At 37.2% G+C, this 144,179-nt stretch overlaps 8 protein-coding genes, 1 non-coding gene and 1 pseudogene across 12 annotated transcripts in view; 5 read left to right on the forward strand and 5 right to left on the reverse strand.

The window, feature by feature from the left end:
- Positions 1–10,072: 10,072 nt before the first annotated feature.
- Positions 10,073–37,499, forward strand: LOC127648867 (potassium voltage-gated channel subfamily B member 2-like). The gene is made up of 3 exons (XM_052133675.1): positions 10,073–10,360; positions 15,637–16,303; positions 33,430–37,499. The coding sequence occupies exons 2-3, from the start codon at positions 15,728–15,730 to the stop codon at positions 35,353–35,355; spliced, it is 2,502 nt and encodes an 833-aa protein (XP_051989635.1). The 5' UTR covers positions 10,073–10,360; positions 15,637–15,727; the 3' UTR covers positions 35,356–37,499.
- Positions 37,500–37,633: 134 nt separating this feature from the next.
- Positions 37,634–43,579, reverse strand: LOC127648879 (60S ribosomal protein L7-like). Its single transcript, XM_052133693.1, has 7 exons — positions 43,536–43,579; positions 42,855–42,957; positions 42,566–42,732; positions 42,188–42,325; positions 39,411–39,520; positions 38,331–38,548; positions 37,634–37,692 (listed from the first exon to the last, which is right to left on the reverse strand). Exons 1-6 carry the CDS (start codon positions 43,547–43,549, stop codon positions 38,340–38,342), a joined length of 741 nt encoding a protein of 246 aa, XP_051989653.1. The 5' UTR covers positions 43,550–43,579; the 3' UTR covers positions 37,634–37,692; positions 38,331–38,339.
- On the reverse strand, positions 42,394–42,483 carry LOC127649871 (small nucleolar SNORD12/SNORD106). The gene has a single exon (XR_007971358.1). It is a non-coding gene; the product is annotated as a small nucleolar SNORD12/SNORD106 (small nucleolar RNA).
- A 231-nt stretch (positions 43,580–43,810) lies between the features above and the next one.
- Positions 43,811–47,374, forward strand: LOC127648875 (retinol dehydrogenase 10-B). The gene is made up of 6 exons (XM_052133686.1): positions 43,811–44,326; positions 45,764–45,999; positions 46,105–46,203; positions 46,299–46,444; positions 46,602–46,733; positions 46,833–47,374. Exons 1-6 carry the CDS (start codon positions 44,053–44,055, stop codon positions 46,954–46,956), a joined length of 1,011 nt encoding a protein of 336 aa, XP_051989646.1. The 5' UTR covers positions 43,811–44,052; the 3' UTR covers positions 46,957–47,374.
- Positions 47,375–51,490: 4,116 nt separating this feature from the next.
- On the reverse strand, positions 51,491–55,629 carry LOC127648885 (ubiquitin-conjugating enzyme E2 W-like). Its single transcript, XM_052133699.1, has 6 exons — positions 55,572–55,629; positions 54,881–54,972; positions 54,645–54,747; positions 54,381–54,536; positions 54,218–54,293; positions 51,491–53,510 (listed from the first exon to the last, which is right to left on the reverse strand). Exons 1-6 carry the CDS (start codon positions 55,584–55,586, stop codon positions 53,497–53,499), a joined length of 456 nt encoding a protein of 151 aa, XP_051989659.1. The 5' UTR covers positions 55,587–55,629; the 3' UTR covers positions 51,491–53,496.
- Positions 55,630–62,974: 7,345 nt separating this feature from the next.
- LOC127648886 (elongin-C) lies at positions 62,975–65,556 on the reverse strand. Its single transcript, XM_052133701.1, has 4 exons — positions 65,437–65,556; positions 65,087–65,112; positions 63,984–64,127; positions 62,975–63,643 (listed from the first exon to the last, which is right to left on the reverse strand). Exons 2-4 carry the CDS (start codon positions 65,088–65,090, stop codon positions 63,453–63,455), a joined length of 339 nt encoding a protein of 112 aa, XP_051989661.1. The 5' UTR covers positions 65,091–65,112; positions 65,437–65,556; the 3' UTR covers positions 62,975–63,452.
- LOC127649708 (transmembrane protein 70, mitochondrial-like) lies at positions 65,301–77,092 on the forward strand (annotated as a pseudogene).
- Positions 77,093–77,436: 344 nt separating this feature from the next.
- On the reverse strand, positions 77,437–110,250 carry LOC127648868 (junctophilin-1-like). 3 transcript variants are annotated; one of them, XM_052133679.1, is made up of 6 exons: positions 109,620–110,250; positions 105,837–106,599; positions 92,378–92,496; positions 85,079–85,743; positions 83,489–83,586; positions 77,437–80,240 (listed from the first exon to the last, which is right to left on the reverse strand). In XM_052133679.1, exons 1-5 carry the CDS (start codon positions 109,996–109,998, stop codon positions 83,506–83,508), a joined length of 2,007 nt encoding a protein of 668 aa, XP_051989639.1. In that variant the 5' UTR covers positions 109,999–110,250; the 3' UTR covers positions 77,437–80,240; positions 83,489–83,505. The 3 variants fall into 3 exon arrangements, with proteins under 3 accessions (XP_051989639.1, XP_051989637.1, XP_051989636.1); XM_052133677.1 differs by lacking the exon at positions 77,437–80,240 and adding an exon at positions 80,276–81,036; XM_052133676.1 differs by lacking the exon at positions 77,437–80,240 and adding an exon at positions 82,255–83,300.
- A 27,446-nt stretch (positions 110,251–137,696) lies between these two features.
- LOC127648878 (peptidase inhibitor 15-like) lies at positions 137,697–140,228 on the forward strand. Of its 2 annotated transcripts, none has more exons than XM_052133691.1 (6): positions 137,697–137,813; positions 137,933–138,230; positions 138,856–138,974; positions 139,252–139,384; positions 139,465–139,580; positions 139,776–140,228. In XM_052133691.1, exons 2-6 carry the CDS (start codon positions 137,961–137,963, stop codon positions 139,909–139,911), a joined length of 774 nt encoding a protein of 257 aa, XP_051989651.1. In that variant the 5' UTR covers positions 137,697–137,813; positions 137,933–137,960; the 3' UTR covers positions 139,912–140,228. The 2 variants fall into 2 exon arrangements, with proteins under 2 accessions (XP_051989651.1, XP_051989652.1); XM_052133692.1 differs by having other exon boundaries at positions 137,754–137,834.
- A 3,887-nt stretch (positions 140,229–144,115) lies between these two features.
- The window catches only part of LOC127648871 (cysteine-rich secretory protein LCCL domain-containing 1-like), a 15,402-nt gene continuing 15,338 nt past the window's right edge, over positions 144,116–144,179 (forward strand). Inside the window, exon 1 of the mRNA XM_052133683.1 lies at positions 144,116–144,179. This exon is cut by the window's right edge and continues 96 nt beyond it. The gene's annotated coding sequence lies outside the window, so the exon portion shown is untranslated.

Raw genomic sequence — 144,179 nt, forward strand, 5'->3', positions numbered from 1 at the left:
TGTTTTTTCTGAGATGCTGTTCTGTGACATTTCACCTTTATGAATGTATGTATGTATACATATATAGTCAGTTCTTGAATTTCATGTGTTGGAAGCAGGAAAAATGGGTAAGCGTAACGATTTGAGCAACTTTGACAAGGGACAAATTGTGATGGCTAGACGACTAGGTCAGAGCATCTCCAAAACGGCAGGTCTTGTGGGGTGTTCCCAGTATGCAGTGGTTAGTACCTACCAAAAGTGGTCCAAGGAAGAACAACCAGTGAACCGGCAACAAAGTCATATATATATATATATATATATATATATATATATATATATATATATATATATATATATATATAAAGGGAAATGTCACAGTGAACATCGTGTCAGTCTGAGATTACATAAAGAGACAGAAGAACTGTGGTGAATTGTCCAAGAAGCTTGGAACATCCTATCTTCCAACAACCAAGAAAAGCTATGTCCAGGTGTATTTTTACTGAATTGGTGCTGTTTTAAAGGCAAAGGTGGTCACACCAATTATTGATTTAGCTTTTTTTATGTTTACTGGACATTAAGTGATAATTGAAAATAATCATCCTCATTATGCAACATTTTTCACAAGTGCTTAAAACTTTTGCACTTTTGCACAGTACTGTGTGTATATATATATATATATATATATATATATATACAGTGGGTACGGAAAGTATTCAGACCCCCTTAAATTTTTCACTCTTTGTTATATTGCAGCCATTTGTTAAAATCATTTAAGTTCATTTTTTTTCCTCATTATTGTACACACAGCACCCCATATTGACAGAAAAACACAGAATTGTTGACATTTTTGCACATTTATTAAAAAAGAAAAACTGAAATATCACATGGTCCTAAGTATTCAGACCCTTTGCTGTGACACTCATATATTTAACTCAGGTGCTGTCCATTTCTTCTGATCATCATTGAGATGGTTCTACACCTTCAATTGAGTCCAGCTGTGTTTGATTATACTGATTGGACTTGATTAGGAAAGCCACACACCTGTCTATATAAGACCTTGCAGCTCACAGTGCATGTCAGAGCAAATGAGAATCATGAGGTCAATGGAACTGCCTGAAGAGCTCAGAGACAGAATTGTGGCAAGGCACAGATCTGGCCAAGGTTACAAAAAAATTTCTGCTGCCCTTAAGGTTCATAAGAGCACAGTGGCCTCCATAATCCTTAAATGGAAGACGTTTGGGACGACCAGAACCCTTCCTAGAGCTGGCCGTCCGGCCAAACTGAGCTATTGGGGGAGAAGTGCCTTGGTGAGAGAGGTAAAGAAGAACCCAAAGATCACTGTGGCTGAGCTCCAGAGATGCAGTCGGGAGATGGGAGAAAGTTGTAGTAAGTCAACCGTCACTGCAGCCATCCACCAGTCGGGGCTTTATGGCAGAGTGGCCCGACGGAAGCCTCTCCTCAGTGCAAGACACATGAAAGCCCGCATGGAGTTTAAAGATGGTGATAAATAAGATTCTCTGGTCTGATGAGACCAAGATAGAACTTTTTGGCCTTAATTCTAAGCGGTATGTGTGGAGAAAACCAGGCACTGCTCATCACCTGTCCAATACAGTCTCAACAGTGAAGCATGGTGGTGGCAGCATCATGCTGTGGGGGTGTTTTTCAGCTGCAGGGACAGGACGACTGGTTGCAATCGAGGGAAAGATGAATGCAGCCAAGTACAGGGATATCCTGGACGAAAACCTTCTCCAGAGTGCTCTGGACCTCAGACTTGGCCGAAGGTTCACCTTCCAACAAGACAATGACCCTAAGCACACCGCTAAAATAACGAAGGAGTGGCTTCACAACAACTCCGTGACTGTTCTTGAATGGCCCAGCCAGAGCCCTGACTTAAACCCAATTGAGCATCTCTGGAGAGACCTGAAAATGGCTGTCCACCAACGTTTACCATCCAACCTGACAGAACTGGAGAGGATCTGCAAGGAGGAATGGCAGAGGATACCCAAATCCAGATGTGAAAAACTTGTTGCATCTTTCCCAAAAAGACTCATGGCTGTATTAGATCAAAAGGGTGCTTCTACTAAATACTGAACAAAGGGTCTGAATACTTAGGACCATGTGATATTTCAGTTTTTCTTTTTTAATAAATGTGCAAAAATGTCAACAATTCTGTATTTTTCTGTCAATATGGGGTGCTGTGTGTACAATAATGAGGAAAAAAATGAACTTAAATGATTTTAGCAAATGGCTGCAATATAACAAAGAGTGAAAAATTTAAGGGGTCTGAATACTTTCCGTACCCACTGTATATATATATATATATATATATATATATATATATATATATATATATATATACATACACACAACAGTTAGTTCCGGTCCTTGAATCTGATTGGACGAGAGACATTCCATGAGACACCATCAGCACTCCGACGCTTCACTGTGTGTATCACTCCGCTTGTGTTTGTGCCATTCTAAACTAAAGTGTAAGAGCAGTGCAGATGTGTTAAGAGCTACTGTTTGTCTTTTTTTACATGCATTTTTTTTATATAATATATGTTAGCCAGTAGGTAGTGGCAAAATATCCTTTTTATGGATAATATGAGCCAGTTAGGTGACGTGATGTAAATCCGCATCAGCAAGTGTTTACATACAGCACTCTGTGATCGCTTGTATAACTACTAAACTACTAAAGCTAGGAAATAGCTTTAAACGGCTTTAAACAAACAGCTGAGAGACACAACAGACTAATTAATTACACAAACTGAAGACCTCTTATCGGACTTTCCACTTTAGAGTGGACACACTGTTTAAAATGGCAGAGGACATTGCGGTTTCTAAAGTGAAAGACTCTTGTGCACCGGCTACTGCAAAATAGGGAGAAATACCCCCCTTGGACAGCTACTTTTCCACTGAGAAATCTGATTTTCAGAACGCTGACAGCTTTTCTGCTTGGGTGTGGCAACAGGTGATCGCACACGCTCCATCTCTCTCTCTCTCTCTCTCTCTCTCTCTCTCTCTCTCTCTCTCACACACACACACACACACACACACATCCATCCTTGTTTATCCAATAACTTGTCAGAAACAGCACAATCTGTGATACTATTTCTGAAGTAACATTTTTAAATTAATAACGAATGTTTGAACAAGCATCGGCAGATTCTGATCCACAATGTAATAAAGTAGTTCCATGCACAAATTCGTTTTTATGACCGTACTCAGTTTTTCCTATTTTTTTTTTTTACATTTGCTTGTTAATTGAACTGATGTATATAAGCAATAACTCGCAATCATGCTATGTGGCCCTAATCACTGCTGTGACTACCTACGGCACTTGGCCTGAAACACAGAAGTGCTGATGTAGGGCCATATCGCACTCTTGCTCATGTGATATTGCTTTTTATATATATATATATATATATATAAAATGTATGGTTCACCCAAAAATGAAAATTATTTCCTTATTTACTAACCCTCATACTATCCAAGATGTGTGACATTATTTCTTCTGCAGAACACAAACATATTTTTAGAAGAATATCTCAGATCAATAGAAACAGTGAGAAACAGATTAATATTTAAGTATTTTTTTACTATCAGTCTCCACTTTCACATTCTTATTGTAACGCTTGAGCAGAGAGGCAGATGAGGAGATGCGGATCCAAACGCAGTTAAGAATTTATTAAATAAACAAACAAGTAAACACAAAGGAACAACCCTCAATGGGGAAATAAAACATAAAACTGAAAACTAAACACGATGAACACAAACAGAGAACTCAGGCAGGGAACACATACCAGGCTAACAACATACCTCCATTAACAAACAGACAGGGTTTAAATACATAAATGTGGGACAAAGGGGCCAATGAACAAACAGGACTCAAACAAGATAACAAGGAGATTAACAGAAACCAAAAGGCAAATTAACAAGGGCAGGTGAAAACAATGAACAGTGAACACGAGGGAAAACAAGACTGTGGAGCTACAAAAGGGACAAAAGTGACAAAAATGGTAAACAAAAAGGGCAAACATAACAGAGCCCCCCCCCCCTCAAAGGATCGGCTTCCAGACGATCCTAAAAACCCAAGACAAAAGACAGAAAACCCACAGAGAACAAAATGATGGCACCGGGGGCAGACAGACAGACCAGGGGGGGCACAAGAACAAGGACGCAGTCCAAGGGGCACAGAGGGCAGGCAGGAAGTCCACGGGGGCACAAAGGGACAGGTTTAGGAGGCCGGGGTGGTATTGACCGGGCAGGGACAGGTTTAGATGGCCCAGGGGCTGGCCATAAGGCAAGGGCTGGTTCAGGGGGCCTGGGAGGAGGAGTGGCCACTGGGAAGGCCGGCGGAGCCAAGGAGGACCTCTGAGGCGGAGGCGAGGGAGGCGAAGCCGTGGGAGGTGATGGCTTAGAAGGTTCAGAAGGCGGAGCTGAGGGAGGCTCAGGAGGCGGATCCGAGGTAGGCGGCGCCGTAGGAGGCTTTAGGAGCGGAGACCTGGAAGGTTCTGGGGTCTCTGGAGGCGGAGCCGTGGGAGGCTCGGCAGGCGGAGCCGTGGGAGGCTCGGGAGGCAGAGCCGTGGGAGGCTCGGGAGGCAGAGCCGTGGGAGGCTCGGGAGGCAGAGCCGTGGGAGGCTCGGGAGGCAGAGCCGTGGGAGGCTCGGGAGGCAGAGCCGTGGGAGGCTCGGGAGCTTCTGGAGGCGGAGCCCTGGAAGAGCTAGGAGACGGGGCTGAGGAAGGCGCAGCCGGGGTTGGCTCAGGAGGCGGGGCCGAGGAAGGTGGCGCCGTAAGAGGCTGAGACCTGGAAGTTTCTGGAGGCGGGGCCGAAGGGGGTGGCGCCGTAGGAGGTTTCAGAGGCGGAGCCCTGGAAGGCTCTAGGGTCTCTGGGAACAGAGCCGTAGGAGGCTCGGGGGGCGGAGCCCTGGAAGGCTCGAGAGGCTTGAGGGGCGAAGCCCTGGGTGGCTCGAGAGGCCTGGGAGGTGGAGCCCTGGCAGGTTCGAGAGGCTTGAGGGGCGGAGCCCTGGAAGGCTCGAGAGGCTTGAGGGGCGGAGCCCTGGAAAGCTCAGGAAGCTCGGAAGGCGGGGCTCTGGAAAGCTCGGAAGGCGGAGCTGTGGAAAGCCCGGAAGGCGGAGCTCTGGAAAGCTCAGGTAACTCGGAAGGCGGAGCTCTGGAAGACTCGGGAGGAGGAGCCCTGGAAGGCTCGAGAGGCGCTGGCTCTTGGACGGTCGAGGCCACTGGCGCTGGCTCAGGGACGGTCGAGGCCACTGGCGCTGGCTCAGGGACGGTCGAGGCCACTGGCGCTGGCTCAGGGACGGTCGAGGCCACTGGCGCTGGCTCAGGGACGGTCGAGGCCACTGGCGCTGGCTCAGGGACGGTCGAGGCCACAGGCGCTGGCTCAGGGACGGTCGAGGCCACAGGCGCTGGCTCAGGGACGGTCGAGGCCACAGGCGCTGGCTCAGGGACGGTCGAGGCCACAGGCGCTGGCTCAGGGACGGTCGAGGCCACCTCTGAGGCGACAGGCACTGGCTGGGTTACCTTGGTATGCGCCAGTTTGGGTTCGCTGGGCGCTGAGAGCAGAGCCAAGAGGGGTTTAGGGCACGGGGCTGCGGCAGGCGGAGGCTGGAGAGCAGAGACCTTTCCCCTTCTCCTCTTCCTCTGGGCTGATGCGACTGGCGAAGCTGGGACACTGTTCCTGGTCAGCGTGGCCTCAGGCTCGCTGGCCGTGGCTGGCGTGGGCGCAGGCTCGCTCACCTTGACATGCGTAGGCTCTGGCTCGCTCGCAGACCGGGGCAGGCGTAGGCTCTGGCTCGCTCCCAGACCGGGGCAGGCGTAGGCTCTGGCTCGCTCCCAGACCGGGGCAGGCGTAGGCTCTGGCTCGCTCCCAGACCGGGGCAGGCGTAGGCTCTGGCTCGCTCCCAGACCGGGGCAGGCGTAGGCTCTGGCTCGCTCGCAGACCGGGGCAGGCGTAGGCTCTGGCTCGCTCCCAGACCGGGGCAGGCGTAGGGCTCTGGCTCGCTCCCAGACCGGGCAGGCGTAGGGCTCTGGCTCGCCTCCCAGACCGGGCAGGCGTAGGCTCTGGCTCGCTCCCAGACCGGGGCAGGCGTAGGCTCTGGCTCGCTCGCAGACCGGGGCAGGCGTAGGCTCTGGCTCGCTCGCAGACCGGGGCAGGCGTAGGCTCTGGCTCGCAGACCGGGGCAGGCGTAGGCCGGGAGGCGGAAACCCGTCTTCTTTTCCTCCTCTGGGCGGACGAAGTTGACCGTGCTGGCTCATGGACGACGACAGGCGTGGGGGCGAGCTCGCTGACCGGTGGGGCAGGTGGAAGAGGACGAGCCAAGGACGACTGGAGGGTCACCGCCGTGGGAGTAGAGGCAGGATCCTCAACCACACCCACAGTAAGCAGCGAGCCGCATACCAGAAGTGTCTCCTCCATGAACTCGCCAAGCGTCCAGCCACGCGTCGTCATGGGCAACCGCTCTTGGAGCGAACCGGTCAGGCTAGCCTGGAAAAACACCACCAGGGAGGAGTCAGGAAAATCGGTGGCGCCCGCCAGGTACAGGAAGTCCCTAATGTGATCCTCCACCGGGAAGCTTCCTTGCTTCAGGTTCAGGAGGCGGCAGCTTGCCCGGAGAACCGCTGGATCCATTGTTGGTTCAGTCGTTCTGTAACGCTTGAGCAGAGAGGCAGACGAGGAGATGCGGATCCAAATGCAGTTAAGAATTTATTAAATAAACAAACATGTAAACACAAAGGAACAACCCTCAATGGGGAAATAAAACATAAAACTGAAAACTAAACACGATGAACACAAACAGAGAACTCAGGCAGGGAACACATACCAGGCTAACAACATACCTCCATTAACAAACAGACAGGGTTTAAATACATAAATGTGGGACAAAGGGGCCAATGAACAAACAGGACTCAAACAAGATAACAAGGAGATTAACAGAAACCAAAGGCAAATTAACAAGGGCAGGTGAAAACAATGAACATTGAACACGAGGGAAAACAAGACTGTGGAGCTACAAAAGGGACAAAAGTGAAAACTAAGGAGTACAAAAGTGACAAAAATGGTAAACAAAAGGGCAACAGTGGAACAAGACAGGGTATACATAACACTTATTTTCCTTTTGGCAATCTACCTACATTCTTCATGCATATTGCCACCTACTGGTCGGGGCTGGTCAAATGTGGAGGTTTATAGTAAATTATTAATTTATTTTCTGTTACATCTACAAATAAAAAATAAAACAAAAAAATATTGCAGATTTTAGATATTTTGGACACACCGATGAATTGGAAAAGTCTTTATTTAAAAATACTGCAACCTCCACCCAGTAATCAAGCAATTAGCTCTTGATCTATAGAGATCCAAGGAGGTCAGACAAAAACCCAAGCAACAAACTGTGCAAGAAAGCTCTTGAGAAAATGCAGCATCTAATAGCAGGATGCTTGCAAAAACAGTCTATCATGACCAGCACAACGGTGTCATTGGGATTTTACATGGAAACATCTGCGCCAAGTATGGGCTTAAAAGTTCCAGATCCAAAAGTACCGGATAGGCCTATTCAGATCCAGATAATAGCAAATATATATATATTGATTTATAGCAGTACATATAAGCCTATACAACATAGGGCACCTAACTTTATAAATAGTAGTATGATGGACAAACAAACAAATTTCAAAATGTTTTGCACATGCATATTTACATGGTGAATATGTACCATATATTTAGTTGATGTTTTAATCATATGTTTCAATGATAAGTATTGAGTGCTGACTCATCTTGCTCTAACCAACAACACTCTCCTCCTCTCTCTTCAGAGACTGGATTGTGTTGACTTACTCCACCTAATATCTGGTATTCTTTCAGTCTCGTTTGTGTGAGAGCTTTGAGTGAAACCTCACAACCTCAGGGGGGTTCGTAGTTGCAATTACATTAAGCTTGTCTGTATATATTATCAGAATCAACACCCAAGACATTATGTTGTCTTTGTATATTTTTTTAATCAATTGGTGCATCTCTGATGTACAGTTTGAGAGTGGAGCACTCATAAGTGGGAGTGACTGAGACTAGACAAACGGTTATCTTCTGTCTGAAGATTTTTTTCCAGTGGCATTTGTGGTACAATTTAGAGTAGTACCAAGTGCCAACCTGTCACTACAACTTTGAAGTCTGAGGTGACTGGCCATGTTTAATTCAATATTCAATATTTTGGACATAAAGTGACCCAGTAAGTTGAAACAACAACCTTAATTGCACATTCAGTGACAGTGGTGTTTTATTTAAATGGAAGAAAGGACAAATTCAAATGGACTTCTTCCTTCCACTGGCTCATAGAAAGAGTCATTTGAATTTTTCAGTTAGGAGAGACCAGGACTAGTTTTCCCACAAGGAAGTTGAACAGAGGGGGTTGCTCGCTATAGCAGCTTCAATTTTTTCGCATTCCTTAAATGATTACTTGGTCGGGCCTGTTTTGCCATTAAGAACTAGACCAGGCGAGAATTATCATCATTGCTATAATCTTCAAAGAAAGGCACATACAAGCAGTTTATGTTGTAAACTTATATTGTTAAGTATTTTAAACAGGTTCTGAATTTGTAGCAGGATTGTATTGTACAATGTAAAACATTTCTGAGAGTTTGTCCTTCATAATGCAGGAATTCCCACACAAACTATAACATGATGGTGAAAAGTAGTCAAATGAATCCCCATGGATGAACAAATAAAATCAATAATTTTATCTTTAATCAGTGTGTGTTGTGTATATCAGCGCAATCGGCCCACCACCCCATCTCCCTCCCTCCCGTCCGCAATAGTAATATTCACACACTGACTAAACACCTATTTGCTAATTTGTTGTATTAACATATACCCGAAAATGAATTTAAAATAAGAATATGACATTAATAACATGGAAAAATAAATACAAATGTATAATAACATATCTGCAAAGAAATGTACAGTTAGTCAGTACATAACAGCATAGATTAAATTGTGCCTTGCAGGGAAACAAGTGACTGAAAAGGAGCACCATAATACATAAGACTTAATCAAAATAAAGGGTGGTTATTAAAGGTGCATTAAGTAAATTTTTGTTCATGTTGTCTTAGACTTACACTGAAACCTAGTGGCTTGGATGCAGCATCATTCAAACTAAATAGTTTTCCGTTTTTGATGCCATTATAGAAATTCAAAATAGTTTCTTACAGTACATAGTTCTGCACATTACCACATTCACCATGGTAAAATACATAATATCAGTTTTGTCCCCTTTTTAAGTAAGTAACATGATATTTCAATGACCTATTGAACACTGAACTTGAAATACCCTCGTTTTTCATTTCAGAAATCTGGTCACTTTACTACATAGGCCTAGATCCCAAAGGAATAATTGTCCCACTCAGTTAAAGCTGACAGGAAGGAGTGTTGAGAACAGTGTAGGGACATGGGGTGGTGGAGGGGGTCGAGTAAGTTCAGAAAAGAAAGAAGGATCACTTCCCCCTCCAGTGGTCAAAAACATCACAGCACTTTGCCATATGTTGTTTTATTTAATACAATTACCAGGAACATAGAATACTCCTTGATGTGTTGTGCTTAACACCTCAAAATATTTGCTGTGTGCAACTCTGAAATGTGAAGTTGTTGAACCCTCTTTGGTCAGTGTGAATGATCTTAAGATTTGAACGTCAAAATGATGGAATTGTGTGTGGGGGGTTTACTATTTTAGTGACAAGGACAGCACATGCTGATACTAAATGCTAACTCTCTCACAATCTTGCCTCACAGGTATCTTGCAATCTTTTCAGCTATCATCCCTGATTAGATTAGATAAGAGAATACCCTCTTTAAAAAGTTTCTTGATTTGCTTGTTGTTAAATGTAAGCTCGTCCCTTATATGGATTTCAGCGTGTTCCATTGTCATGAGCCAACCTCATTTGAACTTGCTAGAGATCACTGACACTGATTCTTGTATGGGACGGAGGGGTCTGATGCTGCTGCTATCCTTGGTGATGTACAGCTCAATCCAATTAGGCTTCAACTCTGGGCTATGTTGCAGCGTGCGGGACTAACACTCTGCTCAGTCGATGCGCTCAGTGTGACGTTCCTTACATACGCAGAGTTTGTATTGTAGCACTTTATCATGGCTTCGTGGCGAGAATAATCCAGTTGCATTTCTACTACTCCGCTTTTTCCTGCTTAATTTGCACGAGGTGTTTGTGAGACTCAAAATGAAGAGGAACGACTGCCCTTTTAACATGGGTACAACTGACACCTATCTCCCCTAATCGGATGGCGGGGGAAATTAGGGGGTAATTTACTTAGTTTTGGGGTTTAAAGCTAAAGGAAGAAGCGGTGAACGGCGGGAAGGTAAGATCTCATTGTATTTGTTAGCTTTAAAATATATTTATTTCCCTGATGCATCGTGGAGTGATCCGGAGGTCACCTGGATAGTTGTGCGTAAAATTGAACTTGTTTTTGTAAAGCACAGAAAACTCCACGGGCATGCCAGAGAGATACAGTTCTGCTGCTCTTAACGTCAAGTGTGTGTCAGCAAAGTGCCGTTCACGCCGAACTTGTTTTTGAGTCCGCTCTCTAATGTAAACATGCGCTTGACGGACTGCATTGCGCTGCGTTTTTATACGCAATGTCAAGTTAAAAATAACAAAAAAATAAATAAAATAAAAGACACACTCGAGACACGTGCGTTCTTGCTTATTTTTCTTCTATTTTTTTTTGTCGCAGTGACGTGTTCTGTGTGAACGGCCCCATAGATTAGCCACCAACTTAAAATAAAGTAAAAAATATATAGTTTACAAGTAGTTAACTAATATTTTTATATAAGATGTGTATAAATAGGCTATTCATTTAAGAGGATGACCGAGGTTCCCTCTCAACTCTAATATGTCCTTTCTCGTCAACTATTGACTTTAACTACAAACGATATAAGTTAACGTTCTCGTATTTATTTATTTTTTTCTAACTTGACTGTAGCTCTTTGACAGTTTAGTTGATTTTTCCTCAGTAGGCTAATTGGAATTTACAGAGTGAATTTCAACTAGGACGTACCAACTTTACCTTGTTGGGGATAATGCATAAATCTGCAGATGTATCGGCTGTGGCGTAGTGTTAAAGAACATCAGGACAATCGTTTCTGATATATCGCAGTGCTGCACCATTTTGAAATGTTGGCCTGTATAATTTCCCTTTCTGGTTGGAAGTTTTATATAGCCGGCTGTAACGAAGACTTTTAGGAGCAGGAAATAGAAGCCCGCTAAATAGTCCTACAGGGATTTACCATCAAGACATTCTTAAATACTCAATCGCATTACCGTCTGTCCTCAGAGACAAAAGTAGGCCTATAGCTTGACATTTAAGCACTACAAAGGGACCGCATTGCAATCGTCGTTATGTTGGATATATCAATTCATTTACGTTTCTCACACTTGTGTATTTACATTATGATTCAAAATGCCATTGTAGTTGAACTTGTATTAAAATGTAGAGCCCTTGTTAAGATGCCACATTACATAATCTTCTCCCTTCTAAAACTGTGTGTTATGCAGGCTGGTAATACCCTGCAAAGTACACTGCCATGGCATTGTTTCGACAATCTTATGCAATGTCACAACATTTATTTCCATCCAGATTTGCATTATATTTTGGCCGAGATCTTGTATTAATGATGGGAGAGTCGAACCACTCTGTAAAGTCTTCTCCATTCACATCCAAAAGACTTTCAATGGGGTTAATGTCAGGACTCTGTGGTGGCCAATTCATGTGTGAAAATGATTCCTCATGCTCCATGAACCACTCTTTCACAATTTGAGCCCGATGAATCTTGGCATTGTCGTCCTGGAATATGACCATGCCATCAGGGAAGAAAAAATCCATTGATGTGATAACCTGGTCATTCAGTACATTCAGGTTGACAGTTGACTTCATTTTATTGCCGCATAATGTTGCTAAGCCAAGACTTGACCAACTGAATGGTCTGCACTTATATAGCACTTTTTTTAACCTTAGAGGTTACCAAAGCGCATTACACTGTGTCCCAATCACCCATTCACACACACATTCGCACTCACACTCATACACCAATGGCGGCAGAGCTGCCATGCAAGGCGCTAGCCTGCCATTGGGAGCAACTTGGGGTTCAGTGTCTTGCCCAAGGACACTTCGGCATGTGGATTCGTGTCGGCCATGAATCCAACCGCCAACCCGCTCTACCAACTGAGCCACAGCCGCCCCGTAATTGAAGCAACCCCAGATCATAACACTGCCTCCAGGGGCTTGTACAGTGGGCACTATGTATGACGGGTGCATCGCTTCTTGCACTTCCCTTCTAACACTGAAAGCCCATCGCTTTGGAATAGGGTAAATCTGGACTCATCAGATCACATGACCTTTTTCCATTGCTCCACAGCCCGATCTTTATGTTCCCTAGCAAACTCAAGTCATTTTTTCCAATTAGCCTCACTAACAAGTGGCTTTCTTGTGGCCACACAGCTGTTTAGTCCCAATCCTGTAAGTTCCGTCACATTAATCGCATGGAAATGCTCTTACTTTCACTATTAAACATAGCCGTGAGTTCTACTGTCGTTTTTTTACAATGTGACCACCAAGCGTTTAAGTGATCTCCGATCACAATCATTCAAGGTTTTTTCCAACCACATTTCTTCCACGAAGCTGACGATTCACCACAATCCTTCCAGGTTTTAATAATGTGTTGGTCAGTTCTTAAACCAGTTCCAGTCATTTCAGCTATCTCCTTAGTTGTTTCTTTGCTTGATGCAGGCACATTTTTTGCCCTTTCTGAAACACAGTAACACCTTTTCCATGACCATGGGATACATCTTCCAACATGGTTGGAAGTTAGGGTAAAAATAATTGTTGCCAGCTGAAACATATTAATCACTGCAATAATGATCCAATCATAGGGTCTTAAGTATCTACTTATTTAAATCCAAACAGCAACTTTTTTTTGGCCAGGCAGTGTATATTGGTTCATAAATGTTTTGAGCATAAAATAAGGTAATTATAATCAGTATTTGATTTGCAAAAACATTAAAGAGGGATGGTGTTGTCAAAGACCCCCACCCCCCTCCCCCCGCTCAATAACTTTTGTGCCGATTTCTCTTCTTAATTCGCCCCTGGGTGTAACCATCAAGTAAAAAGTATATTAAATACTTTCTTTGCACCTTGAATACATGAGAGTTTAATGAACTTAATCATTTATTTCCAAAAGCTTTTAAAACTAATTTTCAAGGTACATTTTGTTTTTATAAAAATATTATGCATTTTTGACTAAAAAATAACAAGTTTTCTCAGGGTTACTACACATGACTTGAATAAAATGTGCCCTTTCATAAAAAAATGTAAAAAAGATCAGATTCTTGAGGGTCTAATGGGCAAGTTAAAAACATGTATATGTTGTAACTGTACACTTGTCTTAGCAATATCTTACATTCATTCTCCTTTTGTTTTTAAAGAAAGACAACATTTTTCCTTTTACTCATCTCTTAGCCATTTTTGAAAGTCCTCAAAACTTTTGAAATCTTGCATTACCTTCAGAGCGTAACTTTCATGTGAACACTAGGAAGGATAAATCAACCCATTGCTAAACTCCCACATACCTGTTTGCCAGTGTTTTCAGAAAACAGGCGTCTTTTGGGAGTGGAGAGAGAACTTGTGTGCTCAAAATGTTGCCAGATTGCATGATTTTAACGCTTTCGCAGGGTAACATGTTTACCTATGTTAACATGGGACAATGGTTTGAATGGGAACTGGCAATTACACTAGTCAGAGCAGTAAATCGCAAGTGGAATTTTATTCACGAAATTATTGCATCATAGTCTGAAATGTCTTAATAATTTATCTATACACACAAATTACATTTATTTATTTTAGAAAAATAATATCTTTATAAAATGATAGATCCCTTTTCATTTGTTCCGTTGGTCTAGTGGTATTGTGTAGGCTAAACATGCATATTAATCTGGGTTCAAATCCCCTGTGAACATCTGTATTTTATATTTACAGCATCCTTTACTTTTCAAAGGTCATGTGCATAACCATGTTGTGTGTTTATAACTACCCATGACACTGCTAAAAGATAATCTTTCAGAACAGGGCTTTTTATTTTTTATTTTTTTGGAGAGCCAGTACAAAGGCCAAATTGACCAATGGGTGAGAATTAATGAGAATAAACTCTTTTGTCTTTAGAAAATTAATAATTCTGTTTGTTTGGCAACAGATTAGATTTTCAATCTTAAATTGGACAATTTTAAAAAGCCTCTTAACTATGTATGGAAAACGTTCATATTAATTTTTTCCTCAGTAGTTCAAGCATTCTCAGAAAAATCTGTTACAATTTATACACAGTTTGTCTGTGTATGTATGTTTTACAAAATTGTTTTCATTCTATCTGTTAAAAATACATGAAAATCTGCAGCAAAGCTACAAATGCATCCTGTCAAACTTGGATTTGAACCTAGGTCACTGAATGTACTGCCAGAAAGCTAACCACTGGACCAGCATCCCAGATCTACTAGATCTGTCACTTTGTCGATTTTCAGGTTAATCAAGTTATTATTCATTATAAAGAAATAAAGGCATTTAAAAGTATATTATTGACACATATCAGCCTATGATGCTTTAATGTTGCAAATCCAAACTCCACTTACGATTTACTGCTCTGACAAGTGTAATTGTGTAAACAGTTCCCATTCTAACCAATGTCCCACATTAACATGGGAAACCAGATGTTACCCTATGAAACCGTTAAAATCACTCTTAAATTGTGTCAAATTCATTAGCCATCGATGAAACAAATCATGTTGATAATGATACCAGTATTGTTTTTATTATGTGCAAAACGTCTTTTCTTTGCTCTTTGGAAATTCATCTGCTGAAAAGGCAAGTGAAATTATTCACATGCACGCTCACATACCCAGTTAACACGATCCACACTGATGGCTTTCATTGGCTAGGCATCAACCAATAAAACGACTTCATTGCACTCCCCCACCACTGGTCTTGCTCTCTCATCAGGATTTTAAAAGTGCATAAGTGAGTTTTGCAACAAGTTTTTCGCAAAAGTAGTTGCAAAAATCAAGCATGAAGATTTAGTTGCAGTGGTTTGTGGTTGTACTGCCAAAATTAATTAAAGTACAAAAGTTAATGTGTAATATAAGTTTGTGTCTGTAGTTGTATTTATGTGAATGCCATGTTACACATTTGTGACTACTTGTCTGCAAGTTTGAATTCAAAACACAAGCTTTGATTTATTTTCTGTGAGTGCAGATTGCAAAGTTTTATTTTACAAGTTTTCAGATCAGTGCTGTGAGTGTAAATTTCAACTTATAAGTGCACATATTTATTGTATGAGTTCTCAAATCCAAATATGATAGCTGTCGAGTTTTGCTACTGATTTACCTTCATATTCATACCGTTCAACTCGAGCCCTGATTATATTAATGGAGTTTTAAATGAATTTAATCCCTATTAAATATATTGCTGGTTAGTTTTACAGTATTTTTAGACACTTTTAGTCTGATCATATTACTTTTTTGCTCTGAGCAGTTCAAAATAGAGTAATTTTTCAGTTACATGATATGAATTCCTGTATTGTCTTTCATTTTCAGGTTGAACCATGGAGGGCCTTGTCTGAGGTGTATTCACCATAGTACTCCTAGCTGGCATCTTAAGTAGCATAACATTCGAGTAGCAACAGTCATGGCTGAGAGGGCGACCTTTGGGGCTCAGAGGGTCTCAAGGCCACAGGGCTCCCTCCCGCCAGAACCCATCGACATTATCCGGACAAAAGCCAGATCCAGAAGAGTCCGGATCAATGTGGGTGGGTTGGTCCATGAGGTGCTATGGAGAACCCTAGACCGACTGCCACGAACCCGTCTGGGGAAACTCAGAGACTGTAACACCCATGAAACCTTAATGGAGATCTGTGATGACTACAGTCTAAATGATAATGAGTATTTCTTTGATAGGCACCCGGGTGCCTTTTCCTCCATTTTAAACTTTTACCGGACTGGCAAGCTACACATGATGGAAGAGATGTGTGCTCTGTCTTTTGGTCAGGAGCTTGACTACTGGGGCATTGACGAGATCTATCTAGAGTCGTGCTGCCAGGCGCGATACCATCAGAAGAAGGAGCAGATGAATGAAGAGCTGAGGAGAGAGGCTGAAACTCTCAGGGAGAAGGAAGGAGATCAGGTGGACACAGGCTGCTGTCCAGACAAAAGACAGAAGCTCTGGGATTTGCTGGAGAAACCAAGTTCTTCTGTGGCGGCCAAGGTAGGGCAAACACATGGCCAACCCACACATGCACCATGCACAAATATCAGAGTATTCACACTTTAATTTACAGTAACTTACAAGGATCATGTCAAAGACATTTCTACTTGGAATGTTTCATTTGAACAATTGAAAGATCATCAGAAGAATGGTAGTCCAAATATTGTGTTTGTGATTGATTTTCAAATTGGGGTATAATGACTAGGGTCAAATTCAAGGGTCATGTTTAGATAGTAAAATCGTGAGACTATGCATATGTATTTTAACCTATCAGTGACACAAAACAAGAGTCATATTTTTTGTGGTACATCTTGCTCTTTTGCCATATACCAGAGGAAGGATTTACAGACTTTTGTAAAAAGTTGTAACCTCCAGTTGTTATCACAAATTGTACTTGAACTAACCAATAGAAATTACTTTTTTTAGTGTTACCTAATTTGTCAGGTTGATTTAGGCAGATCATTTTAATAATAATTTAGATATTACCACATGAAAAAAAAATTAAGTTACCTGACAACGCATTTTTGCAGTGTATAACACAATAGCATCATGGCGACTATGGCCTGTTAAGTCTGAAGATGCTTTAATATCAATGCTCTCATTTAGGGAATTTAAGTATTTTTTAAGTATTTGTTTTTTCTTGCGCATTGTTAGAATACCGTGATAAAAGGTTGTTAAGAATATCGAAATGCTTTTTCACTGCTGCTCAGAGGCCTTTTCTCCACTCAGAGCCCAGTCCCAATGGCACTGATTGCCTACTTCCCAGAATAAAGGCAGGGAAAGTAGTCAGAGGAGCCATTAGTGGAAAGCTTTAATGTACAGGATATTTCTTGCCCTTTGGCTCTTGAGAAAAGAGACTGTCTAAGGGGGAAAACCTCTCAAATAAATGTATACAAATACAAATAGGTTGACAAATACATTTAATAAAAGAAAACTCATTAGAATAGATAGGGTAGAACAGTTGCATTGTGCATCATAATAATAGTAACATAAAAATAGTAAAATAGTAAAATATACAGTAAGCATTGCAATAAAAAGATATCTCTTAATCACATAGTCATAAAATTGGTCAATTTTTTAATTTGATTATAGATTAACTACTTATAACACTTCAGTTACAATCTGTAACAACAAAATGTTTTTTAAGTATCTTAGAAGACCTTTTATTCTAAGCAATGAATGTGAAACATTTGGAGCGATTGCAGAATTGACACTTTTGCACTGACTTCTGTGTCAGTAAATGCTAGGTAAAGGCTTATGCAGTGAAGCTAAAAAAAAAAAAAAAAACAGTGGACAGGAACGAAAGGAAAATGGAAAAAGATAAAAGAGTAGAGAAAACAAATAGATAGTAATCCCCATAAACACTACCCATTGTCAAATTTAACTGCATCCTTAAGTATCAAATTTAACTGCATTCATCTCCACCAAACATGCTTGCTTGGGCATATTTGTTAAAAATATTACCTGACCAGAAAGGACAAGGGACATCATCTCATTCTGATTCATTTTGTTTGACAGATTTACTTTAGCTTTATTAGCTATAGTGGGACTGGGCAGGTAAAGTTGCATGTTTTGCTCTCAGCGAGGAAGATGAAGGTCATTGGCACAATGATTTGTTGGCAGTCAATCATTTCCATGAGTCAGCACAAACACACAGCATCCATTCAGTCTACACCTATCAGCTATGATGTCTGCTCTCACAGGGCAGAAGCAGTTTTGTATTGCGTGAAATCTCCTTCAACAAAGTTCAGTTTCTCATACTGCTCTTTTCATGGAAGGAGTGTGTTGAGAGTTGAAGGTGAAGCTAAAAAGATCTGGCATGAATGCAACAAGCCTAATTTGATAGCATGGCAGACATCTGCTCACAGTAAATAGCAGCATATTAGATTACAAAGTATAGTTCAGTTTGAGTTATCTGGAGTTTACTCTCAGGTAATATTTAGAACTTTAAATCTTTTCTAAAGTTTGTAAGTGTTTTAGGGAGAACAGATAGAATCTCTTTGCATTACAGGGGTCCAGCTATAATTGATGTGAGAAGTGTGATTCATTGCAAATTATTCCTAACCTTGACCCCCACCTTCACTTCTGTGGGTTCAACTCACCACGTGCCCCACCGAGAGTGAGAACTACATTATAGTGAACAGGAGGTTACCCCAATGTGATTCTATCCACCCTAGCAACCGGGACAATTTGGTTGCTTAGGAGACCAGGCTGGAGTCACTCAGCACACCCTGGATTCGAACTCGCAAATCCAGGTGTGGTAGTCAGCATCTTTACTCGCTGAGCTTCCCAGGCACCTGTCATTAATTTAGAAAATGTTTCCACTTTGAAATTTATCAGAGATAATCACTACAATGGTCTTAAAATACAGATATACATTTAATGTTATTATTTTTTGTTTTATTAAAACTGTTACATTACATTATCACTCATTATCCCTAAAACCAACAGTTTTGTAGACCATAAATCAGTGCTTCTTATAGTTAAAAAAATTACTCTTGAGAAAAATAGAATTATAAATATGTATCTTTAAAAGGAACATTACTACTTTGTCCTGACAGAAGAAAATAGTTAAAAAAAAGTATAATTCCACAGCTGTGCCCCTACTTTTTGGCAACACTATCAGTGTTACGATCCCTGTGTTCTCTGTTTCCACTGTCACGTTTATGTTACCTTTCATTGTGGTCCGCCCCGCGTTTTTCCGTTTCACACTCGCCAGTCGCGTCCCATGTCACTCTTCTTTGTTGTCCGTCCCGTGTTTTCCGTTTCACCGAACACGCTCCCTGTCATGTCTTCCTTGTTGCCCGCCTGTATTTCACTGTCTCTGTTAGAACTACAATTTCCTTCGTCCTCACTCCTCATCACCGCTGTCACAGCGTAATTGTCCGCACCTGTTCGTGATTTTGTTATCACCGTGTCCGGTCTATTTTAACCCGCTTGTTTTCCTGTTCCTTTGTCGTTTGTTAAATGTTGATGTCATTTCACGTTCGCTGTTCCCGTTCCCTGATGTTCACTCTTGGTCTTCTTATTCCCTGGATGTTAATTCGTGTTTGTTCTACCCTTCGTGGATGTTTCCCCAACCCGTGTAGCGTCTTTATGTTCGTCCGTGCTTTAGTTGTATTTTCCCATCGAGGACTGTTCTTTTGTTCATGTGTTTGTTTATTTTATTCAGTTTGTTAATAAACCCGCATTTGGATCCACACCCCTGTCTACCTTCTCCTACTTCCCATCATTACAATCAGATATTTATGAAAACATTTATAAAATAAGGTAAATAATAATTGTTTAGGATTTTTAGATAATTTCCATCATTTTAAAGGAATATTCTGGGTTCAATAAAAGTTAAGCTCAATCAACAGCATTTGTGGCATAATGTTGTTTGCCACAAAAAAATACTTTGACTTGCCCCTCCTTTTCTTAAAAAACAAAAAGCAAAATTAATTTTTCAATTCAAGTGAATGGGGGGACAAAAAGGCAGGGTTTAAAGGCAGAAACATGAAGCTTGTAATTTTATAAAAGCACTTACATATATTATTTGAGCTGTAAAGTTGTTTAAATCATTTTCAGTCATTTTAGGGTTGTTGACATAAAATCGTCATGGCAACGAAATTGTAAAATTGGCTATAACTTAGTAATTGATTTTCTTACACTAAAATCATGTTAACACTCATATTGTGTGCGTATTGTGGCAATACTTTTGAAACAGTGAGTATTTTAACGTTTACGGATTGGCCCCATTTACTCCCATTGTAAGTCTCACTGGAATTCAAAATAAATATTTGTGGCACAAATGCTGTTGACTGAGCTTAACTTGTATTGAACCCGGAATATTTCTTTAAGTTCCATTAACTGCATGTGTGATATGACAAAATATGGTATTTTGTCAACACTGTAAGAGGTTATAGTTTATAGTAAATATTTTTAGTAAACATTTCACATGGTAGTATACACATAATTTTTTGTATCTAAAGAAATCTGAAAATGTTTATTAGATTTATACAAAATTATTAATTAGTACATAAGCTATTTCACTGTAGCCTGAGTTGTCCCATGTCTCATGAATCAGTGTTTGATGCATGATGAATTTCAGTACATTGGGATTACCATCTCAGCACTTAAATGTTTTGAAGAGCTCATTACATTGTTTAGTAAATGTGCTGGTAAAAAAGTTGTTAAATTGTTATTTCTAATTTTTTACAATACTATCCAAAGGTAATAATGCATTTTCCTCTGGACAGTTGCAAGGTGGTTTAAAAAGATAAAGCTAACAGTGCCTAGTTTAGCTGTCATACCATAATGCTTCCTGTGAGGCAATGGAGACTTAATCTCCTTTGGCGATTAACCTAGTCTTCTCCTACAAATAGACTGCTGAGGGACCTGGGTTGTCTGGCTTATGGCTATAGTGTGTAATATGGTCAAGTGTTTAGCAGTTAATCAATTAGTGAATGCAGTTTTCCATCCACGGAAGTTATTAGAAGAGGTGGGGGAGGATATTGTCCACATCATTTCCACTGTTTCAGAATGCAGAGAGGAGCATTCTGCATTGGCTGTGTGGATGAACATAATCCACCCTTTTAAACTAGCTATTTTTCTCACAGCAAAAAAGCTTTTAACCATCCAATATTTCTTTGATTTTCTCCTTACACCTGTAGCCTATCTCAGAGAACATGGTGTGCATTCTCTCTGAGATCAGAGAACTCATATGTCATATAGTCAGACTGCTCTGTTTTAAAGAGCTTGCCAGTCTGTCAAATCACTTCCTGGCAATTACATTTTTTTTACATCTTTCATGAGCAATACTGAAAAAGTGCTGGATTTTTGTATTGTACGCAGCTTTTATATTGGTATCTGACCACTTACAGTATCATTATTTGGTTGTCAACACCACTATCTTCTAACTTTGGCTAAACAGGCACAAATGTAACACATACATCAGTCTTTTGGAAGGAAATGTCTTTTAAACATCACCACCTTGTGTCCCACATCATCCTGTAGGAAATTAATCATCCTCTGCTGATTCACTCTTCCAAGGGACACTTAAACATATATATATATATATATATATATATATATATATATATATATATATATATGTACATATAATATATGTGTGCATGTATATTTATAAGATCTATACATATAAATCTAATAGAGATGGAGGTTTAGTTTTTAGTTGAGCTTTTATGTGAAATGTTTTGATACATACATGAAATTGAGAGATAGCTTATCAGGTATTCAACTGTGTAAAGGGATGTTCACCACAGATTGCTTTGATGAGATCGCTGTTCTCCTGAAATGTCTTTGGTGTGAATAGTTTATATGTATTTACAGTAATTGGTCATGACACGATACTCTGTGCTCTCAGATCTGTGGACAGAGACGATATTCTCTTAACAGAGTACAGGGATGGTAAAGGGGGAGAAAGGAAATTAGGAAAAGCTTTCTTTGTGGAGGTTCTGTTACAGAATTAAGAGGCTTTGGATTTGGGCTAAGATACTAGGTCTGCCTTTGGAAGGAGATACTTGTGACATTACACTGGTAAGAGTGAATTCTGGCTCCCCTCATAGCCATCACTTTAAGAGCCATAGAGGTCAACAGATGGAGTGAGTGTGAAGATGAGCAAAGGTTACGGACAGTGCTCTTTTAAAAGGCTTCGAGATCTTATTAACTAAAGTGAGATTGCATTAATCATTTTAGAATAATTCATTCTTCGCCCACTTCAATAAAGGCGTTATTTCTCTGTGCACTTTTAGAGTAAGCTTGGTAAATCAATCTCTTATTAAGATTATGGACTGGGCACGACTATTTTTCTGAACAGTCATGTGAATAATGTACTGCAAGGAGACAGATAAATGTTTTACATGGCATTTTTCTCTTTATTCTTTTTTTATCATATTTCAAACATAATTTAGTGGTGTTGAAAAACATTGCATCAGACTTTCAAAACAATAGAGCATCTCAGCTTAAAAGAGGCCTGTTTATTACATTTCAGAGCTTTTGTCTGTATATTTATCATCTATTACTAAATATATTTAATAAAATATATTTAGTTTTTTTGGGTGAAAACTTCAATTCAAAGGATGAGAATAGGTATCTCTGAATTGTAAGTAATTGTCATGTTATGTAACCCAGTGCTTTGGAAAGGAAGAGCTGAGCTTGTTACACAGAGGGTGCAAACTATTGTACATAGGCCTGACGTGGGCGTTGAACATTGGAATAATCCTTTAGCCTCTCTGCCGACTCAGAAAGACTCCATAACCCACCATGTCACATAATTGTGTAGGTAAGCCTGGGAAACCTAAAGGGATTTATCTTCAGTCTGAGTAATGAACAAACAAATCAGCAACATTTCCACCTTCCATTCCACTCTGAGGGATAAAGTCCCACTTAATGGCTGTCTGCTACAACTTATAGATAGGATCTGATCCTCTAATTGAAGCTTTATTTAGGGTTAAAGCCAGTTTCTCTTGTAGTAACTATTGAGTCCACCTACCATTCTTTTTAACTCTATGATCGTTTCACATTTTACATATTTCATAATCTTCATAAAACGTCTGCTTTCCTCTGGATTTTTTACAAGACTGAATGTCAGACAGTAAAATCCATATTGCTTTAACAAGTCACTGCTATTTTGATGCTAAAGTGTTAGTACAGTATGTTGAAACATGAATGAGGGATTCCTTTACATTTAATTCCACATTTAGTCCCATTCAGAAGTGCTCAAATGTCAAATAAAGTGTGTCTCAAAGATGGATGTCTGCTGTGGTAAAACAAAGTTCTGTTTATGTATTTAGTGATACAGGATGTGAAGCCAAAGAGGTGCACAATAGAAAGACATGAAGTGATGGATCATTTCTAAAACTGATTCCCACATAGACCTTGGCTAACAAAATCAAGTCTTTCAATGACCAAGTCTGAAGTTGGATTGGAGGTTTTGTTCTTACAGTATGATCACAGATATTGTTTCAGTTATGCTACATACATCATTTTTTAATATGGGCATGTATTTATGTCAAAATATTCATTGGAAATATCAAGACTATGAATAAATGGAATATTCCAGGTTCAATACAAGTTAAGCTCAATCGACAGCATTTGTGGCATAATATTGATAACCACAATTTATTTCTGGACTTGACTCTCCTTTTCTTTAAAAAAAGCAGAACGCAAGTGAATGAGGGCCAATCTGTAAACATTAAAATACTCACTATTTTAAAAGTATAACCACAAGACAAAAACAATATGCGTTAACATGGCCTTTTATTAAAGAAAAAGACAGACCAGTCAAAGATTTTTTTCTGGTAATCAACGGTATGCCACAAAGGCTGTCGGTTGAGCTTAACTTGTATTGAACTTGGAATATTCTTTTAAGAATAGAGATATTACACTACAACAAATACCTGATGGAAAATACATTGTTATTTGTACAGACACACTTTGTGGTCACCAAGATGTGGTGAGTTAGTAAAACAAATGCATGCATGGAATATTTAATCTCCAGTTTCTTATGTTAGATTCCAGTAACCAATGAGTGGGATTCCTTTTCATTTATATTATCTGCTCTTCACTCAGTTTAGCTAGATTTTATGTTATTTCTTTTTGTCTTCCTTTTTTCATATGCATTTTTTATTTGATTTGATTTTAATCGGTTTGTTAAAAGCGGATCAGATTTCCTCCTGTTGTGGTAATGATGCTCTTTCTTAGGCAATCTGTGTGCTGTTCATGCTGTGACAACAAAATACATGCTATTAGCTCCACCTACCCAACCCACAAGAGCTAAAACTCTGGCTCAGGCAGGGGTACTGCCAGTCTTGTAGGATAAGACTTAGAGTTTTATCCTGTGAACTCAAACTCACCTTGAACCCAGTTCGGATCACCGTTCTGTCAAGTACTTGTATGGGCACAGATGTCTGGCAAATTTTGTGCATCTTGTATGAGGGCAAATTGCTTCGATTGTGTTTTAAAAATAGACTGTGGCAGTTGGACAAACTGAATAGCAGGCTGTACACTGTGTTTAAGTAGAGGTTGCCTACCCACCCAACGTGTGAGGCTGAATATTTTGCTTGTGAGGAAGTGGGAGGCTGAGGGCTAGCCTGTAAATCACAAGCAGTCATCAGGGCCACATTATTGACTAATCACTATAATCACGACCCCTTGCTTCCTCCTAACCCCGCACATGCAAAGACACTGTCAGCTCAGAGTGATATCCACAGACATGTTTGTACATTTTGATAGACACTTAAACGTACAATATCAATATACACTCGCTGAACACCTGTACACCTACCTATTCTATTATCTATTATCTAATACACCTGTTATTATTCATGTGATTATCTAATCAGCCAATCATGTGGTAGCAGTGCAACGTATAAAACCATGCAAACAGGGGTCAGGAATTTAAGTAAATGTTCACATCAACCATCAGAATGGGGAAAAATGTGATCTCAGTGATTTGGAGTGTGGCATGATTGTTGGCGCCAGATGGGCTGGTTTGAGTATTTCTGTAACTGCTGATCTTCTGGGATTTTCATGCACAACAGTCTCTACAGTTAACTCAGAATGGTGCCAAAAACAAAAAACATCCATTGAGTGGCAATTCTGTGGACGGAAACGGCTTGTTGATGAGAGAGGTCAACGGAGAATGGCCTGACTGGTTCGAGGTGACAGAAAGGCTGCGTTAACTCAGATAACCACTCTGTACAATTGTAGTGAGCAGAATAGCATCTCAGAATGAACAACAAGTCATTCCTTGATGCGAATGGGCTACAACAGCAGAAGATCACTTCAGGAACTTTATTAGGACCATAGTGTTCCTAATAAAGTGCTCAGTGAGTGTAGTTACAACATCTAAAACGTCAGGAAGATAAGACCCTTCCTCTCTGTACATGCCACACAACTGCTCGTTAAGTCCCTTGTCATAACTAGACTGGACTACTGTAACGCTCTCATTGCAGGCCTTCCTGCATGTGCTATTAGACCTCTCCAAATGATCCAGAATGCAGCAGCACGTCTGGTCTTTAATGAACCTAAGAGAGCACATGTTACACCACTCTTTGTCTCTCTCCACTGGCTCCCGGTTCATGCACGTATTAAATTCAAGGCTCTGATGCTGGCATATAAAACAGTCACTGGGTCTGCTCCAGCATACATAAAAACATTTATGCAGAGCTATGTTCCCACCAGAAGCCTGCGGTCGGCTAAGGAACGTCGCCTTGTCGTACCAAAACAAATAGGCACCAAAACACTTTCCCGGACTTTCAGTTTCATCATACCACGGTGGTGGAATGACCTTCCCAACTCAATCCGGGAAGCTAACTCTCTATCTTCAAAAAACGGCTAAAAACACATCTTTTCCAAAAGCACTTAACCAGTCACAAAAAAAAAATAAAATAAATAAATAAAAATTGTTGTTGCACTTAAATCTGTTTTGTATACTATTCTGATGATAGTGAAACTTTGTAATATGGCACTTTTTGTACCACTGTCTCCCTAAGATTATTCGCTGATGTTCTTCCTCTTTTGTAAGTCGCTTTGGATAAAAGCGTCTGCCAAATGAATAAATGTAAATGTAAGTGCTTTTAGGAATGTAGAGCTTAAGAGACAAAAATATTTACGACCCCTTTAGCGATTGGTCTGTACTTCAATTCCCAGAACCTACACCAGGAGCTACCACTGCAAGTGAACGAGTTCAATACAATCCCATTGCATGATTTTTATATACCAGTGAATGAAACAGAAACTTTGTCCAAAAAAGATCTTTGGAATGGCATGTTTATGTATAAATGACATCCAGATGGAACTAATTAAAGTATAATTATTTCCATTATTTGTATGGTTCAGTATTATTATCATCAAATAACAAGTTTGAAATTTAGATGTTACGTTGTAAATTCTTTGAATCCCAAAGGATTGTAAACATTTGTACATCTCTGAAGTTATCTAAATTTAAAAGTGTTAATGTTTTAGCTGCTGTCAATATGCCAATATTACAAAACTGTTTGTGTTAGAACCACATTTACATACGAATACCTGCAAATACTCAAAAGATCACGTTGGTTAGCTGAGCTCAGCTGGTGTCATGCTTGCTGGAAACTCCTTTTGTTTTCTTATGTTCACGGATACTCCATTAAGCATTGCCATTACAGAGGAACTGGATAGTGTGTCCCTTACTCAGCAAAAGCTTCTTGTGAAATTTGGGAGGTTAGCTCCAAATAAACCTGTTGTGTTAAAAACAGAATCAAACAGATCCCATGTCACTGCTATATAAATAACACTTCAATATCGATCAAGACATTCTTGGGTTTCCAGACAGAGTTTCTTCTTCCTCTAATGGCAGGGATGATAACAATATTTTCCAGAAATAATTTAACCTTCACTCCCTCTCAGGAAGAGCATTGTCTTCTGAAGAGCTGGGACTGTATCTGGATTTCTCTATTTAGTGTTTCTACATTGCATTACAGCAAATGATGATGCTGCATTACTTTGTCTTCATCCAATTGAAATAGTGAGCCTTTAAAATTATAAATGTGCTTTTTGAAATTTTGGTCAATTATGTGTCAACAAGGTTTTACTCAACTAGTTTATTAGAGAGAAATCAGGGGAAAAGTGCCAGTCTAGCATTAGATGCTTATATTGTCTGTGCAATGCACAACACCCTACACTCCGGATAGAGCTGAAAGCATAGGCGGTTGTAATTGTTTTTAGAGAACACATTACTGAGTCATTTGAGCACCCGACTAAGGTTCAGAGATACAAAGAAGATGGATTTAACACTTTAATTCCTGAATCGTATGACTTTTGTTGGATTAGTGGCTGGAATGCACTTAATTTGCTTTTGCAGTTGCATTAAGTCTGTTCAGTGAAGGAGCTGTCCATGGTGCTGGTCTTCTCATTAATCAGCTTTACTAATTATTCATTCTAAAATAATAATAATAATAAAATGTATTCAACTTTATTTTCTCTGAAGTTTTTTAAATATTATTTGTCATTTCTTGTCAATTGAACTCTCTACTTTTAGCAATGCAGGTAAATCCACCTCAACATGCAGATTAAAAGGCAAATCCTCATGTTCAGCCAGATTGCCTTCTACAAACAATTCTCCACTTTTATTTTATTATTATTTACAGACCCTCAGCTCAGTTGGGTGCCAAGACAATAACTCTCTAGGCAGTCAATCCTAATGCAAAAAATAATATATATTTTTTTACATTTTCAATTAAGCCAACCCTACAGGCCAGATGTTCCAAGGACTAGAGCCCAGAGCCGCTCAAGCACACTCTAGTCTAGAGGATACCTAAAACCAGTCTCACAGTACATTTCACTTGACCTTCACTTCCCTCCCCTACATCTCTCTGCCCGTTTATGTGTGATTTTGGTGCAGCTGTCTCTGCAATTATGCATATTCAATGGAGAGTTAGTGTAGCTCCTTAGGAGAAGAGAAAAGACAATGTATGATTACAACACTAAAGACAAATATGGATTATTCTACGTATTTATTTGCATATACTATTTATGTTAAATGCCTACCTCAGGTCTTTAGTGACCCAGGACCTCATTCCGCCCCCTGTACCTCATCCATTTTTTGGAGTTGTGCCCACTCCTCTTTATTATTCTTCAATCTCTCTCTAATAAGTAGTGTAACACACTAATAATTATAATGATAATAATAAATCATAATGGTTTAAGTACCAAAAATCACATTAGACACTAGGTATGTGAGTGTTGTTTGTTTTACACATCCTTAAATTATATTTTTATGATTATTTCAAGTTTACTATCACAAGATACTGTTTCTTTGTTTATTACAAGAGAAATAAGTACTATATTCATACAAATAAATACTATATCATTTTATTAAAAAAAATTCTTACTCAATGTGGTACTGTTGTTTCAGTGAGTGACTTGATTTATATTTGACAATGTTATTTGATAAAGAAACAACGTGGACGTAAACTATAGCAAGTACAACACATGAAAAGTATGATATGATTATTATCATATGGGTGTACTACTAAAATTAGGTACGTTCTGCATCTATTTAGACTCAAACAGTGGCTGAGAAAATACATATGTGTAGCTTATGTGTAGGTTATGTGTATTTAATATTTTTTATGTGTAGCTCAATATGTGTTAGACAGCAAGTTGCATTGCATGAATTTTCTGTGTGAAAGTTGTGAAATCTGTTCTAGATTTGTCCTGATTTGTTGCATTATCACGTTGATATATGAAAAAGTTTAATATATTTTATTCTATTATATTCTAATTTTCTTGAAAATATTTTGAAATTGTGACAATATCTGGGCATTTTGCTGGCAATACTTCTAAAATGTTGCATAATCAGAGAGCATCATGGAAATACTGTAGCCCTTAAAGGGATAGTTCACCTACAAATGAAAATGCATTATTTAGGATGAGCCTTATTTAGAGTGAGAACAACATGAACAACATAATTTTCATTTTTGCTTAAATGATCCTTTTAAGCAAGACTTTAACCAAACATTGGAATGTCAAGTTAGTAGCACATTTGATAGAGCTAATGTATGTATTTTGTCCTGTCATTCTAGTTTAGTTACAGTAAACTGTCTCTGTAAGAATGGGGAAGACCGGACAGAGTCTAGATGCAATTACATTAAAGAGGAAGCAAAGTGCTCAGCTGACTAAAAGGCTCCTATGTGCTGTACATTATTTGAGCCTTTGCAGACCACACTCTTATGGTTGCAAATGAGGTGGAGAGAGAAAGAAATGAAATTTTTGTGCATACTCAAGCACAAAAACACATTTTCTGTGGTTGATATTGTAGTTTCTGCACCACTGGCAAGCCAAATGCAATTACAAAAATAATGACTGATTCATACAGTCTTTCCAAACACTCCACCTCTCTGCCATTAGTCCCACATCAAACTTCTGTCATTGGTTGAGCTAAGGTTACTGTGTAAGGCTGGTAAGGATGCTCACAAAAACAGAGTCTTTTATTATTATTTTTTACCTAGTATCATGACAACTTGTAATTACTCAAATAAGCAAAATCATAAAACAACGTACAGAATTACATATTGTAGGACTTTTATTCCCATAGATATCAAACAATCAAAAAACTCAATGAATGACATGTTGTGCGTTCTGAGACGCTATTCAGCTCACTAAAATTATACAGAGACTGTTGTGCGTGAAAATCCCAGGAGATCAGCAGTTACAGAAATACTCAAACCAGCCTGTCTGGCGCCAACAATCATGCCACGCTCCAAATAACTGAGTTCAAAATTGTCCCCATTCTGATGGTTGATGTGAACATTAACTGAATCTTCTGACCCGTATCTGCATGATTTTATGCATTGCACTGCTGCCACATGATTGGCTGATTAGATAATCGCATGAATATGTAGGTATACAGGTGGTCCTAATAAAGTGCTCAGTGAGTGTGTCAAAAACCTATACTTCGTTTACCTTGTCTTGTTCCAAATCCCAATATTTTATTTCTTCTGTTTTTTATAGCATAAAAGTTATTTACTTATTAAAAATCACATGGTTTAAATTTAGGGTTTGGGTAAGGTGTTACACTTAAAAAAAAATCATTATAAAAATGTTTTGGTGGTTTGTTTATTTTTCGCTGTGGAAGCAATAGGGGTAAATTTTTGTACTTGACACTTTTTAAGATTTCTTATGATTTTGCCATCTCATACTTGACTGGGTTGGATTTTTTGATGAGGCTACTGTGTTTAAATTTTTGATGGGATCAGCCTAAAAATAGGTTGCAAGTACTCCTTGAGGCAGGGTTATATTAGAGTGACTTGAAGGATCATTTGGTGCTTCCTGTGCTTCCCTAAACCCAGAAGCCCTGGTCTAATGCCAGAAATCTCCCTGTGTTGAGATCATTGCCCATGTAATCACGTTTGTACAGATCCACCGATAAGAACAGTTAGCTAATCCTCCTACCTTTCTCCTTCAGTACTTATAGCTCCTATCTCTTTTGCATTCTGAACAAACACAGCCTCTACTGCATGTGTCAGCAGAGGAATTAGACTGTATGTCGTACCTTGATATATAAATTATCTCTGAGTGAAACTGATTAATGAGCTGGCCATAGCGACACATTGTGCTGGGAATTCATGTCCTTCAAATTTGAATGTTAAAGTCAGAACATTGCACAGATTTTATGGGACTATTACCACACACGGCTATCATCATGAAGTCATTATAGGTCTGAATGAGCTATCTGACAGCAAGTTGATTATGAAGTTTTCAAAGGGTTAAAAAGAAGTTAACTGGTAGCTCTTTTTGATGGTAGCATTTATTAGTTAAATGGGTTGAAAATTCAAAGAATTAACTTTTTTAATCAACATCAAGATTTTAGGTTACAATTTCTATGAAAGTGGTAACACTTTACAATAAAGTTCCATTTGTTAACATTCATTAACAACATGAACTAACAATGAACAATACTTAAGCATTTGTTATTCTTAGTTCATTATAATTTCAGAATATAGTAATACATTTTTAATATCAAATGTTTTATTTGTTAACATTAGTTAATGCACTATGAACTAACATTATCTAACAATTAACAATGTTACTTTTTATAAACTATCATTACCAAATACATTATGTAAAAAATATTAATTTGAAGTGATTGCTGGCTTGAAAATAGAAGACTTAAAAATAACTTAAAAATTAATAGGATTGTATAGAAAATATCCTATCCTTTAAGTTACCTTGGTGACCCCCTCCCCAGGGATTAAAATCAGATCTTTTTTTACACTCCGCCTTTTTGAGAATGTGACCTCTGACTGGACTTTTATGGTATCTTGGTCACTCAAGATATCTACTCAACCCTACCTGGCAGGGACAATCCCGGTGTCACGCAATGGCAGTAATGTACTTCTAGTGCGTTACACAATGCCAAAATCCTCCAACATCAAGTATACACTTTCATTTGTTATAGCTTGCTCTAGCAATGCACAATACTCCTAGACAGATGTGTAAGCAATGCCCAGAAGAACTCAAACCACTGTATTTTACTATACAAATGGCATTAGTGCAGCAAGCAACGCAAGGTTTTTCTGGTTAGAGAAATTTCCTTCATGCCTATAGCTGAGAACCAAGAAATATCCATTCTTTTGGCAATAATAAGGTATCCTTGCAGAGTTGGACGTTCTATTGTTGGTTATTGGCTATTCAGCCTGTTCCACATGCCTTCCCCACTAAAGCCTTGAGGTTAACCCTCTCTACACTTCTATAGAAAGGGCTTTTTCTGCCCATTGTTAAAATGAGCACCATGATATTTTTCACCCTTTTCTTGTTAGAAGACCACATGGACCTTGCTAAGGGTGTTCAGATTGTCATCTCTATGGGAGAACATTTCAGGATAATTGTAATAGGATTGAGTTTCTATGTATAGTAAGGATATAGAAAGGTTAGGAGCAGTTACTCACTTTTTCCCTTCCCCCCACAAGGGTAGAATCAAAATGTAATCTCTTTAGTCTTCCTTAAACATTGTAATATTAATACTATTTGGTAAAGGAGAGTGAGCTGTTTAAATTGTGTCAAAAAGTGCTGATTGTGTAAAATCAATTAAATCATCAATTCTCATATGAATCATAAAATCTTGGTACTCTTGTACAACAGTAACAGTTGTAATAGTTTGGCAAACACATTTCAGGTGCAATATCATGAAAATTAAGCACTCTGTTTTGAGGACTCATAATGGTACTTAAATCATTTCCAATGTAAGGACAAGGTCAACTGTTTTATTCTCAACTAGGATCATTATTAATCCTCTCTTATTGCAGTCCCCGTAAATGAGGAACAGTTCCTCATTTTATTGCTTTGTGACTTTGTAGAACACCAAAAAACAATTTCTTTGATAGTGACATTATAAAGGGCATAATAGAATAATCTGTTATTGTGAAGTCCAAAAATCTTGTTCCCTGAACTCACAATTAACTTTTCAGTCATTATGAACTTTACATGCAATGAGCACTTTCTTAAAACCACTTTATTAAAGCATAAAAAGCAGAAATTAATTGGTAAACATAGGAGGCTGAATAAAATTCATTGTGTATCATTAAAGGCATAGGCTTAAAAATTATTTAGCAGATTTTAAGACGTGTTTGTATTGTTTTCTCTAACAAGATAGGGAATGGATAGAAAAATGAATGCCTAAAGACGAGGCTGGCGTTCTGCTTAATAAAAAAGACATTTGTAAAATAGGAGTTACTCTTCATGGTCTAATCAAAACCTCTGAAACTTGTTATTGTTTCAATAAGCTTCTCTTGATCAACAATCACCCACCCCATAAAAATTAGGCTATATTTTCAGTTTACATTTAAAATATAGGAATCAAGTAATGTATTTGTTTTGTAATTTTTTTTAAGCTTATACATTCAAACCCCCAAATAATTAGCTTGGCATTGATATCCATGAAATATTCAATGAATTCGATTTTTCGGTTTCTGTCTGCAATCCCATATTTAAACAATGACATGGATGTTTGCTCTACCTGTAATTTTGCACACATGGAAATTGATTTGATGATATGAAGTAGAATAGCCGGATTAGTAACAGTCTGATCAGGATTATTTTATTACCTCGCAAGGTGATTTGTACAACCTCATGGGACATCCATTCCATATTCTTACAAAGTAGAAGATCAATAAATGCTTGTCAGAACTACTGTATTTGTGAATAGGTGTACACTTAAAGAATGAGCGTGGTGGTGCAGAAGTCATAATTGTAATAAGGATGAGGTTGCACTAATCACTTTCATTTTTGTTTGTAAATTGTAAGCCTTATAAATATGAGTATTAGCCGTTTTAATTTGTAATTTTTTTATGTCTGTTTTCTTTAAAATATATCAGAAAAGGTTATTTTTACTCTTTCAAAACAAACAATGTGTGGTTGCAGTGTGATAAAAGGTACATTTATTTCATATTACTTTGCTATATGCTATCAGCACAAAAATGGTATATCATTTTTTTTTTTATTTAGGAATTGAGCCACCTTTAAATTACTTGATGTGTTATTGTCAATATAGATGTATCTGTATCTAGATTCTGTATGCCAATACAATATGGAACAATACTTTTAATGTCACATCTCTAAACCCGCTCTTCTCTTTGTTTTTGCAGATTCTGGCTATAATATCCATCCTGTTTATCATTCTCTCCACGATTGCATTATCACTGAATACTTTGCCTGAGCTACAAGTGATTGACGAATTCGGACAATCTAATGACAATCCAAACCTGGCCCATGTTGAAGCTATTTGTATCGCCTGGTTCACTATGGAATATATTCTCCGGTTTTTGTCTTCTCCCAACAAGTGGAAGTTCTTCAAAGGGCCACTGAACGTCATTGATCTATTGGCTATACTCCCCTATTATGTCACAATATTCCTGACAGAATCCAACAAGAGTGTCCTCCAGTTTCAGAATGTGCGCAGGGTAGTACAGATCTTCAGGATTATGAGAATTTTAAGAATTCTGAAACTTGCGAGACACTCTACTGGTCTTCAGTCTCTTGGGTTCACCCTCAGAAGAAGCTACAATGAACTTGGACTGTTGATATTGTTTTTAGCTATGGGCATCATGATCTTCTCTAGCCTGGTATTCTTTGCTGAAAAAGATGAAGATGCTACAAAATTCACCAGTATTCCCGCTTCTTTCTGGTGGGCAACAATAACCATGACAACTGTGGGTTATGGGGATATCTATCCGCAAACCCTCCTGGGCAAAATAGTGGGTGGTCTCTGTTGTATTGCTGGTGTGTTAGTGATCGCACTGCCTATCCCTATTATTGTGAATAACTTTTCTGAGTTCTACAAAGAACAAAAAAGACAAGAGAAAGCTATCAAACGAAGAGAGGCTCTTGAGAGGGCCAAGAGGAATGGCAGCATTGTGTCAATGAACATGAAGGATGCCTTCGCTCGCAATATGGAGCTAATAGATGTCATAATAGAAAAGGGTGAGGAGAAGGGCTCAGAAAATCATCTTTCTCCAAGCAGGTGGAACTATCAAAAGAGCTCCAACGCTGACATAAGTTCCAAAGCCCATGAAGCAAAATATCAAGAAATAGGCCAATTGGGTTCTCCAGATGGAGTCTTTGAACCTAGCTCAAGTCCTCAGCGGCTGAATGCCAAATCCCTCGAACAAATGTACAACCAGATGACATCTCCATCAGCCATAAGCTGCATTGTACCTTCAGCTTCTAAAGGCTGCACTGTCGGTAGAGAAGAAGAGATGGAGATGAAGGTAGTCCAGCGTGAACTGTTTCTAAAAGAAAGACCCATTAATGAGATCAGAAGCCTGTCTAGTGTTGACAGCTTCACTAGCTGCGCCACCGATATCAGTGAGGTTGAGAAAAGCGCACTACTGCCCAATATTTCAGGAATACAGAGGCATCCACGTGCTCCTCCCCCACTTGACCTCCGCCAGATTACTTCTCTGGAAAAACAAGCACCTGAGGAATCACAGCAGCACACAATCATCAAAGAGGGCCTCTATGAGTTTGTCCAGTGCAACCCCGAGAGCAGTGCCATGATGAGGGGTGAGGAGAATCAAAGCTTCGATTCCAGTGGTGAAAATGTGAGGACCTCTCCAAGAGAAAACAGCCAATTTAAGGTCAAGGGACTCAAAGTGAACTTCACTGAATCTGCAGACGAGGGGGCTTCCAACATGCATTTAGTTGTGACAGATGACATGGCAACACTGACACCAAAGCTACAAGAATCTGACCCATTACTGCTGGCCGGTTCTCTTCGACAGAGTCCGAGATCCCCAGGAAAAGGCTTTGAAGGGGATGGAACAACAAGCTCTCCAGGTTTCAGCATGTCCCCTTTTGAAAGCCAAAGAGGGACAAACCATGTTGATAGAGCAGCTGTTTCTCCCACTTCCCCTAAAAGTGGGCTAAACTGTGTTTCAGCCACGGTTGATGCCATTGGAGGGGAAGACAGCATTCAAAGTGGACAGAAGGTGGACAACCACCTGCTTTCCCCAGATATTCTCATGTCATCAGGGGATGGAGGTCGGTCACCACCATGTGAAACTAGCATGTAATGCACTGAGCAGCCAGCATTGACATGTAGATTCACAAATTGAATGCATCTAAGGCAGTATGTGGACAGAAATAGAGAATAAGACTTTCTTTTGTCTGTGCAACTCAACGTCTTTGAAACTATTAATCAATGATGGCACTGCATATCTGCAGAAATGAACTATGATTTTGAGAGAAAATGTCTGCTCCCAGTTCAAAAGCTTACTCACATTCATGAACAAAACATTCTCTTATTAAAACACAATTATTATTTTGTATGACCCTTAATGTGAAGGCTTGGATAGCTGTGTCATATACATTGTGATGCATAGAGTGAGCCAGGAAACTGACATTTTGATGAAAATTTTAGATTTGCAGCCCAGAGTAGATTTCAGAAGCATACATGTTTGTAAAAGGCTAGCCACTGTAGCATGTGTTAGGTTTGAGTAATAGTTCTGACCAAAGTGCTACCAGTGTTATTTGGCAGTTAGCGTTTTATTTGAAATAGTATTTTTGACCAAAAGATGCCTTATGATTTGATGATTTCATGCTGAGTGCTATGCCTCAGTGGTAATATGTGAAACAACACAAGTCTTCAGTTGTCTCTAATCCATTTGTATTTAAATGTCCCTTGACCAAGCTCTACAAAAGGAAAAAGAACAAAAAAATAAAGCTTGTCAATGCTAAGTATAATTCTGATATCTAGATGAGCATGTTGGTTCCCATTTGCATCGCTGTTTAGTTGAGCCATAGTCTACTTAGAAAGTACATAAATTCATTGTATAACTTGTTTGGCAGGTTACTGCTGTGGACAACACTCCACATCAGTATATCTTTGAAAACGTATGGAAGAAATCTTTGTTTTTATGTTGCCTTTAATTCAGAAACAGCTGACGAATTAACCTATGACGCACATGCCCTCTGCTGGATGAAGGAAATGGCACTTTATTTCTGAGACATCAGCTTGACTGATGAATGTCATTTTAACGTTCGTCTCCTGATGTTCAATACGAATGGTCTAACAAAGATGTTAATTGATGTCAAAACCCCAAAGCTCCATCGTGAATTGTATGATTTGTATATTAACTGTATATTCAAAACATTATCTGCTACACCCATGTAGTGTGTAGAAACACACATTTGTGGTATCAGTCGTAGCCTACTCAAGCAATTTTAAAGAAAAATTAGGCAGGACACAAATCCTGCATGAAATATTCAAAGCTGTGCCTTTTCATAAACAGTCATTTATGAGAAGGTGTTAAGATTGTGTTTTCGTTCAGATAATTCTGTACAGAAATTCTACTTTTTATAGAGTAATAAAGGCAAACACAACTAATTTCTCAGGTTTATTATGTAATCTTGAAAGCTCTAATGCCATGGTGTTTCTTTAATCATCTTTTACTAGTAACATTAAAGGACGTCTATAAAATGAAAACATAACTGAACGGAATTAAAAGCACTGCACAATCATTTACTTGCACAAGCAGACATCAGCAGATTTATCATGAATATGACTTGAACATTGCATGTGCATTCCTATACAGACTTCTGAATTCAATCTCAAATGTGTTTTTCATTAAGTTTGTACATCAGTACGTGACATTACATGTTTATAGTTGTACATACTTTCTTTGAAATAGTGACTGCATTATTCCAGATTCCTAGGACCACCATGAAAGAACAAATAAAACATTTGAACAGGACTCTGATTACTTTCTTCAAGTTGAAAATTTGAGTACCCCTTCAAGCACATCTTCAGGTGGTATCTTAGTAAGAATCTTGATGTTATGATGAGGGGGACGTTCAAACAGCCTCTGCTATCTTTTAGATGCAGATCAGACTTCAGAGACAAATATTTTACAAAGCATTACATTGCCGAAGTCAGGGGTATCCAAACAAAATGTTAACCCTTGTTATTGCCAATGGACATCACATGCACAGTACACACTTGTATGGGTAGTGCTGAAACTAATTTATGCTGCTTTAGTAACTATGCTGCTTTTTTTTTTACAAAATTTCACACAATTAAGTTTGTCCTGCTGTCCCTAAAACAGAACATTATGAATATATAATGCAAAAGTAATAAGTATGCAAATTATGCATATGTATTACCCCCCTCCCTCCCCCAATCATCCCACAGGCCAGACTGAATGAATCCACATGCAGGCTGTGTATGTTTGACACCTGAGCTTAAAAGTTATATTAAGTTGCATTGTCACACTCCAAACAAACGTTGATAAGCCTATTCTAGAATCCAAACCAATAAAGGGAAACCATGGTCAAAGAAATACATCCCAAAAATTGTGTTTGTGTAAATTATTTTATTTTCTCACAGACAAAAAGCAGAAATGTCCCAAAACCTGTGGAGAGAGAGAAACAAAATTATTAAACCATTTCACATTCAGACTGCAAGGCACATAACTGAATACTTGATGCTGTTGTAAGTAACCTTTCAACACTAAAAAGGAATCAAACAGGCCTTTTGACAAGATAAAATAAACCCTCAGTAATTTTCAGTCTAATCCATGATGTTTAAGCATGAAATTCATTAACATGTCAATTAAGACAACAAAAAAGTTTTTAAACTTGGTTTACCATAAGATTATAATTTATGAATAACTAGCCTTTTTATTTGGGGGGTGGGTCCTCTGAGAAATGAGACCAGTATTATTAAATGTCCAGCTTTTGAGCTTTTAAATTGGAGTGTGAAAAATTGTTTACACAAATTAAACAAAACCATGAAATTACACACAAGTACCCAAGGTTATAAATTTATAACAAAGCTTGATGTATGATAGCTAATGCAACTACTGTTGCAATACTAACATTCAGATCACTCAGATTATGTTTTCTCTAAGCATATTTGATCCAACTTCCCTCAAATACACACATTCCCACTTTAGTCTGCAGGCACGTGATTAAGATAAATAATTAGGAGACCTATGAAATGCTGGGTATCCATTAAGACAACTAATCAGAAACCCAATCAGGTGCTCACCAAGTGTTCTTAGTTCATCCTCCTGACCAGTCTGTTGATCTGGTCCTCCCTGTTTCCTGCATCACCTCCCTCAACAAAGTGGGTGGTCTTCTTGTTCATGCCTCCACGAGGGGAAGACAGTTTGAATGGCCAGAGGAAGTTGTTTGCGGCCTTGAAGTTCTTTCCAACAGTGTATATCTCGTGGATGAGATCCTCAATGCAGATGATTCCGTACTGACCTGGAGAGATGAAAACATGCTTGAATCTTTATAAACACTACTGGGTAGGGCTTTCACGATAATGAAAGTTGGCTGACGAATAACTGTCAAACAAATTACTATTATGATGTTTAATTGTCCTTTTGGGGCTTTCACTATTAATTGTCATGAAAATGGTCATATTTCTTAAGGTACATGCACCTTCGTACACCTTTAGAAGTCATTTGAACATACTGTACCTCAAACATATATAACAAATAAAATATGGATACTGGATCAAATCTTGACATGAAAAATAATGTTTTAAATATAAACATTTCTAAATAATTAAAATACGTCTCATTGGTCAGCATTATTTTGTTAATATTACATTTAGATAGTTGTTTTTGAAACTCCATTATATTTTGTATAAAAATTACAATATACATTATATTTATATGATATAATATTATGTTATATGATATAATATTATGTTAAAGTATATAATGCAACAGTAAAGAATTTTCCCAAATATCTTCACTTGCACATGCTCTTTGATTTAACCCATAAACCCTTATTTCTCATGAATCAAAACTTTTAAGATTTTTGTTTCATTATTTTATCACTCCACAGAAATAGATTAAGCATTTCCGCTCGGTCACTGCATGTCATTAACACTGCGTGTATGAACCCACTATGACCAGGAATACTTGCCATTACATAATCGTTTAAATTGAAGCCGGAGCATTTGAAGCGCACAACAATCCATGATTAAGACGATTATTTGAGACGATTGAGAGAACCGCAATCAGACGATTATTTAATAATCATGATAGGCCTAGCACTTCGGTAATTTCAAGTGTTAAAATAGAATTTACACTGGCATTGTGAATTAAGTGCCTACCAAGGGACTTCTCGATAAGACAGTTGTCTGTAAGACCAATGCGCTGCTTGTTGATCTTGCCAAATCCACGCTTGTAGATCAGCTCACGCACAGATTTAAGGTTGGGGTAGCTGAAACACACACAAAATTGGACTTCAGCAAGCAAATAATGTTTCATTTAACAGGTGTTAAAGAAATACACATCACAACATATTCCACATAAGACATGCAGCATTGCTACAACATTAACCATTAGATACACTATGGCCAAGTATTGGGGACTAAATCAATATACATCATGATACATGCATTACAATTCAATATATTGCGATGCATCACAACAATAAGGTCGGCACTGACGTGCGGTCTGGGTAGGCAAACTAGGCACTGCCTACCCTGCCAAAATTCAAAAATAAAATGTTTAATATATAATAAACATGTATTTGTATTTTTACTTTATATTCTTGTGATTTATATATGCAATATGTGTGTTATTCCAGTTGTTTAGACGTTATGATGACAAATGTAGCAGTTACGCATAATCAACTAAAAACAAATGGTAGAATAAGCAGTGCTTTTACGGTCCATTCATTGCAGACGACAAGCGGAAAACCCATGTTGCGCATGCGCACTTTGATCCTGTATTCTTTAACATGTACGGCAAAAAGCACAAATCTGCTGTGCCTTTTGACGTAAATATGTTATGCCCGTAATCATCTCCGTTACGTATCAGGCATGGACCAATTAAAATCGAGATATTCCTGGACATTTGCGTAGCTAACGTCATTACACCACAGCTAGCGTACATGCCTAATCCCCGCCAAATTCAAAATCAAAATGACAGCACCGGCCGTAATCATGGAATTAAGAAATTTTTCCAAGCTCGATTTTAATTCCAAATAGGAGTTAATTGCAAGAGGGAGGTCTACGCCAGCCTTAGATGGACTAATAAAGCAAAAGGGCCCAAAAAGTATCCGATCATTTCAAACTGATTGGTATGTAAGAAAAGATTGGCTATGTGGCTGTGCTAACAATCAGCGGCTGTACTGCTATCCCTGCCTGCTTTTTTTCAACCAGTCAGACTGTTTGGACTTCAGCGGGATATTGCCGATGATATGCCGCGCTTGTGCGTAACGTTCACCGTTTACGCGCGCGCGCGCGTGTGTGTGTGTGTGTGTGAGAGAGAGAACACACGATAAACATCCTGATTTGTACATTTCTTGATATGCCGCGCTTGTGCGTAACGTTCACTGTTATTACGTATTATTAGCTTAAACAATAAATCAGGTAATCTGGCTTTCATAACTCAGTGCCTAGCCTCTTTAAGACATCACCACACATCACTGAAGGTCGGTACTGCTTAAAAAAACAGTGGAAAAACTTGTTACATTTTGGTCCGTAACTCACCCAAAATAGATTGTATCACTTCAGAAGACATGGATTAAACCACTCAAATGGCATGGATTACCTTTTTGGAACTTGGAAATTTTGGAACACATGGACTTTTGTATGGATATAAAAACTTCACATGTATGAAAAAAATTAATAGAAGCAATAAGACTGAATGAGAGAATTATCATTCTTGCATGTCTGTGAGTGTGTGAAACACATGGGCAAAAGAATCAGTGAATACACAGATCAGCCACAACATTAAAACCACCTGTCTAATATTTTGTAGGTACCCCTCGTGCCGTCAAAACCGCGCCAACACGCATTCTGAGATGATGTTCTTCTCATCACAAATGTACAGAGCAGTTATCAGAGTTACCGTAGACTTTTGTCAGTTCAAACCAGTCTGACCATTCTCTGTTGACCTCTCTCATCAACAAGGTGTTTCCAACCACAGAACTGGCGCTCACTGGATGTTTTATGTTTTTGCGCAAACTCTAGAGACTGCTGCATGTGAAAATCCCAAGAGATCAGCAGTTACAGAAATACTCAAACCAGCCCATCTGGCACCAACAATCAAGCCATTGTCCAAATCACTGAGATCACATTTTTTCCCCATTCTGATGGTTGAGGTGAAAATTAACTGAAGCTCCTGACCCGTATCTGCATTATTTTATGCACTGCTGCTACAAAATGGCTAATTAGATAATCGCATGGATAATTGTTAGTACCAGATGGGCTGGTTTGAGTATTTCTTTAACTGAAACAAAAAATATCCAGTGAGCAGTAGTTCTGTGGATGGAAATGTCTTGTTGATGAGGTCAACAGAGAATGGTCAGACTGGTTCGAACTGATAAAGTCTACGGTAACTCTTAATTGCGCTGTACAGTTGTGATCAGAAGAATAGCATCCCAGAATGCAATTCTGAGATGCGGGTTTGCGGTGTTTTGGCAGCACGAAGGGGACCTACACAATATTAGGCAGGCGGTTTTAATGTTGTGGCTGATCGGTGTATGTGGAATCGGTTTACATGTCTTGTACCTTTAAGGAATGCAAACTCATGTGAGGTGAAAAAGTTAAGGAAATCATAACATGTGTTCCAGATGTACATTTACAGTTTATTTGTAGTTATTCTAGTTGTATTTAAAGCTTTTTAATTAAGCTTAATGTTACCCTTAATGTTAGAATTTAGCTGAAAGGTGATTAGTTTGCATCCCTGCTTCTTACTTGAACTCTAGATAATGTTATTAATGCACATGAAATAGAAACATCAAAAATATCAATACAATATCCTGAATAATAGCATTACAATGTCTACTTGATCTTATTGGCTCGGCCGTAAAATACCCCTTTGCGAAGAACACCATTTTTCAAGTTTATCAATCCAGAAAAAAGACAGCTTTACACACCCCCAGGCAATGTAGGGCTCTGCAATTCGAAGCATGTTGATGGTGGCCTTGTTCAGTTTGACAAAGACACCGTTGAAGATCTGGCGGAGACGAAGCAGCTGAAGCACCTTGCGGACTTTGGGGCTGACACCATTGATACTGAGAAGAGACAAGATATCCCATCAACAACTTTAAAGACACATTTTATATCATTAAATCAATGCTAATTTCTGGTTTCAGAGGATTTGGCTTATTTTCAAGAGGAATCACCATGGTCGATATGACGGGGAAAAAAGAGCAACATCATTAACCAAAGTCTGTGTGACATCTCCTGCCCATTGTAAAGCAGCAGCATCACTTGAGCTATGCAAAATCAGCATCTGATAGTGGAACATTTACCCTCTGATCCTGATAACAAAAGCCAGTTTGGGCTCAGCTGGAACGTAGTAGTTGCCAGCCTTGCGAGCCATCCTGCTCATGCGGATCTCACGCCTGTACATCTCCCTGTATTCCTTATGGTAAGATTCAGCTCTCTTAAAGATGAGCTTTCTGGTGACTTTGCGGGCCTAAGAGCAAGAGAAAAGATGCAGTTAGTTTTACCTCTATGCTGATGTTTTCAGCATCAATTATAAATACTAAGTGTCAGAGGCATGACTTAATTTCTGTTTAGAAAGAACACTACACATACCTTCTTCTCAGCCTTAGCCTTCTTCAGACAAACGGCTTTGATGACAGCAAACCGTTTTCGCCTCTTCAAGAGGCTTTCAGGGACTGAAGGGACCACCTTCTCTCTAATGGAACATCAAAAGAAAGCACATTAGATATTTTCCTGTCATTCTCATGAGGCCTACAGACTACGCAATTATGATGACAACCATGTCACATCAAACAAGTACAATATGAATAGATCTAGATTAAACAATCCTAATGTATAATAATAATTATATATAACACTGCAATATGACAGCATAATCTTACACTACATATAACATTAGTAATACAAAATATGGTCGACCAGCAACAAACTAGCCGAGGAGCATCGTGCATTTGCCCTATGAAACAATCACCTAGTGAAGATTAAAATGCTTGGTCTGAACAAGACTAATACACAAGTGTAAATTTCGCACGGTTTTAAACGCATCTGAATAGCTTTACACGAACTATTCTCACATTGCTAGACAGATTACTCTCAAACGGAACACACGACTTTCACATGAATTTTATTGATTCATCATTCACCAAACACCCCCAATTTCATCCTCATAATATTTAAGGGTACGTAAATTACTCGTTTAGAATGCGAGCAGTACTGCATGAGACACATTTAAGCAGATGGAAACTGATTCAGATAGAACGGTGATCAACTTACGTTTCACCCGCCATTATCCCTATAGTAAAAGAGGCTTACACGCATGCGCAGTACGGTCTTATAATGCGGGTCCTACACACTTCCGTTACCATTAGGTACCTTGTTCTGTTGCCTACATTTTAAAGCGAATTAATTGTATTAGATAGCATTGGAATTGTCTTAGGCAACTTTTCATAAAAGTTAATGAAGTAATATTTTATACATAATTATGATATGAAGTAAAGTGACTGAAAATAGCTTATCTAGAGTTAATTTGCATAGCTGGCGGACACACGCATGCGTGGAAAGTTGTGTCTGAAAGTATTTAAAGAGTTGGAAATCTATAGCAAAATACTGTGATGGCCAGACTTCACTCTGTTTTGGCAGCTGAGTGGGGAGTTCAACTTCTGGTTTAGGTCCGATAAGTTGTTTCTTTGAGCCCGTCTGCGGTTTGATTTATTACTTTTAGTGTTGGTGCTGAAAAGTCGCTTTAAGTTGCTTAGTTTAGCGAGTTGGTACGTAGCTGCACGGAGACAGAATGAATATCCTCGCTGAGTTTTTTATGGTCACTTTCAAAATAATCTGGACATTTGTGTTGGCTGGCGCTAAATGGCTTATTCGTCCACGGGAAAAGAGTGTGGTGGGCCAGGTGTGTGTTATCACCGGTGCTGGAAGCGGTCTCGGGCGGCTCTTTGCGGAGGAATTTGCTAGGAGACGAGCGACCCTTGTGCTCTGGGACATCAACCGATTGGGCAATGAAGAGACCGCAGAGATAGTGCGAGAAATCTACCGGGAGTTGAGCCCATTCGAAGGTTAGAAATAGCTTGAATTACATGTTTAATACTTTGAGTAACATAACATAAGCATTACCCCTTAAAGGAATTTTCCGGTTTAATACAAGTTAATCTCAATCAACAGCATTTGTGGATCATTGTTGATTTAGCACCAATAATTATTTCAATATGTCCCTTGTTTTCTTAAGGGGGGGAAAAAAGGGCAAACATCGAGGTTAAATTTAGGATCTTAAATGGAAGTGAATGGGACAAATTTTGAGGGTTTAAAAGAATTTTGAAGCTAATAATTTTATAAAAGTAGCCTACTGACAAAACTTGTGGATTTGATCTGTACATTTGTTTTAATTGTCGTTTTAGTGGTTATGGTGCTACGTCATGGCAACGAAGTTGTAAAATTGGATAGAACTTTGCACAGTACATGTTAAAGCGGGGTGTTTTTTTTTTTTTTTTTTTTTATCACACTAAAATCATGTTACCACGCGTTAAGTCTTGTGGCTATGCTTTTGAAATTGTGAGTATTTAAGAGTTCACAGATTGGCATCATTCACTTCCATTTTAAGACTTGCCTATATTTTTATATACAGTTCTGTTAAAAAAACGACCACTACAAAATTATCAGTTTCTCTGGATTTAGTTATGGTTTGAGCAAAGTGAACCGATCAGCACCGATCCTCCACCAAATTTCACAGTGGGTGCGAGACACTCTGGTTTTATCACTCTTTGGTGATGATATTGGTGTGCTTCAACAAGGCTGGAATCGGCAGATTCGTCTTTGTAGAGGATGCATGAATCAAGCCACATACAAAGTTATCCTGGTAGAAAACTTGTTACTTTTTGCTCCGACAATGTTCCAAAACTCTGAGGATTAGTTTTTCCAGCAGGACAATTCTCCTTGCATGAAGGAGTGGCATAAAGTCACCCAACATTAATGTGAAGGACTGGTAGAAAGCATGCTAAAACTCATTAAAGCTGTGAGCTTTATTTGGTTATTCCACCAAATATTGATTTCTGAATGCTTCCCAAGTTTGTATTCATTGTTTAAAAATGAATGCAAACTTGTTTTCTTTGCATTATTCGAGGTCTGAAAACACCATCTGTTATTTCGACCAGTTGTCATTTTCTGTAAATAAATTCTCTAACTGACTATTTTTATTTGGGAGAAATGTTATAAAACAAATATTCATTTTTACTCAAACATGTGTAAATCCAGATAAACTGATAATTTTGCAGTGGTCTCAATTTTTTTTTCTTTTCCGGAGCTATGTGTGTAAAGGAGGGAAGAGTCAAAGTTGTTTTTTCATTATGCCACACATGCTGGAAGGTTTTTTTTTTTTTTTATTTATTTATATATATATATATATATATATATATATGTATGTGTGTGTATATGAACCTGGAATATTACTTGTATGCATACTAACTTTTTCGTGGTTTTGTTACTTTGTCTCCGTCCAGGATGCTCGGATGGTATTCAAGAGTTGCCCCTGTTTCAGCCCAAAGTTTACACGTATGTCTGTGACGTTAGTAAGCGTGAAAGTGTATATGCTACTGCAGAGAAGGTGCGAAAAGAGGTTGGCAACATCGACTTTTTGATCAATAATGCTGGAGTTGTCTCCGGACATCATCTTCTCGAGTGCCCAGATGAGCTCATTGAAAGAACTATGATGGTCAACTGCCATGCTCACTTCTGGGTCAGTTTATTAACATGCTTTGATCAGAACCATGTGTGTCAAGTTTGACTTAAGTCTGCTTTTTATATATATATTACTTTATAATTTTTTTTTTTGAATTCACAGACTACCAAGGCTTTCCTTCCCAATATGCTGGAGCGGAATCACGGTCACATTGTAACAGTAGCCAGCTCATTGGGTTTGTTCACTACAGCTGGTGTGGAGGTAAAGAAATGTCCCCTTTTCTGGTCTTCCCATTTCTCCTTTGTATGAAGACCCTTTTGCATTTCATGAAATCGCACTTTCTCCTTTTATTTTAGGACTATTGTGCAAGCAAGTTTGGTGCCATTGGCTTTCATGAGTCTTTGAGCCATGAGCTGAAAGCTGCTGATAAGGATGGAATTAAGATGACACTTGTATGTCCTTTCTTGGTTGACACTGGCATGTTCAAAGGCTGCAAAATTAGGTTTGTGGTCTGCATATCCCCAGTTTACTTCTGAGGGCAAGACATGCTATTATGTAACCTCCCTTTTCTCATTGTTTGTATCAAAAATGACTAACTTGTGATTTGAAATTATTCATTTAAGCATTTGTGTTTTGTGGTTCTTTTCTAATTTAAACAGGAAGGAAATGGCAGCATTTTTTCCTCCGCTAAAGCCAGAGTACTGCGTAAAACAGGCCATGAGAGCCATACTGACAGACCAGCCAATGATCTGCACACCACGAGTCATGTACATGGTCACCTTTATGAAAACGTATGTAAACTATACCTAAATGCATGTGCGCTGCCTTTTTTGATTTATTCAACTTATTTTACTTGTCCGTTTACCATGATCTGCCATTTTATGTTGCAGAGTTTTGCCTTTTGATGCCATTGTGTGCATGTACAGATTTATCGGTGCTGATAAATGCATGTACCCCTTCCTGGCTCATCGAAAGGAGTCCACAAACAACAATGAATCAAAGGCTGGGGTGTAACTGGCACTGTCTTCGAGCAGTGGTGCTAAATTCTGTGTAGTTCCTTTGGAACAATAAATGCTGTACATTACAAGTCTATTCCTATTGACACCTAGCTGTCAAATTTTTGTAATTTTGCATCTTCAGAATTTCTCACATTTAGAAAACCTTATGAAGGGATTCATTTTTGTAATTATGAAATGTAGTTTGTTGCTATACAATTGCTCAAGGACTATAACATTTTGTATGTATTCAATCGTAACTTATTTATTGTTTGTCTTGTATTGTTGCTTGCTTCTCAGCATTCCATGACCTTGTAGTTTTAGAGGGTTTATCCTCCTAATAAAATTACAAATGCCCTATGTATTGAAGGATTTATTTTTATTGCTGCTTTTGATTTGGCAAAACCTAATGATTGCCCTTCGAAAAGTACCATACATGCTGCTTGTTAAATAAATAGTCTCTTCAAATTAATACAGTGTCCTTTAATCTGATTTGCAAGTGCTGATGTTCTCTTGAATATAGTCAATGTTATTGGTTCGTTAAGTGTACATGGTTTCAAGAGTCATTGCAGCTTTTAATGGTTTATGCTAGTCCCTCTTGTGACAGATCAACAGACCAAACAAGATGGATGCTTTCAATTGCATAATCCAACCGTATACTGTTCCATTCACAAACATTTATTTGAATGATATGCAAGTAGGCTAACATAATTGGCAGTAAATTATGAAGACAAGGTCTCCTTTCATAAAGAGGGATGTTCTGGTTTCCTACAGCTGTATGTTTGCTTTGAAAACTACTTCCTGGTATTGCGTTCAATTTATAGGATACAATCCAAAGCATTTTCACAGCTAAAACATCAGTGTATTAGTCTTAAAAAAATGTATTTATGTTCAAGGGTAATTCTACAGATTGTTACAAATATAAGCATTATATCTGTACTTTCAATATACACATTTAGTCACCATGTATGATGTACACCATATATCTGGAAACATTTTAATTTGAAAATGACAACCAAATTGGCCTGGTTGCTAGGGAGGGTAGAGTCACATTGAGTAACCTCCTTGTGGTCGCTTTAATGTGGTTCTCTGTGGGGCGTGTGGTGAGTTGTGCATGGATGCCATGGAGAATAGTGTGAAGCCTCCACACATGCTAGGTCTCCGCGGTAACCCACTCAAGCCACAAGATAAGATGTGCTGATTGATGTTCTCAGACGCTGAGGCTACTGAGATTCGTCCTCTGCCACCTGGATTGAGACTATGCCACAACCACCACCACAAGGAAATTGGGTATTCCAAATTGGGGAGAAAATCAAAAAAGAATGTGTGTATATATATTATTGATAGGTTTAATTTGAGTTTCTACAGGGCTAGTACAAATTAAAAATCTGTTATTAATTAACCACTTGATATAAACAAAATATATCATTTTAGAATCTGGACTTTACAATGCACATAACCATATAGCTGGTCCTAACCATTCTTAATGCCTTTTAATTTGCTGACAAATTGGAACTGTTTTGTTCTCATTATTTGCAAATGTATCACAATTATATTCAGAGTTGGTAAGAATATATATATATATATAAAGATAGCCATGTGTTTTATATCATTGGAAAGGTCTCAATTAGTAAAATGTATTGAGCAAATATGTTTCACTCAGAGGTCAAACAGCAGTGAGCATTAGTGTATGAAAATCAACTGACACACATAGATATAATAAATAGGAGTGTCTTTTTGTCAAGTTTTTCCTTATTCCTGAAACATATATATAACATAGACAATGACATATTGAAACTTACTGCAGAATATCCCAATTCAAACAAGCCCAAAACTAACATAATTTGATCTTGAAAAGTAGATCTTGAAATATTCTTCAAAGATGGACAGACGATGCACAAAAGGGTGCTAAATACACGATCGGTATGTGTGTGTGTGTGTGTGTGTGTTTGTGCAAACACACACACACATACCGTGTGCTAATCTAAAGAGTTGAATGCTCCTGAACACATATTTCTGTATTTTTCAGTCTAATCCATTCATATCCAATGGCCAATCTCTTTAGACGGGGAACACCACAGGTGAAACAAAGTGAAATAAAACCAATTTAATTTTATGAAAATTATCTAAAAAAAAAAATTGTGTTCAGATGCCCAGTATGAACAAATAATTTTTTTTTTCCAAATGGATGAAATAAACCACAGTTCTCTGAAGAAGAATTTTTTTTTTTTTTTTACCAGAACACAATATAAGGGTTACCAACAGGTGGTATAGTAAAGTTCTTTCTTTCTTTCTTTTAATTTTAAACTCTGTAGCTATTGTTTTATTACTTAAAGCCTAACAAACATATTTTAAAAAATAAAATATACAGTAACAAACTTCAAAATCAAACTTCTGTATGAACTCACATCAACATAGTACAGTGCAAGTAAAGGTTGTTGTCAAAACGTTATGAAAGCCCCATATTTAAATGGAGAGTCTTCTCCATGCCCACTCACTTGAGATTACATATGGAAATATAATCGGAGAGAATATCAGACATCCTTATCAATGGAATGAAAGAAGGAGGGAATCACATAATCAAAACATACTTGTTCCTGGCACAAGGGGAAAATGGTATTCCTCTCAAGCAATACTCAATGATAGTCAAATCAGGAATGAGCACACAGTAGAGCTCTGCCTTTTGATAACACTTTTGGAGCACTACAGCATGGGAAAATAATGTTTGTAAAAAGCATTATTATTATTTTTTTTGACAGTGGCTTTCTATTTACAATACTGTAGCAAATAAAGAGGTTGATAATAATAAGAATATATGTAATGTGAATATAAACTAACTATATACAAATGACTATAAAAAAAATCTAAAATTAAATGAGATATTTTTAAGTATTTTTCTCACTTTAATCACATTACAATATTAAAAATGTTCAGTGTTTCCAAACTTTGTCTTCAGGCGCATGCCTTACAAAACACTGGAACAAACACTGACAGAGCAGTAAATAAAGGCCAACAAGAGACGCCTGTCCATGGATTAGATAACTCAATTTTCAGCCTAAATAGCATAAAACAATAAAGAACCCCTTGTACAAACTTAGAAAGTATGCAAGCATTTCCCTCATTAGAGACTACAGCATAAAAGAATGTTTGGTCAGTGTGTGTCAGCTCTGTTAAATGTGTTTGCGACATGGTTTTACTGGAATCTTTAGTTAAAATTTGTGCCAATTGAAAATTATTTTGCTTCACTAAGAACTTCTTTAGGAAGAGATTGTCAGAATTACATAAGACGAATTGGTCTTAGTGTTTGTGCACTTGATATACATGAATATGCTAAGTTGTAGTACATACTTCATAAAATCAGAGGACTATTTGAGTAATAATATTCTGCTTCTTGTAAATACTACAGCATTTACATTATTTAGCATTAATGTGTTTGCAGAACTCAAACTTTAAGTAAAAGTTTTATTACAATAAATATACCTATTTTAAACTACATATATGGCTTGAAAATTGTCAAAAGAGGAAAATAAGATTTAATTTTCATCGTTCAGTAAATCTGATTTGTAAATTAGTATTTTATCAAATGGAAAAGATACACAATTTCAGCCTACGTCCAAGCTATTGCACCACTACCCTGTTTGTTGATAAGTCAACTCATTACAAAGATACCGCGGAAAAGCAGACAGCTCTTCTCCCCCAAATATTAATCCCACTGACTAATAGCCTCAGGCTGACCTTAACTTCTTTGAAATTGAACAGGCATGCCTCAACCAACAGGCTAAATGCTAGAGACAAGAGAGATCACTGATACATAGTATATCCCGTTCCCTTTACCAGGAAATGATACTCCCACCATGCATGCTCATTTGGATGATACCATTACATTATGATAAGTGATGATGTCAGGGCACATTTCAAGAGAGATACCCCATGAGGAAGAGTCTAAAGCATTCATACTCCAGTGGAATTCCGTATGACGGAACAGAAAGTTCCAATGAATGTACTGTGGATCAGACAGTGGTCTTTACGCACTACATCTGTATAAACACACCAGAAACATTCCAGACTTGTTCACTTTTTAGAATGAACAGGGTCACCATCATTTACAGTTTTCATAGACAGATGATTCACTAAGGGAAGCACATCAAGAATGTATCACAGTTAAACAAAATTATTTAAGGTCAACCTTGACAAGACCCCTCTTCCTCCTAGCCATAACTTGATACCTCACACTTCCAAGTTCATAAAAATTATTTATGTCAAGTTCACCCCTGTAAAAAGCAACTGTCTGCTTTATAATATTAACATGCTTTACATGCTTTCAAGTAAAAAAAAAATAAAAAAAAAATAAATAAAAAAATCACCCATATGACTTTCCGTATAACACAAAAGGAGATATGTTTTAGTCAGAATTACTCAGTCACCATTCACATTCATTGAAGAAAAAAAGAAAAGAAGTCGCACAGATTTGGAAGTACATTTGTTTATTAAATAATTTAAGAATTTTCATTTTCGGACAAACTATATCTTTAGTTTATCCTTATATAGCCATCTACTAATTTAGACTCCAACTATATTACTCTTCACTGACCTCGCTTTCCCAATAATTGTCTGCTGCTTTGCTGTGAGTGTCTGCGATACTGTACTTCCCTCTAGTGGACAGAACTGCACTCAATCACTAACTAACGTTACTGGTGAAGTGGGTCATTTCTGTCAGAAATGATACATTTGACCTTCAAGGTGTATTCGGGTTTAATGACAAGTTAAGATCAATTTACAGCATTTGTGGCATAATCTTAATTACTACAATCTGTCTTTATCTTTCCAACACTTATTGCTTCTGAAGATATGGATTTATCCACTAACTAGTCTTAAAGATTACTTTTATGCTGCCTTTATGTGCTTTTTAGTCCTTCAAAGTTCTGGCCATCATTTAATTGCTAAATTAAATTCTAAAATTCTGTATTTATCCAGCAGAAGAAAGTCATGCATATCCTGGATGGCATGAGGGTGTGTAAATGATGAAAAATTGTATTTTTTTGGGTGAACTATCCCTTTAAAACACTAACCGTTTAAAAAGTTTAGCAAGGAGACATAAACAATATGCGTGTTAACATGATTTTAGTGTGATAAAATAGCTTACTAACTAACCTTTTCTGTATAAAATTATATTCAATTTTACAACTCCTTTGCCATGACAATGTAATGCGGAAACCCTAAAACGACCATAAAAATCTACGATTTAAAGAAATTTACAGCTCAAATAACACAAAAGTTTTAACAGAACAATTAATGTTAAAACTTTTATAAAATTATAAACTACACACTTCTTCCTTTAAACCCTCTCAAAATTTTCCTTATTCACTTCCATTGCAAGTGCCTCACTGTAACTTTGATAACAGGAGGGAGTCTAAATTATTTTATGTGGTAATCAACATTATGCCACAAATGATGTTGGTTGAGCTTATCTTGTATTGAACCGGCAGTATTCATTAAAATTGAAAAATACATTTGGTATTACCAAAATTAAACCATGATTATACCAAACACACAGTGTAGGTACCATCAATTTGCCTATTTTGTGTACATAATTACATCATTATATACAGTTGAATGGCACATATTTATAAATCACATTAGAATTATAAAATACATGACAACATTTTAAAATATATTACTTTAATATGAACATTTCTTTTAAATAAAGTTATAACAAAACCATGAACACAAATTGTTAATTTTCTAAAGCTAATAGCAGGGAAAAGTAATCTTTTTAAAAGAGCCCATTTTATAATAGCTAGATTAGCTAGAGTTTCACATGAAAGATTGAGTAATTATGTTTATAGTTATCTCTTTGTTTTAACTTCACAAAATGTGGGTCCATCTATAAAATCAGTGCTTAAAAATGAACCCATAAAACATTTCTGTGTAATCTCAAATTACCTTTCAGATAATGTAATATGATTATCACCCTGCATCAAATCTGTAGATATAAATAAATTGTACTTTTATCAGACCAAGTACTATACACTACACCAAACTACAATATTCAACTTAAAATGGCTTATTTCTTAAAAGAAAATTTTGTTTTAAATATACAGATAAAATATTAATTAAAATCTTTTCCCTGTTCAAATGTCACAGTGCATGCCTAAGCAAGGCAGAGATAGATATTTTTCTCTGCTTTTGATGATTTATTCATAACAGTAGTTCGTTTTCTGATTTGCACTGACTTTCTTTTTATTCCAAACCCACACTTAAGATATTATTGCACAAACAGTGTAAACCCTTTTATGAAAAGAAAACAATACAACATAATTCAAACATTACAAAAAAAAAAAAAAAAAAAAAGATAATCCCCACAACTTGCTTCCATCAAAATATCCTTGCTGGGTGGGTTACATTCCTGCAGTTTCTTTGCACTTTTCCCAGTCAGCAGAAGTGTGTCCTCAATCCATACACAAATTGCCAGGGTCCGCTGGTTCAGTCTTAATTCAAAGACTCAAAATAATAAAGTACTTTACCTTAAAAGTCTATATCAAAATGGTGCACTTAGATACTAGCAGGTATCATCTGAATCAAAACAAAAACAAAACAGGGAGGCATAAGTGGGTGTACAGAGAGGGCAAAGAAAGTGATTTAAAGTAAAACAACTTATGTTTACTAAAAGAAAGTCACTTAAGACTGTCAATACAAAAACTACTAAAAAGTACTGTGCAAAAGTCTTAGGCACATAAGATGTTTCCCAAAAGCATTTGTCTTACGATGGTTATTTATATCTTCAGCTTTAGTGTGTCAATAGGAAATATAAATGTTAGACTCACAAACATTACTTTGGCAAATAGAAAAGATTAGAACAGAAGAACAGGGAGCCCTGCAACAGATGTCATGCCCCCACAAAGCCCCCCACAGAACATTGTGTCAGTCTGAGACCACATAAAGAGACAGAAGCAATTGAGACTAAATAGATGAAAGAACTGTGGCAAATTCTCCAAGAAGCTTGGAACATCCTATCTGCCAACAACCAAGAAAACTGTCCAGGTGTACCTAAGAGAATTGGTGCTGTTTTAAAGGCAAAGTTGGTCACACCAAATATTGATGTAACTTTTTATGTTTACTGGACTTTGTATGATGTCAACGGATAAATGAACATTATTTTTGAAGACATCCCACTATGCAACATTTTTCACAAGTGCCTAATACTTTTGCACAATACTGCATCTCTGTTAATACAAAGTCTTGTGAAGAAGACAAGCTGAAGTAAAATCGAAGGGACTCACCATGATACCACCATTTTGTTTTCTTTGGATTCTTATTACACGTCTTTACATAAAAGGAGTTATCTGGAGGGCGTCTCTGTAAAGAAAACAGCTGATTAGACAACTATAACAATTCATTTCAATAAAATTTCCCAAATCAGATACGAAAAAAATCTAAGTTTACCTTTTCTTTGCAGCTTGACAACATGCTAATAATGCTTAAACAAACAGACTGCACAGACAGAGCGGGCGACCAGTCCTCCGTTAAAATAGATAAACAGATGTGACCATTGCTATAGACATGTGGATGAATGGGTATATTCTCTCCAGTGAACATTACCTATAAAAAATAATTCAAATATTTGTAACAAACATTAAGATTTGATTAAAAGGGGGAAAAATAGAAAAGACAAAAATACTATTATATTTAATAAGGTTCCAAATGTACCTGAGGTGAATCAAAAGGATATCGACCACTGAATTTGAAAAGGAGTTGAAATTTCTCTCCCTCGTAAAGAGTACCTGGTGCACCCTCCATATCTATAAACCACCTGGACAAAGACAGGCATATTTATGAGAATAATTTCATTGACAAATGAACCTATTCAAGACATACAGAAGACAAACCGGTTAAGGAAAGTAAGTTGCCAAGCAAGTCCAGTAGGGAAACATATCATAACTTACTCCGTGATTGTGTTCTGTACACTTCTCTCATTTAGTGTCATTCCAGGTGGTGGATCACTTTGCAGTGCCATCAATTCCTTTTGTAATCTTTTCTGTAAATAAAAAATAATGTCGTGTTTAAGCATTATTTCAAAGCAAGCAATAGAGAAACTAACTCGCATCGCGCTATTTTTCATGTCTACTATATTTTTGCATGCTAAGACGTCATTCTTCAAATAGTATTTTATAATACAAATGTCATTTTTGCCTTTAAGACATCCTGACGTCTCAGTTGTAGAGGAACAAACTAACCAGATGAGAGACAGTAGACTGCTAACAGCGAGCTGGTCAAACAAATGTAACAATGCTATTGTTGCTAACGATTAGGCATCATTAAAATGCTGTACAGTTCCACATGAACGATACAACATAATTCCATTACAAACAACATCGGGTTAACAAGTATCATCTTTCACAGCAACAACAGTGTGTGATGACAGCAGAGAGTTGTCGGGCTTTTTGACTGACTGAACGCTAGCTTGAAAAGTAAACAAATGAGCGTACGAATTAAACTGCTGACTACCTTGTGTTTAAATCACTACCGACAAGGTCACCAGAGGAACCGAAAGGTGTCATATCACAGCAATATTTCAAAAAAGTATCTACAATGTGATTTGAAAATAGTTGCTTATGTGTTTAGGGAAACACTCACCTGCATAGACGCCATGATGGAAAGCCCCTGTAGAGAGGCGATTGGCCGAATGACGTCAGATCAGTTTTCTCTCTGAGAGCCGCAATGCAACAACATTCACGAGATTACAAAATAGGTACGGTGCAACAGGGCTTATGATCTTGAGCGTTTTGATCTAATATAAATATATTAGATCAAAACGTGTATACACACAAACACACACACTGGCGGCCATAAGTTTGGAGTAATGTAGCCTACAGATTTTGCACTTATGGAAAGAAATTGTTACTTTTATTCACCAAAGTGGCATTCAGCTGATCATAACGTATAGTCACATATAGGACATTAATAACATGAAAATTACTATTACAATTTGAAAAAAAAAAAAATTTCAAACAAGATTTTTTTTTAGAACATCTTAAACTACTTAGTCCTTGGCGTTCTAGCTGTTAGTTTGTCCAGATACTCAGGTGACATTTCACCCCACACTTCCTGTAGCACTTGCCATAGATGTGGCTGTCTTGTTGGGCACATCTCATGCACCTTACAGTCTAGCTGATCCCACAAAAGCTCAATGGGGTTATGATCCATAACACTCTTTTCCAATTATCTGTTGTCCAATGTCTGTTTGTTTACCCACTCTAACATTTTCATTTTTAATTTCTGTTACAAAAGTGGCTTTTTCTTTGCAATTCTTCCCATAAGGCCTGCACCCCTGAATTTTCCCTTTACTGCTGTACATGAAACTGGTGTTGAGCAGGTAGAATTCAATGAAGCTGTCAGCTGAGGACATGTAAGGCGTCTATTTCTCAAACTAGAGACTCTGATGTACTCATCCTCTTGTTTAGTTGTACATTGATTCCGCATCAGCCAGTGTTTACATACAACAGTGCTCCATGATCACTCGTATTACTACTACACTACTAAAGCTAGAAAATAGCTTTAAATGGCTTCAAACGAACAACTTCAGCATTACGGCATCACAGCTGAGAGACACAACTGACTGATTGACTACACAAACTCAAGGTGCTTACTTCTTACTGGAGTTTCCACTTTGGAGAGGAACTACTGTTTCAAATGGCAGAGAAGATTGCGTTTTCTATAGTGAAAGACTCTTTCGGCTACCGCAAAATAGGGAGAAATACCCCTGCTTGGACTGCTAATTTTCCACTGAGAAAGCTAATCTTCAGAAAGCTGACCGCATCTCTGCTTGGGAGTGGCAACAGGTGATCACACATGCTCCATCTCTCTCTCTCTCTCTCTCTCTCTCTCTCTCTCTCTCTCTCTCTCTCTCTCTCTCTCTCTCTCTCACACACACACACACACACACACACACACACACACATATCCATCGTTGTTTATCCAATAACTTGTTAGAAACAGCACCTGTGATACTATTTCTAAAGTGACTTTTTGAATTAATAACAAATGCTTAATTTGGTTTGAACCAGCAACGGCAGATTCTGATCCGCCATGTAATAAAGTAGTTCCATGTACAAATGCATTTTTATGACTGTACTTGGTTTTTTCAATTTTTTCAAAATGTACTTGTTCATTGAACTGTTGTATATAAGCAAAATCACACTTGTAATCGAGATATTTGGCTCTAAATCAGCACCGCTGTGATTACCTACTGCACTAGATTCACAGCAGTGCTGATGTAGGGCCATATAGCACTCCTGCTTGTGTGATATTGCTTAAATATATACAACCCCAATTCAAAAAAGTTGGGACAGTTTGAAAAATGCAATAAAAAAAAAAAAAGTAGTGATTTGTAAATTATATTCACGCTTTGCTAAATTGAAAACACTACAACTACACATTATATGATGTTTTACATTTTTATTTGTTTTAATTTTTTTAATGTACAGCCATTTCAAATCAGATGATTGCAACACACTCCAAAAATGTTGAGACTGGGGCAATTTAAGACTAATAACAATTTGACGAGGCAATTGTGTCATATTCTTCTTCTTCTTCTTTTTTTTTTTATATATTTTTTTTATTCTTATTTTAATCTCTTCTGTGTAAAGCACTTTGAATTACCATTGTGTATGAAATGTGCTATATAAATAAACTTGCCTTGCCTTGCCATAGTACTGTATACTCAATAAGGCTAGTCCTTCAAGAGCAATCAATTTGTCAACAGATGCTTCAGCAAATAATCCAGCACTTTGAGAACAATGTTCCCCAAAGACAAATTGGAAGGATTTGGGGCATTTCACCCTCTACAGTTCACAATATAGTTAAAAGATTCAAGGAACCTGGTCAAACCTAGGTGTGTAAAGGACAAGACGAAAACTATTTCTGAATGCGTGTGATCTCTGATCCCTCAGACATCACTGCCTTAAAAAACGGCATTCATCTGTAATGGATATCCTGAACATGGGCTTGGGATAGCTTTAGTAAACCTTTGTTAGTCAACACCACTTGCCGCTACATCCACAGATGCAAGTTAAGACTTTACTATGCAAAGCAGAAGCCCTACATCAACACTGTCCTGAAGTGCTGCCGAATTCTCTGGTCTTGGAGAACCAAGATGGATTTTCATCTTAGATGGAAAGTAGAACAGTGGAAAGTTTTTTTGGTTCGTAAAGGTTTTGAAAAACACAGCCATTTTGATCTCCGGGCCAAAGAGGAGAAGGACCATCCAAACTGTAATCAGCGTCAGATCCAAAAGCCAATATCTGTATGAGCTAGGGGTGTGTCAGTGCCCAAGGCATGGGTAAGTTGCACATCTGTGAGGGCACCACTAATGCAGATTGATGTGTAAAATGTTTGGAGCAGCATATACTGCCATCCAGCAACATCTTTTCCAGGGATGCCCTGGAATTTTCAGCAGGACAAATTCAAACCACATACTGGCCAAATAAGCAGAAACTTGTCTCCAATTGAGAATGTGTGGCACATTATGAAGCGCACAATATGGCAACGAAGATCATGTTGTGTTTCTAAAGACCTACAGAATGGATGAATGGGGAAAATTTCACTTTTTAAAACTTAACAAACTTGTGTCTTCAGTGCCAAATGCTTAGTAAGTGTTTGTGGCAGGGCGGAGGGTGGGGCCGGGTCGTGATCCTACACACCCGGTCCCGTATTAGGCTAATCAAGCCTTCGAGAGGGATAAAGGCCGACTGCAGAGGATCGTGCGGGAGAGAGAGATCGTTTACGGACATGCCCGTCGTGTGTGTTTGTCTTTTAAGTTTGTCATTAAAACTATTATTTATATTGTCAAGCCGGTTCTTGCCTCCTCCTTTCCATTGACTGGTTTACAGTGTTATTAGAATAAATTGTGATGTTTCACAGTGGTAAACACTTGAATGTCCCAACTTTTTTGGAGTATGTAGCAATCTTGATTTGAAATGACCATATTTTTAAAAAAATATATAAAAAAAATGAAATTCGCAAGGTAAAACATCATATAATGTGTAGTTGTACTACTTTCAATATAGCAAAGGGTGAATATAATTTTAAAATCACTCCTTTTTGTTTGTTTTTATTAACAATTTTCATACTGTCGAATTGGGGTTGTATATATACAGTATATATATATATATATATATATATATATATATATATATATATATATATATTACAATTTAGCAAATGTAGCTAAAGAGAATCCCTGAAATTTTTACATTTATTATTAGACAAAATATTATTTATAATTTTCAGTTTTGTTCAAGGTGATTAAATAAAAATATATATAAATATATATATTTTTTTACTTTTGTAGTATACGAAACTATTAGTATAGGCTAGTAGTATTTAGAGTAAAAAGCCTTCCTCTCCCCAAAGAGGTCCTCGCTGTGGACTGTAGCATGATGACGTCATGGTGGATTTCATCTTCTTTTCACAGACATCCATTACATAGTGGATTAAATCCATGTTTTAAACGTTAAGAGCTGCGATATACTGGCTATTTTAATGCAAAAATGTTCTTCAGCGTGTACAGTATGTAGCATTATCAGTAAATAAAAAGTGAAAGAGTGCAGTAATGATTGTATTTCCTTAAATAATTTATTTTTATTAGTACAGTATTGTGTATTTATAACTTTTGCATTTGTTTCGGATGGATTATGACTATTAGGCTTCATGTTTTTTTATTTGTTTGATTCAGTTTCGAGAACATATACAGTCCTATTTCTTCTTTAGATTGGATTTTGGATTCAAATCTTATTTTATACTCGGTCACATATATCTCAGAGGGACAAAGAAATATAGGCTATAGCCTTTATTTGATTAATAAAATTAATGATAATTACACACCGATGATTGTTTCTACACATCTCTTTAAGACAAGAGGATAATTATACAGTTACAGGTAGATATTTTCAGTCTCTAAACCTTACACAAAACACAAAGGATTTTTTATTTCTAAAACAAAGTTATGTGGATTATGGACAACACATTATTGTTATAAAATATGACTTACTTGAGATGACAAGAATAAAAAGAAGAACATTTTGTCTTGTATCCTGCAATGGTCGATTACAATATGGAACAAGTAGAGCAGTTATGGAGATAAAATACAAAACATTGCATATATCCAGTATTTTAAATAAACACAAAACTTTGAAGCTGCCAGAGAGAAACAATTATTTATTATATGGATGAATTTATTAAACATTAAAGCTTATATAGACACAGATCTACTGACAGTAGCCTAGTTAAACTACTAATTTTAGTTAACCACTAGACTAATATATCCTGTCAAAAAAAATTGCCTAGGCTATATGCCATACTGACAACACTAAATAACATAATACTATAAATAGAATCTAATATAATATGTAGCAGTGGACGTGCATAGTAAAAAACATTCAGTACATCACTGAAATTGACTACGTAGTGTATTAAATCCACTACATCATTGTGAGTTTAAAGGCAGAAATGTGAAGCTTATAATTTCATAAAAGCACTTACATAAATTCTTCTGTTAAAGCTCATGTATTATTTGAGCCATAAGGCCATGTTCTCACAACAGCAGAATACAGTTGTCAGACCTGTTTTGAGTGCTTAATATGGTTAAGTTCACACACAAGATTTACAAGTGTAACCGCATTCTATAACCGAACTGACACATTTTCCGGTCTCACAACCGAATTTTTGACAAACCTGTGCTGTGTGAACGGAACTGTACTGGACAACTAGCAGGGCGGATTGACCATATGGGCAATTGAGCACATACCCAGGGGCACCACATCCAGGGGGCACTGCACGATGGCATTTGTAAAAGTGTCTAAAGCCTGTTTTCAACTGAATGGTTCTTAAAGTTTTTCGGTATCATTAATTAGGTGTAAATTATTATCAAGTGGTCCGAACTGCTTCCAAAACATGTTCCGTTTGTCAGCGCTGGAAAAGATAGGCCAATCACAATTGTTTATTAATGGATGGGGACTTTATTAATGCTTGAGGTGGATTTACATTCACATGTATTAATACTTGTATAAAAAAAAATACTATTCAGTGTAAAAATCCAATTAGATATAAACAGCTGTAAGATTTTATAGGCAAAAGATCGCATAGATGGCACTGTCATGTGGTAGGCCTATATGTTCCTTTTCTCAGCACTGAATAGGATCGATCAATCACAGTCATTTATTCTTACTGCAAGAGGATTTTAATTTAATTTTTAGTTTTTCATTTCAGTTCGGCAGCATCAAATCTGTATTAATCCATCATTTCTAACAATAATTCAGTGAAGACTTTGACACAACTGAGAAATGTCCTTTTATCTGGATTAGCTGTGCATGTATATGTAGTAATTATACATAGTTGTTAAAAAGGTCTTCATTCACAGAATGTGACATCCACAATGTGCAATTAGGCAAGGAAAGGTGTGATGCAACAATTTCTTTCATGATCAAAGCGCATGTTTCATGTTTTCAGGCAACATGAACAATTGTTAATAAATGCGGTTGTCAATCCCAAACACTGTGTGAAGACTGTGTGGACAGCCTTGTTTAAATCATCCTTTTTATGGTCATTTTAGGGTTTGTCGACATCCTCATGGCAACGAAGTTGTAAATTGGCTATATCTTTACACAGAAAAGGTTGGTAAGTGATTTTCTCACACTAAAATCATGTCATATTGTTAACGTCTTGTGGCTATACTTTTAAAACAGTCAGTGTTCAAACTGGCCTCCATTCACTTCTGTTGTAAATGCCTCACTATAACACAGATTTATTTATTTTTTTAAAGATAGGGAGGGACGTGTCAAAATTGATTTGAATGGTAATTATTATGCCACAAATGTTGCCGATTGAGCTTAAATTGTACTAAACCTGGAATATTCCTTTAAGTAGGGCGAATGGATTTGTTTTAAAAACAACAACAACAACAAAACAATCAAAATGGGCTCACATTGACTGATTCAATAACAATGCAGATTAATTTATAGAATTATTTAGATGTTATGAAATGTCAAATGTGATTGAAAACAGAAAATGGTGCACACTTTTTCATTTGTATTTCAAAAAGCATCATGCTGCAAGTAAAAATGTAACCCTATAACTATTGTCTCTATATTAAGATATCACTATAAGCCTCATAGGGGGCCTTTACCCCAAGTGTGGGGTAAAGTTGCCATCTTTTAATAAATAAAATAATAATATATGATACACTTTTTAAACAGGAAAAAAAAGCTACTTTTACTTAGTGTTCCTTTAGCGATATTGTACCATACTATAGGTGAATGGGCTATTCTCCCCCTTTCTGTTTAATAAAAATGTTACTTATACCATATTAAAATTCACAAAAAAACATTTTTTAATAAAAACTAGGCATTTCTCAGCAATACAGATATGTGCATATTGTAGCCAACAAAAGTGATATATACTACCGAACATGTAAGGTATTATGTGGTAATGTGATGTCTTTCATTCAGTGGCTGTAACTGTTGAAACCTTTTGTAAAGAGGTTAACACAATATTGAAGAAAACGCTTCTTACGTGTAGCATTTAAACATGCTTGCAGCTTTTTAAGATAAAAACCCCAATATAAAATGTGAAAAGAAGGCAAAATATCACTTACTGATAATAGCCATTGAAAGATGCTAACCAATAATACTTGAAAAAAACATATAAATGCTTATAACCTTTGCTAGTGTTATTTTGGGTGTTTTCTGAAAGTGTAGTATCAAAAGTTGCAAAATACTGCAGAAAAACATAATTGTTAAAGAGTACCACAACCATTGTGAATTCCTATAGTACCTCCACTTTATAACATAGCAAACCAGGGGTAAGTTTATTAATTAATATCCCTTAATGTTATTCATTTTCAAAATAGTAATTGTAGGCGCAAAGTCTGTTTAGAACAGAATATCTTTTGACAAATTGTTCATTTTGGGACTTAATTTTAGGATTATATGTAAGTGAACTAATTGTTTGATACAAATGATTCAATCTACAATACAATGCAGAATAAAATGGATCAAAATACTTTCAAGAACAGCTGATTTTATTCGACAACTTCCAAATGACTAATGCTAACAATCATAAGAATTCTGTCTGTCTGATCCACAAGCAGAAAAGGTATAACAAATCTATTCGAACAAACTTTTGAACTTGTTAGCATAAGGAGATAAATAATAAAATGAAACACATATCTGGCTGAAATAACCAGTTAACAGGAGAACATTACGGCAGACATCTTTGCAATTTAGAAAAAAAAATATATTAATATTAGCCCAATATTAAAAAGATAATATTGGGCTAAGCCTAAAAATAATAACAGGTTACTGGACAAAATGACCAAAAAAGGTAATACTCTTACAAAAGCAAACTTTTGTTGGCAAACCTAAAAGTATTTAAAAGCAATAAAATAAACCAATAATGTTTTTTTTTCCTTTTCATATTTATTCTGCAGTCAGATGTGTGTATGAATGTTTGCTTGCATGTTTAACAATCTAAGAAGTTTGCAGCCATCAGAAGCTCCAGTGCTATCTCGGGGGCAATAGGAAATTCTGGGATTTCTGTTGAACTATTAGTATAGCGTACTTTGTATGTGAAATACATGCACACTTTAGAAAGGACGTGAGAGGGAATCTCTCGAAAGTTGACTTCATTTGTTTCATTCTCAGCAAACTGGCCTGAAACGGAGAGACAAGGCAATGTTACTATTGCTTTAATGACATAATAATATCAATAAATACAAATAAAGAAACAATGTGTGTCAATACAACCTTAATACATCTAAATGTCTAATTTTACAACACAGTAAGTGGAATAACCACTGCTGAAACAAATTCAGAAAAGATCCTACTTCTATTGGCTGCATTGGCTACCAGATCAATGCAGATAAAATAATACATAATAATAAATACATGGCACCAAATAAACCATGCATCACTTTTCAGTTAAAATGTAAATGGCATTCACTTAAAATTACCCAATAATTTTTTAATGATTTCTTTTGTAGCAAATACTTGCCGGGACCACTGAGCATAGCTTTGATCGTTCCTGATGTCAGAGCATGTTCTCTCTTCACAATAAACTCATGGCCATCAGATGAGATCAATTTCACATACATAGCGTCTGGCCCCTCACAACCACCATAAGTCTTTTCTTCACTGTCTAAAAAGTGTATTTGAGGAAGAAGAAAAAAGGTATTTGATCATACACCCTGAATTGGATAACTGTACTCATCACTTTTTTTTTTTACAGAATTTCAGACTTTAAAACTAACTTCCCAAGTAATAAGTTAGGCTTATATAAATCTTTGGACACACATTCTGATAATATTTTTGTAACTTGTCACTTTTTATAAAGATTATTTTGACCATCCAAAAAGTTGTCACATATTATGAAATTTTTAATTAAAGGGATAGTTCATCCCAAAATTAAAATTTTCTCATAATTTACTCACCCTCATTATCATACCAGTTGTGTATGACTTTCTTTCTTCTGCTGAACACAAACAAAGATTTTTAGAATATTTAAGCTCTGTGGGCCCACACAATGCAAGTGAATGGTGGCCAAAATGTTGAAGCTCCAAAAGCACATAAAGAAAACATAAAAGTAACCCATAATCCTCCAGTGGTTAAATCTATGTCTTATGAAGCTATATGATAGGTATGGGTGAGCAACAGATCAATAAGTCTATTTTACTGTAAATGTCTTTTACTGTAAATCTCCACTTTCACTTTCACATTCTTATTTTGTTTTTAGCAATTTGCATTCTTCATGCACACCGCCATCTATAAATATCACTTCTGATGATATGGATTTAACCACTGAAGTTATACGGATTACTTAAATAATGCCTTTAAGTGCTTTTTGGAGCTTCAAAATGTTGGTACCCATTAACTTGTATTATATGGACCTACAGAGCTGAAATATTCTTCTAAAAATCTTTTTTTGTTTTCTGCAAACGAAAGAAAGTCATAAACATCTGGAATGGCATGAGGCCATTTTTACTTTACTTTAGGGTGAATTATCCCGTTAAGGCATTTGTCTTGCTGGACACAAGCAGCAGCCCAACTTGAAATAAATAGAGGACTGATTTCTCTACTAAAACTAAAATAATTTCTTACCCATTTTTACTGCCTTCTGTCTCCCTCTGAAATATTAAAGAGAGAAATTGGCAGTAAACACACAACAATAAAACAAAAGCTAGACATACACAAAGAGGTTAAGACCCAAGGAAGATGGAAAACATCTGTGATATGATTGATTGATTGATTGATTGATTTATTGCTTTTGGCATATGGATAAAACGACCCTACTGGTCTTGTTGGAATCTGGGCCATGCATGCAGTAGCCTACAGTCAAGTTAGTTCAAGCACTCGGACTCAATCGTCTTTTCCTTTAATATTTCAGCTAGCACTATTCTTACGAATCAGGAACACATAGACACAAGGAAATATACGCTTTACCCACTCACCTTTCAAACGTCAAACTGAGCCTTTAGCGAGGTAAGACAGGTTTTCTCTAGGGTGGCCTCCAGTAACTGCTGCTTCTGTTGTCAGTGCCCGACAACAGGAAACAAATGACAAGCACAGAATCCTCTTCCGTTATAGATATTACAAATTTAAAGTCACCCCTCACGATATTTTACAGCCAAACCATATCGCCGCAGAATTGTCTGAAATTTGTTTTGAAACGTTTGAACTGAATTGAACTATTATATATATATAAAATTATACGTGAAATATATATTTATTTCACACAAGTTAAAAGGTTTTCCACAGTGAACAAACATATTACAAATCTTTCACGTACAACATGTGTGATCCGGATCAAATCGTTTCCGGGTTTTCATGGCGGGAGTCTGTCTATTCCTAGAAAATTTATAAAATCGGAATTTCCCACGGATTGCGGAGTCTGTCAAACAACCAGCAACAGATCGTTAGAAACATCGGCATTCGTTCAACGCTAAACGGCTGTGAAAATATTGACAAAGCTTTCCACACTCAAGCTGAACCTTTGAGGAGTCAGAATCAATTGCTACTTGAGATCCGAAGGTGGTATTTAAAAGTCCATCTAAATAAGGTAGCTGATAAAATACATTTTAACACCATTCTGTAAGTTGTTGTTGTTGTTGTTGTTGTTGTTGTTGTGTGTGTGTGTGTGTGTTTTTATTTTTATTTATTTTTTTTTTTAACATATCTACAGTTAGTTCTATTTAAAAGCAACTAGACGGGGAGGTTTTTTAGAATGTGTTTAAACGTGCCACTATAATGATTCAATATGTCCACAGGTTAAATCATATGATGCTGTTAGATGGTACGCGTCCTCACCAGTCCAGTCTGAAGATGGGGAATTGATTTACACAAGCAACCTGGGCAAAGCTGTTCTTGGTAGGCTGTATAGCTTTTGTCATACCCAAAGACTTAATATTTCCAAACTGCAAACTTACAGTAAAATCTTACAGTAAAAATATCTTTACAATAAGGTGAACTAACAGTGAACAATACATTATGTTAATTTTAACATATAGTAATACATTTGTATAATCAAAAGTTGTTTATGCAAAGAAAAGTCTATTTGCCAAAGGGGTAAGAATAAAAAGGTTTTTTTTTTTTCTTCTTTTTTTTTTTTTTTTTTTTTACCCCTTTAGCAAATAGTTTTTTCTTTTTCTTGTTAAGTATAAATCTCACAAAATGTTGTTAGATATCTCTGATTTCTCTTTGTTAGAGTCAGGGCTCCCACCCTTTTTGATCAATCAATTTCTAGGACCTTTTGAGGCATTTGTGATTAATGGATACTGATTTTATTTATTATTTTTTATTTAAAAAATAATTTAGATTCAGGCAGATTTTTTAACTAATAATTTTAGAACAATTTGTGAGTCATTTCAACTGTTTCATTGTAAACAATGATTTACTGACAAATATGTCATCACTATGGCTTTGCAAGCAAGTTTTCCTATACACAAGAGCATTATCTCGTTAATTAATTATTTTAGATCAGACAAAATCTAGAAAAATATATATTCACTCTTGAAATTTCCATGACTATTTCAGGCCTGGAAAATAAAATTATAAAATTCCCTGATAGATATTTCCATGTTTACCACAACCATGGGAAACCCATAGATTGCTTTACAAGTAAATGTATCTTTTGAATGCTTAGATGTTTTTATTGCAAAACATTTTTTTCCTCACTGCATTTGAAAAACCACTACATAAACCACATAGATCAGACTATCAGATTGTTATCATTGTTGATGGTTGCTGTGATATCCTTGTGTTTGTGGTAATCAAAATCAACTTTTTTTTTTATTTCTAGGTGTGAAGTTTTTCTCCTATTCCAGCAGTATGTTTATCCTCTGTGTGATGCCATACATTCTCATGAAAACTGCTGTTGGTGTGAACAGCTTTGCACTTCAAGTGGCTTTTTTGGCTTTATAGGTTTCTTCACATTTCCGACCCCTGATCTCCTTCACTTGATCACCAAAGGATATGTGGTACGCCTATACCATAACAAGGAGACGGACATGTACACAGCCATCACTTCTAGTGCCCTTCTAGTGGAGAAACGGACTGTGTTCCACCAGAATGATGTTGTTATCCTTGACGTGAGCCGGATGTTCACCACTTTTTATGCCAAGAAACACTCCATGCTGGTTAACTCAATGCTTTTTGCTTTGCACCATGACTACAACCACCTTATGGGTTATGATCAGCCCTTCTCATTTGACACAGAAGATTTAAACAAACCAGATAATTGTTAGCTTGTCTGCTTATCTAGAGAATATCAAAGCATTTCATTGAACTGTTGTAATGTATTTGAAATTTGCTAGTGGGCGGCTGTATGTCATCCTATATGTTTGTGATGCTGGAACTTGTATAAAAGTGTAAATAAATGGAAAGATATATTTACCCCTTTGCACATACCCATTGAATTCCCTGCTTGTTTCATGATTTTATGTTATGGCCAAACTTTCATTCTGAACTCCTTTATTCATATAACTACCGGTATTTACAGAGGGAACAAAACTTATGACAACTTTCAATCCAAAAGAGAAGTTTTACAATAATGAACTGCATTGTTGTGACACCCTATTCATATTTCAGTTTTAAATAAGACCTCTTGTAAGTTATTTCAGACGGAGAGTTTTAGCCACTAGTTTTATTCACCCAAATATAACAGTTATGGTGCTTTTGTACCCTTCAGCCTTTCTTTGTTACTTTGTAGCATTTTCTTGTATGTCGTCTGGATTTACAGAGATAAGATCATTTTGCTCTTCAGAATATTTTAGCATTTGGTATAGCTATGAAGGTAAGATAAGTATCATTATTTTTTTTAATCTTCAACTGAATTGTTTGACATTAATTTGCTGAATTATACTGTTTGGTCAGTTCAAAGCCTGTATTTTAACATTTTAAACCAGAGTCTAAAAAGGCAAATTCTAATACTGATGTACAATGGCAAAGTAATTCTAAGATAAAGTGTATTTCATTTGTGCAAAACTAATCGAAGAAACTATACATTCTTATTTCAAATGCTCTAAACATTATAGCTACTGATAAAATATGACACATCTATGATCAAATCATTTTTTTCCTTAAACTGGTATTACATGTCTAATAATCAGTTAAGTTCTAATGGAGCCACCTGGGCTCAACTACGTTGCTCGAGCACAATGGCTTGTCGAAGCTTGTTGAAATCACCTCTTATGGGGTTTGGACTCAACATTTTTGAAACAGTTCAGATCTTCAACCACTATTGGCTACACTACCCAGAAATATAGATATTCTACATTTTGCACAATGTTTGTTAGAATATTTATTTATTTTCAAGATCATGTTTGAGATTTGATTGTTATTTCATTAAAACAATGCTCTCTTTAATCAGGACCACTGTATTACCTGTCTATAATTGGTTCCCCCTGCGCTCCAAGATTGACTATTTACAAAATAACTTATACAGTGATCCCAAGTAAGATTAATGCTCTTCATTGAATTGTGCATATTCAAAACCATATTAATCTGCACCAATAGGAATAATGATTGAGCTGACTATTTAAGCTGTATGGCATTTGTTTAATACAATACAGTTTATATAGCAATGTACTGTATCTAACTTGATTCATTATTCAGTGTTCACAGTCGCTCGTGTTGGATTTCATGCAGTTATTTACTACAAAAATCACCTGTGGTTGGAGTACACACAACCAGTTGTTCCTTGTGAGGATTTCAAAATATGTTACATCATCAAAGGAGGTATTATGTGGTAACATTTTAACTACACCATCTCTCACAGTAGTGAGACAGTTGTGAATACTAATGATATTGCTTAATTGCTTTAGAAACACTGCATGAAACTGCTCCACTGATTATGAAAATGTTTGATGGTCCTCAGGTGAGCTGTCAGTTCTAATGCACTACAAGATATATTAATTGGGTCCTGTGAAAAGCAATTAATATATATATATTTTTATTTCTCAGGGAAACTATCAGATTTTCATTGATGTGAATATTGTTGATGACATTGAAAGAAGGCTGACAGTACATTTCAACGTCACTATACAGTACAAATAAAAAATTATGTAGTGAAAAAGTATTGTTTTTTCTTTCAACATTTCAAAGGGCTATAGGGTAAACCTCACCTATATTTTAGGTATATACTGCAGAAATACCTTGTTTTTCAATACTGATATCATATAAATAAAAAGCATAAACAAAATGGTTTTGGATCACTTGATGCCACACAGAAACCTTTTATTAGTGCTTCTTCAAAAAAACCTTTGAAAAGAGATCTTTGTTGAACCTAAAAAGGTTCCTTAGAGAACCTTTCTGAGAGGTTCTATGGGGAACCAAAAAAGGTTCTTCTGAGGCAATTGCTGAAATTTATAATGGCCTGTTGTAGGAGAACGATATATGTGTGATTTGTTTTGTTCCACTAGCAGATTTTTTTTAAACTTGTTTTATGCATAAACTTCACTTATTATTTTATTTCTTATTTTATAAAAGCCTTTTTTGCAGTAAGTTTTACAATAACTTTTACACACACATACACTCACTGAACACTTTAATAGGGATTCTATGGTCCTAATAAAGTGAAGATGTGGTTTTCTGCTTTTGTAGCCCATTTGCCTCAAGGTTCTACGTGTTGTGCATTCTGAGATGCTATTCTGCTCACTACTATTGTACTGAGTTACCGTAGCCTTTCTGTCAGCTCGGAATAGTCTAGCCATTCTCTGTTGACCTCTCTCATAAACAAGGCATTCCTGTACAAAAACTGCCGCTCACTGGATATATTTTTGTTTTTGGCACCATTCGGTGTAAACTAGAGACTGTTGTGCGTGAAAATCCCAGGAGATCAACAATTAAAGAAATACTCGAAACACCCCGTCTGACACCAACAATCATGCCACGGTGTACAGGTATTCCTATTAGAGCTCAGTGAGTGTATGTACTGTACTAGTTTGGTGGTTTATTAATTTGTTGATCTCAAAACACTTCACCGTTTGAGTGGACTATTGTAATGCATTGAATATTGGCAAGAATGGTATAATTTAGTTTGGGATGCCAAAAATTGTATGGAAGTGTAAATAAATGTCATTTAAACCTTCCTGGTTTAATATATTACAGAAGATTTTAATTTATACAGAAGAAAAACCTGTCAGGTTTCAATCTAAAACAGAATATTGAGAGTGCATTGTTGTGACTTATAATTCCAGTTATAAAAAAAAAGACCTGTTTTTAGTAAAAAGTAATAAAGTAGTTTTATTTAAAGTGTTATTTATTTTGTATTTGTTTATATCCCAGCTTACAGGCAGAAAATCAATACACTTGTATAACCATTTTAGACAGAGAGATTATGTCTCGGGTTGGTTTAATTTATTTGTATAATTTCCCTGGCCTGTTGTATTGAATGTATTGAATTTTGGAAAGCATGCAATGTCATCCAGTATATTTGTGATGCTAATCATTTATGAAAGTGTAAAGAAATGGGAAGTCAAGTAAATGCACATCCCTTTCGGAATTCAAGCTTGTGATTTTATTTCATGTCCAAACATCCTTTTTTCAACAGTTCCCTATTGACATGGCCACTGGTATTTACAAAGGAAACCCCTATCATGGGTTTTAAAGGAGAAGTTTTAGAACAATGCATTACAGTGTGGACTTAAGAGCAAGACTTGTTTTTGTGAATGGCAATATTGCAAATTCTTCTTCGTGCTTAACCCAGTTTCTAGGCTTATATATAAGAAATCAGTTATATATCCATTCAAATTTTGCTTCTGGTTTTGTTCATGAAGGTTAACAATTATGGTGCTTTTGTACCCTTCTACTTTTGTTTGTTTTATTGCAGTTTTATTGTCTTGTGTGTCCTCAGCCTTTGTAGAGAGAAGATTATTGTGCTCCTCTGAAGATTTCAGCATTTGGTACACATATGATGGTAAGTTAAATATAAAATATTTTTTATATTATAAAATATCTAGTAATTTTGTATTCTGGTTTATAACGCCTGATTCAAAACCTTCTTAAACAACAGTAGATACATTTTTGTGAATTTAGTCTTTTTTTTTTTTTGTCATATTTTTGAAATAGCTGTTGGGTAAAAAGTGGACACAATAAAAGTGAACTAGCATACATTCAGTCAAGGAATAACTATATAATGAAGGTTCAATTTAACCAAAAGTTTAAACTATGTTGTCAGGAAAAGGGAATATTTAAAAAATATCAGGTTGAGGCAAGTTGTCACATGTATTTTAAAAATCATATATTTATATTATGTATATTATTATATTAATTAATCAATTACAGTATTTGTTTTTAGACAAAACTATGGTTTATATTGTATTACATTTTTTGTTGATTTAAGAAATGTTTTTTTTTTCATAATAGTTTTACTTTTTACATTTGGCTGAAAAGCCACATTTTTGAGAAATTTCAGTCAGGTATTAGAGAGAACCACAGTATAGAAACTGTCCTTCTTAGGGTGACCAATGACTTATTGATGGCAGAGGGTGCTGGAGAGCTTGCTTGATTTAACAGCATTGTTTGATATAGTTGATTATTCAGTTTTAATCAAAACATTGAAAAGATGGATGGGAATATCTGGGATGGCTTTAGACAGTTTTTTTTTTCCTTGACGAATAGAAAATTTGTAGTGTCTGTTGGAGATGAGATGTCCTCATTGAAAAATGAATTGTGGTGTTCTGCAAGGATCCCTGATAGGGCCAATATTGTTTTTACTATATATGTTACTGCTTGGTTCTGTAATTCGAAAATACAACATTAACATAATGCATAAACAACATGCCTTGCTATTAGCCGTCATTAGCTGTCATGTGGCCGATACTTTAAGGTATGTGTCTACACAGAAAAGGACTTTAAAAAATAAACATACCCTGGGAAATATTCATTGGAGTAGAAGTGTGCCATCTGGCCCTGATCTCCCCTTTACAGTGTACACACAAAAGTTTAAAACTCTTATTTTAAACACTGTATTAGGTAGCAACAAAGGATAAGTGATTCTTACGAATAAGTGATGTATGTTTTTTTTTAATCAGTATGCATAAAACTATTTCTTCTTAAATTTAATTTACAACACAAATTGTCTGTTTTTGTACTGCTGTTTGATAAACCATTTGTTAATTTAAAAAGACACTGCTCTCTTTTATCAGGACCACTGTACTACCTGTCATTGAGCATGTCTCCCTGCTCTCAAGGAGTTTCCTTGTACTCTCTTACTTATACAATAATCCCAAGTAAGTTTTAATGAAAGATGAATGTTATTGATTACATTGTGCATATTGTCTACACCTTATGGAACTTCCCCTGGGAATTATGTTTGAGCTATTGACATTTGCCTTGTTTTGTTATTCAGTGTTCACAATCACTCGTATTGGATATCATGCAGTTTTTCACTATAAAGGTCAGCTGTGGTTTGAAAAAACACAGACAGATGTTCTCTGTGAGGATGTCAAAATATGTTACATCATCAAAGGAGGTAAACTACACGTTAGAACAATTTCACTTCACCATCTCTCACCTGATTATAAATACTATGATGTGATTGTGACGCAGCTGTGATTACTGCAGATTGCTTCCTTATTTCAGAAACACTTCATGAAACCGCTCCATTTTATGTGAAAAAGTTGAATGCCCCTAAGGTGAGCAATCAGCAGTAAATTCTGGATCCATTTCAATAAACGAGATGTTCCATTTTCAGAAAACAGATTTATTAATATAGATAGCAAAGCTAAAGAATGTTATTATAATAATAGTTAAAACATACTGTAATTAAAAATACAAGATACCATTTTTTTATTTATTTAAAACCACAATGTTATTATAATAGTAAAACGGATTGGGCTATTTTACTTTTCAGGGAGAGTATCAGATTTACCTGACAGCAAACATTACTGATGACCTTGAAAGAACAGTGACTTTACGTTTAAACGCCACTCTTCATGTGAAAAATGTAGGTAGTGAGAATGCATTTTTTCCAAATCTGATTTAGGACAAGCTACAGTACACACTGCTTTGTCAGATGCAGATGCATTTTCAGTTCCATTTTCTGATCAGATCAAGTGAGTCTCAGTGTTTAGTAAATATGATTGCCGGAGTTCTTGTGTAATGTTGCTGCAATAAATCCATGTGTGAAATATTGGTATGCACACTGTTGTTTGTGTAGTATTTTGATATCAGGAAGCAGTTTAAAGAATATTTCAATTCAGACAAATGAGAGACCATTAGTCTGCCTACACCAGTGTACCATTTTGGAACTCTCTTCTTGAGAGTTTTGGACCGTTTTGGAACTCTCTTCTCTTCTTTGGAACAGTGCATTCTCAGCTGCTGAGTATTGTCATGCATTGAAGAACTGGCCCTATTTGATTTGAACAGACTGAAACAGTTTAAGTCGGTTAAAATAGAGTCTTGGCCTGTTGTTCACACTGCAGGAAAAATCAGATTTTTCCTCAAAGAGTGACTATTCAAACAGCAATTTATGTGGCCAGATCAGATTTTTTATGTTCAGACTACAGTCGCTTTTGCTATCATGTCCACATTCGTTGTCATGGTAATGCAGAAAACTTACATATATTCACCATGCATGAGATTTTAGCTTTGGATTTTATACCATTGATTATGCTTTTCATGAGGGCAGTATGCAAATATGAACATTCTTCACAGACAACAGCTTACAAATGGGAAAGTTGGCATAGGCAATGTTTGTTTCTGCTAGTGTTGTTGCTGCCTGTTTTAGCAGGGACATCCTGTATTTTTGGCCAAAATGCCGACGTCTCATATGGTACACCTTTTATCTTGGGGTCCTGTATTTTAGCAGTGAGCGAAACATCCCATATTGAAGGCTTTGTGTCCTGTGTTAAAGCACAGGTGACTGCACCTTAGCGCATCTCTTCGAGTAAGTTAAACTAATGTCTGTAATATTATAAGAGATTTGAAGTGCTTTGAGTGCCCTGTAACATATAAATGACATATTGGTGTGTTTCATTCAGAAGTGACGATCTCTACGCCTTGTTTACCTTCCACTGTGAGAGTTTTGTAGGGCTGAAATTTTTAGTAATTTTTATTGAAAATTCAGTTTGTAACGATCCTACTGCGTGGCCATCTTTATTGTATTAAATTCAAAGTGCCCTGTGAAGGCATTACTTATGCCGTTCGGAGTGCAGAATGTGTTCTCGTCGCAAAACCTGACATATAACAACTGTTGTGCACAGCAAATGATGGGAAAAACCCCCCACATGAAATCCGATCTGACCATTCAGACTGAAACGCATTAAGAAATATCAGATTTTAATCAGATTCCAAACCACCTACGAATGTGGTTTGGATGATTGGATTTTGTTTCAAAAATCAAAATGGATTTGAGTGACATCAGATTTTTTCTGCCTGTGTGAACATATGTGGTCAAAAACGCATGTGACCAGATCACATTTGAAGTGCAAACGCTAATCTGACCTGTATGCATCCTGGCATTTGTGAACGCCACCTCTCACCTGTCAATCAACCACTGCACTTTCTTTTTATAAAAATTGTTGAAAGGGAAATTAATGCTTTTATTACCTCATGGCTTGACTATTACAACGCACTTAGTCAACCATCTCTTTCTTGGTTGCAAACTGTACAGAATGCAGCTGCTAGGCTTCTGACTGGTGTCAGGAAAGTGAGCATAGCTATCACCCCTGTTTTAGTCTTGTTACACCGGCTTCCAGTTTGCTACAGAATTGATTTCAAAGTCCTACTCCTCATTTATAAATCCTTAAATGGTCTAGCACTATCTTACCTCGCTGATCTCCTGTCTGAGCTTCACTCAGTGAGATCTCTGAAGTCCTCAAACCCGATTATTAACTGTCCCAAGAATTAGACTAAAATTATGAGCCTGCCTGTTTTTATTAGAACAGCCAAAATTGTATACAAGTTTAAATCAAAACTCAAAACTTATATTTTTCAATAGCTTTTGACCAATGATGTTTTCTGCTGTCTGCTGTTTTACATGTTATGTATTGTTTGTATTGTGTTTTATAACAGTTCATCATTGTGTACCACATTATGTACATCATATACTGTAGTTTGTTCTTTTATATTTGTATGATATTATGTACAGCACATTGGTCAACTGTTGTTTTTTTTAAATAATGAACTATAAATAAAAGTGACAAATAAATGAAAGTGTCAAATAATAGGACGGTTACTGAGATTAAGCGAGTAGTTTTTGGCTGGTCATGTGATTATAACCTGGCAGCCCCCATGTGTGGACCCTCTCCATGTAGAATAAAACTGCTTTTATAAGGTTTGCTGATATGACTGGAGTCTTCATTTTAATGTGACTGGTCATGATTTCCTACATATATTGCAAAATTACAATTCATGTCTTTAGTAATTAAACTTTTTAATGAGGAATTGTTAGAGTGTACTTTTAACTTCAAGTTTGTCAGATGTATTAGGGAACAAACGAGCCCAAGTAACATATAACCATTAACCTCCACAAAATGCAACATACCTCAATTCAGCTGACAAACGTTAAGTTTGACAAACATTTACTGTTGAAATTCAGCTGGTTGTGAGGACTGATGGTAGTCCTGCTGGGAGGGCCTTTTATATGTTATGGCAATTGTGAGTGAAAGGTGTTAGGTGCTTGCTGTGTTTTCCAGAGTACAAGGGAAGGGAATTGACCCCCCTCTCAACCCACCATCCCAATACAAACACCTCCACCTCAAACCTTACCCCTTCCTGCAAACACTTTTGTTGTTCTGATCTCTGGTCAGACTTGCTGAGTCATTTCAAACACACCTTCAGATGCTACAGACAGACTGTCAGACTGCAACATTCAAAGAAGTATCTTCATTAAAATGTCCACTAACCAGGTAAGACTGTTGTTGATTTATACTGGTTTAATACCAATACTGTATTTAACTCATATAATGATTTGTCTTTCCCACAGAATAATTTTTTCCCACATGACCAGATTAAATCTGTTGTTGCAATCTATTAATATCCATTTTTATGTTGGTTTACCTATCCAGTCTTCTGTTACTAATAATATTTTATACTTCTGTTACTAATACTATTTTATTTAGTCTTTTAAGCATCCTGCAAAACTTGATGATGAGACTATGAGGAAGAAGTATTCCTTCTTTCATCCTGGAATAGGCAGAGCTGACAGACTCAGTCAAGATTGTGTCAAAGAGAGAGGAGTAAGGAGTACGTTTAAAATCAATAATACAGTTGATGTATCTTTTTAATGCATACGAGTTCTTTAAGTGGGTGTTTTCTATGGTTAAATGATCATATGACATTTTGCAGTAGCTGGAGACCAGGACAACAAAGACAGACACAGGAGTACTGTGTATTCCGTGGATATGATGTTTGATGAGGAAGAAGTTGTTGTCTATAGGAGGCCAGTGTGGGCTGTAAAACCAGCAGCTTTGAAGCTCTGAGCCACAGAAGAGACTTGATGCAGACCACACTATACTGGGAAATAATCACTTTCATGTGACAAGAGACATACTCTAATTGAAGTGAACTCTAATTGAAGCTGCACACTGTGTTCCAGATGTTTGTATATTTTATTATTGTTATGTTTTGTATATTTCACATTTCCCTATTAATAAAGATCTTTAAACCCAATTATTGTCTAGACATTTATGTTGTTTAACATTGATTAAAGGCTTAAAATAAGTGGCATAAACTAAATGCTGTTTGGGATTGGGTGGGCTAAATTTGAAGTTTAACCAATAAAATGAAAGCCAGTGTATGCAGTGACCCCAATGGTTGTCAAGATTTAAGGGTAGGTTAAGCATAAGGGCAGCCAATCCAGTTTGAGATAAATGGCCAATAGGGGTGACCATTTTATCTAGAAGGTGAGAAATGTGATGACTTGAAAAATAAATAATAAATGCACATGAAACATTGACTTGAGTTTAAATTATTTTATTAGCTTACTTCTAGCGATCACAGTGTGATAGGAGAAGCAGGAAAGATGGCTCAGATACCCAGATGAGCGGTCTGTATACATGGACATGCAGTGGTAAGAAAGAAATATCAGACCGCTAGATGGCTCCATTGACCAAAGAGAATTGAATATTCTAGAGAACTTTAGTTAACATAAACTAACAATGAACAATATTAAACGATGTTTAAGCATTTATTAATCTTAGATAATATTAATTTCTAGAGATATTTTCTAAAATGTAAAGTCTTGTTCGCTAAATATGTTTGTGCCAGTGCTGGCTAGTAATGGATTACATGTATTATGGATTACATAATCAAATTACAAAAATAAAAGTACTTGTAATTAGATTAAATTACATTTTAAATACTCATAATCAGATTAGTTACGTTTTATGATTGCATGATTGCATATTAATCAGCAAATTGTTCATAATTTATTGATCATTCTAATTCTTTTTAATCCTTAAAAAAAGATTTCATTTTTTTTATATTTTATAATATTTTATAATTGTATAATATTTGCCAGAATAATAATAATTATTCTAAATTAGGCTAATGATCAAGTATGTTCGGTAAGTCTTTGATGATTCTTTTATATATTTGTTTTTGTTGGAAATAAAGAATGGAATATATTTTCTTTCTCTTTGTATTTTTATGTCAAAATGGTACAGAAATATCCTACTTGAATGCACATGACATCAAATAAACAAGAGTAAGTTCAGAAGCAATCTTAAAGTAATCAGATTTGATAACCTAAAGTAAAACAAGTATGAAGAGATTACATTATTGATTATCATTTTAGTCATGTAATTTGTAATCAGTACCAGATTACAATTCAGAAGTAATCTACCCAGCACTGGTTGATGCATTATGAACTAACAATGACCAGTATATAAATTAATATTACTCAATATAATTAAGTAATGTGAAATGGAATGGTAACATTTTACAATGAGGTTCTATTCATTCACAAAATGAATTAGTTGTCATGAACTAACAATAACCAGTAATTTCTTAAAGCATTTCATAATCTTGTTTAATGGTCATTTCTAAATAGACAATTTTTCACTGTAGGTTTATGTTAGACCACAAAACATAAGCCAGTGTTTATGTATGAGACTTTTAATGTTGAAAAATTGATTAGTATATGTTGAATGTAACAAACCAGGATTAACAAGCACTGCGAAAGTACTACATGTTGTTAGTCCATGTTAACTAATGCATATACAATTAACTAATTATTACATAAAGAACCTTATAAAGTGTTACTGTACTTTGAAATTGATACTGAAAAGAAATGTGCTTGTGTATACATATATGAATGACAACATTCAACATATTCCTTAAATTACATAAGATGAATGAAATCACTGGTGAGTGCCATGAGCAGCACATAGCAGACATATAAGATGTATTTGCCAGTGTTATATATACAGTATGTGTGCTGGAAAGTCAGGGCTTGGTAGAGCTCTTGTCAAGAGGGTTGGGTGTGAGGTGGCATATTCGCAATGGGAGCCTGTTTCAGGCCTGACAAGAGAGAACAGGTGTCTTAGGACAGGTTGACCTCGCAGCTTTGACCCTGGGGGCCTATCAGTCTAGCTCTAATGGAAGGGATGGGGCCAGGAGGAGTAAGCATACAGTGTTAATTAAGGAGCCTCTATATATACCCCCGCCCCTTATCAAAAAGTCCACTTTATGTTTCAAAAGGGAAGTTGAGGAGCCAAAAATGTTGTAGAACAGTTTTGCATATAGTATAAGGACAGCTGTCATTTTGAACTGGAGAATTAACTATCAGATGTCTTCTACCTGGACTTCTCATTGAATATATATTCAGTTAATTTTATTTATTTTACTTTTTGGAAAAATGACAAATGTTGACATAGGAATAGATGTAGGATTTAGGATTTATATACAGATTTAGTCATATGTGCAATCTTGCCTTGGAAGAAGAACACCATCCTTTAGTTACTAGTTTAAGCAGAACAGTTCAGTTGTAATTACATTTAAGATGCACTCTTTTCACAATGGCTCTTTAATGTATTGTGGGGGCCTTTTCTTTAGAAGCGATTGCTTTGATATATGAGCCAGTGTATGTAGTTTTAGATGGTTGAGGTTTCTCACTGTCTCCCATTCACATACCATAAATTCTCTGTAACCGATCCTGTTTGACCTTGGCAATTCCCACAAAAATATTTCCCAAACTATACAGGATCTAAGTTTGTATCGACCATTTGTATGAATATACCTTTTTTTGTTGTTGTTGTTGCAGAATTTGAACACAAATAATGTACTGGAAGTCAGGAAATGTAATTACCAGTGATGTTATGGAAACTATGTGACATACCTTTGTACTGTATGTTCCTCTTCCAGTTCGTGCGTCAGTATGATATTAATGAGGAACAATGTCAAGTGAGATATAAGGTACTGGCCTTTACCAATGAGAAACTGAACTATGTGTGTTGGTCCAGTCTCGATGCCTCCAGTCTTACCATACCACATGATATCACTCCTCTTTTAAACTGAGGGCCAAGGCTTACTGCCTCACTTGTAACAGGCTCTTTCTATAATAACTTTAGTGCACTACAGGCTCCATGTTCACATACAAAAAGAGAACAACAAAGCAGCTGGTGACCTTCCACTCCCTTCCCTTCCTATGAGCTCAGAGGAGGAGAGCGATGGCATAGTCTGGCGCAATTCTCATGGTGCTCAGATACGGCCCTCTCCTAGCCAGCAGCAGCTGCTTCACACTATTTTGGTCTTAGGATCATCATAGCAAACCTCCAGACAAGGAATCATTTTCACACTCAAGGGGGAAGGACTGCGTAAAAATAAAAACATACCTTGAAGTCTAGGGAGACTGCACGAAAGTATTGGGAATCCCCTGCCCAAGCTCTTCTCTGTATAATAATTTGTTATTTTTTATTAACAAATGCAATTACATGAACTGGACCAGGTGTTAATCTGATGTGGTTGAATGTAAGGGCCAATGAATGCCAGTCAATGCTTCAAACTTTGCAAAGTCACCTTTTTTAATAGTAATTTATGGCAATAATATCCAAAAAATAATATATTTATATATATGTTTCTATATCATTGCGGGACAGTTAATATCAAAACTTGTATAAGCGAATAATACATTCAAATCAGTTTCAAAATGTGAAGATATTGACAGATTAAAGCCATTTTACTATCAAATGTAGTAATTAAGTCAAATACTTTTCCATTTAAACACCTTAAATACATGAAGCTGATTACAGAAAAAAATGCATCAAATTTAACTGTGCTTTGTGTAGATGGACCAAAAACTAAAAACAAGAAATCTTTGTGAAATTAATACCAATATGGAGATCTGATAATTACACTTACATCTAATTTGTATTAGGTTGGGATGGAATAAAAACAGACCATAAAGAAAAAGACTAGCCATGTACATAGCGTTTACATCAAAGTTGTTTCCCCCTGCCACAAAAAAAGCAGAAAGTCTTCATTGAAAAATAAGTCTGTTCTACATTTGCAGATTAATCTCGCTTGCAAATGACAAGTGCTCATCCATTCTGATGCTCTTCTCTTCCCTCCTCCTTCCCTCTCACATACTCTCGCAGTCTGACAAACCTCTGTAAAAACAGTCACCCTGTTACTGCTGAAATTCATGCTTCACACGACAAATACAGCCCAACATCCTCTCATAAACAAGCGTAATCAGCGACCAGAGCTGGAAAATACACCATGCACACAGAATGTTCAAATCAATCAGCAAAACATGCGGTGCTGCAAAGTAATTTTAGTCAAGGCCATTTTGTGTCCAACTGTTGACTAAATATATTCTGACTTTGTATATAAAATAGATCTATTTATAAGTATACATTTTTCATTTCAATACTGGCGCAAGAGCACCATGTGCACAATAATTTCAATTCACATCCTCATGCACCACCAGAACCAAAATAATCGAGAATAACAGCAGATTTTCACAAAATTCCAAGTTAAGAGAGCATTTCAAAAATCACTTATTTTCTGAGGTAAACTATAACACTGTTACAAATTCTCAAATTCATCCATCTCTACATTCGCATTCAGAACCAGTGGGTTGACCTGAATGTATTCAACACAATTTAGCAGGCATAATATTGAGGCAAGTAGATTGGCGTATCGCTCTGCACGTGTCAAGTTAAAGGGATAGTTCACCCAAAAATAAAATTCTCTCATTTACTTGCCCTTATGCCATCCCAGATACGTTTGACTTTCTTTCTTCTGCTGAACACAAACAAAGATTTTTAGAGGAATATATCAGCTTTGTAGGTCCATACAATGCAACTGAATGGTAACCAGACCTTTGAACGGCCAAAAAGCACATAAAGGCAGCACAAAAGCAATCCACACAACTCCGGTGGTTAAATCTATATCTTCAGAAGTGATATGATAGGTGTGGGTGAGAAACAGTCCTTTTTTACTAAAAATTCTCCTCCCTGCCCAGTAGGTGGCGATATGCAAAAAGCAAGTGAATTGCCAAAAACAAAAGAAGAATGTGAAAGTGGAGATTTATAGTAAAAAAAGGTGTAAATATTTATCTATTTCTCACACACACCTATCATATAGCTTATGAAGACATAGGTTTAACCAATGGAATCTTATGGATTCATTTTAAGATGCCTTTATCTGCTGTTTTGGCCTTTAAAGTTCTGGCGTACTATTCACCTGCAATGTATGTACCTACAGAGTTGAAATATTCTTCTAAAAATCTTCATTTGTTTTCAGCAGAAGAAAGAAAGTCATACACATCTTTGGGTAAACTATCCCTTTTAGGGGTAGTGTGTGTGTGTGTGTGTGGGGGGTGTTGTAGTGGGGGTTATTGAGCACAGTCTCAGGCCATGAAGATTAAAGGTGCAAAATCAAATGTAAATATTTTTCTCACTTCTCAAAAAATAAAAACCATGCATTACACCCTACAGTGATTTTACAATGTCAAACATAAATTCTACAATATTATTCAGAATAAATTACTTTTTAAAACCAAACCACACACTGTACTCTAGTTGTTTACTAAATAGCCTTCCTTTGTATAATATCAGATAAATAATATTTGAATATTTTCTGCAGGACTGTTATTGGCTGTGACGTGCTGTTATTTTATATTAGAATTTAGTGAATAAGAGTACAAAACACTAGAGATATTTTTGTCATCTGTTGCTACAGGTGAAAGTACACAAAAAGAACACAATAACAGAAACAAAACAAATAAATAAAATCCTCAAGACATAGTCATTAAACCAGTACCATGCACAGGCATGTCATGGATGAATCTCCTTAAACAGGAGCAGCAGATGATAGACAAGGCTGTAGAAATGGGTAATGGAATAAGACTGGCAAGTGACCCTTTCAAAATGTGCATGGTGTTTTCAACCAAGTGGAAAGCGGACACTGTTACACACTCCTGCTGCCCAAACACACTGGCGACCCGCAGCACATCTCCCTTTTAAAACGTCAGTTGGTAAAATAGTAAGGCAGCTGTTCGCTTCCGTCAACTAAAAGTGCATCTCCGAACATATCCAGTTAAGTCCCCACCATTCCACCCCTCCCCATAGCAGCGGGGTGGACATGCACTTGACTGGGTACGGCTTGGATCAGCAGATTCTTTTTTGTTCCCAACGACTGGTTGCTTCAGCTTTCAGAGCCCAAGCGAGTCACAAATCATCGCCAGAGGAACTGGGTTGGCTCAAGCCGAATGGTCCAGGTTTCATCTTTCTTCCATGATTTGCTCTAATTCCAGTCGTCCAGTCCTTTGCCTGTGTCTGAGTCTGACTGGCGCCATTTTGTTTTAAAGGCCACTGACGCAACTGCAGAGAATTAGGGGCCTACGCCGCTAGTTTTCATGAGCTCACTGAAGGGTCGAAACAGTTAGAGGGTAAGTAATTATGTTGAATAACATTCAGGCACAGCTGAAATTACATGTCAAGAGTAGGTAAGATAGACAACATTAGTTGGGGCAAAGATGGACATCAGGGCCAATGGCTCTGGTGTAAAAGCACTCAACCTGCCATATCCTCCATTTGTGTTTGTGAATCTTACCTGAGTTTAATGTTTCGTCAAGTGAGAAAATGGACAAAAATAATTGCCAGTCCAATATTTATCAGCATCACTAGTATGACCAATATTGAGTTGGGACCCTGGAAAACCAACAGAAGTGACAAAGGTTTAGATTTTACATTTAGATTTTAAAATCAACACTCATGAAATACTTATTTTGTAATAGTAACTTGAAAGGGACAGTTCACCCAAAAATGAAAAGCCATCATCTATCCACCCTCATGTTGTTCAAAACCCATAAGACTTTCTTCAGTGGAACAGAAAATGCAATATTAGGCAGCTCAGTCACCATTCACGTTCATTACATCTTTTTTTGAATACAGTGAATGTGAATGGTGATTGAGGCTGTCACTCACTAACATTCTGCCTAAATCTAAGTCATAAGGGTAAACGCACCAAAGAGTACTTTTGTATGTGGTATTTCAGCGCACAAACCTGTGCTTCATTCAATAACCATCCGTAATCTAGTAAAACAGGCGCAATCAGCGATGAAATTACGCTGCGTCTTAAGTATTTAAATTCTCAAATTAAAATAATTCTCATTCACAAAAATTGCCCACTGCAATTTACATTACACTATTACTGCCAAAAGAAAGCTTTTTATTTAGATTTTTATTTGAAAGAGATGTTAGCATAAATCTTCTATTAATCATCTCAGCAGCAATTCATCAAATAGTGATCAAATGATTGGAAAGAGCATTGTAACCTGTCATATATCTTGATGCGTGTGTATTCAAGAGCACTTTCAGAGATGATTCAGGTGTCAGGATTACAGTAATGAGTGATGCTAAACAGTCCCGCAAGATCATTGCAGGGCATATCATGGTGGTCAGTTGCATCCTCCGCTATAGTGCTCAGAATCAGCTCACAGGTTTGGAATTGCGTGTGCAAACTGCACTTAGCAGTGATTTTGTGGGCGCATCTGCACCTTTGCCTGATCTGCATAATTTTATTAGTGAATCGTCACTAAACAAGCACAGACATTGTGTGCAAATTTACTGGGCACAATTCATTCTGGCGAATTCATAGTGAATTTCACCCATACAGCACTGATTTGAAACAACAAAAGGGTGAATGATGACAGAATTTTCCCATTCGTTTTTTCCATAGGGATTTTATGAAGTACTTCATAAAAGTGTTCTAAGACATGAACCAAACCAACCAGCTATGAGATGAATCACAACACTACAAACTTTGATTTGAAGTGAAAAGATATTTGAAAATCAGACAAAAAAAAAAAGGCTTAGCTGCAGTACTATTCGCACTGCATCAAGGATGTGGGCAGTCGCTGCTGTGCAATGTTGCTGTGGACTCTCTGATGGATCTTTCTTTTCAGATTTCATGGGTAATGTAGTTCTTGGGGAATTTTGCTTTAAAACAAGTTGAAACTGAAGCATACACCATTCACTAAAAACCTTGCAGCTCAGTAGGTCTTAAAATGTATAGAAGTTATTATTAACAATCAATTCCCCAATGGAAAAAATGAGTGGCATTTTTACTTCCAGTACCAGACTGTTGCCCTCTATTATGTTTAACACATTTTATGTTATTTTAGGGATATATGCCACTTACTGATTCCTCCTCAACAATGTCAGTTGTAATTTCCATGCTGGCTTTCTTAGTTTCTGCTAGGCTCTTTGGCTTCAATGATTCCTGTTTCTTCAGTTTCGGCTCGGGTTTGCTCTCTTTGGCCATTACCGGTTTGGGTGTTGGTGGGTCGTACTGCTTTGCAGGTGGGGGGATCCTGGCAAGAGCAGCCGGAGTTACATGGTGATGTTCTTCCTCCTCTGGTTCATCAGGTGGGATCATTACCTCTGCCTTCACAAAGTATCCATGATACTGGGAGTGCAGCTCACCGTTCCCTGGGCTGGAGGCATTGGAGACCGGCGCTGGTGGCTTGGAGGGTTTGGTTACAGGTTCTACTTCCTGTCTTATTTCCTGTTTGTCAGGTATCCTGGAAGTAGCCTTGGTGACACCCGCTGCAAGGCTTTCGGCAGCAGGGGGATTGTTTTCTTTGATGGCTTTTTGGGCACTTCTGTTAAAGAAGGGCTTTTTCTTGCTGACTGGTGGTGAGGGGGGTGGCGTAGGACCTGGGCTTTGGGAAGGGGTCTGGGTTGGGGTGGTGCCTTTGCGATAAAAGTGCGGACTTCCTGATGGTGATTTCTCTTTCTTTTCCTCTGGGGCTTCTTTGATTTCAATGGGCTCACTGGAAAACCGTTGCTTGATATAATCTGGGCCTTTAAAAGGGGTATCAGGAATGTCAGAATTATTATTATATTTTAATAATTCTTCATACAGACTCATTACATTTTTACTGATGAACACAGGAGTAGAGAGCGATAGAGAGAGACAAGAGGAGAAAGAGAAAATCAAAGGGAATGGATGGTAACATGACCCAGGCCAGACTGAATCATTGCAAAAACTAACAAAAAAACATTAATAATTCTTATTCATTATTTTTGTCATTTTGTTAAATAAAATATATAAACACCCTTAAAACACAATAAAATATGATACATTTACATTGACAAGCAAAATTGCATAAGGGATTAAAGCTAACACTTTACAATAAGGTTATATTCATTAACATTAGTTAATGCATTACATATCACAAACTAACAATGAACAATATTTTTGTTCAGCATTTATTCATCTTTGTTAATGTTAATGTAATGTATACATTTACAATTGTTCATTGCTAGCTCAGGTCAGCATTAATAGTATCGTACACTACTTTTAATGTAAAAAATGTGTTAACAAATTAACATTAACCAAGATTAAGAAATGCTGTGAAAATATTGTAATTTCATGTTTAATTATGTAGTTAACTAATGTTAACGAACACAGCCTCATTGTCAATCTTATCTGTTTTCAGAAGATGTAAAAATACCTCACTGGTAAATAGTACATTTATGCTTAATGTACATTTATGCTTAAAACGTGAATAAAAAATGTGTCCATGGCGTTAAACATTTAATAAACTTAATTCAGTATATATGATCTAAACACAAGCAATAATATTTTTCTTCTCAGGAAAATATATTTAGTTTCAAGTATGTTGAGAAATACTGATACATTTGTTTTTATTTTTGTTGCAGCGAACACGGGTCACAGCACTCTCAGACTAAATTAGATTCGTCCAAACAAAGGTTCAGACATAAAATGATTAATATGTGACAAAAAAGACCTTGATACCTCTAAATAAGCTTCAAACATTTTCAAACAAAACATCAAGAGAGCGCTGTTTGCAAATATCTGCCTCAGAATAAACTACCACCACAACAGATGCAATTTCACATTTTCACAGTTTCACAGTCTCAGTCTGTTAGTGTTTATGCAGCGATGGGCATTAAGAACTTTTCCACTTGCTTTATGATTCAAGCGTGAGCTTCCAGGCATTCTCCAGATTCTCCATACCACAGATATGGCCAAAGTGGCCTCACAGCTGACATGGGTGGGCTTTCTAGAACTTGCACTGGACTGTGACCAGACCCAGACTGCAGCATAAATGACAGTCTTTATCAGCCATTTCACAAAGCAGACCACAGAGGTGAGGTAACAACTCATCTGCTAAGAGCCTTGATGACAAGTTCTTTCCAAAAAATGGTATGAGTATGTTTTTGGATAAAACCATCTCACACACACACACACACATACACACACACACACACACACACACACACACACACACACACACACACACACACACACACACACACACACACACACACACAGTTGTGTTTCCATGTTTTATGGGGACTTTCCATAGACATAATGGTTTTTATACTGTACAAACTTTATATTCTATCCCCTAAACCTAACTCTACCCCTAAACCTAACCCTCACAGAAAACTTTCTGCATTTTTACATTTTCAATAAAACATAATTTAGTATGATTTATAAGCTGTTTTCCTCATGGGGACCGACAAAATGTCCCCACAAGGTCAAAAATTTCGGGTTTTACTATCCTTATGGGGACATTTGGTCCCCACAAAGTGATAAATACACGCTCACACACACACACACACACACACACACACACACACACACACACACACACACACACACACACACACACACACACACACACACACACACACACACACACACCTTACAGTTTAGAGAAAGTTATTTTGGGGCAGAAAAGGATGTTTTAATATTAAGAGAGTGGCTCTGCTGTAATTCTGCTGTAGCTGATATTCAGTTGTAGCTGAATAAATGCTGATTTTCGGAACAATAGCACAATTACGAGTGTGATATTGCTGTTTATACAACAGCTATTTAAATAAAAAGTTAATATCGAGTAACTTCCATTCAAGACACAATGGCCAGTTATTTTTGACTATTTTACTCTACTTACAAAAGAGTTCCACAAACTGTCAGCTTGACACCTTTAACACAGACAACAAAGTGATACAAACATCAAATTGTCCCAGTGCTGTAAATGTAAATATCCACATTAAAATTAGATAACCGGAACAAACTGTTGAATAATACATAACACTACCAAACTTTTTTTGCCTTATGTAGGCAAGGCAAGGCTAACGATTACAGCCCCATTGACTCCCTGTGCCAATGCATTGATGAAGTAAACAGTTGGATGTGCCAAAACTTTCTTCAGTTAAACAAAGACAAAACTGAAGTCATTGTGTTTGGAAACAAAGATGACGTTCTCAAGGTGAATGCATACCTTGACGCTAGGGGTCAAACAACTAAAAGTCAAGTCAGGAACCTTGGTGTGTCTCTAGAGTCAGACCTTAGTTTCAGTAGTCATGTCAAAGCAATAACTAAATCAGCATAATATCATCTGAAAAATATTGCAAGAATTAGATGCTTTGTTTCCAGTCAAGACCTAGAGAAACTTGTGCATGCTTTCATGACCAGCAGGGTGGATTATTGTAATGGACTCCTCACTGGCCTTCCCAAAAAGACCATAAGACAGTTGCAGCTCATACAGAACGCTGCTGCCAGGATTCTGAGCAGAACCAGAAAATATGAACATATCACACCAGTCCTCAGGTCTTTACACTGGCTCCCAGTTACATTTAGGATTGATTTTAAAGTATTATTACTGGTATATAAATCACTCAATGGGCTAGGACCTCAATATATTGCAGATATGCTCACTGAATATAAACCCAACAGATCACTCAGATCATTAGGATCACATCAGCTAGAAATACCAAGGGTTCACTCTAAGCAAGGAGAGTCTGCTTTTAGCTATTATGCCAGCCGCAGCTGGAACCAGCTTCCAGAAGAGATCAGATGTGCTCCTACAGTAGTCACATTCAAATCCAGACTCAAAACACATCTGTTTAGCTGTGCATTTACTGAATGAGCACTGTGCCACTGTGTGTCCGACTGTTTGTACTGTATTTTATTTTATTTTATTCTAAACTGTTTCAATTATTCTTATTTTTTTTTATTCTTATTTTAATCTCTTCTATGTAAAGCACTTTGAATTACCATTGTGTATGAAATGTGCTATATAAATAAACTTGCCTTGCCTTGCCTGGCCTTGCCTTGGCTTGCCTTGCCTTATAATATCCATTTTGCTAACAAATCGAAGAAATTCCTCTCAGCTAATGTCGTTAATTATACAGGGGACCTTCTAAAAGCCAAAGCATACTTTAGTTGTTCATGTTGCTGACCGGAACATGCACAGTATGCATGACGTCATGCACAGTCTGTGCTGTGATGTGCTGTACTAAAAGAGCATCACAAAGCAGTTGTAGTTTGCACACATCAAACATGTTCTTTTTAGCTCGCAGTCAAAAGAGTAAACTTTGAAATGCTGAGCACTGGACCGTGTGTGGAAAAACAAAGTATACCGGAGCCTTAACTTGGTACATTATCAAATATACATTTTACAAATTGTATTTTATCATTAGCTTTTTATCATTTTGGTCACATTTGAACTTTTAAAAAATGTACAAACTCCATGTATTCCATCAATATATGCATGTATACTGTATAATATATACTGCATATATATATGTATATATATATATATATATATATATATATATATATATATATATATATATATACGATTGGTCAGAGAGAATCGATTTAAAGATTTAAAGATTTAAAGTTAGCTACAGCGATAGCAGTATCATTTGTTCATGCAACTTTCGAACTGTAAAAAGAAAAGGCTGTTTGCAAAACCACGCCATGGTCAATAAACAAGGTGCAGACGTTCTGCACTTTAGTGACGAACAAAACGAAAAAGTCTTTCAGGAAGTGTCTCAGCTGTTGTCCGCACAGCTGAGACACGGCTACCACCGGACCTACCAACAGTGTAGGGAAAAGTGAAAAAAAAAAAAAACCTGTAAAAGTGACTACAGATCCATCAAAGAATAGTGGAAGTGGTTCGACCAAACGTACGCTATCTAAACCGGTGAGCAATAGGAGGGAGAGTGCCCTGGAGGATGGTAGGTTACCTTTATATGCTGCTTGAAAGCTTCACTTTATTTAGTTGACCAGCTACTGGAATGCTTGCTTCTAAAACAACCAAGCCAATTTAACAGTTACACTTGTGTAAAATCACCATGCAACAACTGCTTTATGCGGCACAATGAGCTAGTAGCTAACAGCTAGCGGTGATGTTATTTTTTTATTGTTTTGGGTCACGTTTAAGATGATGTCACAGCAGTAGAGGTGGCGCAACTATGACGATCAACCTATAATCCCACCCATGTCAAGGTGGCACTAAACAGCAGTGGAAAAGCAAACTCAGAAAAGTAAAGCGAGTAGAGTAGAGTCGAGTCGAACCGCAACATGCGGAGGAAAACTGCCATTTGGTGGTCAGATTAGTTAATTGCTGCTGTCCATTCCAGTGGTTCTGAACGATGGGAAGAGAGACGTGTGAGGCCTAGGATCTTGAAACTAGTAAATGGCAATCTTTTCTTTTTCTTTTTGATGTGCCAAAACAAGCTCTTCTGGCACTATGGTTCATTGTATGATGTAATGGACATAAACATGCTCGGCCAAATATATGTCAATCTTTAATTTGTGTGATATAAAACAATATTACTGTTCTGAATTTAAAACAATTTGGTCATGAAGTTTGCCACTGTGACAATTGTTTCCATTGACTGTTGTGTATTTCAATAACATTTCTGTGACATTACACTCACCCGTTTAACACGTTTTGGGCACAGCATTTATAATGTGTATTAAAAATCTATGATGCTTGCCAAATCTCAAAGCCCATGGGACATGCCTGAGGCACATCTAACTAGCATACCTGCTGTGCACATTGCTCTACAGAGCAGCAGCAGTACACAAGTCTTGGGGGTAGATCTGCTTGCTTAAGGGGTTGTGTTTTGTGTTATGCATTTGTGCAGCTTCCCTAATATTTTGGTGATTGTATTTATGTCTAATTTTGCAGCAGCATGTCATACATGCTTGATACAGCATGCCCTTTTTTCTAATTGTGCAGCAGCAGCAGCATTTTCACATTCTTAACACAGTATGTTTGTGTATGTTCTAGCAGTAGCAAGAATCCGTTGATCTAGTCCGCCAAGACCAATATCCTGTCAATATGTCATACCGACACTAACATGATAAATTCTTCTCAGAGTTGTCATGACTGAACCAAAATTAGTGTATCTCACTAATAAACATTTGCAATCCAAATATATTTAATTTTGGCAATGACATCTTCAAGGTAATATTATTAAAGTGGAGTAAAAAACTGACTTGTCCTGGACAACTATTACCTAAAAAGATGCGCAACAGCACTATCCTAAACATTTTAAAATGTGCTACTCAAAATGGTATGCCTGTCATCTGAACATTACAGAGGTAACATGTATTACATGCTGTAGTTCACACACAGCTGCCTAAGTGTTGGTAATTCAGCGATATTATTTATGACATGACATGGCACAGTGGACCTTTTGTGTCCTAAACTGCAGGTATAATCCCACAGTGGTTTAGCTGTCAGAACAGGTTATTTTAAGATTATCAGACAATTGAGTCTAAGCAGCTGCTATTGAAATAAACAATTATGCTTTAGTGCACAAGATGGATTTTTATTACATTTTATGGGCCAGTTTGTCTGTTTGACACATGCTACTTTGAAACCTTGAAGGCTCTGATTAAGAAGTTGTTATTCAGAATGTGTTATATGTTCAACTTCATAAGAAAGACGTCACTGGCCAGCCATGCAGACCTGCGGTTGTGGTGGGGGATTGGGGAGGGGATTTGAGGATTCTACTGAGTGCTTGGGAATTATTCTGAAACTATTTGGTAATGTATGGACAAATGCCAAAGGTTTAGTCAGGCTTTATATGAGCAGAGGGGTGGAAGAAACCTTGGCCTCACCGAATTGAGATTAATGCATTATTATTGAGATTAATAAGGAGATGACATAAATCATGCATATACTATGCTTCATTCATTATGGAACATTTTGATAACTCAAAACTCACAAATTTTAAACAAAATTGTTGGTATTTCTTAATGTTTCCTCTCAAAAACAGGTGATTGGCTTAGAGAAAAAAAAAGCTACATAATATTGTATATCTGCCTAAAATAAGTAACCTGCCACTCATACAATTCCTGTCAGTGTGAGAACATGACCCTCATGTTTTTAAAAAAATAATCTGCAAGCAGAAAGGAGTTGGAGCTGGACTGAGAGAGGCAGCAGATAATTTATGCAAATGCTATTCCACCCCTTCACGACTCATTTGAAGTCGCATCTGCTCTCTTTTCTGTTGCTTGACAGAGATGCAAAAAAGAGACACTTGACCCAGACACAAAGATGAAGACACAAAAAGAAAGTAATTAGGGAGGGTGAGACTGGGGACAAAACGGGTGTGTATGCATGAGAGATAATGAATGTGCTTGTGGATGACAGAATACCTGGTTGATGGAAGTTGGGGGACAGATCCCTCGCAATTGCTCTGGCGATGTCAGAGTCCTGGCTGGCAGAAAGGGCGGCCTGGTCAGCTGCCTCTGCCTTAGCCCTGGCGTGTGCGGTTCTAGGTAAAGCAAAATGAAAGAGTTGGAGTCAGACAGCTTGGTAGATAAGAAGATATTGGAGGAGGTACATCACTTTAACACTGCCCCTGGCACAATCACTCACCACCACTGCAATGGCTGTATTTCCACTGTGACACTAACAAACAAACACAAAGATGCATTCATTGACATATGCTAAGAAACAACTTTAGTTAGAACAAATCAACTAAATCAACTTAGCATTTAGTAAGAAACAAATTAGGGATGCACTGATACAAAATGTGTGTGCCGTTAATGATATCGGATTATTTATAACATCTGCTGATACCGATACCTCTGTTTGAAGGTCTGCTTTTATTTAAGCTACCTGTTTCAAATCACTATACATTTATTACCCAACTTCAAAAGAAATTTAAAAAATACATTTACTTCTCTATGTCTCTACATGTCATTTATGTTTCAGAGTAACTATCTCAGTTAAAAACACAAAACTGAAACACACAACACATTATTAACTAATTTTAAAATTCTTAACTCACATTAACTAAAATCTGAATGGCCTCCTGTTAGGCTTACATTCAAATTAACTGTGTAAAAAGTTGTAAGTGATGGTCATTCCACCTTGTGACATTCTAGCAGTGCAAAGCTTACAAATTGTAACTCTTTTGAAGAGTGTTGAAGTTCACACTTCTTTTGTGAAGTTGAAGAAATTTCACAAAAGATACATGATACATTTTCTTTCACACACACAATAGGTTAATTATCCGACATGTTTTTTCCACCTCATTTTTATTGGCATGAAACAATCTACCTATGTCTGATTACTTTTATTGGCTGATACATTGATGCATCAGTACTACAAATACAGCAAAATAGTGGTGGATACAATGACACATGGGACGGAGAGGGCATGTTAAATTTGTAAAGTTGTACAGAGATGATTTCACCTCTAAAGAACTAAATTTTGACAAAAAAAAAAGAAGACTAAAACGGCAATTGCGAGTGGGGTGGCCAATCTGTGGCGGAGCTAGGGGGTAGCTAGGGGGTAACCCCATAGCTCCGCCACTGATTGGCTCTATAAATCTACTCTCTCCTCTCCACCAACAGCTGGTGCGTGGTGAGCGTACTAGTGCACTATGGCTGCCGTCACATCATCCAAGTGGATACTACACACTGGTGGTGCTTGAGGACAGTGTGTAAAGCGCTTAGAGTGTAGTGTCAGAAAAGCACTATATAAATGTAACGTTCATTCATTCATTCACTCATTCCTTCATTCATAACAATCAGCCAAATAACGTCTAAATAAGCCATCAAATTCCATTTGGTAAAGCTGAAGTTTGTGATTTTTTTTTTATTTGAAAATGGTTTATCCAATGTTAATATGCAGAGACAACTATAAATAAGCCATTCATAGGTAGATTCCCCAAAAATTGTAAACACTGTGTCTCTGTTGCGAAGTTTGCAAATCTTGCCAGTCCATCTGGTTACGCTACTGGCACAGAAATTACACACCTCATCTTTAAAAAGATGTGAACACAAGTCAAAGAGTTCATTTTGCAGTATACATATACAGTATGTAAGAGTATTTATATATACTGTATGTATACAGTGTACTGTATAAGACCTTTATATATTTCTATACACATATGGGGTGACAGGAGCACTGACAGGTACTCCAAACCAGCCATATAATTTTAGTTTGTTTAAACGTTTCATCCAGTGTAAGCACTTTTGGAGTTACTTATATCAGTCCCAAATGGACTGTTCTTCTTTGAGGCATTGGCCTACTTAAAAAATCCCCATCATACTGTATATGCAGAGTAAAATATGAATGTCTGTGCTGTCTCCTCCCTCATTCCTTGTTAATGATTAACTATTACTAGAGTTTCTTTCCTATGACTACAATATTTTCCCAGGTCATCTAGTGTAACTATGAATGAATGATGCAGGAAGATTATCTTGTGTTATATTGTAAAGTGTTAGCAGGCTTTTAAGGACTTGAACCAGCATGAAACATTCCAGACAAAGTATCTTTCGAAGTCCATCCAAATTACAACTGTTGTGCTAAGCTTGCTTTTAAGGGATCATAGTCTTCTACTATGGCATGGAACTTTGTTGTCAAAAGAGCTGTACAAATAAATGAAATTGAATCTAAAGCTCTGGGTGAATGAATTAAACTAGCCAGCCTCCCCCTTTTCTTTAAAAAAACAAAGCAGGAAGCTTAAACAAAGCTGTGGCCAAATGGATTGCACAGTATACCTAGTATAGCATAACTGCATTTCACAGATCCAAGAGAACAAGACATATATGGGGCCAATTCTCTGCTGAAATTTGCTGTCATGGTCATAAATGAAACCATAAATATGAGAAAGACATACTGCAAGCTTGATTTAGAGAGACTTGTCATGGGGATGTAGCGCTAAAACAAATATTCTGAGAGTCTGGTGCTCATCTAGAGCAAAAGCATCTCTAATGCTCTGAGAGAGTGGGATTAATGCTTTATTATGACCCCTGACATTCAGTGCAGCCTGTCTGAGCTTTGTTCCTTGAAGAGATACATCTCCTTTCATTGGGAAACTGGGCTTCCGAAGACACCGGTCTAAATGAAACGTGTTGCAACTGGGTCTTAAGAGCAACAAAGCTGTGAAATGTACACAGCATGATGTCAAACCTGCGCTATATTTGATCTGAGAGCTGCAGTGGAGGTGATGATTATCAGTCTATAATGACTTACATTTTTTGGAGCTTGACAGCCCATGGTCCCTATAAACTGCCATTATATGGAAAATATCTTATTTACGTGAATATTCTTTAAAATTATTTTCTGTCTTCTATAGAAAAAACAAACAACAGTATACAGGTTTAGAATTAAATGAGGGTGAGTAACTAATGAAAGAATTTTTGGGTGAAATATTCCTTTAAATAAATAACTCTGAAATCTATTGCTTGAAAACGAAAACACATTAATCAAAGCAATAAATATTTAAAATCATTGACAAGCATGGTTCCTCCAAAGATGAGATATGTAAGCTTACATAATATTAAGAGAGCATCTACAGTAAATACTATTCGTCAGCCAAGTAATAGGCAGCACCTTCTCTAGGTGTTAATCGCTGGACCTAATGTGATGTTCTTTGGAGCCAAAGAACATCTCCTTGGCGACAGATGGAGCACTTGCAGAAATTCTCAGGGTTTTAATTTGGCAGTCTCTTCCCACATTCGCCCACTCTCCCTCTATCATACACAAGAACTCAGATAAAGATGTCAAGTGGAGGCAGTCCTGCCTGCTTGAGCCCACAGGAATTCAACACGTGTCATGATTCTGATCCTCATCTGTCCAATACACACTGAGGCAAGACATGTACAGTTGCAGCCTAGTTGATATAGTATGATTTTTTACTTATGGACTAGAAATGCATGCAAATTGATAATTAAAATTGGGATTGTTTATCAAATATAATTAAATGTATAGAAATTATAAAAAGCAAATTACAGATATAAAATCCACTAAGTTTAAATAATTCAGGGAGGAGCAAGAGACTGGAAAATTTTCCTTTTTAGAAGCTTTACAACATGTGTAAACCTCTGATTACTTTTGCAGCCATCAGATGCACTACATAAAACTTAAAGGGATAGTTCAACCATAGTTTTAAACACATATGATTTTCTTTCTTCCATGGAACCAGGAACCAATGTTATTACAGTTCTGGGTTTTTAATTGAGTTTTAATTTTTATTTCGTTTTCAATTTCAAATTATTATTTTGTTTAGTTTCAGTTATTTTACCAACCATGTTTGTTATTTTTTGTTTAGATTTTTGTTTTTCAATTACTTTTAGTTTTTGTTTTATTTTAGTCTATCAATATATTTTATTTTTATTTCTATTTCTATTTCAGTTATTACAGAATAAATGGCAGGGGACAACTTTGTGTAATCCCTCTCCAGTCCAGATTACACATAATGTATGTCTACATAGTGTATAGCTAGGCTGACGTACAACATGGTAAGGACAGGACTTACAAATGTGGAGATAAACTCACCGACTACCTGTACACCTACTTATTCATATGATTATCTAATCATCCAATCGTGTTGCAACAGTGCAATGCATAAAGTCATGCAGATGCAGGTCAGGATCTTCAGTTTATGTTCACATCAACCATCAGAATTGGGAAAAATGTGATCTCAGTGATTTTGACTGTGGCATTATTGTTGGTGCCAGATGGGCTGGTTTGAGCGTTTCTGTAAATGCTGATCTCCTGGGATTTCAGCAGCTACATTTCTGCAGAATGCACAACACATCGAACCTTGAGGCTAATGGGTACAACAGCAGAAGACCACGTTGAGCTTTCTGTTCTTAGCTGACAGAAGTGGAACCCCACGTGGTCATCTGCTGTTGTAGCCCATCTGCAAAAAGATTTTACATGTTGTGCTTTCTGAGATGCTATTTTGCTCACTACAATTGTACAGAGTGGTTATCTGAGTTACTGTAGCCTTTCTGTCAGCTCGAACCAGTCAGGCCATTCTCTGTTGACCTCTCTCATCAACAAGGCATATCCATCTGCAGAACTGCCACTCACTGGAAGTTTTTTATTTTTGGCAAAATTCTCTAGAGTAAACTCTAGAGACTGTTGTGTGTGAAAATACCAGGAGATCAGCAGTTACAGAAATACTAAAACCAGCCCGTCTGGCAGCAACAATCATGCCATGCTCAAAATCACTGAGATCAAATTTTTTCCCCATTCTGCTCGTTGATGTGAACATTAACTGAAGCTCCTGACCCATATGTGGATGATTTTATGCACTGCACTGCTGCCATACGATTGGCTGATTAGATAATTGCATGAAGTGTATTACCTGGAAGTAGGTGTACAGGTGTTCCTAATAAAGTTGTCGATGAGTGTACATATCCCTTTGTTATTTGAACAGCAGTGGATTATGTGATTAAACAAACTAATCCATTTATCTTGAAACATTGAGCACATAACCAAACATTGTGGGCACATGCACATGAAACTCATGGCCAGTAGATGGCATGTTTGCAATGCAACAGATAGAGACATTTAAAGAAACAAAATTAAGTATCACGCACAACTTGTATCATGCACAACTCATGCTTGATAGTTTCAGTTTACTTTTTGGAAAATGTTAGTTTTAGTTTTAATTTAGTTTTTCTAGGTTATTTTTGGAAATATTGTTTCAGTTTTAGTTTCAATTTCAGTTAACTATAATAACCTTGCTAGGAACCTCAGTCACCATTCACTTTCAATGTATCTTTTTTCCATCTAATGAAGGTGATGGTTACTGAGACTAACATTTTGCCTAAAATCTCTTTTTGTGTTCTACTGAAAAAAGTCATGAAGGCATTGAACAATAAGTCCTGTAGATGAGTTAATATAAATGATGACATCATTTAAATATTTGGGTGAAAATGATCCCACATAGCGAGGGGGAAAACTTAGACCCAGTTTCCACCTGGTATTACAGTGTGTCTGAGGTGATCAGATCGCTGTTTCACCTGGTCACTTAAAGTGTCTTTGGAGGGGAGGGTCTCAGTTTTATGAAGCGTTACTACATCAGTCAATATGTCAGTGTGCTACTGCATGATATAAAAGCACAACAAAGTCATAAAAGGCAAAGAAAGCAAAAAAAAAAAAAAAAAAACAATTATGCGCCGTTTGAGATGCGGTTGAATTTAATCTAAGCACAAACGCAACATGTCTTGCAGATGTATCCATTATTTTAGTGTATTACCTGTAGTAAAAGAGCTTCTGGTGTTCGTGCTTCTCATCTGTTTTTATATCAGACACACTAAAGAAGATCCATGAAGCTCTCGTGATTGTGTATGTATTTGCTTTATAAAACTTTCCGATTGTGCGGTTATTTTCTTTTAAAGCCGCTCGTAAGTTTAAACTCTTGTTTTAGTGCAGCAATTGATTGACAATTGAGGGGTCTCACATCAGTGCTGCTGGGATGCATACAGGACAGATTAGCATTTACACCTCAAATGTGATGCGGTTTTTGTGATCCGATCACAAAACGTTTCAGACCTGGTTCCGACCTGTATTTATGTCTGACCATATGGGATTGAATCACCCGAAACGCATCTTAAAACCAAGTGGAAACGGGGTCTTTTAAAGCAGATTACCATGGAAGAAAATATTGTTCTACATAAACAGTTGTGGAGGACAAACAGAAAATTAAGGAAGACTGTTAATCTGTGAAGGTAATCCCATCCATTAAAGCTTTGAACAGATCTAGAGATTCTGACAACAGGACAAAATCTTTTATATGAAATCACCTTTTTTTGATCAAATCAGCTCACAGCTTAAATGCTATCGTTGGTACCACTTCACAATACAGTTCTATTTGTTAACATTAGTTAATGCATATAATTTGGTAACTAACAATTAACATACATTTTTTTAGTGCATTTATTCATCTTGATCAATGCAAATTTAACAAAATACTTTTGTTTGTTGTTAGTTCATGTTAGTTTATTATGCAATAACGTCTAGGTTACTAGTGTAACCCCTGTTCCCTGATGGAGGGAATGAGACGTTGTGTCGATTGTAGTGACACAAGGGGCTTCTTTCGAGAGCCTCGGATACATCTGAATATGAAAAAAGACCAATGAAAAATAAAAAAACTGAATTTGCATGTCCCGCCCCCGGACATATGGGTATAAAGGGTGGGGATCGTGCATCTGTTCAGACATGTTCTGCACTGAGGAGCCAAGAATAAGGTTCGGCCATTACAGTGGCTTGGTACAGTGTTGTGGCAAGGGGGACACAATGTCTCGTTTCCTCCATCAGGGAATGGGGGTTACACTAGTAACCTAAACGTTCCCCTTCTGTCACTCACTTGACGTTGTGTCAATTGTAGTGACACAAGGGGTCCCATTAAATAACGGCACTTATGATGCTGGTGCACCAAGCTGTTGCGTGCAAAAGGAGCATGGTCATCAGACTGCACGTAGCCTTCCCCTACGCCCCACTAAGATGTCATATTGTTTTTATTAGGTTCCCAGTATCTGACCAAGGTTTTCCCTTGAGGGGTGGGAACAAGCGACTTGACAAGCAAGGGAGCAGGCTGGCCTCTTCTCTCTCTATGTTGTTACCTCTTCTCTCTCTATGTTGAGTGACTTGTTCCTCATCCTCCCTGACCTTGTACAGCACCTGTGCAAGTAGGCTCACTGGGGGAAATGCGTACTTACGCAGCCCACAGGGCCAGCTTTGTGCCAGCGCATCTGTCCCGAGAGGAGCCTCCGACTTGAGGGAGTACCAACTCGTGACAGCACGTCCGCTGCCCTTGTCTGGATATGAGTGACGTGCAGCGACCTCAGTCGTTGCTGACTCCAAAGGAGGAGATGGCGGCAAGTTGTGACATGTGACGAAAGCGCATGCCGCCTTGGCGGTTAATGTACGCTACCATCGCAGTGCTGTCTGAACGGATCAAGACGTGCTTGCCTCGGATCAGTGGAAGAAACCTCCGCAGGGCAAGAAATACAGCCAGTGACCCTTTAGAGTAATTAATGTTAAAAAGTGTACTGTTTACTGTAAATCAAAATTAACATTTTAGATTAATAAATGCTGTAAAATCATTGTTCATTGTTAATTCTGTTGCATTGACATTAACATACACAACCTTATTGAAAAGTGTTATCATATTATAAAATTAAAACAACTACAAAATTTACTATTGTGAGTTTTTTTTTTTGTCAAAATACCATTGTTACAACAGTTACTGTATTTTTTTACTAAACTGTGGTGCCTGGGTATTAGCCACCATTGTCACAAAACAAAATAAAAAAAATACAGAAAGAATCTTACACTGCATGGAGATCCTATATCAATTTATTATGGTTTTAACAACAATGACTGGGTTAACTATGGTATATTGCTGGATCTTAATTTTAGTTTTTGCTTTAAAGCATATGATAAACACACACATACATTAAACCTGAGTGCTCTAACAGATGATAACGGACGCACACTGGCTACTGTATCTGTGACGGCTGCAAGACTATATTCTTGTCTCTGGTGAGAAGCCAACTCCTGCTTTGCCTTATTTAGTCACACTGCACACTGACACATGTGTGAAAGAGCACACAGCTGAGAACCCGCTCTCTCTCTTTCTCTCCTTCTCATTTTTTGCAAGACTCCTTCAAGACAAGCCAAAGCCCTTTCCGACTCTCCACACATTCCCTGGGCCCTCACAGTGCGTATCACTTCTCTCCATACCAATCTTCAAAGGCACTGAGAGATATTTAATTCATCCTCTAGCTCTGGGACATATTACTATTTCATTAGCTACATGGACTGTTCAACCCTCATTATAGAAAGCTTTCATTAAAATGAATATTCTATCAGAATCAGACACAAGTTATTGAATTAGTTCTGTTAAACAACAGGAAAGGGGCAAGGTTCTTGTGCTGACAGAGTGAAGGAAATAACTTCATTAAAGGAAACCTGCACAAGCCTACCAATTATTGGGTAAAGGAATGTTAAATTGATAGCAAAATAAATACACAAATAAAAAAATTAATTATATTTTGCTTAAAGTTAAAGGGTTTGTTCACCAAAAAATTCTCTCATCATTTAGTCACTCTCATGCTATCCCAGATGTGTTTGACTTTCTTTTATCTGCCGAACACAAACACATATTTTTGGAAGAATATCTCATCTCTGTTGGTCCATACAATGCAAGTGAATAAGTACCAAAACTTTGAAGCTTAAAATACATAAAAAAAGGCAGCATAAAAGTAATCTATATGACTCCAGTGTTTTAATCCATGTCTTCTGAAGTATGTCATACAATTTTGGGTAAGAACAGACCAAGATATAACTAATTTTTCACTGTACATCTTGCCATTGTAGTCTCCAGGCATGATCATGATTTCAGGCTTGATATCACTTCCTAGTGCTTTGCGCATGCACAGAGCACTAGATGGTGCTATAGGAAGTTTAATCGAGCTTGAAATCGTGCTTGCTAAGGAGACTACTAATGTCAAGATGAACAGTGAAAAACTGTGAATCGTTTCAGAAAACATGGATTTAACCACTGGAGTCTTACTTTTATGCTGCCTTTAAGTGCTTTATGGAGCTTAAACATTTTGGTCAACATTCACTTGCATTGACCTACAGAGCTCAGTTATTTTCCTAGAAATCTTTATTTGTGATCTGCAAAAGAAAGCAAGTCATACACATCTGGGATGGCATGAGGGTAAATGATGTGAAAATGTTCAATTTTGGATGAACTATCCCTTTAATGAAGCCTACATTGAAAAACAAAAATGTTAACTTAGAAAATGTGCTTGTGCTTCATGTGGTAACATCTAAATTAACTTTCAACATCACTGAATCAAACTGAATATATTAGGTTACACCAACAAGCCCAATTCTAAGAGTTAAATTGGGTAGAAAGAGCCCCTTAAGGTAAAAATTACAGGTTGCCACCTTTTTACAGAGTAGGACCATTACAATTGTTTGGATTCTGAAATGTTCATGACAATTAAGCACTCCCACCCCATTCTCATTACCATAATGTAATAAATCCCAAGGATGCATTCTTGCGTTCAAACAAAACTGGTCAAAAGTACAACTCCGAATGCAGGGGATTCAAGATGTGTTTTTCTAAGCTTTAAATTACATTGAACTTGTCACAGCATCTCACAGTGTATACTTCAATTATCTTAATAATTATATTCATTATATATAATATTTATAATTATTTATTTATAATTATTTACAATTATTATTATGTCCTTTTTTTTTACTATAAATCTCCACTTTCACTTCCACATTCTTCTTGTTTTTATTTGGCCGATTCGCATTCTCCGTGCATATCGCATCTACTGGGCAGTAGGGCTGAGATGATTAGTCGACGTTATCGACAACATCAACAATAAAAAAATTAAGGCAAATATTTTCATTGTCGAATAGTCTTATGATGTCATTTAATGTAACATGAGATCACATTAAACTCTAATGATGATGCGCGAGAGCAGCACTGCAGTTCGGGCAAGACTGAGGAGAGGAAGAAAACACAACTCACAGTTCAGATGCACTCTACATTTTACAGCTTGTAGCTAATGTAGATCGCAAAGTATGAGGGAATTATAATGCAAAAATAAATACAGAAGCGCTCTCTTGTTTAATGAGTTGGAGCACTTTAAAGGAAACACCCCGGTGTTACATGGAGTTAGTGGACTAAAGCACATCAATGGTAATCAGAAGGTCGCTGGTTCAATCCCCACAGCCACCACCATTGTGTCCTTGAGCAAGACACTTAATCCAAGTTGCTGTTGGATTGTCCCTGTAATAAGTGCACTGTAAGTTGCTTTGGATAAAAGCGTCTGCCAAATGCAAAATTTAAATGTACAAAATAATCATTAGTTGCAGCCCTACTGGACAGCGATGAGAATTTAAATGAAAAAGAAACCTAAATATTTATCTGTTTCTCACCCACACATGTCATATCACTTTTTAAGGACGCACTGGATTTAACCACTGGAGTCATATGATTACTTTTACGCTGCCATTATGTGATTTTGGAGTTTCAAAGTTCTGGCCACCATTCACTTGCATTGTGAGGACCTACAGGGCTGAGATTCTTCTAAAAACCTCTGTTTGTGTTTAGCAGTAGAAAGAAATTCACACTCACCTGGGATGGGATGAGAGTGAGTAAATGATGAGAGAATTTTCATTTTTGGGTAAACTATTCTAATATTCTATTCTAGGTAATAATTGCAAGTTAACTTTTTAGTGTGAGAAAAAAAGTGTGGGGTAATTTTTAGAGAGAAGAAACATCTGAAGAAACAAAATTTATGAAACTTAAATCTAATTTAATATGTGCCTCAGAGTGAAAGCACATTCAAATTAAATAAGGTGAGAAACCTCTGCCACTTCAGAGTAAGGGTTCAATGGTAATTTATACAAATGTAGCACTGGAACCAGAGGTACATGATGGTTCAGATGGAAACATTATTGTCACTTTAACACCCTTATCTTTACTACCTGCTTGAGCTTGCAGACATTAATGTATACATTTCATTCAGCCATCTGTGTAGATTAAATACAAGATAAATCATATTTTGTGGTTTTATGGAGTGAGAAAATGCCTATTGTTGTGTTTAAAAAATAACATTGGACATTTCCTTCATTAGTTCATGTGCAACTTTGTGTTAAATATGAACAGTCATGGAGACCCAAAAAACTGACTGCAATTTAACTGCTTCTTCTCTGAAAACACATTTGGCATTTGATTTACACATAACACAACATCACGTAGTTATGTAAGCAGCTCCTCTGCACTATATGACCAACCCCTACCCTAACATGTGCAAAACTTCTCTCAGGACAATAAAGGCCCTTTTCTTTTTTGTAAGAAACAGTAATGCATAAAAGTATTTGGGAATGAAATTCCAGTGAAACATTCTTCTAAAAATGTTTGAACGATTATAAACATTATGATTGGAGCCCCTGATTCCTCTGTGACTTCATTCAGCACATCCCGTTGGCCCTGCATTGATTATTTGATCAGGATAAGAGTTATGGCTGGGGGGCATATGATGGCACTCATGCAAAAAGACTATTCATACAGGGCTCTACTGCACAATAGCTGCTCGCCTGTTTCACTATTCACATCACTTCTATGTGTTGAGGTCTAAAAACGAATTCAGTACCTTTACTTAATTAAAGAAAGTTTTTACAAGCAATTTAATTAAGTTATTTCTAAAGTATTTCATTTCATTAAACCAACATAATTTAGATGGATTAGGTCAAACATAATACTTTCAAGTTGGTTTAATGTAATTTTATAAATTTCCTTAGATTTATTTAAATAATAATTGTTTTATATTGGTCCAAATTACTTTCTTTTTTATAATCATTAATATATGCCAGGTGAGCAAGAGCAAAGACAGTGAAACTGTTGTACTCTCAGATTGATAAAAAACTGCTTAAAGAGATAAGCAACAATCAAATCAAACATGACTTGACAGTGCAAGTCCCTCCTCAACCAAAGCACAAGCACCAGTCTTCACCACAATGGTAACCCCCCAAACTCCAGCCAAACAAACACAACTTTCAAAAATTATAAAACAGAACAGAATTCATCCTGTTCGTATCATGATCAAAAATGCATAAAATAACACTTGGTTTCAACATTTGTTCACACCATCCAGTCCCCTGCAAAGCATGCTGGGAAATCGAAATCCCCTGGCCAGTTTCATCAATGCTACAAAACCTATTCATGTCGACCTTACTCAAATGGATTAAGTAAACTTAAATTTTACTAATTTAATTGAATTTAACGTAATGGACTGAAGTTAAGACAAAATGTTCTAGAATTGTGTTGCTTTAGTTCATTTTAATTAAGTGAACAACCTGCAAAAATCCTTTTTTCACATGAGGCAAATGAGAAGGTTTGCAGCTCTTAATGTGCAGCATGCATGGGCTATGTTGACTGGAGGAATGTAATTATTGTGAGTGATAGGTTAGATTAAGAATTGTATGTCAATCAAAGCTGGGTTCATTTTCAACATAAAGAAAGAGAAATAGAAAGAGAGAGAGAATGAGACATGCAACAAAAAGCCAAGATGTTGTCCTGTAAATATACAATGGTCCCCAACATTTTTTTGGACTTTTAAACCTGTTGAAGCTCATCAGTCCCATGGTCCCCAACCATGGGACTGACTTTACTTTGCATACATTGGTTCACATATACTAAATAGTCTACTGTCCAAAATTTTAATAATGTTGGCAAATGATACATCTGTATATTTGTCAACATTATTAAACTTTTTGAACTGTACACTAAATAGTAAATGTGAACTATTTTAAGTAAAGTGAAGTCAGGCCCATGGGTGAGGTCAGTGAGCTACAACAGGTTTAACAGTTCAAAATATTTTTGAGAGTATCAACAGGTTGTAAACCACAGTTAAAAATGTGTATGAATGTCTTTGAATATAAATATATACAACAAGACATCACTCCAAGTGGCATTTATTTGAAAGAAATATAGTACAAGCAAACTTTTCAAATGATAAAAAAGTAGATATTTTGTTTAAAAAAGTATTTGAAGATTTGTTTTGGTTGTCAAATGTTAATGGAATATGTCCACAGTTAATCTGACAATAAGCCCCTGTGGTTACTCTGCTAGGACACCTGTGAACATTCATGACACAGTTTACCATGACACAATTTAAAAGTAAAATTAATTCTGAAAAGCTATAAAACCATTTGTTTGCAGATGCCACTTGGTTTGATATTTTGTTATCTAAATGCAATAACATTTTGTAGCCACTGTATAACGGAATTGATCGAGTGTTGTAGGATTGATCTGGGGGAAGCATTAACCTTGAGGTGGCAATTTCAACTTTTGTTCGGGCAATGGCAGACGCTCGTATGGCTCCTTCCACAGCACGGTCCACTTTCTGCCTTGTCTTGGCGTTCTTTAAGGGAATGAGCTGCTTCTTGATGCCACGCACCAAAACGTTATTTTTGTACTTTCCCTCTTCCTTTGTCCCATCAGGGAACATTGTGGACCCATAGCCATGCCGTTTGTTGTTCAACCACTCCCCTTCGTATTTCATCCCATTGGATCGCTCGCTGACACCAAAACCATTCCGCTTGTCATTCTTCCACTCGCCATTGTATGACTCGGTAGTGGTGGCATCGACGTTGTCCTCTGCTGGCAGGTACTCGTCAGCCACCTCTCCGTCACCAAAACTTACAGTGGAGTTTGCGTCACTGGAGCTGATTCGGCTCATAGTGGCGTCACTACGCGCTGAACTGCGTTTGCTGGATATGGAGGAGCGGGAGTCAGATTTCCTCAGCTGTTTGAGGCTGCCAAACAGTGAGCCCCGTCGGAAGAGGCCCTTTTTTTTGCCAGAGCCCACCTCGCTGTCACTGTGGAAGTTCAGGACAAAACCGCCACGGGTGCCAGCTGGGCTGTCTGACATGTGGTCATGCAGAACGGACCCATTACTCTGCTCACTGCGCAGGGAAGCCAGTGAGGTGCGGAGTGGGGAGCGGATGACAGTGGCCATGCCATAAGGCACGCTCTGACGTACACCATAACCATGCCGCATGCCGCCCATCCACTGGCCCTGGTATGTACCTGGCAAAGGGATTAGGGAGACTTCAGTCTAGATATTGCATAACACATAATACAGGGATAACAAACAAAAGCAAACGCCAGAGGAACTAACATGTCTGGGTGCTTGATGTTCTTAATCAATGTTTTTGTTCATTGAGGTTATAGGCTGATTTCTGAATCAGAGAAAGCACTATCACAATGAGTTTTTTAAAATCTAAAACACTTCTTGCATACATGAATACTGAAAAATGTCAAATTATTCAATGGTAATGTAGTTCCATTTCCTAATTTAAGGTCTTTTAAATTGCAAAATGTACTCTACTGGAAAGACTGAATGACTTTAAGCACAAAGACAGTTTACAGGAGGGAAGAATCCAGACTGATCACATGATGACGATTGTTAGTAATTCGGTAGTATGGGGTTGAATTAAGTGTACAAATGTTTAATTCTCTCATCATTTAATCACCCTCATGCCATCCCAGATGTGTATGCCTTTCTTTCTTCTGCAGAACTTAAACAAAGATTTTTAGAAGAATAGTTCAGCTAAAACACAGAAATGGTGATAAATGCCTTTGAAGTTCCAAAAATCACATAAAGGCAGCATAAAAGTAATCCAAAAAACTCCAGTGGTTTAATATATGTCTTCTGAAGTGATGCAATCACTTCAGGTGAGAATCAGATCAATATTTCAATCTTTTTATTATATAAATCTCTTCTTTCACTTTCAGAAAGTGAAAAAGGATATTTATAGTAAAAATGACTTAAATATTGATCTGTTTCTCACCTACACCTATTATATTTCTTAAGACATATATTTAACCTGTGAAATCATATGAACACTTTTATTATATATAGCTTGAAAGTTCTGGTCACCATTCACTTGCATTTTATGGACCTAAAGAGCTGATATATTCTTCTAAAAATCTTTGTTTGTGTGCAGAAGAAAGAAAGTCATACACATCTGGGATGGCATGAAATTGAGTAAATGAAGAGAGAATTTTCATTTTTGGGTGAACTATCCCTTTTTGGAAAGGAAATATTTCCGGGTCATATTTCACCCCAAAATCAAAAGAAAGAAATAAGAAATCATATTTTGCTTAAAATTGATAAAGTGTATTTTAGGAGCGTTAAGATTTTTTGCAAAGTGACATTATTATCATGACAATACACACACTATTCTTATTACCCTAATGCATAAAATCTCATTCTAATTACTGTAATGCAAAATAGAAATTATGGCATATTATTGAAATTCTATAATTAGCATACTACTCACATTTATATTAAAGTATATATGTAACATTTTTTACTTTAATTTATACATCATGGTTGTATCTATTATACTTCCACAGATTTGCATATTTACATAATAATAAAAAAAATAACAAATTTAATGTATTACAGTAATGAGATTGTAATGAGAATTAATAATTGAGAATACTATGTGTATAAAAAATAACAAATAATAATAATAATAATAATAAGACCACATTATACTAATGTCACAATACAAAAAAAATAGGATTTATTTTCTTTTTTGATTTTAGGCTGAAACACAACCTGTACATGTTTTGGTGAGATTTACCCTATTATAAGTTTAATACACTTTATTGTCTAAGTAGTAATATGTCTATGCCTGTGTGTAATCCTATCCACGTTATGACAAAGATGTGACAAAGTGAATAGCTCTCCCTCCTATATCTCATTTGCCAATCTGTCAGACCTAACAGCTTCAACAGCAGAGCCAGCACTATTTTAAAACGTAGAAGTAACCTGAGACATTGTGAAGTTTTGGCTCCAGCCAAACATAACTTTTATTTATTTATTTACCTATTTATCCACTCGTTCTTCCTGATTCTGCACATGTCATATCCTCAAAGGTAATGCTTAGGTAAAGAGGCCAAATGGAAATTACTTATGATATATGGTGTAACAAAGAGCCTCTGTCTCAGCAACCCTATTTTCAGGATTTTTTTTGCAGAAGATGAAAGTGAGTTATGAGTAAGTGGTAATGTGTGACCCTACTCTCTAAAAATTCTACACCAGGCCTCTGATGCCACCAATAGAACTTAAATGTTCCTGCCAAAACTTGCCTGAATGTTAAATTATCTGGGTTTAAATTTTCATTTTTTAAAAGACTTCATAATATAGGCCTACTATGAAATCAAAATGTTATTCCCATGATGTTGCATAATAACTTTGCTCAAATGCCATTTCTGTACAAATGGACAAATGCTTTAATTACATTTTAATAAACCAGTTTCTTGCTGTATGCTGGTCTGTTTTGACTATAATATACTGTTTTCACTGTTTTTTCATATTTAATTATTTAAGTAATGTGAATAAGTAAACTATCAAGAAAGAGGTGGTACAGTCTACACTTTCCAACTTCACACTGCCTGAAAAACAAAAACAAGGATTATTTTATTTTATTTTCCAAATATATGCCCATTTTTCTTTTTGACTTTCATTAATGAAAATGGTGCCACAATTTTTATTATAGAATTTTTTTTCTGACAAAATATAAAAAAAGACACAAGAACTTGTCTGCTGGTCTTGTTGACAAGAGCTTTAATTTGACATGTTGCAGATGTAACTATTATTAGCCATGACCTCTGTGAGCAACTACTGCTGACCAGTCCAGTTATATGTCATACATCAAATCAACTTTGCACGAGTAAACTACTTAATAAATCTTTATTATTTAGGGTCTAAATGTAATAGTTAGAAAGTAGAAAGAGAGAGAGAGAGAGAGAGAGAGAGAGAGAGAGAGAGAGAGAGAGAGAGAGAGAGAGAGAAAGTGTGTGTGTGTGTGTGTGTGTGAGTGAGTGTGTTAAAAAAGCCAAAAACAACATCTTTTTCTTAAAAAAAAAAAAAAAATGAAATCCTTTCACAAAACCGAGACCTCCTTTCCTCCACCATGATCATTCTGCACTAATAACGCATTAACTGTGCCTTCTACATTATTTAGGCCACATTGTCATATACATAAGTATTTACAGAGCATTAAATAGGTCAAGAGATGTTTAGCTGAACTCACCCCCATCCCCGTATGTCTCGACCCCGTATCCGTCCTGCAATCCATTACTCCATGTGCCTTCATACCTGGCAGGTGTATTTAGACTCTGGCGAACCCCATACCGACCCTTAAATCCGTGACTCCACTCTCCGCGATACAGCCACCTCCCCTTCGACTCCACGCCGAGCCCGTGTCGCTTTCCCTGTGCCCAGTAGCCCTTGTACGTATTCCCACTGGGCCAGGTGTACGCCCCGACTACCTCAAATCCGTTGGACCAGGACCCGGAGTATTCGCCCTGGCCCTTCGGGCCGGTGCAGATGCCGTGTCCGTGGGCTTTTCCATCCTCCCATCCACCGCAGAAAGTGCCGCCATCGTCGAAGTCAAACCGTCCGCCCGTCATTCAGATAAAGGGTTGAAATTAAAGTGTTTGTGTCTCGACGGTCGTACCTCGGATGCTGAACGATAAATAAAGAGAGAAATGTCACAATGCGAACGCGGTAATGCGATGTGGAGGTATCTGGTGGTGATGGCTTAGTGCGCGCATTGGTGCGAGTGTTGGCGGTGAGTGAGAGGGAGGATCGCGCACAGGCGCCGGAGCCACAGGCGCTCGCTGTCACTGTCGCCGTTCCTGGCTTTTTTATGATCCTCTCCCCCCTGTTCGCTTCGCAGGAGAGAGAGAGAGAGAGAGAGAGAGAGAGAGAGAGAGAGAGAGAGAGAGAGAGAGAGAGAGAGAGAGAGGAGACAGCAGCCCAAAGCCAGGCGAGAGACACCCAGTTGCTGACGTCAGTTGTACAACCACGCCCCTCGCGTTAGACCATATTCACATTTGTTGCACATAATGGGTGAGTGAAAGTTAATCTTAAATCTAAAATCATTAGATAATCATAAGAAACTGTAGCATACAGAAATATAGACAGGCAGACAGATAGACAGACAGACAGGTAGTTAGTTAGTTAGCTTGTTAGTTAGTTAGTTAGTTAGGTAGGTAGGTAGATAGATATGACATACCAGCCTGATGACCCCACTGTCCCAGTTCATATCTGCCTGCCTGGATGAAAGGAATGTTATCTTCAGCACAACCTTGCCATGACAGAACTCCTTGTGATCCCAGCCAACCCATCTGTAGACCAAACCTCACTGTTCATCTCGGTTCAACTACACTTACGCCAACCAGGACAGCCGAGAACCTGGGAGTGATGGTCGATGGCCAAATTAACTTCACACATCTCATCAGCCTCCCGAGCTAGCAGGTTTGCTATTTACAAAATCAGGAAAACCAGACCTTTCCTGTCTTAATATGCTAACCAGCTCCTGGTCCAATCATTTCAAGACTGGACTGCAGTAATGCTCTGTCCCAGCTAGCATGATTAAGCCACTGCAGATGGCCCAGAGCACTGCAGCATTTCTGGTTTTCAATCAGCCAAAAAGGGCTCATGTCAACCCACTTTTGATTTCAATACACTGGCTACCTGTAGCTGCCTGCATCAAATTCAAGGCTTTGACTCTGGCCTTCAGGACAGCCTGGCACACTCTTACTTCAATTCACTCCTCCGGGTCTAGGTCTCAACTCACTCTCTGCAGTCAATGAACGAGTGGCGCCTGGTGGTCCCATCGTTAAGAGGCACTATAATTTACTTTCTCTGTTCCTCATGATGGAATGAGCTTCCAACCTCCACACAATCTGCTGATATCATATCAACACTCAAGAACCAGCTGAAAACACATCTGTTCCACGAGCACTTAACCAATTCACATAATTAATTGATCTTACTGTTTAACTATATATATATATATATATATATATATATATATATATATATATATATATACTTCTTTCTTCTATGCTGCTAGGTTCTATACTACTTCAGCCACATTGAGAAGTTGGCAGTGTGATACTGCAGATATTGTTGATTTTTGTATGACAAATTGCTTGCTGTGTTCCTCATTTGTAAAGCGTCTGCTAAATGACCAAATGTAGATAGATAGATAGATGGATGGATGGATGGATGGAGGGAGGGACGAATGGAGGGAGGGACAAACTGACAGACAGAGAGACAGACAGATAGAGGCCAGTCAAACATATCTCAGGTACTTAAGTAGAAAAGATTAGATATCACATTGTTGACAGCTATGTTGAGCGAATTGCAAAATACATTTTGTCATGGTAAAAATGGGCAGCAAGAGGACCTTGAGATTTATGGATCTGGCATAGACTTTTACTGTTCTTCTGCCAACAGGCAGGCCAGTTTGGACCACCAGTCCACAATTAAGTCTATAATTATGCTGCATTACCTGGGGCATAACTGCACTGTAACACTGCAACTACTAAAGAAAACAGTAGCAATGTTGTCATAACAAAACTGTCGGCCACTGTCATGATCAGATGTGGCCAGATTTGCCTCTGATGGATTTACAACAGCTTTAGTGGTGGTAATGATTGGCCACTCCACTAGTTACCAAAAATAGATCCTGAAAATGCATTATCTCTCTATGTTATATATATATATGTATTTACTGTTTAAAAAAGAAGAAGAAAAAACAATGAGGACTAAAATAATAAATACTTACTAATACTAAATAATAAAATAGACAATACTTATCTAAAACTGACTTATTAGATATTATCCAATGTAAAATACTGAGTGGGAGTAGGCTATATATATATACAGGCACATGCAACATAAATATCAAATAAATAACCAAAATCTATAAAGTCCTATTAGGAAACAGAGCTGGCAAAAGTCTATCATATCTCAAGATAAACCCATGTTGCCCTGCTCAGTTTCTATAAAGACTGAGTACAGATAATGGCAGACAGTTGATGAAAGATGAATGAACTTGTACATTGCAAAAGGTGACAAAGAACGTCATCAGTCCTCAGAATAGAAACTCAGATCCATGTGGACAGTAGTTTACAACAACGCTAATACAATGAAAGCAGAGGTACATAGCCAACTGTTGTAGTAAGTGTATACCTGAAAACCTACAACTAACACTAGGGACTTGAGAATCCACGTGAGACCAGGTGATAACTAGAGCATTCAGATTTTACACAAAAATCATAGTCATGTCAGAAAAAACTATTAATGCGAATAGTAACTATTCTTCTTGTTTGTGCAGTCTTGATGCACCTCTCAATGCCCCAATTCACTACCCAATTAAAGGCTGATAAAAAAATTCCTCTCAGTGTTGGGTAAGATTTCAGTCAAGATTAAATTGTGTGACCAGTATAACATTTGTGATAAAAAATGCCTGAAGAAAGCAAGATAGCAAATAACAGAATATTATTATATGTTAATCTAGAAAAATACACGTGTTAATCTACAAATGTAATCAATTAAAAGAAGCATGAGTTGTTCTTTTAAAAGTAAAAAAAGAAAAAAGTTATTTCAGTAACACTTTACAATAAGTTTGTATATGTTAATATTAGTTAACTCAATAGTTAACATTAACAATGAACAAAAATGTTTTACATGCATTTATATCTTGGTTTATGCTAATTTCTAAATACAAAAAGCTTTTGTATTAAAAGCTTTTTGTTTTATTTTAAGCTTTTTTAAAGATTTTTTTAAAGCTTTCTTTTAAGCTTAACGTAACCAAGTGATTTTAATAAGTGTTTGTTTTTACTAAAATAAAAATTCTAAATTACAAACTGTAACATTAGATTCATTTTGGTTTAAAAATAATTTTTCATTGTTAGTTGATACATACTGTATTGACGTTAAAATAATATCCATGTACAGAACCTTACTGTAGTGCTATCCTTATTTCTTTATATCCCCCATAAAACATGCAACTGTTAGCTCGAAGACATTTACCCTAATTTACCACAAGGTGTCAGTGTGTGCTAGGTACATTTCAAATTGTTCATTGAATTCACTCAAAAGGCATCAAGATAATCTGTAAATACGGATTTCCCTTCTTGTGCCTTATTTTGTCACTGATTCCAAATTCACATTCAGTTTATTGCCATGTCCAACTGACTGTTCCAATCTTGTTTTTATAATTATATGAATTGAAGGCCTCTCGCTGGTTCCATTTGGGCAAATGTGGTTATGATGCAGCTGTGTTCAAATAAACGAGATGAGACAGAACCAATCCCAAAAAGAAAAAGAAAACAGAACCAAATGCTTGCACCTAGCCTTGATGGGTTACAGAGATTCAAGTGAAATTAATAAGGACAAAATGTATATTTTTTTTATTTATTTAAAAAACTGTATATTTTAAGATAAGAACATACTGTATAAATATTTCTAAGGTTTTATCCAACAGCCACCTCTCAGAATCATTACAATTTCTAACTTTAGATTTATCTGAACATGACAATTATTAATCACTTGACAAATTACATTGACCATCATGAATGTTCATACCAGGAGCTAAATCGGTTGCATCATGGTTATCCAACGGTGGGCAACATGGTTATGCAATGCAGTATTATTAATATAAGCATGGCCACCTGACAAAATAAAGCACAATGAATCCAACTGCTGTTAACTGATCATTTGTAAGACCTGCTTCACGCCTCTCTGGGCAATGGTTCCTCTCTCACAAAGGCTGAGCGCTCTGTATTTGTTAATGGCACTGCAGAAGGCTTAGCTCTCGGACTAGAAGGCAGCAGAATGGCAAGCCAACAACAACAACACTTGCTAAGCACTAAGATGGAACAAAGAAAGAAAACAGTGCTGCCAGTACCATGTCACAGGAGGCTTCACAAAGCTAGGCTATATTCCTTTAGACAACGCTCTGTGTAAAAACAATTGATTCTTTGTGGAAGAAATGAAAAGACAAAGGGCCTGCTATCCTTTGTGCTTAAAAAATATTGCTGAAGAAATATGTGTTTTTGTTTTCTTTATATTGTGTAATGGGCAGGTTAAGCATTATGAAACAGTCTTATCAAGACATACTAAGACGTGTGGCTACTTTTTCATGCCACATTGCAGTGGATTTTCCCAAGCAATCCAACAAAGCTCATATGTAACCCCTCATCAAGGAAACAACGTCAAAGATCGGGTACTCGGATATCTCAGAAAAACACTAAAAGTGCTTAACTTGTTCTCTTTCCTTTCAAAAACAACGTAATTGATACTGTGCAGTTGGCATACACTTTCCTGAGTGAACGTGGATTTACTGTACTCTGTGTTCGTGAACAAGCACACGCATGCACTCTATGAATATACAATGATGAGCCAATACATTATGATCATTCACAGGTGAAGCAAATAACATTGATCATCTCCTAACAAGGCCATGTCAAGGTCTGGGTGGATTAGATGGTAAATGAACAATCAGTTCTCATAGTCAACATGTTGAATGCAGGAGAAATGGGCAGGAGCAAAGACCTGAGAGACTTTGACAAGGGCCAAATTGTTATGGCCAGAAGACTGGGTCTGAGCATCTCTGAAATGGCAAGGCTTGTGTGGTGCTCCTGGTCAGCAGTGGTGAGTAATTACTGACAGTGGTCTGAAGAGGAACATACCACAAACCGGCGACAGGTTGTTGGGTGCCCAAGGCTCATCGATGCGTGAGGGCAACAAAGGCTATCCCATCTGGTCCGAAACGTCAGAAGGTCTACTTTGGCACAATTCACAAAAACTTTAATGAGATTTACGGGAAAAATGTGTCACAACAAATAGCGCATCGCACCCTGCTGTGTATGGGGCTGCATAGCCGCAGACCGGTCAGAGTGCCCATGATGACCCCTGTCCACCGTCAACAGGGGTGGGCACACAACTGTCTGAACTGGTCTTTGGAGTAGTGTAAAAATGTTGCCTGGTCTGATGAGTCCTGTTTTCTTTTACATTACGTGGATGGCCGTGTATGTGTGCAGTGATTACCTGAGGAAGTGATGGCACAAAGATGCAATGTGGGAAAAAGACAAGCCGGTGGAGGCAGTGTGAAACCCTGGGTCTGGCTATTCACGTGGATGTCAGTTTGACTCGTGCCACCTCCATAAACATCGCTGCTGTCCAGGTACACTCCTTCATGGCAATAGTATTCCCTGTTGGCAGTGGACTCTTTCAGCAGGATAATGCGCCCTGCCACACTGCACACATTGTTCGGGATTGGTTTGAGGAACATGATTAAGAGTTCATGGTGTTGCCCTGGCCTACAAATTCATCAGATCTCAATCAGATTGAGCATCTGTGGGATGTGCTGGACCAACATGTCCGGTCCACAGCTGTGCCACCTTGCAAATTACAGGATTGACGGATCTTAGTGTCAGATACCACAGGACACCTTCCAGCATCTTGTAGAGTCCATACCTCGGCTGGTCGGTACTGTTTTGATGGCACGCGGATGACCAACAGCATAATAGGCAGGTGGTCATAATGTTTTGGTTCATCATAGTACTGTATGCAGATACACACCAAGTGTTGTAAGTTACACAAAAAATTCATCAACTACAAATGGCTGACTACCTCTTTATTTTATCAGATAAATTAAGATCATATTACTTTATAAATTGCTTTAATTATTAATTACTTTTTAAGTTATTTACTTTCCGCTCAATTAATTTAAAATTACGTTTCTATATAACACAAACAGACGTACATATGAACATGATTCATGTTTTTAATGCATTCTCCATAAATAGTTTTAGAAAAGTTTAACCCAAGTAATGTACTTGAAAGTACTTACCTTAATTGAAAGTCATTAACGGTTACTGATTATAAGATTTTAAAATGGAATGTTACGCTACTTTTTGACTTTGTATTGAAATTACACACAACTTTGATATAAACACACAAAGGAGCACACATGTACACCACACTTTCTTTCTTTTTCACTCTGTTTCAATCACTTTCAGAGTTATTTCTCTATAAAGTTGGTCAGTATACAACTGTCCAAATAGTTTGTTTCTTCTTAGTGTTGCTTTTTTTTCAAGTCAAGTCATGTTTTACCAATTCAAATGTGCATTACATTTACAGAAATTAACAATGGACCTGACATTATACACAGAAAAGAGAGTAAAAACTGGTGAGGATGGGTCATTTACTTTACATGTAAATTAATTATAAATTGCTGTTGTACTGATTTAGTGCATTGTTCAGATGGAGGGGTCAATTCGATACCCTGCTTCTTATCAGAGCCCTTGAATTAACATGTTTGCATGACATCATCTCCTTTTTAAAACTATGATTTCAACCAGGACAACATGAGTTCTTGTAATTATGTCAGTGGTTATTGTTAAAACAAACTGTTTTTAAAGGACTAGACTGTTTCCCTTTCCTTTCACTGATGAAGTGTTAGACAGTGAGGATTACATTTCATTTGATAGATTTGATATACAAGATCTGTCATTAGATTGTTTGAAACAGTTTTAGGATGATGATATGGCCGAGGAATAGTCTTTTGCATTAAAAGCTTGTAAATGCTGTCTGTTAATTCTATTTTTGTAGTAAAATTCTCTCTCTCTCTCTCTCTCTCTCTCTCTCTCTCTCTCTCTCTCTCTCTCTATATATATATATCATATATGCATATGCATATATGATATATATATATATATATATATATCATATATATATATATATATATATATATATATATATATATGGTACTGAGAGCTATTCTGTTTTCTGGCTTATATGTGAATTGAGGAAGGGAAAAAAGTTGAAATGTAGAGAGAATTGTCACACACACACACACACACACACACACACACACACACACACACACAAATAAAACACAAATCCTGCTCATCAAATCATGTACATTGCAACCCTTTGTTATGTTTTACTCAAAGGGTCTAGATATATAATTAGAATATACTGTAGTAATAGTGAATATTTATGTTCATGCATTTAATAAATGCTTCTGTCCAAAGCAACTTTGCAACTTCTACAAGTGTCTTTTAGGTAAAGCTTTCCCTAGAATAAATGTCCATCTGTTCCTCCCACAGTGAAAACTTGAGCCATTACCACTTCCCGTCGAAACCAGACAACTGACCAGCCCAGTGCACGGTCACTTTAATCACTGTAAAAAATTCTAGCCCTGTCCCATTTAGTCTAGACCACATATGCAACACCAAAATGACATTTTACAACATTCAACATTAGCTTGTTCTCTACTCTATGCTGTACACTATAATTTACATTTATTTAAAGGGCTTGCTCTGGTTTCCATTGAACAGCGCTCTCATCAGAATAGCACCAAATACAGTTTATGATTCTATTTCCCTTTGCTTTTAACAGGATTGGATAGTTCTTAAGATCATTCAATGGACATTCAACACTTGACTAAAACAGTTTTCTCCTAATTTTCCCTTTCATGTAGACATTGGTGTTAATGGTGCTTTTATAATGTAAAGGGACTGTTCACCCAATTCACCCAAATTCAAAAGAAAACACAAAAGAAGATATTAGGCAGAATGTTGGGACTGACACCCTGAGTCACCAATCACTTTCATTTCAAGTTTTTTATTCATACAATAAAAGTGAATGATGAATGATGCTGTCAGTCCATAACATTCTGCTTGAAGGGATAGTTCACCCAACAATTCTCTAATCATTTACTCACCCTCATGCCATCAGATGTGTATGACTTACTTTCTTCTGCCTGAACACAAATGAAGATTTTCTGAAAAATATCTCTGCTCTGTTGGCCAGTACAATGCAAGTGAATCTTTAGAAGCGATATGATAGGTGTGGGTAAGAAACAGATCAATATTTAAGACCTTGTTTACTACAAATCTCCACTTTCAATTTCAAATAAAAAAAAAACACGTTGCACCTGTTTAGTTTCACTTTCAAATCTGAAAGTTAAAGTGGAGATTTATAGTACAAAATATTAAAATATTCATCTATTTCTTACTGACACATATCATATCACTTTTAAAGATATGGATTTAACCTCATTGATTACTTTTATGCAGTTTTTTATCTGGATTTTGGACCTTCAAAGTTCTGGCCACCATTCACTTGCATTGTAAGGACATACTGAACTGAGATATTCTTCTAAAAAAATCTTAATTTGTGTTCAACACTGATAAGAAATGATTCATATCTGGGATTGCATGAGGGTGAGTAAATGAAGAGAGAATTTTGATTTTTGGAAGAACTGTCCTTTTAACATCTCCTTTTGAACATAAGTTTAATTATGGGTTGAACTAACCCAGCAATATTTTTTTGGTGGTCTTTGGCTTCTCTTTTTTTAATTGGCACATTGTTAAGGAAAGTAAATGAGCTGTGATTATTCTTTGATTATAGTTCTTCTGATGTAGTCATACACTGTATATGATGGCAATCATGAAAAGGTAGGAACACATATTAGACTGCTTGTTTGCACAGAAATGTGATGTGTCCAGTATTTGGATGGCATCAATATTATTTTCAGTATATTTAGCATAGATGTTATTTCTTCATTTAACCAATGTATCTGGGCTATAGATTTTACTTGGGGTCATTGAGTTTATAGTGAATGTTCTGTAAATAAATCTAATGTGTGTAATCCTTCTCTGCACTGGACATCCTTTATCTTGGGCTTGCCTAAGACACTTAACTAGATTGCCAAGCCTCAAAAAAGTTATTTATTGCTATATCAACCTCAATAGCTGACACTATACAGTACTTAGTTCTCTTCATTTGATTATAGATTCCCACATGTGTTTTTGATGGGAGTTTGAAGGTCATCTTATAAATCATTTGCCATTAAAATCCTGATGAGAAAAAAAACTTATTGCACTGCATCATGGTGGTCACGAGGTGATGGTTGAAACTGAGGTTCATCACTGATATTAGGCTGAAGTACAAAAAAGTACATTTAGGATTACATTTGGACTCAAGAATAAACAGATGCTTTATCACAGTACTAGTCTGAACGAGCCAAATTGGACCATATGACTCTTTAATAAATCAAGCATAACGTTCAGGCATGTTCAGGTTAGTTCACTGTAAAACAGTACAAGGAAACCAGCGTCAACTTAAAGGGTAAGTCTTTTTAATCTTTTCTTTAAAGGGTATGCAGAGACAGTCTTTTCTTCTTTTTCTCCCGTGCTCCGTCGCTCCTGCCCTTTTTATGCCGCTCTCCTCATGTTACTGCAATCAGACACAGGTGTTAGTCATCATTTAGCTCAGGTGTGAGCGCCCTTACCGCTTTTCTCTCCCGGACGGGCGCTTGACCACGCCCCCGCTGCCACATTCACGTTAGTTTAGTCAAGCTTGCAAACAGCTGATGCTCAGCTGATCATGATGTCTACCAATACAGATCTTTTTCCTTGTGCACTTCTAAAACATTTTTGCACCTCTAAAACATTTTTGCACTTCTGCTTTTGCAGTTCTAAACAATGCAATTCACATTTTAAATATAAGGACAAAATTCATAAAATTCTACAAATTCATATAATGAATTATTATGTTCATCATGCTTTACTTTTTTGGATTTCATTTATTTTGGTAGATGTTTCTTTATATTACACAGAGAAATGATTATAAACGTAATACAATGCAATGTATGTAATTAATTATAGTTCAACCATCAGTTTTTCATATCAGTGTTTTCATGCTTATGCATAAGCATGAAGACGCTGATATTAAAAACCAGTAGTTGATATTGGCGGTTTATTTCAATGGTTATCCCCAATGGTTTTAGTTTAGTCAATAATTGGCTGTTACATTGGTACATCCCTATGGATGATATTTTAATAATAAGTTCGTACCATAACAATATAAAAGATAATTATTTACAGTAAATCGTCTTTATGATATCACACTAATACATTTTGTACACAAAGAAGTTCAACCTGCCTAAGACAATGATGCTGCACTTCTACACCTCCATTATTGAGTCCATCCTCACCTCCTCCTTCACATCTGGTACGCTGCTGCCACTGCCAAGGACAAAAGCAGACTGCAGCGTGTCATTAGTTCTGCTGAGAAGGTGACTTGCCGCGATCTGACTGGCTGCCTCTCCAGGACCTGTATGCCTCCGAGACAGTGAGGTGGGCAGAAAAGTTTGTGGCCGACCCCTCCCACCCAGGACACAATCTCTTTGAGACACTCATTTGAGGAGGCTGTTCAGTCTATCAGGAACAAAACCTCATGCCACAGGAAAAGTTTCTTCCCATCTGCAGCTGGCATAAACAAGGCCTAGGACCCCCCGACACTGTCTCTTAACCCACCTACATAGACACTGCAGGTTACATTAATATAGTTTCCATGTCTGTCTTGCATCAACGTAAAGAACCTTTGACTGGTCTATTGCACTTTTTATTATACTCAAAATGCGAACTTTTCTTTGAACTGTGAACAACTGTAAACACTGAACATTTGCACATTCTATTGTTCATATTCTGCACATATTTTGCACATCCCTGCACAACTGCACATATTTTGCACAACTGTACAGCTCCTTTATTAAAACCAGTCAGTTTTCTCTATATATTGTATCTTAAATATAGTTTATTATTTATCTTACTGTGTTTATTGTTTATTGTTATTGTATGCATCAAACTCAAAGGCAAAGTCCTTGTATGTGAAAACTTACAATTATTTCTGATTCTGATTCTGATATAGCAACATTTGTATATTGGAGGAGGTCCCTCGTAAGGTGATTGTCATATTTGTTGGTCCTTGTCATAAAAAAGTAAAAAAAAAACATGATCTATTGTGCCATATTGCACAACACCAACAGATGCTTCAATTGTCTACAAGTCAGTAAAGTATTTATTCAAGCATTCATTTGACGGAAGTGGTCCTGACTGAAATATATGCTAATGAATTTTGTCAAAAGAAACTCCACAGGCTGTGTGATAACTCAACAGAGTTCACAGGCTTAAGTCCAGTCAGAGACATTCATGTTCTTCACTTAATATACAGTTGTTTTCATTACACTGTCCATCCAATGTGCTCATAAATCTTGCACATTACGTGTAAACTGTGCTTTCATACCTCAGAAATTAGGTACTTGTTTAATTTACTTAATTAAAATGAACTAAAGCAACACAATTTTTGAACATATTGTCACAACTTGATTTCATTGCATTAAAATTGTCAAATGGAAGTGTACTTAATCCATTTGAGCTGGAATTGCATGAATATGTTTTGTGTTGTTAATGTAGCATTAATGAAATAGGCCAGAGAATTTCCATTTTCCAGCATGCTTTGCATGGGGCTCAATAGTAAGAGTAAATGTTCAAATGAAATGCATTGCGTTTTTGTGCAAGATGAATATGAAAGGGGGATACGTGTTAGTGTTTAATGTTTTTTTATGTTGAGATTTAGAAGAGTTTCTGTTATTTTGGAGTTTTGGGGGTTACCATTATGATGAAGCATGACACACTGATTGCTCAGCAGTTTCTGTGCTTACCAGAGGTGTGGACTCGAGTCACTTGACTTGGACTTGACTCGGACTCGAGTCACTAATTTGATGACTCGCGACTCGACTCGACAGAATCAAAAAAGACTTGCGACTAGACTTAGACTTTGACAGCAATGACTTGCAACTTGACTTGGACTTCAGCCGTCTGACTTGGAAATACTTATACTTTTTAAAACCAAAGATAAGAGTTGTATAATTAAAAAATGTGCAGTAAATCAAGGATTCATTTCCCAAATAAACGATTCATTTGATTTTCAAATCTGCATTTCAATGCTCCATATTCAACCAATCAGACAACCAACTAATCAGCTTCCACGAAAGCTGGACCAAGATTGAAGGTCGCGGCGCACATTTAAGGACTAGGACACAGCAAAAATTATACCAAAGGTGATATAATTGGGATATATTGAATACAGCGTTAAAGGCAAGAAAAGGACTGCAACATGTAGAACCTGTGGTCCTATAGTTTATTTAATTATATTGGTTATGGTTCTAAAAATCACAAAACCGATCATTTACTCTGTTCGCAGCCCTTTTCAGTATATAACTGGTATATGCAAGTTAAATGTCTGCAATTAGCCACTGCCTGGTAATATTTCAGATTTCACTCACCAGTTCATCATGTTCAGTGTCTTTTCACTGCGTGTTTAGAGTAAAAGTTTGGTTTGCCTTAATGTGTGTCCAAAGATAAGATCCATGTATCATCTTTATTAACCTCTTTGGTCTTTACAGGTAGATATCGATAAAAAAAAAAAAGATCAAATTAGATTATAAATGAGAAACTTCTAGATAAAATTTGTATAAATTTACTATAATAATTAATACTCTGACACTAATTTGGGCAAAGCGCACTAATGACTTGTTTAAGACTTGAAGCTAAAAGTTGAGGACTTGTAAATTGACTTGGGACTTCCCTGCCTTGACTTGGGACTTGACTTGGGACTTGCCTGCCTTGACTTGGGACTTGACTCGGGACTTTAATGCAATGACTTGAGACTTACTTGTGACTTGGAAAACAATGACTTGGTCCCACCTCTGGTGCTCACTATAGCAAAGTTACTAAACTACATTATTTCGTGCATCCAAGCAGTATGTACTTAGCATTCACTGTCACTAGTTGGTATATAAATAAATAAAAGAGATTTAGTTGAGTAACATTGACATGTCTAATTAAGTTGGGTCTAAATATTTTAACTAGTTTCTTTCTACACAAAGTATTTTTGTTGGGATTACATAGTAATTTTAAGAAGAAAAAAAAGCATTGCAGACACGTGGAACCACTGTCCACAATGTAATCCAGTTCAGCCAAAAAGCTATTGTTTTGATTGATATGATTGAAATAACGTGTCTTAGACTGTGATCTAATATGTGTGGGTTTGGCTCTACTATGGTCAGATTCAGAGAAAACAGAGTGTGAAAATTGCAATAACAACAGAATTCACACTAAAACCAAGTAAATCTGAAGCCATTTTTCTCATCTGAGCTGCAGTCAAGTGCTTTTATGGAGTACTGAGAGATTTGATGTGCTTGGAGGGGAAATGCTTTTCTTTCCAAACTCTGACATGATATGTTTCAATAAAACAAATGCAAAGATTTAATTGTTATAGGGATAGTTAGCACAAAATTGACAATTTTGTCATAATTTTACTCACCCTCATGTTGATCCAAATCCATTTAACTATATTACTCCTGTGGAACACAAAAGGAGATGTTAGACAGAATGTTAGTTTCTGACAGCCTCTGTCACCATTTACTTTCATTGTATGGAGAAAAAAACAAAAAGGATCAACATTCATCCTTTTTGGGTTAACTAACCCTTCAATGGTACAGGTCCTTCTCAAAAAATTAGCATATTGTGATAAAGTTCATTATTTTCCATAATGTCATGATAAAAATTAAACTTTCATATATTTTAGATTCATTGCACACCAACTGAAATATTTCAGGTCTTTTATTGTTTTAATACTGATGATTTTGGCATACAGCTCATGAAAACCCAAAATTCCTATCTCAAAAAATTAGCATATTTCATCCGACCAATAAAAGAAGTGTTTTTAATACCAAAAAAAGTCAACCTTCAAATAATTATGTTCAGTTATGCACTCAATACTTGGTCGGGAATCCTTTTGCAGAAATGACTGCTTCAATGCGGCGTGGCATGGAGGCAATCAGCCTGTGGCACTGCTGAGGTGTTATGGAGGCCCAGGATGCTTCGATAGCGGCCTTAAGCTCATCCAGAGTGTTGGGTCTTACGTCTCTCAACTTTCTCTTCACAATATCCCACAGATTCTCTATGGGGTTCAGGTCAGGAGAGTTGGCAGGCCAATTGAGCACAGTACTACCATGGTCAGTAAACCATTTACCAGTGGTTTTGGCACTGTGAGCAGGTGCCAGGTCGTGCTGAAAAATGAAATCTTCATCTCCATAAAGCTTTTCAGCAGATGGAAGCATGAAGTGCTCCAAAATCTCCTGATAGCTAGCTGCATTGACCCTGCCCTTGATAAAACACAGTGGACCAACACCAGCAGCTGACATGGCACCCCAGACCATCACTGACTGTGGGTACTTGACACTGGACTTCAGGCATTTTGGCATTTCCTTCTCCCCAGTCTTCCTCCAGACTCTGGCACCTTGATTTCGAATGACATGCAAAATTTGCTTTCATCCGAAAAAAGTACTTTGGACCACTGAGCAACAGTCCAGTGCTGCTTCTCTGTAGCCCAGGTCAGGCACTTCTGCCGCTGTTTCTGGTTCAAAAGTGGCTTGACCTGGGGAATGCGGGGATGTTTCTACTCCAGACTCAGTCCACTGCTTCCACAGGTCCCCCAAGGTCTGGAATCGGTCCTTCTCCACAATCTTCCTCAGGGTCCGGTCACCTCTTCTCGTTGTGCAGCGTTTTTTGCCACACTTTTTCCTTCCCACAGACTTCCCACTGAGGTGCCTTGATACAGCACTCTGGGAACAGCCTATTTGTTCAGAAATTTCTTTCTGTGTCTTACCCTCTTGCTTGAGGGTGTCAATGATGGCCTTCTGGACAGCAGTCAGGTCGGCAGTCTTACCCATGATTGCGGTTTTGAGTAATGAAACAGGCTGGGAGTTTTTAAAAGCCTCAGGAATCTTTTGCAGGTGTTTAGAGTTAATTAGTTGATTCAGATGATTAGGTTAATAGCTCGTTTAGAGACCCTTTTCATGATATGCTAATTTTTTGAGATAGGAATTTTGGGTTTTCATGAGCTGTATGCCAAAATCATCAGTATTAAAACAATAAAAGACCTGAAATATTTCAGTTGGTGTGCAATGAATCTAAAATATATGACAGTTTAATTTTTATCATTACATTATGGAAAATAATGAACTTTATCACAATATGCTAATTTTTTGAGAAGGACCTGTATTTCCCTATTACAATTAGTTTCCCTGTCAACCATTTAAGCACAGTTAAAACTGATAAGCTCCTCTAAGAAAGTGAACGATGAAGCAAGGAGTGATGTCATCTTCTGCAACAGAAAACGACAGTTCCAAGAAAAAACACTCACAATTGAGATTAAGCAGAGATGTTACACAAGATGGTTTGCCTTATCTAAAATTACTTTTATCGCAACTTTACAACTGTGCAGAAGAGAACAAAGGCAAAATACAGACAAGAACTAAACAAACAACAGCAAATAATTACAATCTTTTAACTAATTTATCAAGAGCTATTTAAAGTACACTTATTACAGCAACAGCCCCCCTGGAGCAACCTGGGCTTAAGTGCCCTGCTCACGGCACAATGGTGATAGTTCTGTGGGGTTTGAACCTACCACCTTTCCAGTCAACCACTGGGCTACGTACATACAAACCCCAAAATGAAACATAATGCACAGAAACTAAATATACAGATATTTATAGCACTCCACAATATGTTACAGTATTTATGTTATTTGTAGAAATGCAGTTTACTCTATTTAGAAGTCATGTGTAAGTTACATTGAATATACGTCATATAATAAGATATTACAAATATATAAGATATTACTAAAATATGTTCTTAATCATAATGTTAAAATTATTTGACATGTTTAGGGCATTTACATCCTTTTTTTTCATATACTAGGTCAACAAAAATATAAAAAATTTTGCACATGTTTTAAACTAATACGTATTTCTGGCAATCCAACTACAGAAGTGTTGCTCAACTCTGTTATTTCACTTGCACAAACCGTACCAAACACCCATCCTAACTGTACAAAACAAAGCTCTCTTAATCTATTAAAATATAAATGCATTCTGGATGATCTCTGCATTTTTGACAATAAAGAAATACATCACCCTATCCCATTTATATTATAATGAGACGTATTTCTTCAAAACAAATGAAGTCAACCTGCATTTAACAAAAATATCTGAACCCATTGCAGTAAGACTTTATTTATCATTGGATTTATTTCAATTATTGTATGAATCACAAACTGACCATGGTAATGTGGGGTCTGACATAATACCCAAGTAAAATCTAAAACAATATCCTCATAGTCTTCATCTTTGGTGGCTTGCCAGATGCCCAGGAGCTTTCCAAGTCCTAAAAGCTTTCTCTTTTGGTCATAAAGAAACACTAAAAGTTTTTATGAAGCACAAAGCATAGTGCATGTATTCAAGAAGAGTCTTGACTTTTTGATACAGAAAGCTAAATGACAGCAGATTCATTTTTATGCCCAGAACAAAAATGATAACAAATATAATATTGTTTAATGAATGTAACAGATGTATAATTAATTAATTCTGATAAATGCATTTACAGTAAAAGCAGCCTTACTTTTGCATGACATTAACCATTCAAATGACCTGTATTTGGGCATCTAATTTTTTGACTTAGTCAAAGGCAATGCAAGTCAAACTAAGGAAAAAGATTGCACAATGCCCTTGTTAGAATGCAGATGTGTGTGTGTGTGTGTGTGTGTTTATACTGCATTGTGGGGGCCAACTGTCACCACAAGGATAGTAAAACCTGAGATCACCTACCTTGTGGGGCCTAGCCAGCGGTCATACTAATCAATGTTTTTTGGAAGCTGTAAAAATGCAAAAAGATTTCTGTATGGGTTAGGTTTAGGGTTATGGGTTAGGGGATATAAATTATCATTAGCTCTGTATAAAATCAATAGCATGCATGGAAGTCTATGCCCCACAATTATATAAAAACAAGTTTGTGTGTGTGTGTGTGTGCCAAAAATCTGTTCTTATTGTTTTCATTTTGTCCCACAAGTTATTCAATTATGTGACAGTTTTGAGATGCAAATGATTTGCTTACTTTTTCAACTATATACAAATGTATCTCCTTATGTGGTTTAAAGAAAGCACATATAAAATAGTTAGTTGAAATTAATGATCATTGATCATCCCTCCCATTCCATCCTATGCCTCATTAGCTCCCATGCTGGAGCATCTCAAAGGACGTGAATCCTCAGCACACTTATAGCTTCGGCCACAAAGGGCAGTGCTTCAAATTTCGTTAAGCGCACATTTCCGCAGAGGGAATTTTAAACTCCTCTCACCAATGCACAGTGTGCTCAGTCTGAATAAATGCTGCCTTCAAGTGGACCTGGGAAGCTTGTACCTCTGAGTTGGGCATTCAGTACTACAACATTTCACGCATTCAAGTAGGAAACAAAATACGGAAGAAGCCAAACTTAAACAAATACACAATGAACGAGAGCAAAAGCTATTTTTCTGTTGCATCAGTGAGTAAACATAAGTGAATAAACCTGCATCACAACTTATATGATTTATTAATAAATAGAATCTAACAAATTATTAATTAATTTTCTTAAACATAATTGACTGTCATATTTAACAAATTAATATTATTGAAACAAAGAACAGAAGTTGAAAATATTTTGCAAAATCATTGTTTCCCATCATCTTACATGTCGACATGCCCCTTCCAATGTCCCAACCCACAGTAACTCGGGTATTATCTAGAATTCTGAGTTTACCACTCGTTAATATGAATTTGCTTTGTCATTCATGTTTCTGACTCCACTTGAAGGGCACATACTTTGTCAGTCAGGAGTGTAGATGTTTGACCATAAACTATGAATACAGACAGCATTCCCTAGTCTGTTGCCATTTCTTTCAGAATGGTTATTTAGCCAATAATTCCTATGCAGTGACTTGTAACGTAGCTCTGCATGATACTGCATTTTGGATATTAGGTGGCATTATTCACAATTATTAGAAGGCCTATATTCATTCATTTTTCATTAGTCCCAGGCTGTTATTCAAAGCAACGGCTGTTATCTCTACTTTCTTACTGGTTCCCAATTGTTCACTTTTGCAGAACACTACAGATTTTTGAGACTTTGATGGAGTTTTAGCAATTCAGAATTACAGTTCAGCGAGTATTGATGCTGATTACCACCCCTGGAGTCGCGAGTTCAAATCCACGGTGTGCTGAGTGACTCCAGCCAGGTCTCCTAAGCAACCAAATTGGCCCAGTTGCTAGGGAGGGTAGAATCACATGGGGTAACCTCCTTGTGGTCGCAATTAGTGGTTCTCACTCTCAATGGAGCACGTGGTAAGTTGTGCGTTGATCAAGAAGAGTAACATAAACCTCCACATGCAGGGAGTCTCTGCGGTGTCATGCACACCGAGCCATGTGATAAGATGCGCGGATTGACGGTCTCAGAAGCGGAGGCGACTGAAACTTGTCCTCTGCCACCTGGATTGAGGTGAGCCACCACATTGACCTACTAAGTAGTGGAAATTGGGCATTCCAAATTGGGAGAAAAGAGAAGAAAAAAAAAAGCAACAATTCAGAATTCTATAATGGAACTTTGGTAAATTTTAAACTACATTAACAATAGATTCAGTAGTTCCTTACTGAATCAATGTTGTAAACAACTTGCAATAACAGGATCTACAAGAAAGGCAGATAATAAGTCTATCAATTTTTATGGGCTATATCATGGATGCAAATGAGCAGATACTGCCTGGTTCTGCATGCAATGGAATATAAATGAACACTGTTCCTGCATTAGTTTTTCATAGCTCCCTGGTAATTCAGTAGTTATACATGATGATTCAACAACCCTACTAAATGCATAAACACAAAACTCTTGCATGTATTAAATGCTAATTTTATTATTAGAATTTAAGTTTTGTGTTTTCAATAATGGACTTTTTAAACTGAAAAGGTAGCCATTTTGGGTGTGCCGTGTGCGAATATGTTTTGATTGTTTAAGACATGGTAAACGATGGGTATAAAATGGATATTGGGTTTATGTAACAAAAACATATGTGCAAAGAAATATTTTTCTAGGGCTATCCATAGTCCCTAGACAGTCTGTTTTATTACTACTGAATTCACATATTAAAAGCTAGCCAAGTAGGCTGTTCTACTACTTTTGAATACAAACAATAGTTATACATAGGAGTCATTGGCGTTAGTGAACTAGGCCCTTGATTACAGGTTTGTCATTTCACTGCGACAGAATTTACCACTTAAATGGAGCACAGGGTAAGGAAGTTGTTTTTCTGTGACTATGAGCTGCCAATTTGAAAGAACAGCATTGGGTGGAGCACACAAACGCAAAACATTGACTTGGATTTATCTTCCCAGCTATTTTCTGCACATACTGTACAGTACCAGTTCACCAAATGAATATGCACCATCACATTATCAAATGTTTATGAATTACATTTGAATGGGGGATGTAGGGGTTTAATTTAATTTAACAGGTATGTACTGGGTTAAGGCTTGCATTTTTATATCACATTACTTCTACTGAACTAAGTGTGTGTGAAATTAATTCTTAAACTAAAAACAGCCAAAATGGTTCTACCTATGAGAGACAAATACAATGCAAAGGTGAAATAAAATTAAATTGATCCTTTTTCATCTGGTGTCCTATGTCATCATGCCTTTTGTCTAATGATTCAATTCCAATGGTTTTCAACTGGAGGGTTGTGACCCACAAACTGGCCACAGCCATTGTCTGATAGTGTAGCAGCATAAAAAGAACAATGCTAAATGCAAATAATAAAAAGCAACCAAACATATAATAGTGCATAGTTAATATAGCAAAATAAATAGGCTTCTCAACTGTTAAAAGAGATGAGAACAACAAACTTTTGTTGTTGACATCAAAGTTTAATATGGATTCACTTGCAGCTAGGATAAACATGATTTGTGCTGACATTGTGTTTTATGCTATGAATTATCAGCTGCTGAGAGTATGAAACCATCAGAGACATAGAAACCAAACACACACATTTTTATATTTTTGGGCTTATGCATTATTTCAATGTTTGAAATTATGGACATTTTTGTTTACTTTTGCAGATAAACAATGTTGGTACTGTTTTGGTTCACACTTCCTGTCCATTGTAAAATCTGGGTTCTGAAGCTAAACAAATAGAGAATCATCATTTTATACACTTTTTCATCCTTCATCTCTGACATACTTTGGAGGTTTTAATGTAAGAGGCATAAAGTTGCCCACTACAGATCTAAGAAAGATGCTCCAGTATCTGGTTTGCAGATACATTCTCTCCATTTATTGGGTATTAATCTTATTCTTTGATACAGAAAGAAAATAGTATTTGTTCATGGATAAGAAGTGCATGAGTTCTGGTATAATACCAGCCAGCTATTGGTTGAAGTTTTTCTTTCTATTTCTTTTCTTCTTCCTTTTTTTTTTTTTTTTTTTAAAGATAGTTTATTCTAAAATTAAACTTCTATTTAATGCTAATAACCTTTAGGGCACAGTAAAAAAAAATCCCCTCAGGACCAAAGAATACATAATCAATAACATAAATTCCAAGAAAACCTACAAATGCACAGGTCAGAGGAAGTGGAAAGGAAAGTTGAAGGGGGAATGGGGTCATATGATCGTCACGTTGCTCTTACTCAGCTTCCACTTGCCAAAGAAAACTATATGCCTCTGAAGGGCTTCTTAACTTGGCTCCACACACATGCTGGCAAAAGAGCTATTTGGACTCAAACACTGAACAGGTGTATCTGTATAATAAATACACTTATATATCAATCTCACTGCCTTGAAAATTACTTTCTACGACTAAATTAGCATTACTGGCTACACTAGAAAGCTTATTATGTTGATTATTATATTCTCCTCAAAGAATGAATACACTCTACTGTATATCACAACTTCACATTTGTAATGTTTGTAAGGTTTCCAAAAGACAGCATGCATTTGCATGGGTCCATCATTTTGACACATTCACACATTTCCCTGTTTAATCTGACATACTAGCATATATCATTACAAGATTTGACACAATAAGTTTACTTTCTTACCGTGCCATCCTCTCCTTTTTTAACAATTACATTTACATTTTTACATTACATTTTCAATTAGAGTTTCATTTTATTGACAAATAAGGTTGTCCGAGGTGATGAAATAAGAAATCTTTCAAAAATCTATTTAAAACACATGTCAAGTTTGTAGAAATGTAATCTTTCTAACTCTGTTGGTTACATACATTTATTGAAAATCACCTTTATTTATTGATGGACTACACTCTTGAAATGGAATACATAGACTATCATTTAATTGCCAACAAAAGCTTTCATCAGCCAATTAACAAAGTACAATTCATCAATGTGAACTTCTGCAGTCAGGATGGACTTCAAAGACATTAGTCATTAATCTTACAGTTCATACAAAATCTTTGTTTAAACACTGACCCTTAACGCTTAGTTTAATAATTTTAATCCATTACTTGCACAGCACACAAATAACTAATATTGGCATTATATTTATGATGTTAGTCAGAGGGGAACTGGCCCCCACAGTGAGCATGATTTCTCCCAAGGTTATTTTTCGGCTTGCTCATTGGGGTTCTAAATATAATTAATAATTACCTTATTTATTTTCTATACACAATATACTATCATATTTAATCAAACCACACAATATTACACAGGAGCACCCTGGTGCAGCGGTTAGCACTGTCGCCTCACAGCAAGAAGGTCGTGGGTTCAAACCCTGGTTGCCCCGGCCTTTCTGTGTGGAGTTTGCATGTTCTCCCCGTGTCTGCGTGGGTTCTCTCTGGGTACTCCGGCTTCCTCCCACCATCCAAAAGACATGCAGGCTAGGTTAATTGGTGTCTCTGAAAAATATTGCCCTAGGTGTGGATGTGGAGGTGAGTGTGAGTGTATGTCTGTCTATGTGTAGCCCTGCGATGGACTGGCGACCTGTCCAGGGTGTCCCCTGCCTTTCGCCCAATGTTAGCTGGGATAGGCTCCAGCCTCCTGCGACCCTGTACACAGGATAAGCGGTTGACGATGGATGGATGGATGATTTCCTGTGAAGCTGCTTTGAACTGATGAGTGTTGTGAAAAGCGCTATACAAATAAAAATGACTTGACTTAGCATTTTCTAAAAAGATTAAATAAGATTTAATGATTAAAAAGTCATTAAAGCAGAGTATCTACTTAAATATTGATCTGTTTCTCACCCACACTTATATCACTTTTGAAGATATAGATTTAACCACTGGAGTCTTATAGATTACTTTTATTCTGTTTTTATCTGCTTTTTAGTTCCTTGTGTGAAGGACATGTTTATTAATATTATGCCCTTACTTAAACCCCTTATCTAAACCTAACCGATCAGCAGGGCTGGGGAGTAATGGAATACATGTAGCAGGCATACGTATTTAAATTACAAAATATAAGTAACTGTATTCCACTACAGTTACAATTTAAATAATTGATGTTTAGAATACAGTTACATTCAAAAAGTATTTTGAATACTGAAGAGATTAATTTGCATTTTATTGTCATTTCATTGAATATTTAGTCCTTTCAGAGGGAAAACATTTATACATATAAATGATGCGATCCAAAGTGCATTTGAACAGGGGTGAAATACTTTCTTATGATGAGTTTCAGTCATACAAGCAGACAAAGTACGATTGAAAAAATATAATCTTTACTTGAAAAATAAAGCAAAGTACAAATAAACAAGGAAAGCCAAGCTTCCACAACACAAGAAACAAAGATAGACACAAGGGTCAAAAAGGGTATAATAAGCAAAAAACTTAGCTAAAGAACTTGTCACCCCCTGCTGATCTGGAGGGGAAAAGCAACCCAAAGAGGAGATCCTTTACAGGAGCCCCTACCCTAGGAACGGCTCCTGACGTTCTCCTGTCAGTTCACTCGGGCTCGGTGAAACTCTGAGTGGAGTCGGATCAAGGATGTCTTGAGCAGGAAACAAGGTCTCCTCCTCCGGGCCATAGCCCTCCCAGTCCATCAGATATTGAGTCTTCTCACGGACCCGGCGAAAATCAAGCAGTCTGCGGACTGTGTAAGCTGGCCGGCCATCAATGATACGAGGTACTGGGGTAGGCTTACTAACTGGAGACAGAGTGGAGCAAACAACAGGTTTTAACCGTAAAACATGAAAAGTGGGGTTAACCAGAAGGGGAGGCATGAGCTCACTGCAAAACCTCAGAACGCAGACAGTTAGGGACAAAGAGGCACCCTGGAGGGCCATTACCTGGTCGTGGCAGCTGCAGTTGGGCCCTCTTGACAGCCATCTCAATATCCCACTGGATGGGGGCCACCACCCTGGAAGTGGGGAGAATGGGTTCTGGACAGGACTCCCCCTCTGGTGGCTCAAACGGTCTCGAGAGTGCATCTGGCTTGAGATTCTTGGAACCTGGGCAACAGGAAAGAGTGAAATTAAATCGGTTAAAAGAGGGACCAACGGGCTTATCGAGTATTCAACCTCTTTGCCTCCTGGATGTAAGTGAGGATCCTGTGGTCCGTCAATATGAGGAAAGGGTATTTGGCCCCCTCCTTCTAATGCCATTTTAATGTCCAGCAGCTCCCAGTTCCCAATATCATAATTCCTCTGAGTTGGGGTAAGCCGACGAGAGAAGAATGCGCATGGGTGAAGCTTATTATCACTCTTACACCTCTGTGACAGGACAGCTCCTATCCCCGCATCTGAGGCATCCACCTCCAATACAAAGGGCATCTCTGGATCAGGGAGAGTAAGGATAGGGGCAGATGTGAAGAGTCGCTTCAATTTATTGAAGGCCTGGTTAGCTCTGCTGGTCCACGCAAACTGTCTGGTTGACTTCTTAGTGAGTGCGCAGAGAGGCTCTGCAACAGAACTGAATTTTCTAATGAATCTCCCATAAAAATTGGAGAAGCCTAGAAAACGCTGTACCTGCTTCACTGAAGTTGGACAGGGCCAATCCAAGACTGCCTGAATCTGGCCAGGATCCATCTGGAGACTGCCCTTGGACACACAGAAGCTGAGGAATGAGAATCCCAGAACATGAAATTCACTCTTCTACAGCTTCACAAAGAGTTTGCTTCAGCAACTGCACTAGGATCTGCCGAACATGCTGAACGCGTTCTTGGTAGTTGTGGGAGAATATGAGTATGTCATCCAGATAAACAAACACAAATCTAATCAACATCTCTCTGAGAGCATCATTAATAAAGGCCTGGAAGATGGCTAGGGCATTTACCAGGCCGAATGGCATTACCTGGTATTCGTAGTGGCCCGTCGGGGTGTTGAACGCTGTCTTCCACTCGTCTCCCTCACAGATTCTAACTTGGTGATATGCATTACGAAGGTCTAGTTTAGTAAAGATGGTGGCACCCTGCAGGATCTCAAAAGCCGTGGTCATGAGGGGGAGAGGGTATCGGCTCTTGATGGTAATACGGTTTAGACCTTGGTAGTCTATACAGGGTCGGAGGCTGCCATCCTTCTTTTCAACAAAGAAAAAAACGGCTCCTGCAGGTGAGGTGGAAGGATGGATGAATCCACCGTCTAGAGATTCTTTGAGGTAATTATCCATGGCTAATCTTTCAGGGCCAGAGAGAGAGTAGAGCCTCCCACGAGGTGGGCAGGTACTAGGAAGCAGTTCAATAGAGCAATCATAAGATCTATGAGGGGGCAGTGAGGCAGCTCTGTATTTACTGAAGTCTTCATTGAGGACCGCATACTCCGGGGGTACTCGGGATAACTCGGGAAGATGAGTTAGAGACTTGGGTTTCGCCGGCTCCATCTTGAGAAGCCATGACTTCCGTGGACAGGGTCTTAGGAACAGAGGTACAACTCCACCTGGAGATTTCTGGCAAAGGTTCTGGGAATGATCTTAGCAGATTGGGGGTACAGCAGAAGGCGATGTCTGAGACACGGCAGTTGGTTCCCCAGGTTCTAACAACCCCTCGGGACCAGTCAATTTGTGGGTTGTGAAATGGTCAGCCATGGGAAGCCAAGAATTAGAGGAAGCTTAGGAGAGTGAATCAAAAGGAACTGTATCTGTTTCTGGTGTTGCCCCACCCTTAGCTGGAGAGGTGGGGTACACTGACTAACCTGTCCGGAACCCAGAGGACTGCCATAAACTGCCGTAATGTTAAGGGGTTTCTGAAGGGTCACAGGCTGAATAGAAAGTCTCTTGGCCAACTCAAAGTCCATAAAACTCCCGGCAACCCCAGAGTCAACAAAGGCACAAACTTGATGATGTTGAATGCCATGAGTAAGGGTGGCATGGATGGTCAAACCAGAGGTCGCAGAGATGGGGATGGTTCCTATTCTCGCCCTGGCTCCCCTCCTCCTGGAAGAGAGTTGGCTTTACCGACAACTCAGGATGCGCAAAGTGAAAGTGGCCTGGCTTGCCACAATAGAGACAGCCTCTGTCCCTCATCCATTGGTTGCGTTCTGCTTGGGATATCCTGGTTCTACCCCGCTGCATTGGTTTCTCGTGTCGCTAGGAGATGAAGGTAGTTTAATAGGGCTGGTGGACTCCAGCAATCTGATCTCCTGCTGTCGCTCCTGTTGGCGTTCTCTGAGGCGATGGTCTACCTGGATGGCCACGTCAATGAGGGATTGGAGATCAGGTGCAGGGTCTCGGAATGCCAACTTGAGCTCAGGAGACAAGGCATGGTAAAAGGTAGCTCTCAGGGCTCGTTGATCCCATCCACTCTCCGTGGCAAGGGTGCGAAACTCGATAGCAAACTCCGCTGCACTCCGGGTACCTTGAGAGAGATGAAGCAAATGATGATCCACATCTCCCCTACTAGCTGGATGGAGGAAATCTCTCTTCATCTCAGAAATGAAGTCTTGGTGTTGGCTGTGAGTGGAGATCTCTGGTCCCATAACGCTGAGGCCCAGTCCAATGCCTTGCCTGTGAGAAGGATAATGATGTAGGCCACATTACTACTTTCAGCGGGAAAGCTGCTGGGCTGGAGCTGGAAGGCCAGGGTACACTGGGTAATGAAACCTCTACATCTCTCAGGACTGCCATCAAATCATTCAGGGGCTGGTAGTCTGGGCTCTGACTGTAAAGAAAGTATAGTTAAAAGGTCGGGAGGTGGGTCTCAGGATGAGGTGGCTTGAGACTGGTGACTCAGAAGGAAAAGGATCTCTGACAGAGCCTTGTCGTGCCTCTGAATGGTTGCAGCTTGATCTGAAAGGGCTGACATAATCCATTCTACGTTTGATAAAGACCCTTCCGCTGGGCTCGCTTCCATGGTTCAGTCTTGCTGTAATGAGGCTGCTGTATATAAAGCAAAGTACAAATAAACAAGGAAAGCCGAGCTTCCACAAAACCGAGAAACAAAAATAGACACAAGGGTCAAAAAGGGTATAATAAGGAAAATACTTAGCTAGAGAACTGATCATTGGAGGCACAGGATACATAGGTTCAAGACTGAACACAAAGGCAGGGAACAAACAGACTTATAAAGGCCTAGACACAGATGAAGGGAATGAGGGTTAACAAGCAGATAGTTGAACAGGGTTAGGGGCATTGGTGCATCTGCAGGAGTGGAGAGAACAGAGCTCAAGGTATAAGTGCCATCTGCAGGCATGGAAGGCTCAAGGAAAGCACCCCCTGCTGGTCTGGAGGGGAATAGCAACCCAAAGAGGAGATCCTTTACACATTTAGATGGAAACGATGTACAGCGACATCAATGGCTTTAGTGAAAGCTATAAGAATTCATATGAGTGCAGTCATCATATAATATCATACGAATTAGCCTTATACAAAGTCAAACAAATTCTTACGATATCGTTGTGAGCATGGGTTGCCATTTGTGTTCAGTAGAAGAAAGAAAGTCATGCACACCTTGGATGGCACGAGAGTGAGTAAATAATGAGGGAATTTTCATTTTTGGATGAACTACCCTTTCAAGTCATGTGGTGGAACCATCTACCAACTAAAATCTATTATTATTAAAAGCTAATTTAAAAGTAATACTTTCCTTTTCCTAAATACATGACACAACTTAATCATACATTTCAACAACTTTTTAATATAATTTTCAATGTGAAAACTATTTTTGAGTTTTCTTAGAGTTACTCCATTTGACTTGAACAAAATGAGCATTTTAATAAAATAAAAATCACATACAGTCTCAACTTTGTCTTCTGTTTTTCATCATATGAGTGAGAATGCTATCTATAACCCACCTGACTTTTTCAGTTTTTAAAATATGAATGCTATTTTAAAAGAAATTTTTGCTTAAAGATTGTCCCAAACCTCTTATTCCAACATTTATTTATTTTTCAATCATTTCAATTTATTTACATTTTTACTGTCTCCAAACGGTTACAACATTTAGACAAAAAGACTGAATTCAGAAATGGAAAACGTGTTCAGCATAGTAGAGAATTTAACCATTTGAGTATAAAATAAGTACAGAAGCTGATGACGTACCCTTGTGCTTGTTGTTGGCGGGAAAAATTGTTAGTTCAGGTGACCGGCGGGAAGCTGAGCACCTTGCGCTCGCCTCATGAATCACAGCACAGTATAAAAGCCAGAGGCAGCATTGGACTGGATGGGATTTGGAGATTTCCGTCAGGATAACTAACAGGCTCAGATTCACAACACATCTGACAGAGCTGCTGTTTCAGCGAGAATTTAAAGGTATAATAATACATTTTGGATGTGAGTTGTTTTTTTTTTTGTTTTTTTTTTAATAGCTTTCCTAATAACAATTTGCTGACAAAGTTGTAAATGTTTATGTCTATTATTTCTACTTGCAGATAATAAAAGATTAGTCACCAAAGAGAGATGAAGAAAATCAACTTTTTTACCGACTTGCTTCTTGTTTGTATTGCAAGTGATGCGAGCGCGTGGATTGTCAACAATGAGACTGACACGCTCACTGGAGCCAATATCACCAATATCAATAAATCGGAAGTGGGGGATAATGGATTGACATCCATGCCAAAATCGAGGCGAAAACGTTACATTTCGCAACGTGACATGATAGCTATTCTGGAATATCACAATAAGGTGCGAGCGAGTGTTTTCCCACCTGCAGCCAACATGGAGTACATGGTAAGCAGCCCACTCATCATTTTCCTCTTGTGTAATAGAGCGCCAAACTCTGAATATGCATCATATATATATATATATGTATGTAGGTATGATATATATATATATATATATATATATATATATATATATATATATATATATATAGCATTTTACCACTCAATATCAAAACTATATACTGCATATGCAGTGGATTAGAATGATACGCGTCTCTGCGTTTATGGTAAATTAATTCGAGAGCTCCTGCTGCTGGATGCGATGAATAATTATTCTAATAGTCTGCTGTTAATTGGTGCCATGTGTATCATCATTGCCTTACAAGGTTAAACAGAGCATTCATACAGTCTCGTGTTCAATAAACAAAAGGTCTCAGAATCACACCTAGTTGTCGGCAAACTGTTGGGGTGAGAAGTACTCTCATTTATACCTTTTGAAAGTAATTTACAATGGAGTCAATGCTATTTTTAATAAACTGGTGTGTTTATTGTAAGAGCCAAGTAGATAAGGATCTTGACGTGAACCTATTTTACATGCTTTCCTTCATTGTTAATCTTCATAATTTGTACATGAGTGGTCAAATAAAAATAGCTATTATTCATTGCACATAATTGCTTTTATTACTGAAAAGGTTTGGGATGATGGCCTGGCCAGGTCTGCAGAAGCTTGGGCAGCAACCTGTATTTGGGAACATGGACCTCGATACCTTCTCCGATATCTGGGTCAAAACCTCTCAGTCCGAACTGGCAAGTAAGTATTGCAGTGTTTTGAGGTGAACAGTTGTTTGCCATTTATAGAGCATCCTCACAGATCTTTATTGTTCCTAGAATAAAGAGGAATTGTTCTCATTTAAGACTTTAAATGTCACTTTGGTAGCATTATTGAATTACAAACGTTGAACAAGATTTAAGGCGATGGGCCAGACCAGAATTTTCTTTTTTGGATGCAGTCCAGTGGATCGTCCCATATTTCTTTTTTTTTTTTCTCAGTTTCTGAGCTACTGCCAAATTGTTTCTGCTCTTGCCAGTTACCGCTCCATTCTTCAGCTGATTAAACCTTGGTATGATGAGGTCAAAGATTATGCATTTCCATACCCACGTGACTGCAATCCCCACTGTCCAATGCGCTGTTATGGACCCATGTGCACACATTACACACAAGTGAGTTTGATTGCCATTCATAACTCCGATTAAGTCAACAGTAAGTAAGACATTTTAGTAAGATGCAACTTCTGTTACAGATGGTGTGGGCGTCAACAAACAGAGTTGGATGTGCCATTCAAACCTGTTACAATATGGTTGTATGGGGTGCTGTGTGGAGGGAGGCAACATACTTGGTCTGCAATTATTCACCAAAGTTAGTCATGTTTTTATCTTTTAATTCAACTCTATCTAGATCTTGCACATGAAGTACAGAATCTTATTTTGAGCACAGAGTGTACCATTCTCTCCAGTCTGATGAATGCCAGAACATGACTAAGTTGCTATGCATGTTCATCTAACAAAAAGGCTTTAGTGGTATATATTTTTTTTAACAAATCCTATTTTACAGGGGCAACTGGATTGGTGAAGCACCTTATAGAGTTGGTGTACCATGTTCAACCTGTCCTCCTAGCTATGGAGGTTCATGCAACAACAACATGTGCTTTCCTGCCATCAACTCAAACTTCATGTACTGGTTTAAATAAGCTGCCTGCCATATCTTTAATGCTATTAAGTGATTGGATTATTACAGTGACTTACTGTGTAATCTTTTTAATGTAATATCTATTCATTTTGTACAGCAGATGTAGCTTTTTGTACTTTTACTACAGAGTCCAGAAATGGTGCTAATGTCAATGCAATCTTAACTTGACTATTTAAAGGGATAGTTCACGCAAAAAATGCAAATCTCTCATCGTTTACTCACACTCATGCCATCCCAGATGTGTATGATGTTCTGTCTTCTGCAGAACACAAATCAGTGAATGGTGATCAGAACTTTGAATCTTCAAAAATCACATAAAAGCAGAATACAAGTTGTCCATAAGACTCTAGTGGTTAAATGTATATCTTCTGAAGCGATATGATAAGTGTGTGTGTGAGAAACAGGTTAGTATTTCAGTCCTTTTTTTTTCTATAAATCTTCACCTTTGACCAGCCCCAAACAGTAGGTTGGGATATGCATGAAGAATACGACTTGGCAAAAAAAAAAAAACTAAACAAAAGGAGAAGAATGTGAAAGTAAAAGTCTAGATTTATTGTAAAAAAAAAAAAAAAAGACTTAAATATTGATTTGTTTCTCACCCACACTTATTATATAGCTTATGAAGGTATGGATTTAACCACTGGAGTCTTATGGACAACTTGTATTCTGCTTTTATGTGATTTTTGAAGATTCAAAGTTCTGGTCACCATTCACTTGTATTGTATGCACCTACAGTGCTAAGATATACCTCTTAAAATCTTCATCTATTTTCAGCAAAAGAAAGACATTTGGTATGTGAGTGAGTGTGTAAAAGATGAGAGAATTAAAAATTTTGTGTGAACTATCCCTTTAAGTAGCAACAATCATATTGATGCTCATGGATTAGTTACATTTTCTGATCATTATGTGGGTTATACAACAAGGTTTACTGTATATTCCACTTTTCATGTGCATTTTTACAGTCAAGGTTTTCCCAAGGTGGTTAGAAAAGACTTTCAAGCTAGATTTTTGTTAATGATCAGAACCTTGTACAAAGTAGTGAATGGAAAGGCATAATTATAGCTGTCAGTGTTGTTTCAGTTGCAACAGCCATACTGAGGTTTTTGTAAGGATAACTTCGAATGTATTTTCAGCACATTTATTTGGTTATCAGAAAGCAAACAAAGTAAAGTTCTCATACCTCTGTTTTGATAAGTTTTAGTGTAAGTCTTTGTGTGTTACATTTCATTGTTTAGATTGGGAATCCATGATAAATTATCATGAAATGGTGCTCTTCTATGCCAAACATTGTTACTCTGAATGTGATTTGCTTTTTCTTTCACATAATCTTTGTTGTAACATTGTTCTGGTTACACTACATGATCTCAGATTGTGACCTCTTCCCGAACCCAACATCCTAGTCTGTTTTATAGTTCTCTGGAGGAGAGAAAGTACATCTAAGCTTGTAATGTCACAAACTGCTAAGATATATTGCAAGTATAGAATCTTTGTTAACATTTAGATGAACATGATTTTGTACCAGCATATCTTACCAAACTTAATTAGTAACCCATTGAGATGATTATTTAAAGGGATAGTTCACCCAAAAATGAAAATTCTCTCATCATTTACTTACCCTCATGGCATCCAAGTTGTTAATGACTTCCTTTCTTCTGATGAACTCAAACAAATATTTTTAGAAGAATATGTTAAAAACTGTTGGTCCAAATCTCCACTTTCTCATTCTTTTTTGTTTTTGGCAGTCCTCATTCGTCATGCATATTGCCACCTACTGGGTAGGGAGGAGAAAAAGACTTAAATATTGATCTGTTTCTCACCCATACCTTTCATATAACTTCTGAAGATATAGCTTTAAGCACTGGAGTCTTACAGATTACTTTTATGCTGCCTTTATGTGCATTTTAGAGCTTCAAAATTTTGGTACCCATTTACTTGCATTGTGATTCCTACAGAGCTGAAATATTCTTCTAAACATCTTCAAGAAATTAAGTCATATAAATCTGGGATAGCATGAGGGTGAGTAAATGACGAGATAATTTGGGGTGAACTAACCCTTTAACTGACATTTATTGAACACCTCTAAATTCCAAGAAAATAGTAGGATAGTATTGTTTTATTCTTATTTCTTTAATTATAGCACATGTTGCACTGAGACTATTTATTTAAGCCCAAAAATGCAGTTTATATAGTTTAAATACTTATAGAGGTTGTGTACTAAATTATAACAATAAAGAAGTCTTTACTTATACATACGTGTATTTTGGATGTGTTTGAAATGACTTGCTGTTAAAATATGTTTGAGGTATGTTTAATTTAAAGTTGAAATGACACTTTAAGCATAGTTTTTGCTAAAGCAGAATTACATTTCTTTGAGATCAGAAATGTATTGTGGTAATTTGCATAAACATATCTAAGATTTTCCTGGCACATGCAGCTTGTTGTTTCACTTTTTCTCCCAGAGGTCGATACATCACGTTTAATGATTGTGTAAACATTCTGTCATTATATTTGTGTCTTAGTCCAGCCAAATGGCTCCAGTTTTCTTGGAAAGTTCTCCACAGTTTCTCCTTGTCCACTTTCCAGAGATTTTATTTAGTTTTATTTCTTCTTCTGTTTTCAGCTTGTGTTAATTCTAACCATTCTTTTAGTTGGAACAAATCGGAACTGCATGCCTCAAATAGTTCCGAGAAAATATTCCTGTTCACTGTGCAAGACTCATTTGGTGAAAACATGATCAGCACTTTTGTTCTGTATGTTGATCAAGCTGGAACATGAGAAATAGTGAACCAATTGTATGCTTGCTTGGAAAAAACAACACAACCTTGTTTTTCCAATTTTACAGACCCTCAAACTGGGCAATGGATCAGAGGGAAAAGAACTGAAAAACTTCACCTTCACCATCACCTAATAGCAAATGTAATAAATGAGCTCTCTCCTGAAAATATAGGTCAAAAGCACAGCATACTGTACATTAACTGGGCCTGCTGAAAGGCCTTTCAACCTTAAAATCCTACATTACCAGTTGCATGACTTTTTCCATAGATGTGTACATTGTAAAGTATACCTCTAATGGGGAGTTTCACTCTCTCTGTACTGAAAGATCTGTTTTTAATATGTATTTAATATTATCATCCAGTATTTAATGTTCGTGACTTTTCTGATTCTGAGAACATGGGAGTTCAAAATTTGTTTCCATGCAGGTGGTGAAGGACTTGGAAAAGCTACTCAATGCTGCCATCTAGTCTTTGCTTGACTTAAGACAAAGTTTCCCTTGTTTACAATTGGATGACAGGATGAAAAATGGATTTGGTCTATTTCAATTTCTTATGTATCTTATACTGTGAACATTACTGATGAATATAGCTCATATATCTAAACCCAATAAAACTCTTTGTCTAAAATGACCCCCATGCATTTTTGTAACACACATTATAGACACTATCATTCAAAACATGTATGACTTTTTTTACCCCATGGAACAAAAAAGGAGATGTTACACAGAATGCCAGGGACTGACAGACATAGTCACCATTCACTTTCATTGTATGGAAAAAAAGATGCAATGAAAGTGGGTGGTGACTAATGGTAACATTGTGCCTTACATGTCCTTTTATGTCCTACAGAAGAAAGTCACACCTGTTATGATATGGTCACACAATGAAAGGGTTTTTGCAGCTATTGTTGACTGCAGATGAGAACTATAAAAATGTGTATCATGTCCAGTTCTTATATGTATCATTACTTCTTCTTATGCTATTCCAAAAGCAGAATACACTTTCTCAAATAACAATTCCAACAACTCAAGCATAGATTTTAACAAATAAAAATATGTCAGGTAAGGATAAAATATATGCATACAGACAGATAGACAGACGGATGGACAGACAGAGAGTTAGATAGATAGATAGATAGATAGATAGATAGATAGATAGATAGATAGATAGACAGAGAGATAGATAGATAGATAGATAGATAGATAGATAGATAGATAGATAGATAGATAGATAGATAGATAGATAGATAGATAGATAGATAGATAGATAGATAGATAGATTGATTGATTGATAGACTGACTGACTGACTGCAATGGGAAAAATACACCATGAGTGGGCGTGGCCTAGGAAGTCACGCCTCTCTGAACTCAACTCTTGAGTATAAATGAGACAAGCAGCCTCATAAGTTTAAACATTTGAACGCACATTATTTACAATGACTAATGATGACTCATAATTTCAAATTGAGAAAGAAATTAGATGGAGAAGTTTAGGC

Source organism: Xyrauchen texanus, chromosome 9 (assembly GCF_025860055.1).
Source record: "Xyrauchen texanus isolate HMW12.3.18 chromosome 9, RBS_HiC_50CHRs, whole genome shotgun sequence".
In the NCBI taxonomy this organism is placed as follows: Eukaryota; Metazoa; Chordata; class Actinopteri; order Cypriniformes; family Catostomidae; genus Xyrauchen; species Xyrauchen texanus.

Coding starts and splice junctions, on each gene's coding strand:
- LOC127648885 (XM_052133699.1), bottom strand. Junction 54,748..54,880: donor GTACAGAACACAATCACGGA/GTAAGTTATGAT, acceptor GTCTTTGTCCAG/GTGGTTTATAGATATGGAGG. Junction 54,294..54,380: donor TGTCAAGCTGCAAAGAAAAG/GTAAACTTAGAT, acceptor TTTTCTTTACAG/AGACGCCCTCCAGATAACTC.
- LOC127648878 (XM_052133691.1), top strand. CDS start 137,961: ATGAAGAAAATCAACTTTTTTACCGACTTGCTTCTTGTTTGTATTGCA. Junction 138,975..139,251: donor CTCTCAGTCCGAACTGGCAA/GTAAGTATTGCA, acceptor TGCTCTTGCCAG/TTACCGCTCCATTCTTCAGC. Junction 139,385..139,464: donor TGTGCACACATTACACACAA/GTGAGTTTGATT, acceptor CTTCTGTTACAG/ATGGTGTGGGCGTCAACAAA.
- LOC127648886 (XM_052133701.1), bottom strand. Junction 63,644..63,983: donor AGCTATGCTCAGTGGTCCCG/GCAAGTATTTGC, acceptor TCTCCGTTTCAG/GCCAGTTTGCTGAGAATGAA.
- LOC127648879 (XM_052133693.1), bottom strand. Junction 42,326..42,565: donor TTTGTTATCAGGATCAGAGG/GTAAATGTTCCA, acceptor GTCTCTTCTCAG/TATCAATGGTGTCAGCCCCA. Junction 39,521..42,187: donor GAGCCCTACATTGCCTGGGG/GTGTGTAAAGCT, acceptor TGTGTGTTTCAG/CTACCCCAACCTTAAATCTG.
- LOC127648867 (XM_052133675.1), top strand. CDS start 15,728: ATGGCTGAGAGGGCGACCTTTGGGGCTCAGAGGGTCTCAAGGCCACAG. Junction 16,304..33,429: donor GTTCTTCTGTGGCGGCCAAG/GTAGGGCAAACA, acceptor TTGTTTTTGCAG/ATTCTGGCTATAATATCCAT.
- LOC127648868 (XM_052133679.1), bottom strand. CDS start 109,998: ATGACGGGCGGACGGTTTGACTTCGACGATGGCGGCACTTTCTGCGGT. Junction 85,744..92,377: donor CCCCAACTTCCATCAACCAG/GTATTCTGTCAT, acceptor CCCCTTTTAAAG/GCCCAGATTATATCAAGCAA. Junction 83,587..85,078: donor ACATTGTTGAGGAGGAATCA/GTAAGTGGCATA, acceptor TTGGTTTTCCAG/GGTCCCAACTCAATATTGGT.
- LOC127648875 (XM_052133686.1), top strand. CDS start 44,053: ATGAATATCCTCGCTGAGTTTTTTATGGTCACTTTCAAAATAATCTGG. Junction 44,327..45,763: donor GGAGTTGAGCCCATTCGAAG/GTTAGAAATAGC, acceptor GTCTCCGTCCAG/GATGCTCGGATGGTATTCAA. Junction 46,000..46,104: donor ACTGCCATGCTCACTTCTGG/GTCAGTTTATTA, acceptor TTGAATTCACAG/ACTACCAAGGCTTTCCTTCC.